Genomic DNA, 144,179 nt, shown 5'->3' on the forward strand with positions numbered 1-144,179 from the left:
GCACTTCTTGGTTATTGCTCCAGATTCCAGCATCTGCAGAATTTCTTGTGTCTCCGTTGAACTATAGGCCTTGGGCACAGGAGTTGGTGGGTTGTTTGGAGACACTCATATTCCTTAACCCACTCTGGCTCACCTACAACGTAAACATATCATATCTGGGGTTCCTAACCAAATGGGCCAATCATAAAGATGAAGACATGCACAACTCAATTTCAGCCCCGCTGCGTAAAGGCACATTCTGAGCATGGAGATTCTGCAGAACAGCAATGATCCCCCTCTCAGGCAAGTTTGTCACTCACATCATCATACCTACTACCAGATCTGTTGCTCACACTTTGATGGATCAAGTAAGGGGAATGGTTTTTCTCCCTCAGGTGACTCATGCAAGAGAAATGAGCTAGAGCAAACGATGACAAGGTAGACCTCTTTGGAGGACAGAGCACTCCAAACTCTGCCTAACTAGATGCAGACACTGCACTCAGGACCATTAACAAGAAAGGTGCTTCTGCAGCAGTCACAAAGAACATGTAAGGTGCTGGCTGGCATCCCATCCACAGCTTACATAGTGGACACAGCCAGCTATTCAATCAAGGGATGAACTTCACCCAAACACGTTCGACAACATTCATTGATACTCTTTCTCGCCGATGAAGGTGGCATGTAACTGTGCACAGCAGTGTCTAAGCAGTGGAAAACTAGGCATGACTACAGCCTCTGACCTCCATGAAGGAAATGGTGCATTCCATCACTGGACTAGCCATTACAGAGTGTTTGCACAGCGGCAAGACTGAAAGCAGCAAAGGTGTTAGTGTCCCTGTGTCTAATGCTGCTTCCCATATCCCACTTCGCCCTGCCCCATCTCTCATTCTACTGAGCTGCAGATGGTGTAAGCATGCACTTTTTCTTTTCCCTCTGTTCAGCACGACCCTTGTGTCTTCCTCCGTTCAGATACCAAAGAACTGCGACTGGGTCAGCCAGCAACAGAGCAAGAAGAGGATGAACATGAGGACCCTCCTTCAGTTGTTTTAACATTCCCAGCCAGCAGCTCTACTACTGAAACTGCAAATTCTGTATAGGTTACCGGAAGGCAGGACTTGTAAATGAGATGGCATTAGGCACAACTAGGCTGCAGCACGAGTAGGGGAGGGTTTACTTCAGGTACCAGCCCCTCGGTGGGCAAGGTTCCAGATAAATCTGGCTACAGAGAGCTTCAATGGAGGACCCTACAGGAGAAGGCCAATGTGTATGTACAATAACTTCCTGCTGGCAAGCCTGCGAGTAAGGTTTAGGAGTATGGAGAACCCCAACAACAACCCTACACAGGCTTTATGCAGAATCTGGAGCCTATCCTCAGCACCCAGAAGCGTTGGACAATACAGTGTGTCTGGTGACAGTGTCTCAGCTTCCATTGGAGCACAAGGAGAAGGCACACAATGAATGAGTCTCGCAGTGGAAGTTGAGAAGTTTACCTAACAAACAGAGTTTGCTGTCACGTGAACTCAGACAGCTGCCTTCAGTGTTGAACATTCCAATGTTCAAAGGGGCTTGCAAGGGTTAATAGAAGTTTACAAGTTGTTTACTGGGGTTTCTCATGTACTATTCCAGTTGGGCAGTGGGTGACAATGTCTCTGTGAGGCTGGAAACTGCTGACATCTCACTGGGATGCTTCCAGCTCAGATTACTGCCACCGACGGTGAGATGGCGTGACCTGAAGTCAGAGCTGTTTGGCTGCAGAGTTGTTTCCTGGCCGAATCCTGCAAGGTCATCTGCAGTCTCCTCTACCACTAGTCAGCAGCCTTCCACCAGCCATGGTTTAGGCACTGGGTTAGCACTGTTCAGGAGCACAGAAATGGCAGAGACGCAATGGTAATTAGTTGACATTTGTATGGTATTTGATAGGGTTTGATTCATAAAATTTGATTTGGAATGATGATATTTTGTTGACTTTTGATTTGACATTGTATTCAACCAAATGCCGTGACAGCCACAAACAATGAAAGTTGAGGTATGACCTATTCCGAAATGGAAAACAGAATTTGTATTTAATGTTGCTGAATTTGGACATGTTAGTCACAGACAGCCTGGCCAAAAGAGACTGCCTAGACTCTTTCTTTTCCTCCTTCTCTTTCTCCTTCTCCTGCTCCTCAGTTATAGGTGATGACAAAAGCTGAGCACAGCTGACTGCGAGGTTGTTCAGTAAAAAGCAGATCACCGTTAATCTTGGGACCCACTTTGCCAATCAGTTCAGGGCTCATCCAGAGGGGTCCAACCAACACAATTCTTGTTTCAGCCTTCAGTGACCTGCTTTTTCCAATTTGCCTGACAGCACGGCATTCATGCTGTCCACATGCATGTGTTGTGTACCAGAGAAAAAAGCCATGCATTTAACAGATAGCCCTCATCCATTGGGCACCCCCGGTTTATTGTGGTTGCTGAAATATAGATTACACAGTGGACTGCTCAGAATGAACACATCATTATTGCTGCCAGAGTTCTATACTCCCTGCATATTGCAATTGTTGTGGCGACACTCCACATGGAGAGGAATTCCTTTCACATTTCTGAGTTGATATGTAGTGACCACTTATCAATGTGAATGCTGTTGATGGCACACTGGCCTGTGAGTAACCTGCCAGTGTCACTGGGGCCCTGACGAATATCTCGACCTGAAATGCTGAACTGTCCCTTTTTTCAGATGCTGATAGACCTGCAGTGCATTTCCACTCTTTTCTATATGCAGATTTCTTCTTTTAGCTCAGTGTTGGCAACCAGCATTATCTGTCAGAAATGCCTTATTGATGATGCAAATGGGTAAACACACATATCTTGCATTTCATTCAAAGAATGTTATAAGGAATGTTGTTGGTGGTGTAAAAACATAACTGACTTCTGCTTCTAATATTCTTCCTTTAACAATGTAGTGCACCATTCATGTTGTACAACTCATGTTGAAAATGGCCATTGTCATTATTATGGTAAAGTATTTCCTAATGCAAATATGGATTAACAAATCCACAGTAATCTTATTTCTACGTTCTGTGGTTGAGTCTCATTCGTAATTGCTTATATGAGAAGTATGTTACACTGCATGTCAATTAACAAATCCCCATCTATTAACTATTATGATTGCCCAGTAGGAATATGATTTAAAACTCAATGCAGAGTTTTGGATGAAATCCTGTCATTAATGTTTTAATTATGCTGAGGTTAGTCTAAAACAGTTCTGCTGTAATATACACTACAACCTTCCATCATAAAATCCTTTTAGTGGTTTTGGATCTCCTGCCTGCTAGATGCCCACATCCCACTCACTAGTGCTTCATAATGTTAAAATTAAACTCAATTAATATAAGAAAACAAAAAGGACAGACAGGGAAACAGAACAATGTCAGGAATGATGACATCTTATGCATGATTGAATTGTTTGCTTCGGTTGGACCATGGTCTAATGGAAATTACTTTTCTTTAAGTTAACGTTTTAAGTAAATTATTTGGAGTACCCATTGATTAAATGTAAAGGCTAATGGAACTTGTAATGAGTATTGTCATTACAAAAGTGTGATTTACTTCTGCTTCCATTTGAAAGAGGCCTTCTGTAGAAACAATAATTAAAACAAATGGAAATTATGTCAAATAGATTCCAAAATAAAAGGATAACAACACTGATTTACAAATGTCCAGTATTGATTGAAGTAGTTGATTGTGTTGTAAGGATGAAGATTAAAGTAAATTCAATGTTTTTTTTCTACTCAGTTCAATAGCATACATTCTGAATTAGGATAACCTTAATGATGAAATATTTTCACAGCTTCTTGCAGTTTCTAACTATACACAGATGACTTTAGTCTCCGACTTCATAATATAAGCAATGCAAAAAATAACACAGGAAAGCATCTGAACAGGAAAATTTGGTGAAGGTTAGTTTTGTCTATTGTGCAACTTCAATATGGGTTCCCTGAGTCCTCCTGTGTTTTTGAGGCTGTCACTGGTTCCATTTTCATTTACCAGATGGAGGACTAGTTTTTTCTCTTCTCACATTGGAAGGTTAGCATTGAATACATGTCCCCAACAACCCCTGTGGTGACCCACTGTAGTCTGTGTCATGAGGGTGCTCCCACACTAGAGCAGCAGCCATGAAGTCTCTGGGTTTACTTTACCTACGCACATGGAGAAATATAAGGTGCATGCAGCTTCTATGATGTGCATAAGAGGGAAAAGACTCAGAAGAACAAATGTGAGTCTCTAACACAGAGATAGGAGAATCCATAATGGGGCTAAAGAAACGCAGAGAAGTTAAACAAATGCTTTTTTTGTGCATCTTTATCGAAGAAATCTTAAAAATAAATCCCAGAAATACTGGAGGAGAAAAAGTTCAATGCAAATGAGGAAACAGAGAAGTTGATATTAGTAAGAAAAAACTTGAGAGAAATTAATGAATTGGAAAACTGATAAATCCCAAGGACCTGATGATGATTGATAGCCCAGAGTTTTCAAAGAGGCAGTGGATGCTCTGGTTATGACATTTTATATATCCTGGAATGTTTACTGCAGGCTGAAGGAATAGTCTTGGAGGTTAGACTAATCTTAACCCCGCTATTAATTTAAGAGGGTGAAAGAAAACAAGGGACTACAGATCTATTACTCTGACATCAATCATTGGCAAAATGCTGGAAGCTGTAATGATTGATGTGATACCAGATACTAAAAAAAAATGATTGAGCAGGGTCAAAATTGATTTTTGAAAGGGAAACCATGTTTAACTAATCTATTAGAATCCTGTGAAGATGTATTTAGTGGAGTAGAAGAGAGGGAACCAGTAGCTGGGGTGTATTTGGATTTTCAGAAGGCTTTTGATAAGGACCTACAGGAGATTGGTGAATAAGGTTCAGGCACATGATGGAGATAACATACTAGCATCAATTGAGAGTTGATTAACAAATAGAAAACAAAGAATAAATGGGTCCTTCTCAGGTTGGCCAGCTGTGATTAGTGGGGAACTACAGCTAAACTGGGCCACAATTATTCACAATCTCCTTCAATGATTTAAGCTGGGAGACCAAATGAAGCACTTCCAAAGTGGGAATGTGGGTAGTGATGAGGATGCAAAGAGGCTTCTGGAGGATAGAGGCTGGGTGAGTGAGTGGGCAATAACAAGGCACACAGAGTACAGTATGGAAAAATACGAGGTTAACCACTTCAGTAGAAAAACCAAAATCCTGAGTGTTTTCTAAATAGTGAGGGACTGGGAAATGTTAATGTTCATAGGGACTTGGGTGCCCTTGTACACAAGCTGCTGAAAGTTAATACATTGTGCAGTAGGTGATTGTGAAAGTAATGTCACATGAAGAGCGAGATCACCGAGAACCCAAATGCAGAACACCAGAATAAGACTGGAGTCAGGATGCTTCCTTGGTATCAAGCACAGAATAATGAACCAAAGGAATTTTGCCTCAGGACTCTGAGACAGAGTCCCGACACAGAAACAGGGCTTTCTAGGAGAAACCACAAAACCAGAACTGCTTGAAAGTAAATAACTTTAAGCAGCCAGGAGACAAAGTATACCCAAAGATAGACCAAATAATCTGGCCACCGGTGTTTGTGCAACCAGGGTTCTTATACTAGTCTCCTGATGGAACTCAGGTGTGTGTCATTAGGCAATTAGTAGTGCATGGAAACCATGTGTTGCACAACACGACACCATTAATGGGGATAAGGGGTAGAATCGAGAACCAGCACTTGGAACCATGACAAGTAAATGGTATGTTAGCTTTTATTGCAAGAGGAATGTCATTAGAAGTGTAATGGTGCCTTAGTATAATTACATAGGGCCTTGGTGGGATCATATTTAGGGTACTGTGTACAACTTTCACCTCTTTACCTTAAAAGGTTATACTTGCTATAGAGGAATGCAATGAAGATTCACTAGATTAGTTCCTGGGATGGCAGGTCAGTCGTATGTGGAAGAATTAATTAAGCTGGGCATGGTAGCATAGCAGTTAGCGTAATGCTATTACAGTGCCAGCAACCGGGGTTAAATTCCGGCCACTGTCTGTAAGAAGTTTGTATGTTCTCCCTGTGACTGCGTGGGTTTCCTCCGGGTGCTCTGGTTTCCTCCCACATTCCAAAGACGTATGGGTTAGGAAGTTGTAGGCATGCTATGTTGGCACTGGAAGCATAGCGACACTTGTGGACTGCCCCCAGAACACTCTACGCAAAAGATGTGTTTCACTGTGTGTTTCAATGTACATGTGAATAATGAAGATATCTTACCTTATCTTCTATTCTCTTGAGTTTAACCATAAGGTTAGTGACGTCACTGAAATGTACAAAATTCTTAGAGGGTTCAACAAGGTAGATATGGAAAGAGATATTTCCCTTGGCGAAGGAATCATGAAGCAGAGATTAGAACTCAAAGGGTTCACCATTTAGGACTGAAATGAGAAGACATTTCTTCATAGGAGGTGGTAAATCTTTGGAATTCACTCCCCGGAGGGCTGTGGAAATTCAACGATCAATTATATTCAAATCACAGATTGACAGATTTCTGGATGTTAGCGGAGTCAAAGGGAGTGGCAATAGGACAGGGAAACGGCACTGAGTGGTAGATCAGCCATGACTTTGTGGGATGGCAGAGCAGGGTCGAGGGGCTGAATAACCTACTCCTACTCCTGTTAGTTATGCTCTTAAGCTATAGTTAAGGAAGAATCTCTGTGCCTGAAGTGATTGACGATTTTAATGCAGCTTCCACTACCTTTAGCAGATGTGCTTGCCTTTGCCCACTTCTCATGGGGTTGGCCACTCACCCACAGGGGTAGCATTACAGGAGTCGATATGATGTTGCACCATGAGGTGTCCCTGTCATGGAGGATGAGCACCTGATGTAGTTATGGAAAATGCAGACCACCAGATATTACCTCCACTGCAGCATGGGTCTGATGGTGGTGCAGCAGTTAAATTGTCAGACTGGTAATCCAGATCCCTGGACTAACATTCCAGAGACTTGAGTTCAAATCCCTCACACAGCTGTGGAATTTAAATTCAGTTAATCATCTGGTACTTTTTAAAACACTAGCAATGATACTGCTTAACCCATCTGGTTCATTGATGTCCCTTGGTAGGGTGGGTGGGGGAGAGGAGAGGAGAGGGGAGGGGAGGGGAGGCTGAGGAGGAATCTGCTATCATTAACAATGTGGCTAACTCTTAAACATTCCCTGAAATGGCTGGGCAAGAAACTTGGTTTAAGGACAACTGGGGAAGGGCAATGAAAGCTGGCCTGTTTGGTGATGCTGAAAAATGAATATAACAAAGTACAGATCTTGTTAGAATCTCAGGCACCCTGGATAAGAGGAGGGTGCCTTACTGAAGAGGGTCTGACTGAAGGAATACAGAATTACCTGTAAGAGGGAGATACCCTCCCTAACTGCTCCAAAGGCCAGCTCATTTTGAATGTCACCTCTTCTGTCTGCATTCTAACATCATGCTCCCCAGAGTTGTAGTCTACCTCACAGTGAAATGCTCCATTGGTGCACTGGGGAGGTAGTTGGCTCCACATGCTGGGCTGAAGGGTCATGAGACTGCATCTCTGCTGTAGGCCGGCTTGCTCAAGGATGGTTTGGTGCTGCTTTTTCCAATCTCTCACAACAGGGTGGAGCTCTAACTTGTGTTGCTGAGATGCTGCAATCTCTCAGGTAGGTTCATCATTATTTTATTAGACCCTGGATCTGTGAGCTCAGTAATCAGCAGCACAGCAGTTTAATGGCAGCTATCAGATCCCAAAGATATTGCAGCTCACCATTCTCCGTGGCCTGGGAGATTACATTACTTAGTACATTCCATACTATCCTCTCCTGCTTCTAGAGTTGTAGTCTATACCTTCCACTGAGGCAAAGGTAGTGATCGGAAGCTACATGCTTATAGCTGGGCAAGCAGTTCTGCAGTAGTTATGGTGGGAGACAAGCAATTCAGATGCTTCGCCCATTTATTTGGAGAAAATCTGGTCAAAACTGAAATCCTGAAGTTTTGAGGGAAACAAAGGGCTGCAGGTGCTGGAATCTAGATGAAAAACACAATGATGCTGGAGGAATTCAGCAGGCCAGGCAGCATCTGTGGAGAAAAGTGGGTGGTCAACATTTCAGGTCAGGACCCTTCTTCAGGACTGAAGATAGGAAAAGGGGAAGCCTGATATATAGGAGGGAAAAGCAGAGCAGTGACAGGTGGACAAAAGAGGGGAGGCGGGGTGGGCACAAGGTGGTGATAGGTAGATGCAGGTAAAAGATAGTACTAAGCATAGTGATCTGCTCTCCCCTCCTCCCCCACATCTGCCTAACACTATCTCAAAACATTGACCGCCTGCTTTTCTCCATGGATGCTGCCTGGCCTGCTGAGTTCCTCCAGCATCATCGTGTTTGTCATTCTGAAGTTTTGATTTTATTTTAGAAGCTGATAATTGTAAAAGTGACCATTGAGCTATTTGAAAACCCAAATGGTTCACACATGACGAAAGTCTGCACCAACTTGGTAAACATGTATTGTGAAGACAAGCAGTAATGTTGTTTGAATGAAGTGAAAGCATTTTTCCTCCCTCACCTGTTTGTCCCTGGTCTACTGCAGGCTGAGGTTTATTTTTAGAAGTTGCAGTAATGTTTCCAGGCATCTTGGCTCCTTAGTATAAAACCTCTTACACCAATGACCATGCTAATGAGCATGAAAATGAGCAGATCCAGGTCTCCACAAAAGTCAGACTATTCTTAAACGTGCAGTAGAGCCATACTATGAAATTGACACCCCTTAAACTTGGTTCAGATTAGTAGAACTGGGAATAATAACTTTAAGTCCAAAGCATGTGACCTTGCACAATGATCCTAAAAAAATGTTTGGTAGAACGTGGTAACTTGTTTGTTAGGATGATAATCTCAGTTGGAAGGGATCCAAACTGAACAAATTGTTTCATTTGAACTAGATCTGAACTTCATAAAAGGCAAACAAAGCTCCTACTTTGAATTTGCTGTTGACTTTTGATTTAGTTCTTAGGCTTAAGCATTAGACACATGTTTTTCTTTCATTGGACAGAATATTAAGGTGTATAAAACTGCAATTGTAAAAATCAGACCTTGGCAGAACTTGAACAGCTGGGAACTTTCGCACAACACACACATCCATTGCAGGTCCCAAGTGTTTTTTGGTGTCAGTGAATTAACCTATCAATGGTGAGAGTTGAAGATTTGCCAAACATTGGACAGGAGCAAGGTTTAAAACCCTAAAATGGGAAAGAAAATCAGTCAGGATGTAAAGCACGTTGCTGAATCATTATTGCCTGTCTTCCTCTGTTGCAGTTTATCAGTTTCACTCCCAGTGAAACGTATCTAAGTAAATATATTGGAAATGATTCACTTAATAATTAAATTAAAAATAATATTTAAACAATAGATTTTAAACATTGTGTTAAGGATATTCCAAATATTACCACATCCCACTGTTCTAACTTCTGATAGTGTAAGCTCATTTACTCATATTTTCTCATAACATAGAGGCCATTTCGCCCATCAACTCTATACTGGGTCCCATTAGTCCTGTTCTCCCACTTATCTCCTTGTAACCCATTCTCTCTCAACTTTCCATCATCTCCCCTAATTCTTCTATCATCCATATACACAAGGGGCAATTTACAGGTGCCAATTAACTTACTTACCAGAACATCATTCGGAAATGGGAGGAAACCAAAGCACCTAAGAGGAACTCATGCAGTCACGGGGAGAAAGTGCAAACTCCACGCAGAAAGCACCAGAAGTTAGGTTTACTTGCTGGCCCCAACTGATGTTCAGCTTCATTGGAGGAAAACAATGCTTTCATTGTAAAACAAAAATACTTCTATTAACACTGTTGAACTTTTTTTCTAATATATTGAAAGTTGGCAGTGCCTTTGACATTAATAAATTTACCTGTTGTTTGGTGGGGGTATTTTGCAGATTGGATGTAGTAAATCTCCATGCTTGATCTGTAAAGTGAGCATGGGATAATGGGAATCTAAGCTGAATCAGTAAATATTTATGTGGCTATTTCAATAAACATGGGGTCAGAAATTCCTTGGCTTTTGAAGCAGGAATCCAGGATAATGACTATGGTGCTTTAGGGCCAATAATTCTATCAAGAAACAAATTTGTGTTGATTGATTTCCAACATTTCCAATCAGCATTTCCAATATTAACCTTAGATCTCAAAGATTTTGAGATTTTAAAATCTTTGAGATTCAATTATCTCAAAGGTTTCCAGACTTCTCTTTATAAATGAAGGTAGGTACCAATCGGAAGGATTATCCTGCAGTCTGTAGGTATTTAAGATCAATTTTCTAGACGTGTTCCGAGCAGTACAGGAGAAAAGTCATTGGGTTTAAGATAAATGGTATTTTTTTTTTCATTTTTTTTGAACACTTGTTTGTTAGTAATGAAAATATTGGAGAAAAATGGCTGCGTTACCAGATGAGTTGGTTGGAAGTAACAGATCATGTGGTGAAATCTGTAGAATAATGACTAACCTGAATTGTAAACTTGAGGGACATGTGATAGGGTTTATAGGCAAGAATTAACTTTAGTATGCATTTTAAAATGAAGCTGAAGTCCAAAACAAACAATCTCATCAGAATATACCTAAATGAGTGACCTGTTTGTTCAGGGCAGGAGGTTGTCTGCTTATTAGCTTTCCTATCTGCAAAACGCAGTTCAAGGAAGTCTTGGTTTGGGTTTGAGATGTTTTACATTTCTATGTTTTTTGTTTCCCAATCAACATGAAGTCACCTGTTTTGGGGATCCTCACCATCACAGAAAATTCCCCTGAATGTCTTACAGGTGGAACCGCAATACAGGCCAATACATGTGTGAACAGCAAAAGAGCATGCATTAGACAGAGCAACGTGAAATCATAACCGATGGTCAGATCAAGGTCTTCTAGTCCTGTCACATCTGGTCATGAATGGTAGTAGTCAATTAGTCAGTTAATGAGAATAAGAGGCTCCTGGAATATTCTTATTCCCAGTGATAACAAAACCCAGCATATGAGTGTCAAAGACAGGTTAAAGTATTTGCAACCATTTTCAGACAGAAATGTTGAATTGATGACTGATCTTGACTTCCTCTGAGATCCCCGCTATACAGAAACTTGCCTTCAACTGACTCATTCACTCCACATGATAGAAAGGAATACCTGAATTCCACAAAGGTTATGGGACCAGCCAATGCCCCAACTGTAATGCCCCAATCTGCACTCCAGAACTAGCTGCACCTCTAGCCAAGCTATCCTAATATAGTTACAACATAGAAATCTACCCAACAGTGTCAGGAATCAGAAATCAAGTTTATTATCACTGTCTTATATGTCATGAAATTTGTTGTTTTGAAGCAGCAGTACAGGGCAAAGACATAAAAAAAACTATTAATTCCAAAAATAAATAAATAGTGCAAAAAAAAAGGAACAATGAAGTAGTGTTCATGAGTTCAGTGTGGGGAATTGCCCGGGTACCTTATGTTCACAAAAGACAAAATAGATCTAATCTGGCAAATTACAGCCCAATCATCTACTCCGAACCATATGCAAAGTCATGGAAGTTGTCATCCACAGTGCTGTTAAGCAACACTTACTCAGCAATGACCTGCTTTTTGACATCCAATTTGGGTTTTATTACAGTCATTTGGGTCCAGACCTCATCACAGCTTTGCTGAATTCCAGAAGTGTGGTGAGGGTGACTAACTTTGACATCAAGGCAGCATTTGACCAAATGTGGCATCATGGAATTCTGGTAAAACTGAAGTCAATATGCATCAAGGATAAAAGACTCCAGTGATTAGAGTTGTACACAATGGAAGATGGTTGTCATTGTTGGAGGTTGATCATCCCAGTTTCAAGGCAATACTACAGGAGATCCTCAGGGTAAAGTCCTTGGCTCTACCATCTTCATCCACTTCCTAAATAACCATACTGTTATCACTCAATAACCATGCTGCTATCGTTAGATCAGAAGTGGGGATGGTCACTGATAAGACCACAATGTTCAATTCCATTCACAATCCCTGAGCAAATGAAACAGATCATGTCCGCATGCGGTTGTGGGTTATGTGGCACCACACTCATACCACAGAAGAGCCTTACATCAGTAGTAGGGAAGTTATTGCTACAAATTCTAAGAGGTAGGATTTACATTCACTTGTAAAGGCAGAGGCTGATTAGGGGGGATCAGCATGGTTTGTGCAAGGGAAATCATGTCTCCCAAATCTGACTGAGTTTTTTGAGGTCACTTTCAAAATTGATGAAGGATGGGTGATAGACAATGTATATATGGACTTTAGTTGACAAGCTCCCATGTGGTAGGCTGGTCCAGAAGGTTAAGGTACAAGGGATCCAAGCCATTATGGTAAACTGGATCCAAAATTGGCTTGGTGATGGGAGACAGAGGGTAGTGGTGGAGGGTTGCTTTTTTGACTGGAAATCTGTAACCAGTGGGGTACCACAGGGATCAGTGCTGGGACCTTTGTTGTTTGTCAAATATATAAATGACTTGAATGAGAATATAAGTGATCTGATTAGTAAGTTTGCTGGGGATACAAAAATTGGTGGATTTGCAGATAGTGAAGAAGGTTTCTTAAGGCTACAGAGGGACATAGATCAGCTGGAAAGTTGGGCGGAGCAGTGGCAGATGGAATTTAATCCAGACAAGTGTGAGGTAATGCACTGGGGCATCAAATACTGGCAGAACATATAGAGTAAATGATAAGGACCTTAGGAGTGTAGGAGTGTTGATACAGGTATAGAGGCACATTGGGGTGCAAGTTCATAATTGCCTGAAAATGGCGACACATGGGGTAGTGAAGAAGTCACTTAGCCTGCTTACCCACATAGGCCGAGCTATTGAGTATAAGAGTTGGGAAGTCATGTTGCAGCTGCATAAAACATTGGTTTGACTGCACTTGGGGTATTGTGTACAGTTCTGGTTACCACACTACAGGAAGGTAGCAGAAAGAGTGCAGAGGAAATTCACCAGGATGTTGCCTGGAATGAGGGGCTTTAGTTACAAGGAGAGACTGGATAGGCTGGGTTTGTTCTCACTGGAGCAGAGGCGGCTGAGGGGTAACTTTATAGAGGTTTCTACGATTATGAGGACCATAGACTAGATAGTCAGAGTCTTTTTTCCAGGGTAGCAGAGTCTAAAACTAGAGAGCACAGGTTTAGGGTGAGAGTGGAGGAATTTAAAGGATATCAGTGGGGTATGTTTTTTCACACAGAGGGTGCCGGTTATATGGAATGAGCTGCCAGAGGAGATGGTACTGGGAGATACAATTATGAGGTTTAAAAGACATTAGGAAGAGAGTGGAGGGATTTGGGACTAATACAGACATATGGAATTAGCGTGGTTAGGCATCATGGTTGGCATGAATGAGTTGAGCCAAAGGGTCTGCTTCTGAGCTGTAGAGCTCTATGACTGTGATTTACAAGGTACAAGTCAGGATTGTGATTAACTACTTTGCTTGCTCAGATGAATGTAGCTCCAACAGCTCTCGAGAAGCTTGATATCATCTGGGACACAGTAGCCCAATCTAATTCCCTTCATCACCAACACACTGTGGCTGCAGTGTGTACTCTCTACAACATGGACTGCAGTTACTCACCCAGGTCCCTCCAAAAGCACTTCACAAACCTGTGACCCTTACTTCCAAGAAGGGCAGAGACTTCAGGAGCATGATAATACAACTATCCACGGTGAAATCTCTTACTGGTAAACTCATATCGCTGACATTGCCCATTTAATCCATTTGATTTAACCCATTTGCACTGATTACAGTAGCCACTTCCTTACTGGTGAGCCATTCTGACCTCTACCAGCCTACTTTCACCTCTGCCATCACCTGCATGTTGTCCTCCAAGTCACACACTATACTGACTTGGATATATATTACCAATCCTTCATGGTCACCAGGTTTAAATCATGCTACTCCCTCTGCATTTCCCCTGTGAGACTACCTTCACCAGAAGGACAGCAGCAGCTCTGGAAGATGGTTCCTCCTCATCTTAGCATGTGGAATTAGGGATGGGCAATAAATGCTGGCCAGGTACCAAAACTTTAACTAATTTATTTCAAATTTTACTTTAATTTATCATGATGTTCCTCATCTCACTTTCAAAATTTTAAATCACCAGTATCTTTGGTTTTGTTAAACAATTGTGCAATAATCATCTTAATTATTTCCTGCTACATTCCAATTTTTATGATTGGTAGCTTTCAAAACAAAATTCATTAAGTTGCTACATTTCCAATTGCTTATTCATTGCTCAGTGACAATTACTGATTGAATCAAGTTGTTTTTGATACATTCATGTTTAGTTAATAGTTGCAGAAAAACCAACACAACTAGTTACCTTACAGTGTTATGTTTTCACGTTTGATATTTTCAGATATAGTGTCCTTGTGTCTTTGGTAAATCTATTCTTTTCTCGAATCAGAAAGATCCTAAATTTCCTGTTCAGAATGGTTAAAAAATTATGGTTTTGGTACTTGGCCACATTTCATTTCTAAGGAGGTGCATTATCTGAAAAAGTGGTGGGTACCCACACTTGTCATAGTACAATATATGCACCAACCCTGTTAGTCCACTGAAGTTATTGAGCAGTCTCCTCTGAGAAGAAAGTATGGTTGAGCTATAAAGAACAACAAAGATGTTGATTTCACTGTGGCCTTACTATAATGTGCAGTATGGAAAAGTCTACTAGTATTGGTCTCTGAATTGTGAAAGAAGATAAGAAGTACTGCCATGGAACCAATGGATGGAAATTATATCATCCCAATTCCTGACAGTTTAGTGGACTTACAATTGTCAATATTTCAATATGAGTACTCAGGGACCACTAAGTTCAACATTAAAATGCTTTCTGTATTCTAAGATCTAATTAACAACAACTGGACCTTATTACATTTGGGGAGTAAGTGGAGATAATTGAAAAGTGAGTAATGAACTACAGCTCAGGCCACACTCATATGGAAAAAATTTAACAAATCTCTTGTGTCTACAGAGATACTGGAAAGTGCAAGATCACACTGTGAAATGAGAGTCTAAAAATGGTAAAATCTGATCCCTGGTTGAATCCATGGTTCACAAAAGCAACTCAGGTCTGTGGTATTTAAATATATCAAATTCTCAAATATGAAAGAAACCAGGAAAGATATTCTTCACAGTTACACTTCTAGCCCATAGTTATGAGTCTACAGAGTCTTCCCTGTGAATCCTTGCAAAGGTGACTCTTAAAATAAGTCAAATTTTTTAATGGTCAGAAAAATAATATTTTGTAAGATGCTAGCTTCAACAGCATTAAATGCAGAAAGAATATTAGGGAAAGCAAGCAATAATCAGGTGAACTAAACAAATTGTCAAAATATAGTACTGATTACATGTCTCCCCTTATTATTCTTACCTTGTGCTGTTCTTGGGAACTCCTTGTGGACGTTCTCACATTAGCAGCATCCAACCAAAAATTTAAAACATCTACCTCTTGTGAAGCTCTTTGATGTTACTTGGGAAATTAAAGGAGAAATGAACAGTATTATACCATGATACGTATATACTGTATTTTGTTTGTGAAATGATGTGGTGTGGGAGATAATTTTCTTCAATTCATTTTGAAAATCTAGAAGTGAAGGCCTCCAGAGGGAAACATTGCTACATACATTTACCTACAGTTCATGATCCTGAATAAATGCATTTTATCATTTTGTATCTTTTATTCCTTTATTAAATTACAAAACTGAATTTTCATTGTAAATTCTTTTGCTTGTAGCCAGATGAAGGATGTAACAGAAATGATCTGCAAAGACGGAGTGATCACTCATTCTTCTGTCTATTGGTAAGTTCTGTTGAGTAAACAAACTTTGATGGAAAATTCATTTTTAAATTATTGATTCTGTACTGTTCTATGTTCACTTGTTGGTTAACATATTTTAATAGATAGGTCCATACCTGCGAAGTTGTGACTTGTTATTATTTAATGAAATTTCTCCCATCAGGGAGGAGGTACAGGAGCCTGAAGACCCACACTCAATGGTTCAGGAACAGCTTCTTCCCCTCCGCCATCAGATTTCTGAAAAGTCCATGAACACTACTTCGTTATTCCTCTTTTGCACTATTTATTTATTTTTGTAACTTGTAGTAATTTTTATGTCTTTATGTCTTGCACTGTACTTCTGCCACAAAATAACAAATTTCATGACATATGTCAGTGATAATAAACCTGATTCTGAATAAAATTTAAGATGGTCAACTTCATTGAATCCTCCAGCTAATTAACGATAATTTTTGAAGGAAGTATGAGCAGAAAGCATACATTGCTGTGATTAGCTGGCCAATAGCCCCTTAGCTGATTGAACAGAAAAGAACAGAGCTGTCCAACCCAGGCTGGTGAAAGAAACAATGTGAGGGGGTAGCTCTTATCAACGTACTTGTGTTACTCAACTGTACAAGATGGTGTGGGCAGGATTTATAATGTACATTTCTTAAGAAGAAGTCTTGTTCTCATTGTGAAATCACTCTCCTATGTGTAGTATGAAACTGACTGGGATAGACTGACTGCTCCAGCAGCCCTTCATTGGGTTAACACTCTCACGTCTTGACACAATCCTTCCTCTTCTATTGTACAAGAAGATACGAAATAGGAGCAGCAGCAGTCTATGTGGCCTTTGTCATTCTAACAAATCATTGTTAATCTGATCTTCATTTCAGTCCCTCTTTACCCACTGTCCCCTGTAATTCTTGACTGTCCAACAGATGAACAATCTATTTGGCGCAGCCTTAATTATATTCAATGGCTTGATCTCCACAGACGTTTGGGTAGAGAATTCCAAAGGTTCACGAGCCTCTCAGAGAAGAATTTCCTCTTCATCTGCATCTTAAGATTGGGACCACCTATTCTGAAACAATGCCCGATTCTAGATTCCCCTCTCAGCACCTACTTTTCTAAGTCTACTCAATATCTAAAATGTTGCCATAAGATCACCTCTCATTCTTCTGAACTTCCATGAGAAAAAGCAAACTACTTAATTTTTCCTCATAAGTAAACCTAGAAATCAACCTAATGAATCTTCTCTGTGCTAAGAAACATGTGTCAGGAGCAAGACCACATATTTAGTGCAATGACCCACCAAACCAATGAAATTCCATCACAGGGCCACCACCTTCATGCTAAACATGAAGTGCAGTAAATTATGCATTGTTGGATCAGAAAAATCTCTGCAGCCTGAGTATTTTCAATCAAGAATGCTGATGTCAATCGTACCTGATAGAGGAGGATACTCCCCAATATTAAGCATGCTGGGTTCAGGGTGTGAGACAATTCTGAAGCAAACGTGTAATTAACATTAGCAAGCTAACCCAATTGGCAAGATTTTGAAGGGTCCCAAGGATTCCAGTATTCAGTCAATTCAATTTGTTCCATGTGGTGTTGACAGCTGTTGAAATCAGCAAAGGCAGAGATGCTGAAAACAACCCAGAGTAGTCCAGATGTGTAACTACCCTCTCTAGGCACTAACTGGATAATTGCCCAAGCTTGTTCTATCCAAAAAAATAAATTGGTCAAACCTAACACATTATTATATTTCATTCAATCTGCAGCAAAGAGGGGGATGGAATTAATAACAATGTCAAGTGACACTTAATTACAAACTGTTTGTTGATGTTCAGTTTGAGTTCTACCAGATTTTCTTGGATCTGGACTTCATCAGAAGCTGAATTCTGAATTGGAGCAAAGCAGTGAAAGTAGCTGCCCACATAATTTTGTTCAGAGTCCACCCAAAATAATAGTCATTGGGAAACTCACCCAGTGGCTGAAACCCTGTTATATGAAGGAAGACGATCTTGGCCATGGAAGACCATTCACATTAATCATAGTGCAACAGAATTTTAACAGGCCATTGTCATCAGCCCAAACCCTTTTAACTATGTCATCATTGATGTTTCCATCATAAAATAGTATTCATGGAGAACGTGGGGAGAATAAAATATGAGATTAATGTAAAATGAGTGTCAATAGTTGGTTGATGGTTCACATGGACTCGTCAGGCCAAAGAGCCAATTTCCTTGTTGTATCTCTCTTTCACTCTATGATAGTTTTACCCTGATCTTACTCATTCACACATCATTCAATAGTGAAGCAGCTTTTGCCAGTCTACAGGCTGAAAAGTGACAAGAAATATGCGTACCTCATAGTGCCAAGTAATAGCCACCGCCAGCAACAAAATGGCCTTCAGTGACATCCACCCCAGGTTATTGAGGAGATTGCTGGGGCCTCGACAGAGATCCTTGTGTTCTCCTCAGTCACAGGCAAGGTCCCAGAGGACTAGAGAATAGTCAGTGCAGCTCCTCTATTTAAGAAAGGCAATAGAGACAAACCAGGAAATTATACGCTGGTGAACCTTACATTAGTGGTGGAGAAATCATTGGAGAAAATTCTTAGGGAATGGAGTTAGGGCAGTGGATGTTGTATGCATAAACTTTAGTAAAGATTTCAATAAGGTTTTTCATGGTAGGCTGATCCAGAGGATTAAGTCTCATGATTTGGTAGATTGAATTCAACATTGGCTTGGTCATAGAAGACAAAAGGTTGTGATGGAGCGCTATTGTTCTGACTGGAGGTCTGTCATCAGTGGTGTTCTGCAGGGATTAGTGCTGGGACCACTGTTGTTTGTGATATATATGATTCGGACAACTTGAATTGTTTTCTCTGGAGCTTCAGGGGCTGAGGGGGGACCCTGATAGAAGCATATAAAATTATGAGAGGCATAGATAGAGTAGATAATCAGAGTCTGTGTTCCTAGGGTGGAAATGTCAAGTACCAGAGGGCACAGCTTCAAGATGAGAGGGGGGAAGTTTAAAGGAGATTTAGGAGGAAATATTTTTACACAGAGAATGGTAGGTGCCTGGGAAGTGCTGCCAGGGGAAGTGGTGGAAGCAGATAAAATGACATTTAAGAGGCATTTAGACAGGCACATGAACAGGCAGGAAATGGAGGGACGTATACCATGTGCAGGCAGATGGGATTAGTTTGGATTGGCATCATGGTCGGCACAGACGTCGCGGGCCGAATGGCCTGATCCTGTGCTGTACTGTGTATGTCCTATTGTTCTATGATGCGATCACATTTCTCAGTGGAGCCTGAGCAATGCCGCAGGAATTTTCAGTGGCCTTGGCAAACCTTCAGTATCCTGTCGCCTACTCGTAAAATTCAAGAAAAACAAATGTTTGCTTTATCCTTGTGACCAAGAAGTCTTTTTTTTCCCCCGGTGGAAGATTTATGTTTCACTTCTGATCTCAGGCGTAAAGGGGTGAAGGGAAAAAAATAGAAGCAGATTCCGGATTCACCGAATGAGTGGCATTTAAATCCAAACTATCCGGGGCAAAAACGGTACCGGGGGTAATTCTCAAAACACAACATCTCCTTCTCGACAGCTCCTCACGATAGTTTCGGAGTCATTGGTGAGAAATTGCAGTGAAGCAAACAGTGTTCCGGACTGAAATAAGAATGCAGCTCCCGCTGGGATCAGGTAACACAAATAAAAGTTCCCCGCGAGCTTTCCGTGCACCCTCGCCCGCTTCTGATAAACACTTCAGGTGACATAGGAATGGGAGGAGCCTGGGGGGAAAAGGTAAGAGCGGTTTCTGTTTTGTTCATGCGAACCAATGTGCTCCGGCCGGCTCTGCATGCGAGGAAAACGCGTTATCTCAAGTGCAAAATGTTGTGGTCGAGGCAACGAACCCTTCAGCAGCCCCTGTGAGCTTTCCATTTGTGATGCATGGGGATCATACACGGAATTGTCTTTACCTGTTCAAAGTACGAGCAAAGTCCTGCCTCCCTCTCCCAGCTGCAAGCCCCATTAAGTAGGTAACGTGAAGTTAGAGGGCGGGGAAGGGGCAGCATCGCCCAAGGTAACAGAGCGGCGGTGTGGAGCAGGACAAGTGCCTTTGACGTTAGTTACTGTTTAACATCTCCACCCACTTGGAGTTGATTCAAAGATCGATGCGGTGACAGCTTGGTGAGGGCCCGGCGCCTGGGAGCCAGCCGCGCTCAGCAGCAGATGGCAAGGGCGCACCTTCCTCCCTCAGCTTCCCCCCTCTGCTGAGCCCTCGCCCGCTGGCCGCCGCCGCCTCCGCCGCCCACTGCAATGACAACAAGCGGCGCGGACGCCTCGTAACCAGACGGAAGGTAAGAATCGGCGGCCTTTTGTTTCAGATTGTACTCCCCTTTCTTCCTCCCCCCCCCCCCCCCCCCCGCCGGTGCTGAGGTATATAAACAGTGGGCAGTACATGTGATGGGAGCGTCCCCTCGCCCTCCCGCGCTTCAGACCTTCGCTTCTCACTCCTCGCCCGCCTCTGATTCATTTCTGCTTGAGGCTTTGCGGAGGGGAGAGGGGGGGGGGGGGGGGCAGGAACTTTTATTCCAGGGAAAGAAAAGAGACTGCTTTTACTTTCTCCCTTGAAGGTCCCTGTCACCTTTCGGGAACCTGAGGATAAGTTTTTGTTTCTGCCCTTCAGCCCGCGGGGTTTAGCGGCGGGGGAGTCCATCCTGTTGGTGAATCCACTGCACGGGCCGTTAGCGAATATGAGCCGTCAACTGAATGAAATGCCACTAATCCCAGGCACTGTGCTGTGATTTCGTTTCCAGGGTACAGTCATCTGTGGCCTGACTTCAGAAATGTATTTGACAATTATTTTCCTCCTTTTGCATTGAATTATTCCGATCTAGTATAACTTTGCAAGCTGCAAAACTTAATTGCTGCAAATTAATATTGTGAAGCGTGGACGGAAAGTTGGGGCCATGGAAATAGGTTCAGATGTCTAAGCAACACGAATTAAAAATAAAACGAACGGGAGGATAACGCGAGGGGATAATCACATTGTGTGCTTAATCATGGGAACAATCCCGTCAGAAATCGAACTGTTCCCAGCCTTATTTAGTTAAAAGTACGGTGAAATTTACAAAAATTAAATCGAATCTATAGGTAATGCAGAAAATGTTGTTCTGGTAAATGTGCCGTTTTGTGATATATAACAGGCAAACCCATATTTGCTCGCCTAGTTCAAACATTTAAGTAAATAAGGAGGGAAATTACCGTTGTCTCGGTTTCTGGCTGTCACATGTGTCAGGAGACCTCGGCCATTGACTCCCACCTGGCTCTGAACTAACCCAAAGCATATATTTACTCAAAGAGGTGTCAATATTTTAATTCTGATGAACTACGACAACAATTTGAGACTCAGAATGCCTTGTGTTAATAGTGAGCAGTGGCTGAACTCATTTCAACTGGGGTTGGAAAATACGTGACAAGGTGTGTTAGACAAGATGTAATTGCGACATGCTCAAATGAAATGTGCTGTATCAGATGAAAAGTGGGACTGGGATTTTTGGATTTATAGCTGAAAGACATACTCTTTCTATTTGATTTTGTATTCAGAACTGGATTTTGTGTAATTCTTAAGAATAGTTTGGCAGATGAAATTGGAGAATTAATGATTCACCAGTGTCACATGCAGTTTTGTTGCTGGGGATCTGGGGTAGAGTGGTGGAGGAGGGAGAGAGGGAGGGGCGTGCTGGGAGATGCCAGATATGGAAGACCTATACAGGACATGCTTCAGACTTATTGGACATACACCAAAGTAGATTTCGACAACTGAGACAAAAGGCTGAACTGTATGAAACCATTTTCAAGAACATGCTGTAGATTACATTGATGATTCCTATTTGCATAGCCTTACTAAATTTATATTATTTGAAACAATTCTGGTGAATGTTAACTTGTTACAAAATGTAGTTCAATTTACAATATTCACTTCACATTTTTTACTGTCCAAAAGAATAAAGGTTTTGGAAATGCACCAATCAGTCATATGCAAAGCTTGATGTTACAACAGGTGGTTCATTCTCCTTATATTGCATATACTTTTCTGTACAAATCCATTTTCAGACCCGTTTCCCCTCTGCTGGCAAAGGGTTCTGTTTCTTGAGGCATTCCTCACACATCCACTTGTTTGGGTTGAAGCTGCATCCTTACATTGGGAGTATATTCGATTCATCAGAAATTTTACATACTCTGTTTTTGGCCCACTTTGAATTTTGTTCCTACAGACAGACTGCCTTGTATGTGGTGATAACACTGGATGATAAAACTCTGTAAAATACTCTGAGATTTCCTTCTTGGGCTAACCATACAACATCTGTACTCTTATGATAATGTGTGTCACCATATGCTCCCAGGGCAGCTAAACAGCAAACACATAAAGCAGGTAAAAACAAACAAGACCTTTAGTATAGAAAGGATTAAGGCACAAGTTCTGAATTCTACACTCAGCAGAAACTGTGCGGTTGTGGTTATATGATACAGCTTTGGCACTGATTCAGCTGTATTTCACCTATATAAAAAAAACACATTTCCATTTTAGGTCAGCATTTTAGCAGTAGCATCAGTTAAAAATTTTAAATATTGTGAGAAATAAAGTAATCTGTACAATCTTGCTTATTGACATTAACGCACTACATGAAATGCTTCTTGCATGAATAATATGTTGTGACTTTCCAAATTTGCTTCAAATTAATAGAATTCAACCATAAGGAATGATTTCACCATGAACTGCATGATAGATCCAACAATGATTGGAAAATGTAGGGTATAATCACCACATTATGTGCAAGACATCAACATCACTGGGCACAGTACTGGTGAAGCAAAGAGTCTTCTTGCATCCTTCAGTAATAAGACTATATTGGCAAACATTTGTCCACAACATCCCAAAAAATTATGTAAACCGAAGATGGATTATTTAATATTTCTATGGCAGCAGCTATAAGCCAATGAGAGTTTTTTGCTCCTTTCATTCTTGTATTGCTGGCAAGGACTGCATGTGGTAATTTGCTGGGTAAACAGAGAGCAGTTAAGGTACATCTACGGTCACTTAAAAGCTATTCTGGTAAAAGTCAGGGGAGTTCCTTCCCTGAAAGGCATTCTGAATCCAGATGGGGTTTAGACAATAATCCAGTAATTTCATGTTTGCCGCTACTGATATTTGCTCTTTATTTCCAGATGATTTAATTGACTACCTTCAAATGCCCCAACTAATATGGTTGGTTTTGAATTCGTCCAGATTATTAGCATCTGAGTTGTTAGTCCTGTTCTTTAACCACTATATCTACTATATAGTTAGCCATTTGAATCTAGCTAAAGCATGTGTTGGTGTGTGTGCAGTACTCCCAGACGATTGTCCCCCTGGGATAGTCTCCTCAGGGACTTATAATGGCCTCTCAAATCATAGTCAGAGACAGCATTTCCAAAGTAGCCCTGCTTTGCTTGGCACAGCTAGTAATTGGCAACTTTTACAAATGTGTTAGCCATCCATGGCATTTTCTTTGGTAAACAATCTCTCCAACACATCCTCCTAAATTTTTTGGGAGGAAGTATCAAGAAAATATGGAGAATCTGGCACCAATACTTGCGCAAAGGCAGGGAACCAGCACATTACTCCCCGAACAGAACTGGTAAAATCTTGACAGAATCAGTATGATCATTCTGTGCAAGAAATAATGCAGAGAGACAATACAGACTGAAGGGAAGAGTCCTAAACAATGTGCAGAGGAACAGAGGAACCTGGATGTATATACGTAAAGCTTTGAAAATGGCAAGGTGTATTGAGAGAATAGTTATAATGCGGACAGCATTCTGGGATTTTGGAGATATAGAGTACAAAGGCAGGGAAGTCAGGATGAACCTCTATAGCACACTAGTTAAGCTACAACTGGCATGTTGTGTCTAACTTTGGTCACTTTAGGAAGATATTAATGATATAGAAAAGATTTTATAGAAAAGTGCAAGGAATGTGGGATTTCAGCTGGATGCTTAGAATGGAGAAGCTGGAGTTGTTCTGCTTGGTACAAAGAAGGTCAAGGGGAAACTTGATGGAGGTATACAAGAGAATGACTGATTTCAATGGGTTAAGTAGAAGGATACAGCTTCCATTAACAGATGAGTCAAGGACAAGTTGATGAAGATTCATAATGTTGGGTAGATACAAAGAGAAATGTGAGGATAAACGTTTTTTATACTGAGGATAGTTAATGATTTGGAATACACTACGTGTAGGGGTAGTGGAAACAGAATCAATAAATGCCTTGAAAACAGAAAAAAAAATGAATAGTGCTTTAGAAAGAATAATTTGCAAGGACGTGGGGAAAGTGCAGGGGAAACGGGACTGACAGGATTGCTCCACTAGAAGCCAGCATGTGATGGACCAAATGTACCGTAACAATTTCATGATTCTATGATTCACAGATGATAAAGAAACAAGAGAGCTGGAGATGAATGAGAAGTAGACCTTCTGAAGAACATGTTATAAATTGTCAAATTTCAAGGACACATTGCTCTCAATCCTCTCTGGCAGCAGCCTCTAATTTAGAAGTTCTGGTTCAAACTGAGATTATGTTCAGTGAAAGTGGTGCCTGCAGGGGTCACTTACCAAGATCTTGCTTAAATAGACCTAAAAGTTACTTGGTGTATTGGGTCCGTTAAAATTTAGGAGAGTACATGTGTAGTTCACCTGATGCAGACAATTGTTGCACCCCAGCATGGAATGTCCTTTGTGTAGAAGAGGTAACCAAACCCAAGAATTGACGAAAGTATTCAATCAGGATTTCCTTGGACAAGAGATACATTACTCCAAACATTTGCTAAAACTGATTTGCTTCCTCCTGGAAATTGTTGCCTTCCTTGATTGAAGACCAAATGTAAAAATGCCTTTCCATTTCAGAAAGCTGTAGTCCAGCTGTTCAAGCTGGCAGTGATATCTCTGGATTACAATATTGCTCTGCAGACTGGCATGGCTTCATTTAACAGGTTTACAAAGTGTGCTGCTGTCAGAAAGATTATAGATACCCTTGAAAGAGAAAAGTATTTTTGGAGAAGAGACAAAGAAAATACTGAAATTCCCCAAGAAAATAAGTTTTGGATGATATTAGAGGGATGACAATGAAAAGCAAATAACTTTTAAGACCTTCACTGATCCAGTTGGCAAGTTGCATTAGATCCTTAGCTCAGCTCTAAATATTACAAAGTAGTGGCTGGAAATGATGTGCTGGTATGCCTCCTTGTGTAGCCGGTTTTATCATACTTGCAGATGTTGGAAATTCTTGTTTAGTTTTGGTCATATGATTTTTGGTATTCTGTGTCATCTTAACCCATCAATTTTGCAATGTTACTATGTTTTTGTTAATACCATTCAGTTGTAATCATCTTTAATAGGAATGGTGATGCTAAAAATAATTACCAGGAAGTATGTCAGAGGGCAATTCCATCCCTTACTTTGCATGATGATTTGACCGAGGTTTGACCTACAATGCTTGGCAAGTGTTAACTTGGTACAAAATTACACAGAATTAAACTGCACATTCTCTGTATTAACAAAGCTGCAACGTTTTCACAAGTTAGTTTAGAATGTTGTGATTCAAAAATACTTCCTGATTCTTTTATGCTCATTAATATGTTGTGTTAGTAGAGATGGTGGAATGTACAGAAAGAATCACACAGGATCATTTAGGTAATGACAAACATGGAAATAAGGAACATAGACAGTACAGCACAGGAATAGGCCCTTTGGCCCCTACTGTCTGTGCTGACTATGATGCCATTCCAAACTAACCCTATCTGCCTGCACATCCATCCATTCCCTGCCTTTCATGTGCCTGTCTAAATGCCTCTTAAACATTGCATTGGATCTGCTTTCACCACTTCTCCTGGCAGCACATTCAAGGCACTTCCCACCCTCTGTGTAAAATAAAAACTTGCCTCATAAATGTCCTGTAAACTTTCCCCTTCTCACCTTAAACCTATGTGCTTTTTTTATTTGAAACTGAGTTACTGAGTGCGTAAAAGTAACTTGGTGTTAAAGGCTCCACAGAATTACAAAATGCAATATTAGTGAGTGGGAACAAAATATTAATATGGAAGTAATGCTTGTTTTGATTTGCAACAGAGAATTGGAGCCAGGAAGTTTCTGAAATTTATGCAGTGACCTTGTCATTGGCACATGATATGTGATATTAATGAGATATCTAAAGTAATGTTGAAGATTTTCATTTAAAAACTGCTTTTACATTATAAGCACTGCATATTGGCTTTACCATAATAACAGCCATTCCTTAAAAGAAATAAAAGTCATCTCTCATATATAGGTCCTCCACAGCGTACAAATACCCAACTTATGTACAGCCTGTGTATACGAAAAAGCGTTTAGAAGACGTGGGATGGATTTGCCAGCTGTTACGGAGCTGCAGGCTTCTTCTGCCATATGGGAACTCACAGCCACATTTCCGACTTGTGAACTATTCAGCTTACGAACAATTCACAAGAACAGAAGCCTGTCGTTCTTGTGAATTGTTTGTAAGCTGAACAATTTCTGCAGAGCAAGGTCTCATCACCTGAAAATGAATCAAAAAATTTTGTTTCTTGTGGGGCTGCTGGAAGGAGGAATGTTCACCAAAACTTACTTCAATATTGATGGATTCAGAAGATTCACTCAAAGAAAACCTCAGTTTATTGTCTTATGGGGAAATGGTATTTCAGTGCTTCAATCAGTTTTGGCCCAGATATCTTCATAAGTCGGTAGTGTTGCTTAAGTCCAAAACCAGCAACTGTGCCAATCTAACAAGAGTTTTAAAATAATTCAGCTAGCTTTAACTTACAAATAGAGCTGATTATTCATTAGCTGTTTTCTTCAGTCAAAATGTTACCAGAAATTTTAGAAGCGTTTCACTTGGTGAATTTTAATTGAGCCTGCATCAGCACATGGTATAACTTTGTCTTGCACTTAGGTTAACAGTTAATGTACCATTACGTACAAGGTATCTTTGTCTGAACATTGAACTGATTAGCAGTTACATTGTGATTATCAAAACTTTTAGGTGATTTTTATGATCTACCTTAAAGAAGTTCTGAAGGGGCCAAGTTGGGGACAAGCTGAAATATTGTTTTAATGCAAGACACTACCTTGGTAAAGGTATATCAGGATTTCTTTATTAGTCACATGTACATCGAAACACACAGTGAAATACATCTTTTTGCATAGTGTTCTGGGGGTAACCCGCAAGTGTCGCCACGCTTCTGGTGCCAACATAGCATGCCCACAACTTCCTAACCTGTACGTCTTTGGAATGTGGGAGGAAACCAGAGCAGCTGGAGGAAACCCACGCAGACACGGGGAGAATGTACAAACTCCTTACAGACAGTGGCCAGATTTGAACCCGGGTCACTGGCGCTGTAAAACGTTACACTAACTGCTACACTACTGTGCCTGCCCTCAGAAGCTCCTCAGAACTCAGCAGCTCCTCAGAAGTTTAAGAAGGGACACAATCCCATTATGTTCCTGCAAATGCTTTTTGAGGAGACTCAACAGCATCTTGGTGGATGATGATTGAGCTTGTGCTCTTCTAACAGCAATCATTTGAACAGAAGTGAACACCGCATTCATGAAAACTTCAAGTATCACTTAAAGGTATATCACCTTTTATTGTTCACTTACTATTGAAAGTTCATGGAGAACTTTTGAAGCACACCAAGAAATTTTGTGGGACACTTTTATCAGGCTTTCCATAATAATCAATATTTATCCTGGACATATTTTCATGAACTTCACCTGAAAGAGTGCTACACTTTGCAACTTAACTTTATTGGACACCTAGTTTATAAAACAATGGTTAGGGCATAACTGGTGTATTGCTTCCAATTCTGGTTATCATGGGTTAAGAAAGGTAGGAAGGTCCTAGAGAAGGTACAGAGGAGATTCACTGGATTGGTTCCAGGAATGAAGGACTTCAGCTATAAGGTTAGCATGGTGGCACAGTTAATGGAGCTGTTGTCTCACATCTCCAGTGACCTGTTTTCAATCCTGCCCTCTCGTGCTGTCTGTGTGGAGTTTACATGTTCTCCCTGTGACTGTGTGGGTTTCCTTTGGATGTTTAGGTTTCCTCCCACATCCCAAAGAAATGTGGGTTAGTAGGTTAATTGGACACTGTACATTGCTCTAGTGTAGGTGAGTGAACATAGAACATAGAACAGTTCAGCCCACAATGTTGTGACAAAGTAATTAAACTAAAGACATCTAATTAAACTAATCCCTTTTGCCTGCACATGGTCCATATCCCTCCATTCTCTGAATATTCATGTACCTATCTAAGAGCCTCTTAAACACCTTTATTGTATCTGCCTTTACCACCACCCCAGCAATGCATTCCAGGCATTTACCACTCTCCGTGTGTTTCAAAAAAAAACTTGCCTGCACATCTCCTTTGAACTTTCTCCTTTGAACTTTCCCCTTCTCACCTTAAATGCGTTCCCCCTAGTATTAGACATTTCAACTCTAAGAAGAAAATACCCAGTGTCTAGGCTATCTATGCCTCTTTTAATCTTATAAGCTTCTGAGGTCTCTCCGCAGCCTCTGCCGTTCCAGGGAAAACAACCCTAGTTTGTTCAACCACTTATAGCACATGCCCTCTAATCCAGGCAGCATCCTGGTAAACCTCTTCTGCACACTCTCCAAAGCCTCCACATCCTTCCTATGATGGGGCAATGCAATACTCCAGATGCAGCCTAACCAGAGTTTTATAAAGCTGCAATGTAACTTCCTCACTCTTGAACCCAGTACCTCGACTAATAAAGGCAAGCATGCCACATGCCTTCTTTACCACCCTATCAACTTGTGCGGCCACTTTCCGGGAGCTATGGACTTGGAGTGGTAGAATCTGGAGGGAGTTGATGGGAAGATGAGAGAATAGGTTACAGGGTACATTAGTAGGGGGATAGGATTGCTCTGTGAGCTGGCATTGATTCAATGGGTTGAAATTGTATCTTTCTACTTCATAGAGAAATATGAAATATGAGGAGCTGGGATTGTTCTCTGTAGAGCAAAGAAGGTTGAAAGGAGATTTGATGGAGGTGTTCAAGGTTATGATTAGACAGAATAAATATAGCTAGGCTCTTCTCTGTAGATGATGGTACAAGGACTAAGGGACAGAGGTTCAAGGTCATGCAAAAGAAAACACCAGGAACGTGTAAGACCATAAGATACAATTCAAGTCCTTGAGCCTGCTCTGCTATTCAATAAAATCATGGCTGATCTGATATCTGCTTCCTTCCTCTGTCATGTCATTAATGCACAGTAAAAAGTTGTGGTCCCAGCACTCATCCCTGTGGTACCCACTGGTAATAGGTTGCCCACTGAAAATGATCCCCTTATCCCTACTCACTGCCTGTTATCCAATACTCTAGAAACTTTTTTTTTGTGAAGAGTTTTTTTTTGATCTGGAACTGGCTGCTTGCATAGATGGTGGAAAGAGAGTGAATTAGAGTCTTCAAAAGGGAATTGGATAGGCATTTGAGAAAAAGTAATTTGTAGGACTACATGGAAAGAGTGGGTGAATGGATTGCTTCATAAGAAGCCAACATGAATTTGATGGGTCAAATGGTCTCCTCTACTATAATAATTTCTGTATCAATGATTCTACCTTGTGGAAGTCACCAGAGAAGGGAACGCTTCGTTCTATTACAATTTTATGTTTGATTTAAAAAAAATTCATTTGTTTCAATCACTGCTTAACACAAATAGGTGTATATTTTTTTGCCAAAGCTCTAATATAACTTAGTACATTCACTGCAATGCATCTGCATATGCGAATATTGAATTCTCCTCTCTTTATTATATTTTATCGGAAGAGAAAGACCATCAGGATTCTCTGTGTTTAAGTAAAATACATTGATTATAGTGAATAAAGACAACTTCCCAGTGATTCTTAGTTACAGAAAACAATAAAGACATTCCATGTTCCTCTAAGTAGAGAAGCACCTTCTCCTGATAAAGTTTTGAAGCTCAGTTCATTTAGGCTTTTGAAACACAACCTCCTGGTTTGTAAAAGCACTGGGTCAGATTTTGCGGAGTGGAGCCCATGTCCACACCTGCTGCTGAGATAGGTAATGGCTCTGCACTTACCACAAAGAAGAACTGGATTGTGTGATATATCTGGATAGGTCAGAACAAACCCAACAGTCTGAAGCATTCAAAAACTATTAAAAGTAAAATAAACAGTAATTATAAATCAAGAATTGAAATCACCTAAACATCCGCATTTTTAAATCATTAAAACCATTTCTGTAAATGTAAATAATTAAAAATGTAATAGTTTAATATACCTCCTCACAGCTATAAAACCCATTCATTGAACGAAGATTTATGGATCTGGTGCCAGGTATAATCTTGTGTAGGACCTTGTTGTGGATCATAATTTCAGATTCATCTCCTGTAATCCATCAGCGTATTTGAGACTTTCATGTCTGGAAACACATGTACCAAAGTTATTTTCATGGGTAAAGGCCATTCACCACAAATCTATCAGCAGGTTCTGGAACATTGTAACTTGGAGAGAAAGGGAAGGGTGAGGGGGAAAGGGAGAAAGGTAAATCTGGTGGTGGGGTGGTGGGAGATTTAAAAGATGTGAAAGTTATTACTTCCTTCCTAAATCATTAAGATTGGTGTTGACTTCCTGAATTTTCATTCACTGTTGCAACCCTTTGATCTGTGAGCATATGTTTCCCACTCAGCCACGTGGTTAAGTTTCTCCAAATACAAATGGAATGGGGGTTTCAAGAAGGTTTCTCAAAATATCCCAATATATTTGAGATAATATTCTCACCTTTGACCAACTAATATTCAAAGTACCCATTTCAAACATGAATTGGCCTTTCAGAACAGGAGCTTATTGCTGAGAAAACAGTGGAGTGTCATATTACAGAAATATTATTTAACAAAAACATCCAGTTCTGGTGGCCCAGATAAAGTTAAACTGCCAGGTTAAACCATTCAATCTTCTTAGATTGAGGAAATCACTTCGGAAATGCCCGACTTTAACCAAAGATTTTGTGCTTTTGACACCAGTAATTAGTTTCTGGCAAGGACACAATTTAAGAACATGCTGAAATTATTTTAACTCATCTGGGACCATTCCACTACTGGGGTGTACTGGAGTGTTTACATATCGATGCAATGTCCATACAAATTCAACAAGCCATCCATCAATCCAACTCTCCTAAATTCATGAATTGCATGATTGTAAACAATTAATGTCAAATTTCACTGAGTGACAATTGAAATATATACAACTTAGGGTCATCATCACATAGCTGTACAGCACAGAAATGGGCCCTTTGGCTCAACTCGTCCATGCCGACCCTGATGCCTATCTATGTTAATCCCACTTGCCTGCCTTAGGCCTGAATCTCTCTACTCCTTTTCTCTACAAGCACCTGTCCAAATACTGTTTGAACGTTGTAATTGTATCCACCTCCACCACCTCCTCTGGCAGTTTACTCCATATGACCACCGCTCTCTATGTGTAGAAATTTGCCCCTCAAATCTCCTTTAAATTTCTCCCCTCTCACCTTTAAACCTGTGCTCTCTAGTTTTAGACTCCCCTACTCTAGGAAAAAGTCTGTGACTTTCTACCCTATCTATGCCCCTCACAATCTCTCCAAGGTCACTCCTTAGCCTGCTATGCTCCAGTGAGAACAAACCCAACTCTGCAATCCCTCCTTGTAACTAAAGCCCTCCATTCCAGGCAACATCCTGGTGAGTGTCTTCTGCACTCTTCCTAATATTACCACATCCTTCCTGTGGTGTGAAGTCCAGAGCTGTATACAAAACTCCAAGTGCAGCCTAATAAAGTTTTGTACAGCTGCAACATGACATCCCAAATCTAATACTCAATATCTCAGCTAATGGAGGCAAACATGCCGAATGCTTTCCTTACTGCCCTATCCACCTGTGTCATTGTTTTCAGGAAACTATGCACTCGCACTTTAAAGTCTCTCTGTACATCAGCACTCGTAAGGTCCCTGCCATCTAGTGTATGTGTCCCGCCAGTATTTGGTATCCCAAAATGCATTACCATACAGGGAATTCTGCTGCACTGTTAGAAATCAATCTTTTGGATGATGCATTAATACAGGCTCCATTTGCCCTCTCTGGATGTTAAAGATCCTATGATTCTATTTAAAGAGGAGTGGGAGAGTTCACCTAAAGTCATGGTTAATATTGATCAGTCACCGATATCATTTATAAAGAAAACAGATTATCTTGTGATGTGTCTCCTGGCATTTGTGGGGTTTTATTGTGCACAGAATGATTCTGTATTTCCTACATAGCCGTAAATACACTTCATAGAATGGTTACAAGTCCTAAAGCAGGCCATTTGGCCCTTTGTGTCTGTACAGGCTTTTTACCAGAGTAACACACCAGTTCTAACCCCTTTCTCCTTCACCTTGTAATTATTTCTTCACCATATATTTATCCAAGTAATTGGATCTATTGGCATCCTTTTTTTAATGTACAAATTGTGCATAAAAGTGTTAGATTGTGCCATTGATCATTTCCAGGAGAAATCATGGTCATTGGGAAACATTTTTTAAAGTAAATTTTAATAATTTATCTTAAATTTATTTTTAATTTATTTCATTTTAATAATTTAATCATGTCTCTGATTCATTTAGTAACAATTAAAATGGCTCACAGCTCTCAAGGCTTCAGCCCAGCTTTGCCATGCACTTCCAGGCACAATTCACATCTGCATGTCTGGCGCGTTTCTGGCTTCAGACGTGCACCTACTGATGTCATTGGTAATGCAATGCATGTGCCCTCCCGTGCTGGCATAAGCTGGACCTTTTGGGTGCAAGCTATAACCTTTGTTGCATAGTCACAGTACAACAATAAGGACATGGCATTACTTTGCTGCATTTGTGTCTATTTAAAGGGACACTGTTGACTGTGGGAGATTGACTAGCCAGCTTCAGGACTGACTGCAAGCTGCACAAGCACCTACCAATGTTCACAGTGTGGTTAAACTAACAAAATGATCTTGCAGCATTTAACTGCTGAGATCCTCATTCCATGGTGCCTCAGTGGTGACCCTGCTGGCAGCAGAGATGATGGTATGGCAATGATTGGGCACTCTGGGTGGGTCAGGGAACTTGGGGCAAGAGGCAATGATATGCCCATCAGCAAAGAACCCACTCCCAGAGAGTTTTCAAAGACACCACATCCTACTTGGACCTCTGTCCTGAAGCATCTTCCACAGGCTTGGGTATTTCTAGGCTGCTATAAAGGAGGTAGATGAAATGCAGAGCGAGGACCTTAGGCCAGGCTTTTGTGGTTGGACTGCTCTCTCTGGGGGTCAATTTTGTCCCTCAATTGAGTGTGTTGACTCACAATTTCCTTGCCTCAGGATCTTTCTAAGTGACTGTAGCAGATGTCTAGTACATTTTCCAATTTGTTGCTCGTCACCACATCAGAGAAGTCAGCCAGGCACTGTTTGTGCGGAGAGACTATTTCATCTTCTTTCTGTGAGGAATGGGAGAAATTTATCCTTGGTCATTGATGTTAAACAGGTATGAGAGTATTGACTGCTGGTAGCAATTCCTCTGAACAATTAATTAATAGCCAAGAAATTGGATCCATTGGTACCTATCTTGTAATGCACAAATTGTATGTAAAAAATGTGCTTGATTAATATTTAGAACAATTAATATGCCTAATAGCGTCTTAGGGCTAGGTATTTGCTGACACACCTGGCTCTCCTTGAGTGTGGGCAGCCATTGACTGCATTTTGTGTCCATAAAAGCTCTCATTAACAACCTAGACTTTCTCATCAATGGGAAAGCTGTCCACTCCCTCAACATTCAGGTGGTTGTGGATTATCGGACCCCAGCAAGTCTCCAACCCTCCCTCCTGCTATTTATCTCTACGGCAAAAAGGCTGAGTCTCTTTCAAAATATTTTGAGGCTATTTCCTCTATCCTGTAGCCTCTGCCTCTACCTTAATGTGCGTTGGTGGTGACTGGCTGCTTTGGGAGTGTGCCGTTAATGGCCGATGTCCTTCTCTGATTGATGTGAAACAAATTGTTGTAAGCTGCATTCATTTGAGCCTGGTCCGTTGGGAATCATGAAGATTACTTGTTAGCCCATCTTTCTTGCTATAAATGACCAAAACACTATTTCAAATCCTTTTGCAACAATGTAAATTTTTGCAAAGTTCACATATTTAATGCATCAGAAAAAAGAGAAAATCCAATTTCTCTGATTTTGGGAGGTGAATACAATGAGAGGCTCATGGTCTCTCATGTAGGGTGGCAAAGTGGGGCAGCTAGTGAAGTTGCTGCCTTACAACTCTGGCAACCTGGGTTTGATCCTGACCTTGGGTGCTCTCTGTGTGGAGTTTGCATGTTTTCCCTGTGACCTTGTGAGTTTCATCCTTGTGCTCTGGTTTCTTCCCGCATCCCACAGACTTGCTGGTTGATCGGTTAGCTGGCCACTGTAAGTTGCTCCTAAAATATGTTGGTGTGTGGTAGAAACTAGAAGACGTTGATGGAAATATTAGGGGAATGTAATGGAATTAATGTAAGATTAGTGTAAGTGGGTGTTTGATAGTCAGCACGGGCTTGGTGGACTGAAAGACATGTTTCTCTGCTGTGTGACTCTGACTTTGTTTAGTGCCAGCAGCCAAGAATGAATGTATCAACCAAAGGTTTTAAGTTCTGTTGCTGTATAGTTATTTATAGAAAGTTGAATAATGATCATATTAACGTAAATGCTTTGACTAGTACTTGAATCCTGAAATTAGATCACATTGTGAACATCATTGCAGTTGATTTATCCAGTGGAGTCTTTGGATTCACCCTGCTGATAGGTAAACATATTCATCTGGAATCAATGGTGCTCGTGAAATAATTCCTGAAAATTTTTCATAAGCGAAATGTCAGTTGAATGCTCAGAAGCCATTCAACCTACGTGTATAATAGAATTATGAGATTGATACAAACCATGAAAAATTTTGAATTGGTTAACATTTGCACTTTTTATGTGAAACTCTTCAAATTAAAGATGAATTTATAGACATAATCTCAAAAATTCTGGGATCAAGTAATAATATAGGCCCATAATTCACTGCAGTTTTGGAAGTGAATCCTCAAATGATTTGGATAAGCTACAGTGAACAAAGCAGGAACTGGAAGCTGCGGAAACAATAGCCAATGTATTGATCACATTGCTAATGCTGCAATCTATCATTGATAAGAACAGCAATTTTATTTTAGTTCCAAAACATGATGCAAAATGATAATAAAGTACATAAAGAAAAGCAATTGGTCCATCAAGGTGGTTTTAAAATGCATTTGTATATTCTGCAGTGGAGTGAAGCACTTTGGGTCACGGTATCGATGTTTTGTGTGCTTTGCTGAAAGCTGTCACTCATTTAGCAGCACATGGAGTCTTGAAGTAACAGAGTCACACAGCACAGAAACAGGCACCGGCTCAACACGTTCATGCTGACCATTGCACCCATTGATATGTATCCCTTTTATTCACATTATGGCCATAGCCTTCTCTGCCTTGATGATTCATGTGCTTGTTTTGATGGTTGTTAAATGTTGAAAAATGATGAGATGAGATATCTTTATTAGTCACATGTACATTGAAACACACAGTGAAATCCATCTTTTGTGTAGTGTTTCTGGGGCAGCCCTCAAGTGTCGCCAAGCTTCCGGCGCCAACGTAGCATACCCACAACTTCCTAACCTGTACATCTTTGGAATGTGGGAGGAAACTGGAGCACCCGGAGGTAACCCACACAGACACGGGGAGAATATACAAACTCCTTACAGACAGTGGCTGGAATTGAACCCAGGTCGCTAGCACTGAATAGTGTTGCTCTAACTGCTACACTACCGTGCCCCCTCTGCCTCCAGCACCTCTACAGGCAGCGCATTCCAGATACTCGGCTGCCTTGAGCTGCTGGAGTCCTCCACCTCTACCCTTTCCATGAGCTTATTACTTAATTGCCAGTGAAGTCCAGAGTTTGACTTGCAGATAGACAAGGTGACAATAGGAGATATAATGTGAAGATATCATTTGAAGAACCTTGTCTGAGATCATGAAGGTCCTTCCAGTCAGCACAGTATACTGTGTCTTGTGAGGATGAACAAATTAACACAAATTGTCAGTATTATAATATAATTTAAGGATGGGATGAAGTGATGGGAAGAAGTTGAACTGTAAAGAATGTATTTTCTCAACAATTACAAATGTGATAATAGACTAGTAGCAGATTAATATACCTTTTAAAGAAGACAAACTTTTAAAAAATGCTGCCCATCCTGAAATTGATTGAGTTACGGCTTTTTGCTTAATTGGTCTGAAATTTAACAGATCTTTTCAATAAAAACAAAGCCATAAATGCATTATTTGGTATTTTGTAGATAAAGGCACTTTAGTGATGAATGGCAGAGCTACGATCAACAGAAAATGTTAAAGGGAGGTATTTGTGTCTGCTTGCTAACAAGCCGTGTTAGAGAGATCTCTTAATTTAAAGATTTTAAGCACCACTCAGTTGAAAGGCTTGGAATTTGTTGCAGCCTTTATATTTTACTCAAGGATGATAGAATGAGAAATGGAAAATTTTGATGTTCAAAGGGACCTGGGTACATAACTCACTCAAAACTAACATGCACATGCAGAAGGCAATTTGGAAGGTGTATGGTATGTTGGCCTTTATTGCAAGAGGATTTGGGAGCAAGAGTAAAGACGTCTCATTACAATCATATAGGGCCTTACTGTTCACATCTGGACTATTGTGAACAATTTTGATATCCTTACATGAAAAAGGATGTACATTCTGTAGAGGGAGTGCAACATGTCTGTCATTTGAGGAGAGACTTAATATGTTAGCTCTCCGTTCACTGGAGTTCAGATAAATGAGAGGTAATGTCAGTACAACAAACAAAATTCTTAATGGGCTGGACTGGGTGGATACGGGGAGGATGTTTCTTCTGGATGAGGAGTTTAGAACAATGGCTCACAGTTTCAATGTAAGAAAAAGGCCATTATAGGACTGATATGGGGAGAAGTTTCTTCACGCCGTCTGTGGAATTCTTCATCACAGAGCAGTACGGAGACTCGGTTATTGATTACAGTCAAAACTAAGACTGGTGGATTTCTGGATCCTAAAGAAATTACAGGATATGGGGAAAAGGAAAGAAAAGAGTGCTCAGGTGGATCAGCTTGTTGAATAGTGAAGCAAGATCAAGGTGTTGATGGCCTACTCTTCCAACATTCTTTAATAATTAGACCTTTACTATCTATGTGTAGTTCCAGACACAGTGCTTTAATAAATAAAATCACTTTGCTGTTGATACGCATTATTGGCCTTGATATTAACTCCACGTTACAGGTGATACAAGAGTTGGTTAAAAACTACGAATCACAAAATTTGACTCAACCATTCATGTTTGTGCCTGCCACCTTTTTATGGTGGTATGCTGTTGATGCATCTGTTTTCTGCTTGTGAGTGATGGGACACTTCTTTATGATGTTTATATCGGCCACTTTCTATACATTTGGGAGCTGTATTTCAATTTATGTTGGTCAGCCAGGTTTCCTTGGTCTAGGGAAATTTAGTAGTTAAATGTCGTCATGAGCTGCTGGCCCCTGCAAATTTTTTCAAGTACTAATTGTGGACCTCCTATCCCTTCAAGCAAATGCCCAATTTACTGCATCATCTCCACGTTGCCATGTTTGGCTGACCACCCCCCACCCCCCACTGCCCCCCCACTACATCACCTCAATCTGTCCATCCCAACCACTGCCTATTGTCAGTCTTCCAGCAGGGCCAGCCTCTCAATCTGGCCAACTACCTAGCTGCCTCTCCTCCTGCCACACACCAGCCCTCCATTACTTTCCTTATTACATGCCCATTAATACTGAGGTTTTGGTCTCTATGTTCATTCACATTATGCAAGTTTGTGCATTGCTTTCCTGAAATCGGATCCATATCACCAAGATGAAAATTATCTGTTTTTAAGGAGTGGGATGATCACTAGAAATAATTTGTACATGTGTTTAATTTCAGGAATTGCTGCAACCACTTTGGTCTTTTGCAAGGCAGTTCTTCAAGTGGCTGGTGGTATGCAAGTAACTGTTGTGATCAGGCTCTATCTTGAAACTTTGGAGTCAGCAGATATGCATCTAACTCAAAAAGCTAAGAGAGTTAAGAGAAGTATTAGTGTTGCTTGGATCAATTCCCAATGGTAACAAAGCATTACATTTTGGCCTTATTTAAGTAATGGTTTATGTAGGTCACTACAAAGTTTCCCGAAGCTATATAGTTCATTCCCTATTACTATGGTGTAATTTTACAGCAAATTCTGGGCATAATTCAATAATGTGCTACTTAAATTATGAGGTGTTTCATTGCATGATTAACTTCTGAGAAAGAATGAATTGGTTTTGAGTGTATCTTGTTCAAATTGATGACTCTACCAGATTACGTAGCGGTCAAATTAGGCTAAATTTACTTCAGGCCCATCCTAAATTCAAAAGATAGTTGAATTGCATTTTCATTGTTTGGCAGCCTTTAATTACATTAGTGCTTTGAATGCTGAACAGTTATCTACTCTGAAAGAATACAATGTAAGTACAACAGATGCAAATTAGTGGACAAACTGGAAAACAGAATCTAATGCATCCAGTATGTGACTAGAATGACTTGATGCACAAACACAAACAGGGCAGCGTATTCTGGAGCTGAATTACACAGTGCAAGAGCAGATGAACATATCATGGAACCACTGTCATTCCAAGTGGAGCTGCAAGTTTGGCAAGTATGTTCTCATTGTTTCAAGGTTCATATTGATACCAAACAATACTATGGGATGATTCTTCAGAACAAAATTTCTTCATTAGGAAAATCCATAGTTATTCTCCTAATTTGGCTATTTTGCCAACTTTCACCTGTATATAGGCCAACAATTTTTTACCAACCTGCTTTGCCAAAAAATATAGATCCTGTCATCTACTGTGGTATTTTGGACTTGGTGTCAACTTGGCTGCCATATTCTTTCACAAAGTAACAACAACTTTACATCAGAGATATTTTATTTGTTTTTGCTTTGCACATCCTGAGGACATGAAAGGTGCTGTATAAATGAAAATTATTCTTCTGCTGATTTTCTGTGAAGATGACAGTGAGATACCCCTTTGGAAATGGCTTCCTGGTTCCAGTTTGTCTGTCCATGCATCAAGATACACGTATAAAATAGTTTATTTGGTTCCCATGTTATTTTGATATTTTTTGTTTTAAGTGAAGGAATGGAAATAAGACTAGAATAAATGTAAAGGGGAACTCTGCCTGAAGGGGCATGCATGAATGGAAAAGCAGCACATATGAATGGTGGTGGTTATGCTTTATGTACTCAAGGTATTGTTTACAGTGCTCCCCACACTAGCAGCAGTGTGGTTTCGTGGATAAGAGGCTTTGCACTGGAACGTCAGGATCTAGAAATGAGGTTCCGATCTGATCGTGCAATTTTGCCATGTATGTTCAGTTATTTAGTTTTTAATAACTTCAATAAAAGGCTTTGCTTTGCTGATGTGACTATTGCTGTCACATTCAAATAAATGCAGTGTTATTTCCAGGTTAAGGTTTTCTGGTGTGTCACATTTAAAACCGTCAACCTAAAGGGTGGTCTGGGAGGAGGGGTAGGGAAGAGGAGGGTTGGAATTTGGGACGGAATACTGAGAGTAGTTATGCACATCTCTGTAGATGAGCAGAGAAAAGACTTGTATTTATGAAGTGTCTTTGACAAGCACAGATATTCCAAAATGAGAGAATTGAACAATAAAAACTACTTTGTTTAATAATACTAATTGAGGAACACATGTTAGCCAACACACTGGAGAGAATCCACATAATTTTATTTGAAATAGTTTTGTTTTCGAATAGTTTTCTGCAGTTTTTTTTCAGTACAGCTGGAGAAGATAGCACAGCCTTGGCTTAAAGGTGGTTTGAATAATGGAAAAACTGGCTTCACTCCTGTAGGTCAGTGGTTGAATTTGATATCTAATGGCCCAGAATTTTTTGCTGTTGACTCTTGAGTAGTTCAAACTTATCCAGTGTAGATCCCCAAGGTAGAATGTGGGATCGAGAGCCATGAATCACTCAGAGAAAGATGTGTTGGCAAGGTCTTTAAAAGCACAAGCGGACATTTTGAAGAAAAGACAGAACCGATCCTACTTGGAGAAAAAGCTTGGCCTGCTATCATTAGATGTAAAATGCACTGACCATTTCTGACATCCCAAAGAATTTAGAAACATCCAGGAGCAATTAAAGCTAGTTTTATGGGGAAATGTTGGCATTATTTACATTTGGAAAAGGAAGGACTGATTTGGGATTGTCCATGTGGCTTTGTTCATGGGAGATCATATGTCACAAATTTGAGTTTTTTGAGGATGTGACCAGGAGGATTGAAGAGGGCAAGTTGGTAGATGTTGTCTACATGGACTTTAGCAAGGCCTTTGACAAGATCCTACATGGTAGGCTGGTTCATAAGGTTAGAATACATGGGATCCAGGCTGAGATAGTAGATTGGATACAAAATTGACTTGGTGGTAGTGGGGGGGGTTGCTCTTTAGATTTGAAGCCCTGTAACCAGTGGTGCGCCACAGAGATTGGTGCTGGGTCCTTTATTGTTTGTCATACATATTAATGATTTGAATGAGAATGTAGGTGATTAGTAAGTTTGCAGATGACACTAAAATTGGTGGTGCAGTGGACAGTGAAGAAGGTTTTCTAAGGTTACCAGAGGATTTAGATCAACTGGGAAAGTGGGCAAGGGAATGGTTAATAGAATGTAATTCAGACAAGTGTGAGGTGATGCATTTTGGGAAGTTAAACCAGGACGTACTCAGTGAATGGCAGGGCCCTGGAAAGTGTTTTGAACAGTGAGGCTCTAGGGTTCAAGTACATGGTTTCCTGAATGTTGTGACACAAATAGACAGAGTGGTGAAGGAGGCATATGGTATGCTTGCCTTCATCATCTGAGGCATTGAGTATAGGAGTTGGGACATCCTGTTACAGTTGTATAAATCATTGCTTGGGCTGCATATGAAGTATTGTGTGCAGTTCTGGTCACCATTTCTATAGGAAGGATTTGATTAAGCCAGAGAGGGTGCTGAAAAGTTTCAAAGGGATTTTGCTGAGACTGGAGGGCTTGGGTTATCAGGAGAGATTGGAAAAGCTGGGACTGTTTCCCCTGGAGCAAAGGAGACTGAAGGGTGACCTTAGAGATGTTTATAAAATTATGAGGGGCATAGACAGGGTAGATAGTCACAGTCCTTTTCCCAGGGTAGGGCAGTCTAAAGCTAGAGGGCTTAGGTTTAAGGTGAGATGGGCAAGATTTAGAGGGGTCTGAGGGGTAGGTTTTTCCACACAGAAGGTGGTAGGTATATGGAACGAGCTGCCAGAGGAGGTGGTAGAGGCAGATACAATTACAATGTTTAAAAAAAAACATTTGGACGGGTACATGGATAGGAAATGTTCAGAAGGATATGGGCCAAATGCAGGCGAATAGGATTAGCGTAGATAGCATCTTGGTTGACATGGACAAGTTCGGCTGAAGGGCCTATTTCTGTGATGTATGAATCTGTAGTTCTGGAAGCTTCCATGTTTGTTCCATATGCTCCACTACCTTTCAGTGTGATGTATCGTTTACAAGTGAACATCAGGTGTCCTTGTGGCTGTTGGGACTCTCCATCTGCTTACATCTGTTTATTCAGAGCTATCCCTCCTTCTGCAGGAGGATTTGTAGACTGTAAGGAGGATTTCAATGGCAATCCAATGTAACTTCAGCACTAACTCGGGAGAGTCAGGTAAGTAGATATTATATCCCTACAGAGGGCTAGTTGTAACGTATGGGTACTCTGTTGTAAGAGTGAAGCTTTTAATAGTAATGAGGCAGAAACTGCTGCCACAGTTCATGGCGAGATAAACAACACTTTAAAATTTTTGACTTCATCAGGTTTCACTAATTTCTGGAGCATTGAAACAATAATGATGTCATGCTGAAGTAGTTCCACATCTGGAGTCTCCTAAACACTGGCCGATAGTCTATATCGCTGACCTATAGGAGATAAGAAGAAGAATACAGATAGAAACAGGGCAAATAGTTTAGAAGAAAAACAGTGATTAAAGTCAAATTACAGATGGAAAGAGAACTAAGAGGGAAATGGGTAAGAGTGCGCGTGTGTGTGTGTGTGGGGTGGGGTGGGGGGTGGGGGGGGAGGGGAGGTGGATGGTGTGGAAGGACATCATAGCCATTTTTGGTTGGGAATTGCTGTCTTCGTCCTGGGATAACTTAATCTCCCCCTATGACTATACCACCTTCCACTTTTGCCACCCAAACTTCCACCATGGCAGTATGGCTCTTATTACTAAGTCACATCTTGTCTGGTCTCTCCACTCCTCTGACAGCTTTCTCAGCTCTTATTTAAGATGCTCATTCTCTGCTCCCCATCGAAGTACTATAACATTTTTCTCACTGAGATAACTTCATTGATTTCTTCTCTCAACCTCAACGGCAAGTGACGTATCCATCTGTGACTTCAATCTTCATCCTTATGCATCATGTTCGCTCATTGCAATATTCACTGCCACCCTATCCTCCCACAATATCTCCCTCTGTATCAATTCCCCTATCAATATCCATAGTTTTCCCTTTGCCCTCACTGTCTAACATGGCTTCTACTCCTGTCAAGTTAATCACAGGCAAGACTCTTAATAGGTTAAATGTGCTGTAGTAATGCAGGATTTTGTTGTTGCTGTTGGTAGATATGCAAACAGTGCTACCATTCTTGGGCAATAAATTTAGAAGCCCTGGAATAGCAGAGCACTGAGTGGATAGACCTTTGCATTGCAGATCTTCCCCAGGTTATGATCGGCCAACCTACGGACATCCTGTACATACAAATGAGTGTTTGGGAGATAAGTGGGATGGATGGGGCTGGATTTACCGGCTGCTGCAGGGCTGCAGATGTCTTCTGCCGGGTAGGAATGGGGCATTTCCACGTGTCTTCTCTCCCCATCCCCCGAGCCGTAACAACTGGGGGCTGGATCAAACTGAACAGGGCCGGGAGTGCTGAGCAGACCCACTCACTCACTCACTGAGGCCTCCTGATGGCCACTCTTCCCATACATGCTTGCTCTCCCATCACAGCTGCTTCTGTGACCCTCTCCCACACAGTGTTTTTCATTTCCAACTTACAAACAGAAATGAAAATGACACAGATTTCTTTCAGTAAATAGCATGCTAGGATATTTAAGGTCCTAGATTAGACTTAGGTTAAGGAAGACGTTCAAAAACATGGATGAACAGCAACAGAAAAAGGTCAAGTTGACAGGAAGCACCACCAACCTAATGGACGACAAAGTTGAGAGTTGAGTCTCAACTTTGGTATTTCAGAGATAATTTATTCAAGATCTGATAGTGCTGGTGAGGACAGTATTTATTGCTCTTCCCTAATTTGCTGCTGAGCTGAATGGCTTCCTGGGCCATTTAAGAGCTAACCATATTGATGGATCTGGTATCTGGACCCAGATTGGGTCAGGGCAGCAGATTTATTCCTATGAAGAACATTAGTGCATCACATGAGTTTTTCCAACAATCTAGTAATTTAGTACTGACCTAGTTTTTTTTCAAAAGATTTCCAGATTACAGATTCTGTACCATGAAGCACTAGATTGACAAGGTGCTGTCTTTTGGGTGAGAACTTATCCAAGGCTTTGCCTTTTTGGGTTGTTATCAAAAATTTAATTCCTGATATCCCAGTAAAGATTGACCAACAATCAACATTGAAAACAGACAGATTGAATTCAAATCCCACAGCTGCCACTGTGGGGTATGAACTTGGGTCTCTTATTTGTTAGTCCTGGTCTTGGATTACTGGTTCATTCATTTAATTGCTGCACCACTTATGTGCCCTTAAGATTCTTAAATATAGCGTTCACAGATATCGACAGCCTTTAGAGGAAGGCCTGCTCCCATATATTACTTGTGGTTATGAAAAACACCTCCATCCTCGTTCTTTGTTTGCTTCTGGTTTATTTTAAAGTGCCAAAGGTGGGTATATTGTGGATCTCTGAGTTGGCTAAACATAAATGCATAAGGCAAATGATGGCAGGCCAAGGATGTCTTGGGCACAAGTCCTTAACATTCATTTTATAATGTGGTATCTCTGTCAACATTGAGCATTCATATGCATCTCCTGCTTGGGCATGCTTTGCACCCTCCATGATTGTTCCCATTCCAAACTACATTTAGATCCCACTTCTTTAATATTGCAGAGTGCATTCTTTTTCAAGCAAAACGGACTGATAATTTTTCTGGTGAAAATACTGCAAGGCTGGAATGGGGCCTTATCTATGAGAAATGATATTTTTCAGAATCCAGTGCAGCTCAACAGAAACTCCATTACCATGGCTTTGCATATAAACCCTAATATATTTATTTAAAGGGGAGATCTCCAATATTCATATATTTTTATTATTATTATAGATGTCTTAGTTTACACCAAAACCGATCCCATGTGGTATGTTCAATAGCATGTGGTACAGGTTCACCATGATCCATCTGCTAATATATAGAAATCATCCATTTGCTCCCACAACTTGTTTATCCCAACAGCTTCTATCCCACTGTTATAAAACTATTGAACGGTCCCTTAGTACAATAAGATGGACTCTTGACCTCACAATCTGGAGGAACTCAGTGGGTCAGGCAGCATCTATGGTGGGAAATGAATAGTAGATGTTTCGGGTTGACACCCTTCATCAGGACTGGAAGGAAAGAGGGGAGATAACCAGTATTAAATTTTGGGTGTTTTCTATCTGTTAATCAATTCTCAATGTACGCTCATATATTACTCCCATTGCCATGTGCTTGTAACCAATGTCTTATGTGGAACCACATAGAAGACCTTCTGTTATAGATTCCAGCATTTTCTCAACTACCAATGTCAGGCTAACAAGTCAGTAGTTCCTATTTTCTCTTGTCCTCTTTCTTTGTTTGCCACTCTACAGTCTGCAGGAACCATTCCAGATGTAAATAATTTTGAAGATAATAACCAGAGCATCCACTATCTTCATAGCTACTTTCTTGAAAGCTCTGAGATGTGGATCATCAGGTTCTTGGGATTTATCAGTTTTTAGCTTCATTAACTTCTCTAGTAGTTTTTTTTATCAACTAGTTTTTTAACTTCCTCATTTGTACTGATTCTCCTTTGGTTCTCCAGTATTTCTGGTAGGTTTTTAATTCCTCTGCTATTTCCTTATTCTCCTGCTATAAATTCTTCCACTTCTGTGTATAAGGGGCCCACATGTGCTCTTGCTTGTCTTTCCCAGTTTGCATCCCCATAGAAGTGCTTAAAGTTTATTTTTTGTTTCTCACAAGTTTACTCTCATTTACTATTTCTTCATCAATTTCTGGTCATCTTTTGAATTCTAAAATGTTTCTAATTGTTGTGTTATGTGAAAGAAGTTCCATCCAAACAACTTCATATTGTACAATTGCAGTAAGAAAAAAAGAAAACTGCAAAGTACAGAAGTATAGGTTATTGGAATAGAGAGGCGTGGCACTAAATTTTGTTGATAATGCTGTGACTAGAAATTAATAAAGCCCAAAGAAGGAAAATTAAACTTGCATTGTGCAGTTGAAGATCTGTGTCTGGTTTGACTGGCAGCCATGTCCTTGTTTAATGCCTTGTGGCATTTTTGCTACTTTATTGATGCTATGACAATAAAGAGTTGTTTTTATAAGAGCTTCCCTGTGGTTCAGGCTGTGGAACTGGATGGTATAACGCCCAAGTATTGCAGCAGCACCAGCCACTGGGGGCAGAGTACAATTACAGCGTGACAGGTTCATGTAAACAGTTCTCATTATAAATTTGGATATAGGCATTTTTGGCAAAAGTTGACAGATTTGTGATAAAATCTGACAACAAACATTGAGGCCATTTAGACAAGTTGTGGGAGCAAATGGATGATTTCTATATATTAGCAGATGGATTATGGTGAACCTGTACCACATGCTATTGAACATACCACATGGGATCGGTTTTGGTGTAAGCTAAAACATCTTTAATAATAATAAAAATATATTAATATTGGAGATCTAGGTTTCAGTCTTCTCTGTGTAAAGTACTTCTGGTCAAGAACAAGAACTGCTTCCTTAATACATAAACACTCAGCATTTGAGCATCTAGTTATTTTCAGTCTAGAAATTTAGGCCCAATATCCTGGTAATTTGCCATATCTGCTCTTGTGTGTCTTGAGGGGATGGTTGTTAAAACCTATAATAGCTGATGATAAAGCTTATTGCTTCATTGGAGTTTTATTGCCTTGTTTACCACCATCTTTCAAATCTTTTCCAGCAAATGTCAGTTTTAAATAAACATGTGTCTTGATTTCTACTCTTTAGTCTCAGGTATTTTAATTAATTACCTCAATTGATATGTCAGCTTTGAAGATAAATGCAGTTTTGATTAGAATATGTGTTTATTATTTTATTTCAGTTGTCTTGTGAGCTATGTGGAACATGATCTTAAATGGGGTGTGTAATCACAAATGACTGATATAATTTGGCCACTGTACATTATATTAGAAATATGAAATGCTGGACTAATGCCGTTTGTACTCTGTTATCCTGATTTACACAGGTATAGATTACTCAGGAACATTGGATTTTATTTCCTGGATTACAAGCAAAGTGATGCAAAATCAAAACTAGAGATGGCGTACTACTGTACTTTAAGAAACAGCAGGGGACAGCAGAATCTTAATTGTTTAATCTACCATTTGGTAGGGCTGCCTATTCCCTTTGGCCTTGGTATGTCTGACATTCCATCTTGCAATTGCACTCAATGTTGGAAAAATGCACTTGTGTAGACAGGAGGTAAGAAGGACTTGGTTATGGCGTTCCCTCCCACACTCAGTGAAATAAACCCCTCATTGTGTGGTCTCAGACATGGAGAAAGAATACTTGACTAAGTTATCACAGGGCAGCCAATGAATGTATTGCAAACTAATCAAACAGTCTCTTCCTGGGGAAGAAGAATGCAATTGAATCACTGCTTCACATGGAAGAAGAGTTGAAGGCCTCAATAGGGAGGACAGGGGGAGGATGCCTTCTTGGGATGGTGCCATGGGTAATGCAGTAATTGTCACAGTATGATGTGGACATATCAATGTGGAACATACAAATTAGGAGGAGGCCCAACTCCAGGGATGATGTGGAGGGAACTGTCCCTTCAGGATGTCAAGGTGCTTGTTGTGGCATCATATTGAAGCTGGTAGAATGAAGTTGCAGGTGGAGTAGAAAGTAAGAACAGAGGGCTGCTGATCCTGGTTTTACCAGAACAGGGAAGGTGAGGGGGAAGCCAGAATAAGAACTTAGATAGTCACAGTCGAATGATCTGCCGATCACAGCAGAGTAGAATCCTCAGTTGAGAAAAAAAGCTGCATCTTTACAGAAGTTCTTGAATAGAAAATGTATTGGAACAGATATTATGAAGGTGGAGAATCCAGGACAATGGAATGGAGAGTGGAAGGAAGTGTAAATAAGGTTGCAAGTTTGACTCATTGGGGTTATAATAGATATCATGGGGCATGACATCCAGACCTAGAATTCTATCTCAGTGCAACACATTTATTCTCTGTGTGAATGAATGTCATCCAAAATGGTATCAACAAATACAATTGGGGACTATGTGCATGCAGTGTATATCTCTGGAAATTCAGTATGGACCTCTATGTGTATGATGTGTGTGAGCATGGAGGCATTTGGATATGTGCTGTGATTTTTGACTATGTACAAAATTCATGAGCTGCACAGGCTTTAATCACTTGAGCAGATCAGAACTGGAAGGTTGAGGCTTGCCTCACCAGGTTAAAGGGCCCATCCCCTTCTGGGCAGCCACTGCAATGTCTGAGGTATTAATCTTTCCTGAGTTATGTTCCTGTTTAAACCCTCCATCTGTTGTAATTATCCCACAAACCACATCTCCTGTTCCTCCCTGTTATTGGTCTCCACTCCCAGGCCTGTCCTGTTTTCCCTCCCCCACCAGCGTTATTCCACTCAATTTCTCCATGATACCCCATATCTCCTCTCTGATCTCCTCCCTGATACTCTCAGTGTTCCCCTCTTTGATCTCCAGTGCAGGCTTCATGACCTTCCTGGTAGCTCCCTCCCATATAAGCCAGTTCCCCAATCTCCTTTGTTCATTCCGACCTTGTTACTTCCTCAATATGATCCTTTCCCCACTCTCCTAACCTTCTCTTACTGTCACACCACTATGATTCTTACCCCACCTTTGTTTACTCTTCCCCACTGATTTTCTGTGCATTTGCCATCTCCAACTGCTGTCCATCGCTCCGTCCGTGATTGTGGATCTGCCAAAGTGGTGGGAGATGGTTAAGGAAAGGGCTGTCTGTGCGAGTCTTAATTACTGCACTTGAGGCATCGGACATTGTCTGCTGCAGAACATCAAGGCCTTGCAACCTCACCCCAAATTGATGAAGACCTATGTTATGACTGAACACTGCAAAACACTGCCCGAAGAGTCTCCGGTCCATCCAATGTTGGAGGTAGATAAATTGAAGAAGAGGCAGTAATTGTTACAGAAGGACCATATGAATGGAAGGAAGAGGTAGACATTTTGTGCATTGCTGCACCATATCTGGATAAGAGAAACATATTGCTCTTTTCATGTTTGTTAGGAAAGCTTTAGAAATTTAAATAGCTTAAATATAATCACAAATGATTTTGGTCGTATTGTAAATAATATCCAGGACTGGGAAACTAATTTGAGGTTCCCTTCCCAGACCAGAGGAACCAATGCCGGTTATTGCATGTCCAGACATCAAAGCCGAGACTAACTAAACCAGGAATCAAACCTGCCACCCTTGGACAAAAGCAGAATGCTGGAAGAACTCAGTGGGTCAATCAGCATATGTGGAGGTTGTAAATTGATATTTCAGGTCAAGACCCTGCATCAGGACTGTTTTCTCTCTCTGCTGTCCTTAGTTCTATGTTATCTCTTTTCACATAGTGTTCATCAACTGAGCCATCATTGAACTAATGACAGCACTTCATTGAATGCAATTGAACTGCTAAACATAGATTAGAAGTGAGTCTTGAAAATGTTCTAGGCTTAATCAGTTTTTATTCTGGTCACTATTTAAGTGCCATTGGAATGCAAGTTATTTCACCACAAGTAGGTGGGAATACTATTGAGTTCTCACCTTCTGCAAATCTGACTGGTGGCCCGACATGGACAGAGCCATGAAGGAGTGTCACAGTTAGACTGCTACATTTGATAAACATTGCAACTATGCAGATCCAGATGTGCTAGAATCTACAGGGAGGGCAGGCTAAGCGTAGTGGTTAGGTTACTGGAGTAACACCTAGAGTTTTGGAGTTTTGATCTGGAAACCTGAATTCGAATCCCACCTTGGCAGATGGGGAATTTAAATTTAAGTGACGGAATAATTTTGGATTTTTGAAACAAGCTGAACTCAGTAATGGTAACCATGGTAATCATGATTGTTGTAAAAACACACTTGGTTTCCCGATGTCTTTGGGAAGGAAATCTGCCACCCTTATCTGCATCGCCTGTATGTGTTTCTGGATCCACTGTAGGGTTGCCTGTTAACTGCCTCTTCATTTCTGTGGCAATTAGCTATGGACAATAAACACTAGTGCAAGTAACAATTGCATCTCTTAAATAATCTCCAGTGCATTCCTGACTTCCTCGCTGGAGTTGAAGATACATTGATTAGTAAAGAATGGTTGGGCAGTGGTTTCCTACAGAAATGTCCATATTGAAGCAGGATCCAGGCCATTAATTTGTATTTTTCACAGCACCTCAGATGAGTTTTGTCTGTCTACTTTTACTGATCGTACGAAGTTTTACCCAGTTTTACATTTGCTATACTTTTTTGTGGAAATGACTGACGTAAACAATGCACAAAGTATTCTCCAACCATTTCTATACTGTAAACAGCAAACAGGATTTTAGGTGCTCCATGTTAATATCGAAATGTGGCTAATGCCAAAGTCATCTTAGATCTCCAGCAAAGTGTCCTTTTCAAAGCAGCAATCATTGGGACAAATTGGGCAGTAAGGACATTAATCCTAAGGCCATTGTCACTCATTGATACCAGTCATTACATTAAAATCAGCTCCCTTCTTGTTTCAGCAGTCAACTTTTGACAACTACTTCGTCATTTCCTTATATCATAGAACAGAATTTTCCAGCAGTCCACTTGTAAGGCATCTCAGTAAATACCTTCTGAGCATTCACATAACAAAAACTGAATTCAATCTCTCTATCCAACTCTTCACCTCAAAGTTCCATTGTTCATCATAGCTTGTTTCTCGCAAATACCTGCAGATGTCATAATTTGAAAGGAAATTAAGTATTTGTAAATAATGAATATGGAAGGATATTCTATGATCCAAGACAGGAGTAAAGGACATGGAGAAAGATTTGAGTTCTGAGATTGCTCTGGTTGAAAGTTTTCTCAGGCAGAATTTCAAAGGGCAAAGTGGTCTTCCTGTGTTTTTTTATTCATTTCACGGGATGTGGGCTTCACAAGCTGAGCCAACATTTAATTGCCTATGAGAAGGTGGTGGTGAGCCACCTCCTTGAACTGCTGCAGTCCTTGAGGTGTGGGTATATCCACAATGCTGTTAGGGAGAGATTTGCAGGATTTTGACTCAGAGACAATGAAGGAATGGCAATATTTCTAAGTCAGGATCGTGTGTGGTTGGAGCGCAACTTCTAGGTGATGGTGTTACCATGCCTTTGCTGCCCTTGTCAATATAGCTGGTAGAGGTCGTACGTTTAGAAAGTAGTGTCTAAGGAGACTTGGTAAGTTGCTCCAGTGCATCCTGTAAATGGTGCAAACTGCTGTTACTGTGCGTCAATGGTGGAGTGAGTGAATGGTTGTGAATGGGGTGCCTATCAAGTGGACTGCTCTGTCCTGTATGGTGTTGAGCTTCCTGAGTGTTGTTGAAGTGGCACTCATCCAGACGAGTGGAGAGTATTATATTATAATTTCTGTGATTTTAGGCACTCTATTTGTTCTTTCTCCAATAGATTACTCTCAGCACTGTGATGTATTTTTTTCCTTCTATTTACCCATTTTGAAGAGAAACTTAGAAAGGTGTAAGCTGTACTTAATAAGAAGCAAGAGTGTGTTGATAAATATCATCCTCACTCAGTCTTCCATTCACCTGCCTTGGATTAGAAGGCAGGGAACCAATATCTGTAAGCTTTTACTAATAACTGGTTAGGTTGCTAGATTGTGAGCAGATACAACTTGTCTGATAATTTCTCTCCTCCTTCTCTCAGGCAGTGACTGGAACTTTTTCAATGTTTTCCAAGAGCAGTGTAACTACATTTGGAGATTTGGAATAATTTTTTTTTAAAAATTGCTGGAAATGCTGAACAGGTCAGGCAGGGTCTGTGAAACAGAGTTAATGCTTCAGAATCTGCAGGGTTTTGATTTTCATTTGGAGATGTGACCAAATCAGAACTGTGACCCATCACGGCTGTGGCATCAGTGGGAAATATTTCACTGTTCTCGTTACAAGCTTCCCCTCACAGTTCCAGGGATCTGAGTTCAATCCCGACCTGGGATACTGCCAGTGTAGAGTTTGCACATTCTCTCTGTGGCCACATGGATTTTTAATTCCAGATGCTCCAGTTAACTCCTATATCCCTAAGATTTGCTGGTAAGTTAATAGGCTACTATAAATTACCTCAAAGTTGGATACCGGCGCATTTATCAATTCACTGTGGTGGTTATTGAAGAGCTGCAAAAAGCAGCCACGTCCCAGAGCAGGGTATAGCAAATGGCATCTGCGCCAAATATGTAGAATAAGAAAATAAATTTGGATTTTCACAACCTCAGATTATAATCCACTGACACTCTATTGGGACTTTGCATACATGAGTGTTAGATAAGGACACAATTTGGGTGGAGTGGTGAGCTGGCCATTACTGTATAGCCTGTAACCATTCTGCTGTATATCAGGAATAGTCGTTTTGGTGAGATATCCCAGCTGCATTAGAGCTGCACCCAACAAATATTCAGCGTAATCAGGAGGGTGGGGAAAAGAATTGGAAATTTACCAATACAAATATGTTATAATTGAAGATTTGCAAATTTGCAAAGGATTGTAAATTTAAATAACAATATGTAGAGAATCTTATTTTGAATCATGCAGAATATTTCAGAATTCAATCTATTTGGTATAAAGTCCTAAGATTATTATGAATATGATCAGCACAATTATCCCCCTGGGCTAATGCCACTCATTGCAATGATGTAAGTCTCTATGGAAAAATGAATTTTGTTATATAAAACCAATGAAGTGAATTTTATCTAGATTTTTGCTGCATTTTTAACCTCTTGAGAACTGAAAAGAATAGAAGTTGAGTTCTTTCATATGATACTTTTAAAACCTACAAATGAACAATTTCACTAATGATTCAGAGACCACAATTATATTATGCAGTTGGATATTCATTCATTTAACATAAAATGCAATGTTTCAGTTCTTTTTGCATTACAACCAAACTTACTGCTTGTGTGAAGTGAGTGACAGAATTTTACAGCATTGCGTGAACAAAACAGCAAAACATGAGGTGGAACCTTCCCAGCGCCAAACAGATAAGTTATCAGTGTTTGCTAAAAAGCCTATTGCTTTCAGGGCAATAACAATAACATATATCCCAGAATCAGCATACATGCAGAGCTATTCAAGGTTACAGCCTCTTAACTGCAAAGCTAGCTGCTATAGTTTGGTTACTCTCCCTCCAGTTCTCACTGTTCATAGATGGAAAATATTTTCTGGATGCAGACCAAGTTTCCAAAAACTGCATTGTTCTGGGTGTTTATGAGAGGGAAGCCATGGACTAATACTATTTCAATGTGATATTGCACCAGAGATTACACAGGATGCTCACCCCTGTCTTCTCCAGAAGTTGCTTTATACCTCATTGCAAATCTGCTCTATTTAAGCTAAAACCATTGAGGGATGCTTTAATATAATTGCACTCCTAGTCTGATGGCAGTTGGAAGAGTGATTTCAGGAGCCTCCTCACAGAGTCTGATTTGCCTATGAAGAAAATATACAGAAAGTATAAGACATTGCAAGTCATCAGCAATGACATCAACAAGAAAATAAGAGGATGAATCTGCGAGGAGTTGATGTAGCACTTCTGTGATATATTTCTTGGAGTTTATTAAAGGATCTGATATTTCAGTGAAAGTAATAGACATTCATGGTTTCAGGGTGCACGTCATAGTTGAAGACGCATTTGTGAGAAGCACTTTGGGAGACTCTCAAGAATAAACACTAACTATTCTGAATGGAGAGGGTGCAGAGGAGGTTCACCCAGATGTTGCCAAGATTAGAGAGTATTAGCTATAAGGAGAGGTTGGACAAACTTGGATTGTTTTCTCTGGAACGTCGAAGGTTGAGGGGTGACCTGATTGAAGTATATAAAGTTATGGGAGGCATTGACAGGGTTGACAGTCAGAGTCGTTTTCCCAGGATGGAAATATCAAATATTAGAGGGCATAATAGAGGGCAGAAGACATTTAAGAGATTCTTAGATGGACACATGAATGATAGAGAAATGGGGAACTATGAGGGAGGGAAGGGTTAGATAGATCTTAGAGCAGGATAAAATGTTGGCACAACATTGTGGGCCGAAGGGCCTGTACTGTGCTGTAGTGTTCTATGTTCTATAACTTTAAAGTGAGAGGGGAAAAGTTTAAAGGAGATTTGCATGGCAAATTTTTTACATAGTGTACAATTTAAACTGGTCATCTGCCTGCACGTGGTCTATATCCTTGCGGAAGGGATATAGACCACATGCAGGCAGATGTACAGTTTAAACTGATGTAATGGTCAGTGCACACATGGTGCGTTGAAAGGCCTGTTCCTATGCTGTGTTCTGTGTCCTTTTTGGTAGCCACCAAATGTTTCCTGAGAGAATTGGAAAACACTGTAACTAAATCTACTGCAAAGATATAGATTGATTAAATTTTACAAGAGCAAGTATGTTTGATGGAGCAAAATCGAACCAAAAAGAATAATATGGCTTTAATCTCAGCTCTGACATAATTTGGTCTCATCTCTCATTAAATCTCAAGAGAGAAGAGCTAAACATCTATGCCTAGATTTGCTTACTAAAATATGTGCAGTCATTTCAGTTCCTTGCAATCAGCTTATGAAATTGGCTGGTGGAGGCTAGTAAACTTTTACACCATACCACACCTTTTTAAGCTTGTGTTTGAACAGAGTGCTCACTCCTTGTTAGCAATGACATTGGAATTTCAAAATGCAAAGGCTTATTGGCAGAGATGCTGAATGCTCCAGGTATCACCAGGTACGAAGGTCTTGGCAATTAAGAAGCATACTAAATAAACAAGACTGAATATGAGAATTTTTATTGCCATAGACTTATTGCAATTTCAACATTGCATTTGTTCCTGTGAAAATAGAACTTCATTGGGATTAGTTTTCAAAAGGTTACGCACATTAAGTTTAGTTAGGAACTTACTAAGCATTATATAACTTAAAAATGTTAGTATTACCAATATATCTTCAAGTAATAGACCAGAAGGTATTGCTGACAAACTGAGATTCTGATGCTGCTAAAAGTCCCTCAGTTAAAATGGCAGAGGGTGTGACTGGGTTGGGAGCACAATGGGAAGAACCTGGCAGCCATTTTAACCTGCTCCCAATAACGTGTTTCAGGACAGGTAAAACATTCTGGTGGAAGCTTTGCCATCTCCTCTCAATAGCTAAGGATACGTACTATCAAAGGTTGGTGTCCATTTCATTGTGAATTAAATTGTGCAAATTACAAGAAAGAAGCACAGAAATGGTACATCTAGCCCATTAGTTAATGCTGAGTGTTTTGTTATTTTCATTTCTAGTTGCTTTCTACAGTTAGTTATTTCAGATCCTTCTCTGGTGCACCCAGCCTCATCTTATAAAGACTGACGCAAAATATTTATCTGACATTTTCAGTGAGCCTTCAACCTCCTCAATTACATTTTGCAAGTTATCACTCAGTACATCAAGGGACTGAGGCCCCAGTAGTGGAGAATTAGAAGTAGTGAACAAAAACACAGTTGAAGAGATTGATCTAAAAGAGCTAAGACCAGGGCTTAGGGAGAGAGTGTAGGGACAAGAGCAGAGGGTGTACTAGAGGTGGAGACGTAGAGTGCAGCCTGGGATATAGTGCTAAAAGAGTTGGATTGGTAGAAAAGATCAGGCATTATGGAGATCTGCAAAGATTAGGATGATGAAGTGGATATGAAATGGGAGAGGATGCTGACAGCAGAATTCGCGAGAGAATCTGTTTAACTCAATACAGTGGAATGTGAGATCAATGATTACATTGGAATATAGAATTGAGGAAAGCATAGTTTAATGTTTCAGTGGTAATGTCGAGGTGGAGAATGCAATGTTTTAGAGCTAGGAATAGCTCACTTTGGATCCACTGGATATGAGGTTTGATGTTCAGCTCAGGAGAGCAGGCCATTGTGTGGAAAAATTTAAAGGAAAGGCACAATTGGAGGAAATTAACTTGTGGAATAAATTCTAATCTAATAATATTTTCAAATGATTCCTCCGTGAATGGCATCTCATTGCATAGTTTTATTAGATCATTGGTCCAGCTGTGTAATAGCATTGTCAATCATTTGACCAACTGAGCTGGTCATTGACTTCAGGAAGTGGGGCAGTACACACGGTCCTGTTTACATTAATGATGCTGAGGTCGAGATGGTCAAGAGCTTTAGATTTCTAGGAGTAAATATACCCAATATCCTGTCCTGGTCCAACCACGTAGGTGCCATGGCCAAGAAAGAGCACCAGCACCTCTACTTCTCGGGAGGCTAAAGAAATTTTGCATGTCTTTGTCCTTGTGACCCTCCCCAATTTTTATAGATGCACCATAGAAAGCATCCTATACAGATGTATCATGGCTTGGTATGGCAACTGCTCTGCCCAAGACCACAAGGAGCTGCAGAGAGTTGAGGACACAGCTCAGCATATCACAAAAACCAGTCTCCCCTCCATAGACTCTCGTCTACACTTTTTGCTGCCTTGGTAAAGCAGCCAGCATAATCAAAGACCCCTCCCAACCCCCAGACATTCTCCCTTCTCCACCCTCCCATCAGACAGAAGATACAAAAGTCTGCAAGCACGTACCACCAGGCTCAAGGTCAGCTTCTATCCCGCTGTTATAAGACTATTGAATGGACCTCTTGTATGTCAAGATGGACTCTTGACATCACAATGTACCTCATCACTGGCCTTGCACCTTATTGTCTGCCTGCACTGCACTATCTCTGTAACGGTAACACTATATTCTGCATTCTGTTGTTGCTTTTCCCTTGTACTACCTCGATGCACTGATGTGATGAAATGATCTGTATGGATGGCATGCAAAACAAAGTTTTTCACTGTATCTCAGTACATGTGACAATAATAAACCAATTTACCAGTCTTTACATAGTCACCTAAAGAGAATTTTGAAAATGTTTGATTGCCTCTCAAGTGGTTTATTCTAATACCTTGAACCTGACTGCAGGGAGATCACTCACTCCTGATAGTCTTGTACCCTAACTTTGGTAAGTCATCATTACCAACAAAAAGTGAATCAGTACTTAGATTCTGCCAAATGATCTTCATCAACATATAACAAAAATAACATTTTCATACTGAGAAATTAAACAATTGATCTATGGGATCTATTTTCATATTCCTGTGTGAAATCTTAAGTGTTTCTTTCTCTGACGTGAAGCAACAGGCTTCAGATAGTTTGACTTTATTTTCTCCACACAATACAGTACTTTTTCTCTGGCACATATTTATCTAGTTCCACTTAAGGGTACCATTTCAATCTATATCCATTCCCCTGCCAGGCAGATTTCCAAATTCTAACCATATCTGCATCTCATAATTGTTTCTCTCTAGTATTTCAGCATATTTTATTGCTATTCCTAAAGATTGAATACACTAAGATTTGTCAGATCCATTCTGACTAAGACGCTGTCCTTTCAAATATGTGGAAGAGCCTTGCCCTTTAGCTACGGATAATGTGTCTGTAAGACTAAAATGTAGTGGATTTTCACTGCAGAATGAAAATTGAAATTAGAATAAAATTTTGGAACTTAAAAGCTAACAATTGATAGTATTGACTGGGACACCCAAGGCTAAATATTTTTAATTAAGATTCATATTTTAAAACGACTGAATGTTGTCAGAATTATTGAAAAGAATCTGAAGCAGTAGATGTTCATGATACTGTAAAGTCATCATTAATTCAATTAAATTATATAAAGCTTTTCAAGATTGGGTTTTAATAAATAAAACAAAAATATTTGAAAATACCAAAGCAGCTAAATTTAATTTCATTCTTTCTCTCCCCGGCATCTCCAGGTTGGTGATATGGGCAGGCACAGTAGAGTAGTGGTTAGCGTAATGCTTTACAGCACCAGCGACCCGGGTTCGATTCTGGCTGCTCTGTAAGGAGTTAGTATGTTCTCCCCGTGTCAGCGTGGGTTTCCTCTGGGTGCTCCGGTTTCCCCCCACATTCCAAAGTACAGGTTAGGAAGTTGTGGGCATGCTATGTTGGCGCCAGAAGCGTGGTGACACTTGTGAGTTGCCCCCAGAACACTCTATACAAAAAATGCATTTCACTGTGTGTTTCGATGTACATGTGACTAAAAGATATCTTCTTACAGCCTCTTATTACAAATTCTGTGCCAGTATTGGTTACTGGTCACTAAATTTATTCACAGTCATAGTCATAGAATCACAGAGTCATACAGCACAGAAGTGGGCCTTTTGCCCACCTACTCCAATCCCATTTGCCCACATTAGGTTTGTGTCCTTCTATGCCTTGCCTATTTAATTGCCTGTTTAAATAAAGAAGTGATTGTATCTAACTCCACCACTTCCTCTGGCAACACCTTCTAGATATCGACCACTCGGTGTGTTTTTAAAAAAAACTTTCCCCTCAAATCCCCTTTAAAGCTCCTTCCTCTCAACTTAAACCTATGCCCCCTTGTTCTTGACACCCTTACTATGGTAAAAAGATTCTGATTCCCTATCTATGCCTCTTTTTTAATTTTATATACCTCCAGCAGGAAATCCCTCAGCCTCCAGGGAAACCAAACCCAGCCTCTCCAATCTCTTCCAATAACCAAAGTCCCCCAGTCCATGTGACATCCTGGTGCATCTTCTCTGCACTCTCTGCAGCACAACCACACCTTTCCTATAGTGGAGCGACCAGAACCACACACAATACTCCAAGTCAAGTCTAACCAGTGTTTTGTAAAGTTGCAATATAATGTCCCAGCTTTTATATTTTATGCCCTGACTTATGAAGGCAAGCATGTCATTTGCTGACTTCACCACCCTCTCTACCTGTGAACTCCAAGGTCTCTCTGTTCATCGGCACTCCTTAGCACCCTACCATTTACTGTATATACCCTACCCCTATTTGATTTCCCAAAGTTCATCACCTTGTGCTTGTCAGGATTGAATTCTATCTGGTGACACTGCCTAACTTTCCATCATAGACAACTTTCCTCGCTATCCACAGCAACATCAACTGCAAACTTACTAATTATACCTCGTACATTCACATCCAGGTTGTTAATATATATCACAAACAGCAGGGGTCCCAGCACCAATCCCTGTGCTACACTACTAGTCAAAGATTACTAATCAGAAAAATATCCTTCCCCCACTACCCTCTGCCTCCTATCACCAAGCTAATCTTGGATCCAATTAGCCAGCTCGCCTTGGATCCCTAGCATGTAGGGCCTTACCAAGTCCTTTATTAAAGTCCATATAGACAGCACCTACCATCTTGCCTTTATCAATCTTTAGTTAACTGCTCAAAAAATTCAATCAAATTAGTGAGGCAGGATTTCTGCTGCACAAAGCCATGCTGACTTTCCCTGATCAGCCCTTGCTTTTCTAAATATGAATAAATACTGTCCTTTAAGATCTTCTCCAATAATTTTGCTATCCTTGACATAAGGCACACTGGCCTGCAGTTATCTAGTTTATCCCTGCTGCCCTTCTTGAATAAATGAACAACATTAGTTGTCCTCCAGCCTTCTGACACCTCACCAGTGGCTAACAAAGATGCAGAAATCTCCACCAGGGCCCCAGCTATCATCTCCCTTGTGTACCACCCTGGGATAGATCTCATCCAGCCCTGCAGATTTATTAATGCCCATAACATCTAACACCTCCTCCTTCTTAATATTGAACTGCTCCAGACTATCCATATACCACTCTCTGAACACACTATCTGATGAATACAGATGAGAAGTATTCATTTGGGACCTTGCCCACATTGCCTGGCTCCGCATATAGATTACTCCTTTGGTCCCTAATTGTACTTTCCCTGGCTCCCCTCTTGCTCCTCTTATACTTATAGAATGATTTGGGATTCTCCTTAATCTCCTAATCCAAGGATATTTCATGGCCCCTTTTTGCCCTCCTAGTTTCTTTCTGAAGTTCTTTCCGACACACTCTATATTCTTCAAGAGACTCTCTCAATTGTAATTGACTATACTTACCCTATGTTTCTTTTTTTTTCTTGATCAAAAATCTTTGTCATACAAGGTTCTATAATCTTGCCATCTTTGTGTTTCACCCTTACTAGAATATGATAGTCTTGAACTCTTACTAACTTGCATTTAAAAGACTGCTACTTGTCAACTGTTGTTTTATTTGCAAGTATCTACTTCCAATCTACTTTCACCAGGTCCTCTCTTACACTATTGATATCGGCCTTCCCCCATTTCAAGGTCTTAACTTGAGGACCAACCTTATCCCTTTCCATAGCTACCTTGAAATTTAGAGAATTATGGTCACTGTTCCCAAAGTGTTTCTTCACCAACATTTTCACCATCTGCCCACTTTCATTTCCTAGGATAAGATCGAGTAGGGCCCTCTACATATTGTCTCAGAAATTGTCTTACGTGCACTTAAAAAATTTCACCCTATCTAAGCTCCTTGCACTGAAGCAATCAGAGTCAATATTGTTAATTTAAAATCCCCCACTACTATAACCCTATTGCTCGTATACCTCTGTGTGCTTTGCTTACATTTCTGTTCCGCTAATTCCTGCTAACTATTGGGAGGCGAGTAGTATAACCCCAGCAAAATGATTGCCCTTTCTTATTTCTACATTCTACCCACATGTCGCATTGTAAGACCCCTTCTGGGTAGAGTGACCAAACGTTCCTGTGAGGATATAGGACTCCCTCCTCCTTGTACAGGTCCCACCTACCCTAGAAGCAATCCCAATGATCCAAACACCTAAAGCCTCACCTTCTGCATCAGCTCTTTAGCCACGCATTCATCTGTCCATCCTCCTATTTCTGCCCACACTCACACCAGTGAGTTTTGGCAGTTAGGCAGAAGGTTAAAAAGCCCAACCTCGAGGGTCATAAATCTCAGGATTGCTCCGTGACCCTCGAGGTCTGGCTTTTTAACCTTCTGTCTAACTGCCGAAACTCATTTTTTCAAGATCTCATCCCTCTTTCTAACTATGTCATTAGTAACAATGTATGCCAGGATTTCTTTCAGAAGACCCGATTCAAGACACTCATAATCTTGACACCAGGGAGGCAACATAACGTTCTGGATTCTCGTTCTCAGCCATAGAAACACTTCTCTGTCCCCCACGCTAATGAATCCCCCACCACGACTGGGTGCTTAGACTTTCCCCCCTGCTGTTTCTTCAGGTTTTTTGACAAAGGTGAGGAAAAGGTCTGGCGATATCTTAGGCTCATGTGATGGTTTACATTCTGTTTGCTTTTGTTTTTCCATTCAGCAGAATTTTCCACATGAGTGGAATTCCCATGCTGGCAGTAAAAACATATAACATTTTACCTTCTGTTAAAGTAATTGATAATTGATTTTAAGTGTTGGAGTTTAGTTAGGGGAAAGGTGAAGGATCAGAGCCTTATAGGTATGTTAATTTTAGCAGTGTGTCTGTCCTAAAACTGTGGCAATCTTTTTCTTAATTGAATAAGTGAAAAGCTGTGAGGTAAGGTGTGCATCACCTATTGTTTCACCGTGTTTTAAAGAGGTTTTGAGTTTTTATTTCAATATGTTTGTTTTGTTTGAACTGAATTAACTTTATAATGTAATAACCACTTGCATGTGTTTGAAAAATCCAGGTTAAAATGTATCCTGGTGAGTATTTTACCTGTATTTTCAGTAACAACAAGATAATTGTTAATAATGATCCTAAAATTTATGGACATCTTTATGTAAAACCTGTCATATGACTGTGGTATAACACATGACACATTACTTTTGGATTTTACTGGAAAAAATCAGCTAATGTATAATTAGGATGGGAGGTTATCAATATTAACCAATCAGTTGGGTTGACTGCTGGACCAGAAGGCTGTTACAAAAAATGAAGCAGGTTTCGAAGTATCCTACTCTTATGTATACACATTGTAAAGACAAAAATGTTGTCAGATGATTTGAGCATTGAAATTATAGGGATAAAATTTAATTTTGAAGCACAATAGAAACCACTGCAGCAAGTTAATTTCCTCCCTGTCGAAGAAAGGATGAAGTTACCATTTTGACTTGACTCAGCATATTCAGGGAAAGGCCATGAAATGGCTGTTAGTTGGAGAAAATGAAGTGGCCCTTGGACGTTCGTCAGCTTCCAGGTAAGTACAGTAAAGCTTCAATAATCCCCTCTGCAACTATTCGAAAATCCCAGTTGTTCAGCAGCTGGCTCACCAGGTGATGTTTGCTGGATTCCCTTTCCAATCACCAGGGGCTCAGTTCCTATGCCCCATTTCAACTCTCCAGGATCCAGTTATCACCTCACTTTTAACTCACCAGATCTCTGGTTCCAGTGCTCCCTTTCAGCTCACCACGTTCACTGGAAAATTTATTACAATACTGTGTAACATCAAAAGAAATAGAATTAAAAATGTGTTGGGGTGCTAAATGGAACAACGTCCATTGTCCAAGCAATCTGCCATTGGAGCATGAGCAAAGTGCCAAGTGTGCTGGATCATCATATCAGAGTTTTACTGTAACAGGTAGCTGATTTTGATAGGGTCGCCCTAGAGAGTGTAGAGGGAGGGGTATCTGGAGCAATGAGCTATGAAGGTTTACTTGGGGCTCTGAGATATTCTCCTGCTCCTCTGCTCCCCAGAAACAAAATCTTCTGACACACCTGGAGGTTCTCCATCAGAGCCACACCTCACCTGCTGAGGTCTCCATTTTTGTAGTATTCCACTGAAGTAACAGGAATGTATTTCCATATAAACATGTCTCTCGACCTGCTTTAGATTGGCATGTTTCTTCCTTCGTAACCCACATAACAATTTCAGAGAAGGAAGAGGTTGGAATTTAACTGGATAAATAACCTACTCATTTTTATCTGTTCATCCAACAGTTTTTGTTTGGCTGGTATTATGAAAGTCAACTTCGTATGTGTTCATTAGCATTTGTCCCCAAAAGAAGTTTATAGATAACAAATTCCCTTTTTCCACAAAGAAACATTATGGATCATACCATCTTATTGGCTTCAGTATGACACAGCACAGAATGAGCCCATTTGGTTCATTACACTTCTGGCAACTTTCTTATAAAATAACCAAGCTAGTCTCACTCCCCTGTTCCTTGTCGCATTTTATTTTTTTCCTTCTGTTATTTATCCAGTTCTCTTTTGAATGTTACTGTCGCATTTGTTTCCATCATGCTCTCAGGGACGTTGATGGTTAGACTAGGAGAGCGAAAGCACAAGACTTTTACCAGACTTGAATGAAACCTGTGTTGTGCCAACCAGGAGAGAGCTTTGTGCAGTGTTTCGCACAACACAGAAGTTAAAGGCCAGTGGCAGACATTACAGTTTATGCAGAATATGGTAAACACTAACCCTACTGTAACCCAGGAGGAAATCCTTAGGGGAAGTTTTAATCCTACCTGTTTGATAAAGCTCAGAGAACAGGCAAGACAGGAAGTGTTAAAATATTTAGGCAGAATTGGCTAGGGCTTTGAGTAATGGCATTTGAGAGGAACTTGTTTTAGGGATTGGCCAGGAGGATTGCAGAGTCTTTTCCATCCTGTATTGTATTTCACATATAGTGCTGAATGGAGTAAACCATCTCCAATCCATGGCACATATTGTATCACCTTTGAGTGTTGCAGCCAAGAGATTGTGAATTATTTCAGTGCTGCTGCTGCTCCACTTCAGAACCTTGCTAAAGGCATGATGGAAACTCTATGAATGTGCTTTCTGCCACATTTCCCATTATCCCAAAGACCAAGGAATTGATTGTGGACTTCAGGAAGGGGAAGTTGGGAGAACACGCACCAGTCCTCATTGAGGGGTTAGCGGTGGAAAGTGAGCAGCTTCAAGTTCTTGGACGTCAACATCTCAGAGGATCTATCTTGGGCCCATCACATTGATACAATCATGAAGAAGACACGCCTGCGGCTATACTTTGTTAGGAGTTTGAGGAGATTTAGTATGTCATCAAAGACTTGCAAATTTCTACAGATGTACGGTGGAGAGCATTCTGACTGGTTGCATCACCGGCTGGTATGGAGGCATCAATGCGCAGGATCACAGAGGCTCCAGAGGGTTGTAGTCTCAGCCAGCTCCATCACGGGCACAACCCTCCCCACCATCGAGGACATCTTCAAAAGGCAGTGCCTCAAGAAGGCGGCATCTATCATTAAGGACCCTCACCATCCGGGACATGCCCTCTTTGTATTACTACCATCAGGGAGGAGGTACAGGAGCCTGAAGACCCACATGTTTTAGGAACAGCTTCTTCCCCTCCACCATCAGATTTCTGAATGATCCATGAACACGACCTTGTTTTTCCTCTTTTGCACTATTTATTTTTGTAACTTACAGTAATTTTTATGTTTTGCACTGCACTGCTGTCACAAAACAACAAATTTCAGGACATATGTCGGTGATACTAAACCTGATTCTGATCTTAGTAGCAGAACAGAAGCAGCATTGAGGAAATTCACAGCCTGTGGCATTAGAGAAAGGAATTATTTTAATCTAATCTTAAAAATGAAATAGGATTCAATTAGTATACCAGTCCAGGATATGCATTTTCCTGGATAATGGCCACTATGGAAATGGGAACTCGCACAGGAAAGCTGATTTGGTGTCGGTTTTAACTGGTGTTACCCATGCTGGACCTTCTGCTGGAGATTGCCAAATGATGACAGAATCAGGCTTTATTGTAAAGTTACCTCTCCTCGCCAACCCTGACACAGTTGAAAGACTGACCAATATAGTGTAGATTGAAACACCAAACTGTTGCCAACAAGTAACTGAACACCAGCTTGATAGATATACTCAGGAGCAAGTAAATTAAAAAAAAAAGTGCAAAAATGAAAGGTGAAATAAGGAAAGGAAAGTGATGAAAGATTCTAGAGAATGAATTATATTTATTGAGAAATATTTCTTAGTGCTAAATTTGCAACAGCAAACCATTGATTGTGGATCTCCTGGATCTGCTTTTCCACTTCTGCAGCATGTTGTTATAAGAAATCATGTAAATGACTTTTCCCAATGTCATTAATTTTCAAGCCATGGGAAAAAAATGGTTTGCAATAATAAAATGCCTCCTACTTAAAATTCCCAACTTCATCATCAACCTTATTTTCATTCTGTTTTAAATTTATTCAGAAAAAGGTCTCAAAACTTTATTTTGCAATCTGTCTTCAGTCAATGCACATAAGAGGTTAATTTTCCAAATGTGTGCTCTTGGCGGGAAGCCTCACCTGCTGCAGTTTCCGATATGTGCTCTTGGTGGGTGAGGCTCCTTGCTGGAAGGTTGAAGTCAGCAAATAACCCTGCCAAAGAACTCTCATGGCTGATAATGCTGCATTCATTTGCAGAGTTTTTACTCCTGTGGCTTAGATGCAGAATTTTCTTGTTTCCTTGCCAGCATCTCCGGGACAACAGAGACAAAACCAAATGGACATTCATTGTTAAATTACTGCTTGAGAGAATAGTGTTTTATTGGGCGTGGAGCAGGTTGCTTGGTGGTGTCCTGAATGCTCTGCTTCTCCCTGTCCACATAGATGAGGAGAAGGGATATGTTTATTAAATTATTTCTCCTCGGGGCATGTTCATCACTGCAAGGGTGGTATTAATTAGCCATCCCTATGGCTCCTATGTCATCATTGAATTAAGGCAACTGACTGATTTCATTCGTCATGTGGAAGCACCCAAGTATCAACCACCTTGGTGTGGCACTGTTATCGCTTCAGCCCTGCGCTGGGTGAGGACATTCAATTTCTTTCCTTCAGGCACTGGGTTTTAACAACCAGTACCAGCTTTTGATGTCCAGATCTAAAGGAAAACTGAATTCCAATTCTCAAAGGACCCTAGTGGGACTTAAACTCACATTCTAGGATTACTATTCAAGGAACATAACCATGAGGCTCCTCTGCAACACTTGTGATTTCTAGGTGGCAACATTACCTCAGGCTTACGTATTCATGAAGTCAAGTCCCTCTGCAGAAACATGAGCAGAAAAAGTCCAAGGTGCACTGCCAGTGCTCACACTGTCGAAATTTATGAATGAGATATTAGACTGAGGCCCTGTCCACTACCTCAGATGAATGTGAATGATTGTATGGCACTCTCTTGAAGCTCTCTCAATCCACTGCAAGGCCCCTGTAACACCTTCTCCAGCCCAGACTGTGGCTGTCCAAGCCAATATTTATCTACCAATCAACATCATTAAAATAAATCAGATTATTTGGTCATTATCATCTAACTGTTTGAGGGCACTTGATGTGTACAAATTAGCTCTGACATTTAAGCTGTACAGTCCTTTGGAACCTTACGTGGTTATGAAAGACATGCGTCTCTCGCTATTTACCTTACAGAATCTTCTTCACCTGAAGCCATGGTTTGCAAATGCTGGATATATTCCTTTTAGTTATTTATGTCCTCTCTCCTTGCTGACATCATTGCTTCCTCTCCTGTAATTCCTGCCTACCTTCAAGATGTACATACCTTACCCCAGCAATGTAAAATATTTAAACTGTGTGGTCTGGAAATTCAATGCTACAGTCTCACTTTCTGCCAACAAAGCATGCAGTCAGGAGGGTGGCTAAGCAGAATGAACCTAGTTGTCTTTTGTCTGAAAAGAGGTGCATTGTGGTGCTTATTTCAGTACCACATGACTGAATATGAACCTACTGTGGAGTGAAATGCAATAATGACCATTTTGGGATCAATGTGTCACTCTGGAGATTTCACTGGGCTTCACCTTCCATTTGAAAATCAGAAAAAAAACCTGCACAGTGTGAAGTTAAAATGCTGGAAACACTGTGGAAAGAGAAACTGAGTTAATGGTTCAGGTTGATGACCCTTCACCAACCCCAACACCAATCTCCCCATGATCTGCACCAAGGCCTATGTCTTGCTCTCTGCCCCCAACCCTTTAATCCACTGATCTTCCCAAGACCCATGCCCTGAGCAATCAATCCCTCCATCACCACCCCCTGGGCCTTGACACCCTGATTATTCCAACCTCCTAACTTTTCGATCTCCCAATACCCCTAATTCTGAGACCCATTAAACTCTTCCCAATGGTTCGATCATCCCAGAGTCAGAAGGAGACCTCAATGTCCACCACCCACCTCACCCAGGCCACTGACTCCAGTCCTGGGCAATTTTCAGATGTGAAGATGAGCAACATTCCTTTGGTAGCCTGATGCTTTGTCCAAAACCAAAACAGTAGCTAGCACACTATGACCACCTAGCATCCCTTACCAACTGCCACATTGATTACAGAGTTAAATTGAGGCCATTTCAGCCATTCTTCTCCAGTTCTGTAGTTCTGGATAAAGAGCTGCAATGTTGTAGTTTACAATATCAGGTCCATTTAGAATCCTAAACACAGCAGTCACATTACTGTTCAACCTTATCTCTACAGTAAGATGAAGACTGCAGAGGCTGGAATATGGAACAACAAAGGAGAAGCTGGAAGAGCTCAGTGGGTCAGCCAGCATCTGTGGAGGGAGATGGGCAGTTGACACTTTGGGTCGAGACCCTTCATCAGATCTTCATCTGTCCAGATGAAGGGTCTCGATCCGAAACTGCAACTGTCCATTTCCCTTCACTGATACTGCCTGCCCTACTGAGTTCCTCCAGTATCTTTTTTGTTCCTCTACAGTAAGAGTCTGCCCGACTGACATGATCGCTGGGCATTATCCAGTCCTCCAACAGCTCAATCACTCTGGTCATTCTCGTGTTTTTTAGTTACTCCGATATCCTCTGGGTACTCCAGCCATCAGAACCATACAGTCGCAGGCAATCCTTGCTCTTTGGCTTAATTTTGACCTTCTAATACATCAGAAAATCTGATTAATTTGTTGCCATTGAATATTTCTGTAATAGCTTTAATCCATTGCCAATCTAGATAATCAAATCTTTTATATTTTCTGAGCAGCTTAATAACTTTCCAGTTAATATTCTTGGATTTTTATTCCAATGTGGATCACTCTCCATTTATCTATATCAGATTTCACCTGCCAGGTTCCCCAGATATTCAAGTCCTCCAATATTTTATTCAGCTGAGAAATTATTTTGTTGTATTCTTTTAACTGTGTGTGCTGAAAACCATTTTGCCACTCGGATTTCATCTCAATCCCAAGCAATCCATAAATCCCACAGGGCAGAAGTTTGCATGTATATACAGTTCTTTTTTCCTCATTGCAACAAAGGAGAATAATAGAATTGTGGAACGGTAGAATTCCCAACAGTACGAGTCCCCACATCCATGGTTTCAATGTAAATTTATAGCAGCTCTCTAATATTAATCCAAGTATTTGTTTCTATTTAGTCACAAGATGGTTAGAGATGAAATAGACTATTTTGTCCATTTGGTTTTATCCTTCCAGAATATACAGCCATCTCTTCATACTATTCACATATATAGGGGATTTGTACCTGCTGGGAAATTGCAGTGCTACCAAGTTTGGGATACCTGTGCAAGAATTCTCAAACTTATTGGCTGCCCTTCACAGGGGATTTGCTGACTGTACTCCCACATTAGACTCATCATAGAATCCAGCAAATGCTATAGCTCCCCAGAAACTACACATGAGAATCTGCCCACTGAGCCTAGGCCAGGTTAGACCTGATGTGGGAACATCAAGTACACTCATTTTAATGTAGGAATGGCTGCAAGCAACAAATGTTAAGTATTAGGTACATTCTTTTGCATAAATTTAGTTCAAATGTTTTCAATTATTTAACACTGTTTAAAGTGTTTCAAAGAGTTTTAATTGTTATTTAAAAATTTTTTAAAATAATTGTATCGTTGACCTTTAATAGCCTTTTGAATGTAGGTATCTGAATGTCAGGGACCTACAGGTGCACGCAAATTCCATCAGAGGCTTGCTAGCTAGCTAAACCAGGCACATGACTTAACTGGCAGTCAAAACATTTTTCAGCTACTTCACATGTGGAGCTTGTGGTCTTTCAACACAACAATATTTTGTTGCATGTCGCCCTGTGACTGTGTAGAACCTCACTATTTAGGCTTGGCATGGTACCTCCTAACAAATTGACACTAGTGGCTTCTCAACAGGGAAGTACACATAAGGTTGTTAGATAATCAGACAGCTTCCATGCCAGGTCTAAAATAGTGATGCCCATGCCATAGCTGCAGATTGGCACAGGACTGAAAGCCTAGCAAAGCAAATGCCAATTCCAATACTAGAAATGTTTTTAAACCAAGCACATAATGATTAAGCAGCACTGTCAGTGGAAATATAAGCTGGAAGAACCTTTACCATACTTAGTTTATTTATGGACACTTGGCTTTTAATGTGAAAATAAAGTGATCAGGTCCTTATGACTAATTGCTTATGAAACCTTAATTCTTTTTATCTTTTCAGTTTAATCATATTACTTATTGCTAATACAGTAAACCGAGTGCCAAGTTTTTCTTTACTGAAGTTAATTAACTTAGCTAAAACTTTACCAGGGTTATCACACAGAGCAAGAATGATTAAATTGCTACATAGTCCAGTATTTACTTTGCAGTGTTGTTAAGGTTTTGTCTTTGGTTCTTTACCGACATTTGTAAGCCAGAGTGATCAAGAAAGACTGAGGGCATCAAACAAACATTCACTATTAAAAGGAAACTATTATTTAATAGCATTAGTCAATTAAAATTCTCTTCTATATTCTATTTAAAATTATCAATTGAGTCATGGTTAACTCTAAGAAAACAATGAACAAAACATCTTAATATACCAAATTAGTTCATGACACTGATTGTCTAAGCATTAGCAAAATGCTTGCAAATTACAATTTACTTCTATTATAATGCTGATGACTTTAAACCCTCTGATAAAGTTTACCCATTCATTTAAATATTTTAAATGCTGTACATCTGGAAGGTGTCTAGCTACAGGGAGGACCATAATCAAAACTGGCAAGTTAAATGGTAGTGTATGAGAAAGAGCAAGATAAGGTGTGATCTTTGGCCCTAAATTTCCAATGAGGTTTCCCAAAGTCTCACTGAAATTCTGGCAAGACATCAGCAGAATCAATTTTTGGGATTTATGCTTTTTCACCTGCCAGTAAATTCTGTGGAAAGTTCATTCATAAGTTGCTGAAGAATATTCCATGTTGGTAGTTGTAAAACTAAGACTACAAAGCCATTGCAGCCAAATGGATTGTATTTGCATACTTCATATATACATGCAAAATGCACAATGGTCCTTTATGGATTTCTTTCCCGTCAATTAATAGTTTTTATTAGACTTAGACATGTCATAGAACTTGAGAAGCCTCAAAAGGTTTTTTGAGGTTTCTCAAGTTCTGGTCTTACCTGTCACTCTCAGTAAACAAAAGTGTTTTTTTGTTATATATTGTTTGGGATTGGTGTTAGAAAAATAATTTTTTTATTTCTCTCTGTTCAATTAATCCTCAAAAATTAGCTGTTAGTGTCATGAAGGAACACAAAGTAAGGTCACATACTGGGCAAAAAAAAAATGATTATTTGGCCATTTTGAATCTAGACGAAGTTAATATTTCACTCATGTATAAGTAAGGGCATGTTGTTATGTACCTTCTTTGTCAAATAATAATTTAAAAAAAGGCATTTTGCCAATGTACTCTCTTTCTCTGCTGAAAATATTTGCTATTAGATGATTTGGTTTTGTAATTGCCAATATTTTTCCATTTTTCTCTAAAGTTATCTTTCTTCATTTACTTGCCATTTAACAATTTTCAGAGCAAGGCAGAACTGACCATTTCCTCACCCATTTTCTTCAAAAAAAAATGCTAGCACAATATAGAAACTAAAACTGCCATCTTCAGAACTTAGCATTACCTTCATTAACATCAATTTATTTTAGCAGAGATCATTAAAGCAGTAACTAGTTGTGGTATTTTCCTATGTAAAACCCCAAGCATTTAATCCCTACAATTACTCCTGCTAATATTGTTCTCTAAGTTTTCTTGACACAATGTGTAGCTGGTTTTACATGACAAATCTGACTGTCTACTTCCTGGAGCAATTTATATATATAACAATAAATTCTCTGCCATTTCTGTTTTTAAATACGAGATAAAACATCCCATCCAATTGCATCACTTGTTAAAATACCAAAACTTATCTGCAACAGATTTGTGGCTAGTTACATATTTACTTGTATAAGTAGGATCCTTTGCATGACCTTCAAAAGAAGGGCGGAAAAGCACATTACAAATACGTTAAGATTCAATAATTAGCAATGTTGTACACCTCTGTCCACTTGACACCAACAGTTCAGAAATGAATGCTATGTGAAGATAAAGTAATATAATCTGGGAAGTGCACAGAATGTTCTTGTTTTACAGCTTGAATGTTGCTGCTATTAATCATTACCTGAAAGGCAACCAACCTACATCTGTTCTCTGTTCAAAAATGCTTTTTCAAAAAAAAAAGTTACATTTTTTTCCCTGCATTCTTTGATGGTAATCATAGATGTACTGTGGTTGGAAACTGCAGACGTACACTGTCCTTCATTTGTGTTTTCTACTTTTTAATATCGAAGAATCTCTTGCTTGTTGCTGACATTATCGCCTTAGCACAGTTTTTCATCTTCCAATCATGCTGCGGAAAATGGGATGGAAGAAGACCAAGTATAAGGTGCTTGTTCCACATGTTTCAAAATCGAGCTTTTTCTTTTGAAAAATGTTTTCTTCCTTTTTTTAGTTAACTGTGAAACAAATAATAATTTCCACTATTTTGAAAATTATGCACATGTATCACCTTTAAAAGTTGGAAGGTTTGCACCCATCATTGATATTTAATAGTAAAAAAAAGAATTTCTTTAAGCTACAAGTTTTCATTCTGTGTGCTAATATTACCTTTTTAATGAAGATGCATATTTATTTTTGCATTATGTTAAAGCAAATAAATAGTTTTCTGAAGTCACATCAATTACTGATGCTTCATAGACATTTGTGCACACAATTATCAGTACAAAAACACTGCCAATTTCAAATTGTGACCAGTGGTGCCCTGACACCAATATTATGGCTGTTAAATTATCACGAAAGAAGATATTGATAATCTAGGTAATGATTGAAATTGCATCTGTTGGTGGCACCATGAGGATATGAGAGACTACTTGAAGGTTAAGTTGGTTAACGTTAAATTGAATTAAATTAAGGTTATATTAAAGTCCTCCAGCCAGGCAACATCCTGGTGAAACTCCTCTGTACCCTCTCCAATGCAATCACATCTTTGCAATCATACAGCAGGGAAACAGGCCTTTCAGCCCATTGTGTCCATGCTGGCCATCAAGTACCTATCTATACTATCCCATTTTCCAGCATTTGGCTTCAGCCTTCTATGCTTTGGAGTTTAAAGTGTTCATCTAAATACTTCTTAAATGTTGTGCTGGTGCCAGCCTCCTCCCCTTTAGCCAGTGACTTCCAGGTTTCAACAACCTCTAGGTAGAAAAAACTTCTTCTTTTAAATCCCCTTGAAATCTCATGCCCCTTACCTTAAACCCATGTCCTCTGGTCATAGACACCTTTCCTTCGGGGAAATTAATCAACCCTTGTTCGTTGCATAACAGAAGGTATAAGTCAGCCTGTTCCCTTGTTTATTCCTCCAGATACTGATCTAGAAAACCATCCTGTATGCACTCCCTGAATTTGTCCTCCACACTATTACTGCTCATTTGGTTTGCTCACTCAGTTTGTAGATTAAAGTTCCCCATCATTATTGCATCACCCTTATTACTTCCACCTCCAATTTCCGAAAGTCCAACCAATGCTTTCTAATCCTTGCCTTTTTTTAGATCCACTCAAATGGGTTCTATTTTGATTTTATTTTCAGAGGTCAGTTTCTACCATACCACTGCCTTTATCCCATTCTTCAATACTTGTTCTATCACTTGTGAAAGTTAAGTATCCTGCAATATTCCCAACCTGAGTCACTTTGCCACCATGCCTATGCAGAAAGCTAATTAATTCACCTTCCTTGTTATGAATGCTTTGTGCATTTAGATAACCTTTCATTTGACTTTTAACCATTTTCCCCACCTCTGTCTCTAACCTGAAGTATATCCTTATGTCTTTTTGCACTGAGTCTTCCTGGCAAATACTGATTATCTTTGTAAAATAAATATAGAAAATACTGGAAACACTCAGCAGGTCAGTCAGAATCTGTGGAAAGAGAAACAGAACTAATGTTCAGGTCAAAGACCCTTCATCAGAGTGAGTTATCATTACCTATTTTGCTACCTACACTATTGCTTTGTCCTTCTAAATCTTCTAAATTCCCCGTCACCAGAACTCTTCCTCTTCACTATTTGGCTTAAAGCCTCTTTTCACAGCCTTCGTGATTTGATTCATTGGGGCACTGACCCCAGCCCAATTCAAGGCTTGTCCCCAAAAGCACTGCCCAGTTTTCTTGGAATTAGTGCCAATGCCTCATAAATTAAAACCCATTTCTCCTACACTAATCTACACCAATTGCTAAGCACGCATTCAGTTTTCTGATTTTATTTACCCCATGCCAATTTGCATGTCTCAGGGAGTCATACCTTTTGTGAATCTGCTTTTTAATTTCATATCCTGGGTACTCGCATTCATTCAGTAGAACCTTTTTTTTAATCCTGTCAATGTCACTGGTTCCCATGTGGATCGTGACACCTAGATCTTTCTCCTCCAATACAAATTCCTCTCCATTCTCTAGGAGATGCTCTTAAGTCTGGCACAAAGCAGGCAATACCACCTTGGGGATTTACACTCCAGCTGAAAAGTGAAGTATCTATCTCTTGCTATATTGCCCCCCTCCCCATTACCACTATATTCCTTTTAGCTGCCCCCAATTTGAATGGCACTGTGTTTAATTGCTCATTGTACCCGCAGTCTCTTTTCTCATCCACACTAGCTGTAAGAACTTCATACTTATTGGACAAGTGCAAGGCTGCGATTCCTGTCATACCACTGTCTGAATCCCCATACTTTCCTCATTCATCGTGTCTTCTTCCTGTCCCTTTCGACTAACCAATTCTACAGCACTTAGTCTGAGGGTGTGACTGTCTTCTTGAATAAAGCATCTCAAATTCCAGCTCATTAGTTCCTCAAATTGCAGACACTTACTGCAGGTGCCGTTGCCATGGATCCCAATGGATTCCATCAGATACTCCAGTAACAACAAGTATGAGGTTCTTACAGCTGGTGTGGATGAGAAAAGAGACTGTGGGTACAATGAGCAATTAAACACATCATCTGCCCTGCCATGGCTGACAAAATATTTATTTAAGTTAATCAATTTGTTAAATTTTGGCATCATTGCCCTTACCCCTCTGAAGTCCCTCAATCACCAAAGTCAACAGATATTGTTTCCCAGATATTAATGCTTTGTGATATCTGATTTAATTAACTAGTTCTAGGTGATTACCCATTACATGGGACACATAAGATTACTTGTTTATCACTTTTTATCATTGCAATTTAAAACTGCAAGTTAGAATTTTAATAAACAGATTTAAAATCAAAATAAAATAACCCTCTTACTCACCAAAGTCCACTCTCTGTGGATGCTAAACTCAGCAGATGCTGTATTAAAACCATGGTGATAGATATTGAGGTGCTCCACCGAGAGTACGTTTTGTACCATTGCGACTCTCAGTGCTTGTTTCAACTGTTAATTAACAAGAAAAACACACTGATTGATCAGCAGAGCAATGATCAGCAGGCTAGGTTCCTGCCTATATTTGTCCTAATGCCATGAATCATTGGTCCAGAGGCAGTGTGGAGAACTCCAAAGGCTAATGCCTCCCAATTGAATACTACTGTATGGAATTTCCTTTGTACTGCTCAGAGCTATAAACCTAGATGGAATGCCAGACTGGGATTTGAACCCAGAGCCTTCTGACTTGGAAGTAGGAATGCTGCTGTTGAACCAAGTCTGGCTGTGAGAATATTACTGGCAATTATTAAAAGCACAAAATTCTTTTGATCGAGAAGAACATCCTGAGTGCCATTTATTTTTTATATTCAAAGAGCTGATGCCGTATTTTAGAACTTATGAAGATATACTTTGAGTTTAAGATAAAGTTGAACTTAGTCCCTGCCAACTACTAATAAAGCTTTTGAAATCAAAGCCTGGTCCAGTGTGTCCACTGACTGTCAAACATATGCCATTTGCTCCTGTTGGATATCTAAATGCAGATTTTCACTCAGCAGTTTTAGTTATTGTTGCTCTGTAATCTGTTCATTGGCCAGACCTTTGCAATGTCGTGAGTTAATGTATATTGTCATGATAACATTTTTGACAGTCACGGGCTCTAGTTTTTACTGTGTCATCATACATTAGTGATAAGGAGGCAATTTTACCTACTGAATGCTGATGAGGGCAACATACTTAGATGATAGTAAGTAGGCTGTAAGTGAGAGAAATTGATTTGAGCCAGAGAGGAGTATTGATAAAAATCTATCGCGGCGTTGCATTCTTTGTAGTGACTGATTATTGTGTGAGTGTTAATAGAAGGTATTGGAAGGGGTTGGTAAGTTAAACTAACAAGGTGCTTTATTAAACAAAAGAGTTTAAGAGAGAGAAAATCTCAGCTCCATTAAGGAAGTATCAGTGGATATTCCCAGTTCTTGTTCATGAGAAACAAACTTGTAATAGATGACTGTTTCTGTTCTGAGCAATGGCAATGTCCTATTAATGTATTGGATGCATTCTCCAGGGTTTCATCTGAGGGTTTTACGGTATGGAAGAATTCTTTACTTTATGGCCATTGAGGCATTATAGCATCTTTACTCTCAGCTGTTAGAGAGTCATAGGGTCATAGTGCCATACAGCATGGATACAGGCCCTTCGGCGCAATGAGTCCATGCCGACCATGGTGTCCACCCAGCTAGTCGCAATTTCCTGTGTTCGGCCAACTCTGTTCTGGTTCATCTTGCACGGCCAGCTCAATACATAGTGTATGTTTTTTCTCTTCAATGTCTCCATTCTTTACACAGGTTACTTGACTGGAAATCCAGTGGCCTGGGTGTTTTTCTTTGACACGTAGTTTAGTATCTCACTTGAAACAGACACATGTGTGTTAACTCAATTAGGAAAATTCAATCACAAATTGCACTTCTAAATCTTAACAGAGAAGGCCTTGGTGAACTGAAATGACAATTACATAAGAATAAGTGAAGAAATAGCCAGATTTTGGCCTTGCAAAGAAGACCAGGATATGTAGAGACATTAGGGCTTTATAACTGTATAGGGTATTATATTAATTCCAACCTCATGATTAACTGCTGGTAGAAGAATTGGTCAGTGCAGGCAGGCTTAAGATATCGGCTTTATGCAAGCTTTCTGCGTGAATGGTTGGTGAGGAGCATTGGCCATCATTGGTGAAGGTGGAGACAGTGCTGAGCCCTTGCATCCTCTGAGTGATTGGATAGTCACGACTGAGTAATTGGACAGCCAGGAGTCCCAAGTGAATCCAATGAGTAAACCTTTGCATGAAATCCACAAAAGGCAAAGACTCTCCTTGCCTAGAGATCCCATGGTGCTTATTTCACAAAAGTGACACTGCACAGATTACACAAAACGAGATGATGGCTCTCGTGGAGGATATCCATGCCATAACTCTTCCTGAGCAGATCAGGTGGTCTTTCATCAGAATTTTTAATTGGAGCTATATCAAAATGAGTTACAACAACCAAGAATTTTTGCTACCTTAACAAATTTTGAGATCAACAATATTTAATAGAGTGTGTTTTTGTTCATTGATTTCAAGTTATATTGATACAACTATTGAACTATTTTATGCAAGGACTTTTGTCTTCATTGTCAGTGTCATTCTACTGACTCATAAGGGAAGGAATCACACAGCATTATTGTTAAGAACCCTGTGCCTAGAAATTGGACCCATTTTTCAGGCACAAATTAAACATAAAAGGTATTTATGAGAATGAAAAACACGATGATGCTGGAGGAACTTAGCAGGCCAGGCAGCATCCATGGAGAAAAGCAGGTGGTCAACATTTCGGGTCAGGACCCTTCTTCAGGACTGAAGATAGGGAAAGGGGAAGCCCAATATATAGGAGAGAAAAGCAGAGCAATGATAGGTGGACAAAAGAGGGGAGGCAGGGTGGGCACAAGGTGGTGGTAGGTAGATGCAGGTAAGAGATAGTGATAGGCAGATGCAAGGGAGGAGGGGAGAGCAGATCCACCAGGGGATGGGTTAAAGGTAAGGAGAGAAAATAAAAGGGGACCAGAAAAAAGAGAGAGACACTAGGAAAGGGAATAAAAGAAGAGGCATGGTTGCGGGGGTGTTGGGGTGGGGGGTGAGGAAGGGGTTAGATTCCAGAATCTGCAGTCCTTTGTTTCTCTAGCTATTTATGAGAGGTTATTTCACACTAGTAATCATTTCCATGAGAAATCATCCCCATTGGGAACTTGGCCAAATCATTTCTCTGCAGAGTTCATTTTTTTGTGCATGAGATGTTTTCATTTGCAGACCTCAAGTGTCACAAGTCACCCCAATATGTTTCTTTCCTCACCAGCATAAATTGGAGCTCTTGGGTAGGACTTATAACCTTTGATGAATACTCCCATTTGTTCTTTTCACACTGTTTGTTTATTTATTTATTTTGTAATTATTGTAATTTTATGTCTTTGCACTGTACTACTGCTGCAAAACAACAAATTTCACGACATATAAGTAAGTCAGTGATAATAAACCTGATTCTGATTCCATTCTCTCTTCCTCACAGCATCTCCCAGACTTGATTTTCACTGCTCAAGATATCTGAAACCTCATCACTGGTTGTTCCATCGCTGATTGCATATTTTTATACAACTCACATCAACGGTACATGCTGCAATCTTTCTGGGTGGTCACCTTGCAGCCTGCAGTGCGGTGGGGCTGTTCAGAGCAGAGGTGTTGATCAGGACAGGTATGTGCGGGAGGGTTACGCCAAGGATTTTGCCACGTTCCCTCTTCCTCTGCATTTTCCCCCGCCTCCTAGGCAGCCTTTCACACAGCTCTCCTATGATTGTCACAGGGAGAGTTCCTTCAAGGTCTGATGACTTTCCCAGTTTCAGCAAAACAAAGATGCAGCGGTTGGGACTCTCAAGCAGCTCCCATGGAGAAATGTGCAAATCCCCTTTCAGCAGATAATCCTCGCTGTAAACTGCCAAATGTATTTGGCATATTTTTGGCCATTTTCACAGCTTTTGTTTTGCAATTGGGTGCTCTTCAGAACATGTGTTTCCCCCTCTGGAAAAAGGTGAAATCCAATGTAGACATCAATGTCCATCTGTGTAGTATGCTGTTCATGTCTGCCTGGCACTTGGGGTCTGTGGCTGGGCTTTGCGACGGAGTTCAGGATGACTGCACATTTGATGGATGAATGGTTAGATGCACTGGGGTACAAATATTTGCAAACTGGCTGTTATCATGCTACTTATCGAAATCTTCAGCGGAAATGATAGCAAAGTAGTTTGGTGACAGGAGGCGCAGGGTCGTAGTGGATGGATGTATTTCTGACTGAAAGTCTGTAACCAGTGGTATTCCGCAGCAATCGGTGCTGGGACCTTTGTCGTTTGTTTTTTATATATATATATATGACTTGGATGAGAATGTAGGTGGTCAGATAAGTAAGTTTGCTGAGGACACAAAAATTGGCGGAGCTGTAGAGATTGAAGAAGGTTAACTAAGGATATAGAGGGACATAGCAACTGGAAATTTTGGTCGAGCAATGGCAGGGGGATTTAATCCAGATAAGTATGAGGTAATGTATTCTTGGATGTCAAATACTGGCAGGACATATCCAGTAAATGGTGTGGACCTTAGGACTGCTGATGTACAGAGGGACCTCGGGGTACAAGTTCATAGCTTCTTGAAAATGAATGCACAGGTGGATAGGGTAGTGGAGAAGGCATTTGATGTGCTTACCTTCATAGGCCGAGGCATTGAGTATGAGAGTTGGTTCATCATCTTGCTGCTGCATAAACATTGGCTATTCCACACTTGGAGTATTGTGTACAGTTCTGGTTGCCACACTACAGGAAGGATGTGGTAACATTAGAAAGAGTGCAGAAGAGATTCACCAGCATGTTGCCTGGAATGAAGGGCTTTAGTTACAAGAAGAGATTGGATAGGCTATGTTTGTTCTCACTTGAGCATAGGAAGCTAAGGGGTGACCTTGTAGAAGGTTTAAGATTGTGAGGGGCATAGATAGAGTAGATAGATTCTTTTTCACCGGTTAGTGAGTCTAAAACTGGAGGTCATAGATTTAAGGTGAGGGGGGAAGATTTGGAGGAATTCTGAGGGGTAAAGTTTTCACACGGAGGGTGATGGATATATGGATCAAGCTCCCAGAGGAAGTGGTAGAGGCAGATAGAATAACAAGGTTTAAAAGGCATTTGAACAGGTACTTGGATAGGAAATGAATAGGGGAATACGAGCCTAATGCTGGTAAATGGTATTAGCGTAGTCATTATGATCTGCAATGGATGAGTTGGGCTGAAGGGCCCGTTTCTGTGTTGTTCAGCGCTGTGACTTTATGACTGTAATACCAGACTGATAGATTAAAAGCATCCTCTTGAGACTAAAGTGGATTGGAATAAAACATTTAGGGGAGGCTCCTCTGGCCATTACAACTGATGCAGGATCAGTTCCATCTGCAAGTTAGACCTGAAGCAACTTGCTACAGTGACTTACCCAGGACAAAAATCAAAAGCATTCAAGTGTAACTCATTATAGCTCACCACCTTCAAAAGATCATAAAACTCGCCAATGAATATCGTGAATACAAAATAAAACCTCATCCCTGCCTGATGCTTCAATCTAGTTCTATTGTATCTAAGATTCTCTTTTGTAAAGTAGCAGATTAACAGAAATGCACTCAACTTAATCAAGAGTGTTATTTACATAAAAACATCACTGACACTACAGAATCAGAATCAGATTTATTATCACTGACATGTGACATGAAATTTGTTGTTCTGTGGCAGTAGTACAGTGCAAGACATAAAAACCTATAAATTACAAAATAAATAAATAGTGCAAAAAGAAAGGAATAATGAGGCATTGGTCAGACCACATTTGGAGTATTGTAAGTAGTTTTGGGCCCCATCTGGAAGGAAGGATGTGCTGGCATTGGAGAGGGTCCAGAAGAGGTTATCAAGAATGATCCCAGGAATGAAAGGGTTAATGTACGAGGAGCTTTTGATGGCTCTGGGCCTGTACTCAGTTTAGAATGATGAGGGGGGATCTCATTGAAACCTACTGAATATTGAAAGGCCTGGATAGAGTGGACGTGGAGAGAATGTTTCCAGTAGTGGGAGAGTTTAGGACCAGAGGGCACAGCCTCAGAATAGAAGGACGTCCCTTTAGAACAGAGATGAGGAGGAATTTCTTTAGCCAAAAGGTGGTGAATCTGTGGAACTCATTGCCACAGGCGGCTGTGGAGGCCAAGTAATTGGGTATATTTAAAGCGGAGGTTGAGAGGTTCTTGATTAGTAAGGGCATCAAAGGTTACGGGGAGAAGGCAGGAGAATGGGGTTGAGAAGGAAAAATAAATCAGCCATGATTGAATGGCGGACCAGACTCAAAAGGGCCAATTGGCCTAATTCTGCTCCTATATCTTATGGTCTAGGTAGTGTTCATGGGTTCATGGACCATTCAGAAATCTGATGGCAGAGGGGAAGAAGCTGTTCCTGAATCATTGAGTTTGGATCTTCAGGCTCCTGTACAAAAATATACAACTAGGGCAAAGGTCCACAAATAAATGAGACTTTCAGTTCAGTTCCAGTGCAGTTTGGGTATCAAAGCAATTATTTTTTCCCCACTCCTTTTTCCTCCCCATCTGTTGGTCACTGGTTTCTTCTGACATTGTGTTCAAATGGTATTTTTCATGTGTGAGCCTAGGCTGCAAGTCTCCTAAGGATATTCCCAGAAAGAGAAATAGATGGCATTGCTTCCACAATGCTTTTCTTTGCCCGACATTTAGACGTGCATATTTTCAACTGGGTAGTGATCAAGGTTAACCAGTTATTCCTCCTTGAACTTAGTTAAGTCCTTATCAACTCTACTGTATATGCTCAATTATGGGAACAGTTAGTCGCATGTATACATGATGTCTCTATAGAATGTTACAGCTCACGGGTACTGCATTCCTCTAACTTTCTTTATGGCATTTTCCAATTTTGGGATGGTGGTTAATACCTTGCTAACCACAGTTATGTGGGAGCTTGCTGTGCACAAATTAGCTCCTTCTTTTCCTGCAGTACAATTACTGCACTTCAAAGGTTCTTTGTTGCCTGGAAAACATTTCAGGTGTTCTGAAAAGATTATGAAAGGCACTGTATATATATTTCTTCCTCGCATCACCCAGCTTCTCCCATTCAAAGTATAACTATTCCCTTTTTTAAACCAAAAACCATTCTGAAAAATTGACCTCAATTCTCACCCTTTCTCCCCATGTGCAACTAGCTCCAAATGTCCACTTTTCCCTCTCCTATCTACATCATAATCTTTCACAATTTTCTGCCCAGTACATTCTGAACTGCTACCGTAATTCTTTTATTGCACTGTCTGTGATCCACAGGTCCTGTACAGGCAAACCCCTCATTGTGGGGAGATTGCGTTCTCAGAAAATGGTCCCTATCATGATTTTCTGTAATGTGAAGCCATATCATTTGCACCTCAGGAAATGCGAGTTGAAAAAAAAACATGTTTGTTTATTTACTTTTCTCACATAAATTCTTCTAAGAGAAAATTTTATTCCATATTTCAAATTTTTGGCTAGTGATTTGTGAATTCTGCAAGGGCAATTATCCTTTACCCAAAATGCTGTAATGCAGTGGTCACTTGTATTCATTTGTCACTCCTCTATTGCCTCCTGACAGTTCAAAACCATCTTTGAACTTCCGTAACTTGCAAAAGAACCTTAACAATAGTCCCTGTAATTAATTCAAATTGATGTTGAGAGCTTTTTATGTTTTAATGATATCAGGCACTTCTCTGTGATTTAAGTATATTATGTTACTGAGAAGCAATTCACAGAGGTGCATATTTCTTTGGTTGATAGTAACACCTGAGGGTGTAAAAATGAAATGAGCCTGGACATCTGTGGATCTTGTACAAGCTTTTCTTCAAAATGGGGAGAGAGGAACTCTAGCCGGGAGATTATGGTGTCCAGAGGATTGGAAATCGAATTTTGAATCATTGGAAAGGACTGGAGGCAGACATTACTGGCGATTGCTAACATGTGGCTGATTGTTCGAAAGCAGGATACGATATGCTTACTGTGCGAGATGAGCTGAAATGAAGGACACCATTAAAACCATTTCCTCCAACCATGTTTCTACCAGACAGCCTCCTTTTTGACTTATCATTGCCCCACTGCATAAATGTTATGATCTTGTTTTCTTTTCTGAGCTATTTATCTAAAAACATTTTGAGTGGCATAATCATTGATGGTGAATGTTTGAAATAATTTCTGATAGAGAAATATTGTCAATGTGTTTCATTTTATATTTACACTTCCAACATACTTGCAGTGAGATTTTGCACCAAAGCTTACATGAGTTGGAAATACATTCTAACTTGGTATCCTGTTTGGGAATCCGGGATGTCAGGGTGCACAGCAACCAACTTGTATCTCCTTAATTAGCCAAATTGAAGAACTGTAGATGAATGTACAGAGTCATCAGAATTAGAACATTTAATTCAATGTCAAATCATGTGCTGAAAGTGATGTAGAGAGGCAAAGAAAGATGGAGTTAGAAAGGAGAGATTAATGAGATAGAAAGGAAAAGTGAAAAATAAATTCTAACAATAAAAACCTTGAAGGAATGAGACTCCAGGGTTTTGAAATTAAATTTATAATGTCAGAGAGGTTGTTTGATAGTAATTAAGATTAAGTGGTTAGCGCGATGCTATTACAGTGCCAGTGATCGGGGTTCGATTCCCGTCACTGTCTGTAAGGAGTTTGTACGTTCTCCCGTGTCTGTGTGGGTTTCCTCCGGGTGCTCTGGTTTCCTCCCATGTTCCAAAAAAGATGTACGGGTAGGTTAATATGGGTTTAAAATGGGCGGCGTGGACTCGTTGGGCCGGAAGGGCCTGTTACCACGCTGTAAATAAAAAAGTTTAAAAAAACTATTAAAATGGATGAAATAGATAACTTTTACTGGCATATTGTGGGTAAGTACTGCAACTTCACACTCTTCATATACCTGAATGCTGAGTCTCTCAGCAAAGCTTTTGCAGGACAACTCAGATAACAACTTCCTGATTTCCGTGTTCAACCGCACATACGTAGTAGCCAGGGCGTACTGTCTGATTTACTTCTTAGTCGTGGTGGAGTCGAGGAATGGATGACTGTTGTTCTGCAAAATCTACCGCGTAGTGTATCCCTTGTAGTATGGTCACAAATGGACTTGCCATTATAAAGCACAAACATGAAGGTAAATTAATGCATATATAATGTACACCAATGCACCATAGGTAAAGTGTTTAATGTGTGTGTGTGTGTGTGTGTGTGTGTGTGTGTGTGTGTGTGTGTCTATGCACGTATGCGTGCGTGAGTTTGAGAGATTGATCAAAGAGATGGGGTAGATGCCTGACAATTTGTTTTGTGTGGAAAGATGAAGTGTTAATTGCTGAAACGCAAACCAAAGCAGAACATAAAACAGAGCAATACAGCATAGGATCAGGCCTTTCTGCCCACTATGTCTGTGCCGACCATGATGCCAATCCAAACTAGTCCCATCTGTCTGCACATGGTCCATATCCCTCCATTCTCTGCCTCTTCATGTGCCTATCTAACTGCTTCTTAATCTGACTCCAGAAATGACTCTGAAATTGGTTACTTTAACCTTTGAGGGGCTGCTGGTGGCACAGAGCGCCGCAAGCCTTTTTCTGGAGGTCTTCATGGATTGGGTATCACAATTCAGCCAGTTTCCTTTCCAGGACCATGATTCAGCACAGCTGCTTACTTGTGGCTTGGTGACTCACTTTACTGCCTATAGTGTTTATTCTGTGAGTTGTATGTCTTATGTGGCCTTTAACCTCTTGGGCTGTCTTCTCCTCTTGTAACTGTTACGCGCCAGTGGCCTTTGCACTCGTTGCTGGTACTCCTTTAACCTGGTTAAATATAGGTGTGACCAACAGTTCAATACTCATTTTGCCTTTATAATGATATTCACCATCTTCTTTAAACTCTGTTTTTCCTGGCTAACCTTTAACAATCAATTTTTATATGTTCCTGTATTTTCCCCAAATTTGTTTCAAAAAGGAACAATTCTCACAGCAAAGACAAATAGACCATATTGCCTACATTTATCCACATTGGTATTGCAGCGAGGAAAGTATAATCTTGTAATGCCACTACAGATTTTTATTCGAGTATTACTTATGTTTGATTCAAGAAGATATGAAGATTATATCTGAGCATGATAAAGTGGGGTACTCTCTTGGAATTTATTTTTTTATGAATGTAACCTTGTAGATAAGGCAAGATTTTTATCGGAATAACAGTTGCTTTTAAAATTATTGGATGAGGCAGAACATAGAATGTTGAACAAGTGTAGGTTTAATAGTTGAAGAGATAAGATATATGAAACTTTCTTGGTTCCATTTCATGGTGTAATGCAAAATCTGATAAGACATGTTAGATTGTGGCTGTTATCAATGTTTTCTGAAGAAAGCATTTTTCACTATCTTCAATATAAGCTGTACAAAGTACTTTATAGTTCTTCAGTTGGAATTATGTTTACCTTCCAAGTTCAGCAGCCTAAGCAACATTGTGATACCCGGCATACAATAAAAGAGCAGCTTTGTAGTTTCTGGCATTATTGTCATTTTACTTGTTAATTGTATTTTAAGAATGCTCCATTAATGTACAAACTAGTAGCATGTAGCTTATGAAGGGACCCCAACCAGCATAGAATTAATGGTCATAATTGTTTTGTTCCTGATTGTGGTCTGTGTATGTAAATATGTTTTGTACAGGTAAGGTGCAAAGGAAACAATGTACACTTTTAAATTTATGAAGTTGGAGTTGAAATGGTGCCATTACCACAAAAGTAAACATCATGTGCTTTATAACAGTAATTTAGCGATCAAAGTATTCCTGCTTTAGAACACACTTGAGTTTACGTTATATTGTAGAAAAATATTTCAGTTTTTTTTACCTTTCTTTCTATTTTTAGCTTTTTATGTCATGGTAGGCTGCAAGTAAAACCTTACGTTTAATTGAAGTTTACTAAACAGTCAGAAAGATACAATAAGAGATGATGACATACACTACTTTCATTATATGGAGACAATATTTGTCTGTCTCATTTTGTTTCCTAACTTAAGCATAAATATTTGTGCAATGCCCTTACAAAGTTTAGTAGTCAAGTTTTGTTGGATTAAGTTTAGCCTCATTCTATTTTGTGTTCAATTATTAGTTGAGTATTATTAGCTGTGGTCACTGAGTTGAATGAACAGTCACAACATTTATTGGTAGAAATTGGGGAAAAACAATCCTGTGTACTTGACCCTTATAGATATTTTCCCTTGGTGCCATACTTGTGTGCCACATTTGTGTTCCAATGTAAGTGCATTTTTTATGGATCAAAATTCTGTCTCAGAGTATCTGATGTAGTTAGAAAGCCAATAGCTATTGCTGACTTTCAGTATCAAATGATAGAGTACCCACTAAAAATTCCATAAACATCATAACCTCATTTGGATATTCTTGGTCAAGAAGCCACTGTTAGCATTATTGTGCAGAATGGGTGCGTATATTCAAGGACTCCTCCCATTCCATTGCATAAAGTTATACAAGCTGATCACGTAGTTTATTGCAGGCAGCATTTCAAAACTCTGAATATGCATAAGACAATCTAGTGGATGGTGCTGTTGGACAGTGGGACTGTTAAGACAGAGCTCGATGTACAATCATAATGAGGCTGTCTGAATCGTTTTTGGATATGGACATGGCAAATTATAGTGAAGCTTTAGATTCATCTTATGCTGCTTTGGAGTTTGAAAATATGCATTTGCTGTACAGTGCCCAGGGTAAGTTTCAGGAGTTGATTGATATTACATTACTTGGTTTTGAAGATCAGCAGACTGATGTTTGAAAAAAAAGAAAGCAAATTATATAAGGAATTGAAAAATTAAAAAAGTTTTATGACTAGCAAGAAACGATAACTATATTTCATTCTTAATGAATGACCACATATTTAGCAATGTTGTGACTATAGGTACATTTTTAAATAATGCACCACCCATTTTCAGGCTGTCAATCAGTGTGTCAGAAGCTTAAAGCCCGCTCCATTTATCTCAGTCCTATTCTTTCTAGTCTTTCAACGGCAGCAGAAAAAAAGTAGTTATTGCATATCTCTGAGTAAAAGCTTGATTTATTTTCTTAATTCATTAACTATTATTAGAACAGGCCCATTTGACATTCTTTGTAAAATGAAACAGTATTTTTTCCACAACTTAAACCTTGTGTATAACTTACTCTTGGACTTAATGAAAAGTGAAATGTAATAGACCCCGGTGACCATATTAACTAATAAGCTAATGGTTATTTCCTCTCTTCATTGATTATTTAACCAGTATAAAACAGTAACTATTTGTTATCCTTTTACCGATTAGCTTCTGGATTATCTGTGTATATGTATGTACATTAACATTGATTTGTGATATATAGGTTTGTGTAATGTGAGTGACAAATTTACCATTGGTGATAGTAGCAAATGCTAACTTAATGCTTTTGCTTTAAATTCCTCAGTGTGTTATTTATTGAAGATATCATACATCCCTACACAATGATAATTTGGACATTAGTTTTGATATTTGAATGGAAGGCACTGAATTGAAGTCAAGAATGATTAAATTCTGCAGGCTTTTCCCAATTTCATATTCCTCATAAGTTTTAGGTTGTGGTTCAGATGATATTGTAGTCCTGCAACATTAGATTTTGTTTTGCCCTTGATATTATATTCCTTAAGAGGCATTATTTGTTGGCAAATGTACAGAACTTGTCATTTAAGAAATCATTTATGGTTACTTGTTAGAAGACAGCCGATAATTTTGTAACTGTGCCAATGTCAGTCTTAATCATTTCCACTTGAAAGCATGCTTAGAGTTCTACTGCTGCCTCTTTTGAGGATTAAAACTGAAAGGGAAAGCACATGCCTCCTATTTGGCTTTGTATTAAATTACAAATTATATTTTAATATCTTTTTGATTTCTCCATCCCTAAATCCCTATGCAACTGGTCTAAAATTGAATTAGTACATTACTACAAAATGATACAATTTTATCTAAATACATCGATTTTTGAAAGAGGATTGCTCTTACACATTTTGACGTGTTTTTATTACATATAGTTGCCTATGTGATCAAAGAATAGCAGAGCAAAATTAATGTCCAAGGGAATCCTTAGATCCTTTTGGTTCTGGCAGTACAAAGAGGCTCATCAGAATAATAAAGGCATTTGATAACTCACTTTGTAGTGTAAAATAACACTAATTGAAATGGCAAAAGAGGATGACAGGTGTCTGTTAGTAAGCTTTTTCACAGCTTTGTAACTATGCTGCCTGCTAAGTATAGCTGGACTGATTGTTTGTTCCTTCTCCGCTCAGATACTTCTCCAACAGAGACAAACACTATGAATACATCAGACAGTGGAATCAGCACTTTCTGTGCAATCTGTGGGGACCGAGCCACAGGCAAACACTATGGTGCCTCCAGTTGTGATGGATGCAAGGGTTTCTTCAGGCGAAGCATAAGGAAGAGTCACGTATACTCATGCAGGTATAATGCTTCAATCTCTTGCTCATGCTGCATCGACACTGCTAATTGACCCAGAGTAATATACAGACAACTCTTCTGGTTGCATTTTAGTTCTTAAGTAAACTTGAAGAGCACTAGGAATGCAGGAATTATTGAAGTAAACTATTTCTAAGACAGGAAACAATCACCAAAATGATTATCACTTTATTGACGGTATTTTGTTCAGATTAGTTTTCACAATGTGAAGATATTGGGGTGGAAATATGTCTCTGGACAGTGGTACAACATAGCTTCTAGTGGATTAGCTGCCTGCTGGACTCCTCTTCTGACATTTGGCCTCACTGAAGTCAAAATTTCCAAAGATTCTCCTTGGAATTTAAGCATCTAATCTAGGGTATCCTCCTCAGATAATGAAGCAACCTATGTCCATATGCAACAAAGCCAGGACAACATCTAGGCAGGGGCTGATAATTGGCAAGTAAAATTCGCACCAAACAAGCCCCAGGCAATGATCATTTGTAATAAAGGAAAGAATCTAACTACCCTGCCTTAAAGTTCAGCAGTTTTGCTTTCATTGAATATCCCACCAACACAATCCTTGCAGTCAACATTGTTAAATATTCTACAGTGCACAGCCAGACACAAATTGTGTCTGCAGGGGAAGGTCAAAGTTGGATATCTTGCACCAAGATGCTCACTTACTAACTCCCAAAATTTCTTCCACCATCTATATGGCAGATGGTGATGGCAAATTATTGGGAGAGGAAAGGGAGTATTATCCATTTGCCTGGATGAGTGCAGTTACGAGAACACTCAAAAAGCTTGATATCATCCAGGACGAAGCAGCTCCTTGAAAGACAACCAACCCAACCCTTAAACATTCTTTCCTTCTGCTACCAGTGCACGGTGGCTGCAGTGTGGACTTCCTATGAGATGGACAGCATAGCTCACCAATTCTTCTTCCTCATTACCTCCCAAGCTAGAGATCCCTAGAAAAGCAGGAGCAGTGGGTGCATGGGAACACACCACCTCCAGGTCATGCGCTGTCCTGACCTGGGTGTATTTCATCATTCCTTCCTTGCTTCTGGTGATGCAACCAGCAAATTCCAGCTGGAAAATGCAGTGGGAGAACCTACAGTTCAAGAAGGGGATCATCGTCAACTTCTCAAGGGCAGTTATCTATAGGCAATAAATGCTGGTCTTGCCAGTGATGCCAACATGCTGTGAATATTCTATATTTATTTCATGGAATGAGGTCTTCACCAGAAAAGTCACAATTACTGTTCTTTCTAATTTCCCCAAAACTAAGAAGGCATTTGGTCACATTGTTCAGTCTGGAGTCACAGCTAAGGCAGACTGAGTAAAGATGGTAATTTCCTCTGCTGAAGGATGAGAGTGAACCAGATGAGTTTTTAATGAAAATCCAGCAGTTTCCTAGTGACTGATACTGAGGCCATTGTTACACCAATAGCCTGTGCTGAACAAGCAATATTTTCCTCCAATTAAACATTGGAATGACGAAAGCCATTGTCTTTGGCCCCTACAATAAACTCTGTTGTCCCGCTGCTGACTCTCCCTGTCCTTGCAACTGTCTGAAACCGAACCAGACTGACTTCATTCTTCTTGTAGCATCCAGAAATGAGCTTTGAGTCATGCATCCATCCAATACTGTGACAACCTATTTCCACTTCTATAACATTGCAAAACTCCCTCCCTGCTTCAGTACATCTCCTGATGAAACCTTTGTCTATGACTTTATTACGTCTACACTTGACCATTCCAATGATCTCCTTCCTGCCCTCTATTGTTCTACTCTCCATACAGTTGAGATTACCTACAACTCTTGTCCAGATCCTAACTTAACCAAGTTCCAGTCTTTCTTAACGTTATGCTTGTTGATCTACATTAACTTCATTTAAGAAATATCTTGATTTTAAAATTCTCATTTTTGTTTTCAAGTCATCCTTCTAAATTCTGTGATCCCTTCCAACCCTAAAGCCCTTCAGGGTAATCAGCACTTCTCAGGTACTTGCCTCTTGATTATCCCTGAGTTTAATCATGCTGGCACCGGTAATGTGCCTTCAACTGCCAAAGCCCTAATTTCCAGAATTCCCTTCACAAACCTTTCAGTCACTTTACCTCTCTTTCCTCCTTTAAGATGCTCATTAAAACCTATATCTTTGACCAAGCTTATGGTCATCCTGCGTAATATCTCTTTATATGGGTTGGTCTCATTTGCTGTTTGGTAATGTTTCCATGTGTTGCCTGGAACATTTTGCTATGTTAGAAGACCTTTATAAATGGAAATCCATATCATTGTTTATGCAACATCATCTTCTGAATTTTTACTTATCCCCATGAAATTTCAGCTTCTGCGTGAATGCTGCAATGTTGGACACCCCGTGGTGTCCAGTGACGGAGGGTGAAACCAGCTGCAATTCCCCAACATTTACGCTGGGGAGTCTGCCGGTTGAACCTATGCCAGATTATATCTGCCACCGGTTCATACATTTCAATGGAAAGGAATGACTATAAGGGAGAAGAGTATTTTATTTGAAGTACTCTTTTTAATGTTAAAAGTTTTTGTTATTTTTCAGCTTTTTAAGTGTTTAATTTTTGCCTTAATTTTTAATGATTTAAGATTTTTATTCTTTCACTAATTCTTTCAAATTGTTTTGAATGTCAGGGATATTCTGACACCTTCAATCACCTTGTTTGAAACCCAATGAAACCAATGGGTTGTTTTAGCCAACTATCAATGTATTTCCATAAATGAAAATCAAAAACACTGTGGAAATTGGAAATCTAAAATGAAAACAGAAAATGCTGGAAAAACTCAACAGATCAGGCAGCATCTATGAAAAGAGAAACAGTCAATGTTTCGGGTCTGTGACCCTTTGTCAGAACTGGTAGAGAGGCACAAATTAGTTTTCAGTAGGGGAGAAAGTGAGGAAGAGATGAGTGGAGCAAAGGGAATGTCTGTGATAGGATGAGTCGAAATGACTTAATTAAAGCAGTTCCCAGCACATTAAGCTTCTTGGTCTGTGTAATGTAATGTTAATGGTAAGGTTGTGAGATCTGTCCAGCAGGCCAGACTTCTACAAATAGATTAGAACAATGGAGTCAACGTGATATCAAAGCAGAAAATTGAAAATGCTTGGAAAAACTCAGCAGGTCAGACACAATCTGTGGAACGAGACACAGTTAATGTTTCAAATGAGGAACTTTTCATCAGGCCTGACAGAGAGAAACAAGTTAGTCTTGCTATCAGAGAAGATGGGGGAGGGTGATGGGTGGAATAAGGTAAATTTCTCTGATGGAGCGATCCCACCTGTGACATGTAGGATCAGATTAAGCCACTATGTAATTAGTAATTTGTTGCTAATGTGGTTCTGGCCTCCTAGAGCATTTCCAGCTGTTTTGAGGCAGGGTCTTGTTCTGGCCCAGCCAGTCTTGTGACAATATTACTGTGGGCAAAGTCCTTTCACTACACAGGGCCTTGCCGCTTCGGATTGGGAAGTTCTTGGCAGTGAGTTCCAGTCTAGGTTTTCTTAAAGTAAATAACTCCACAGTTTCAATAGCAGTAGATCAATGATATGTGTTTTTCTTGAACAAAGAAAAATGTAGGTCTAAATGTTAGGTTTAGACTTGCAGGGAGGAACTCCAAATAAGCTCGTTGTGCCGTTACATCTTTGTGTGCCAGAGGCTTCTCGTCACACAGGTAAATGTGTCCCAGCATGAGTTATGGAGAAGAAAGTAAGTGGAGGAACAATAAGTGAAGCACCAGCTGATTCATCTTTCTTAGATAAGCTGTTAAGAATTAGGGAGCAGGAAGTTATCATTAATCTCAGGAAAAAAATGGAAATCTCACAAAATGAGTATACATTACACAACTGTGGATCCAAAAATTTGTGACTCATCCTCCTTACTTAAGCCATGCCTAGGGGGCTGATGGTCACAGGCCTGGAGTCTGGGGGTCAGCACCAGCATTTTTTGAGGGGGAGAGGATCAGATCGAACACTGCTTGAAGATAGGGGTCAGGAAAGCCAGTGTCTGAAGGTTGGGATGTGGGAGTGGGCTCAGACCGGCATTATTTGAAGGATGGGGTTTAGCAACCTTCAGTAAAATGCAAATCTTACTAAGTGAGTGGATTTTGCATTATCTTAGGGCTGAAAAAAATACAACTGGTCTTCCTGTTGGAAGCTGTGTCCACAGGCCTGATAAGCCTGCAGTTTGGCTGGAGTATATGAAGTGGACCACCAGAAATATCTGATAAGTGGGAGAACACAAGCCCATAAGACCATAGGATATAGGAGTAGAATTAGGCTATTAGGCCCATTAAGTTTGCTCCACCATTCAATCATGGCAGATTTTTGATTTCAACGCCATTCTCCTGCCTTTTCTCTGTAGCCCTTAATCCCCTTATCAGTCAAGAACCTATCAGTCTCTGGCTTATACACCCAATGGCTTGGCCTCCATAGTCCTCTGTGGCAACAAATTCCACAGATTCACCACTCTCTGGCTGTAGAAATTCCTTCTCATCTCAGTTTATAGGAGGTTCAATCCAACACTGTTTGAAGGATGTTCGGTTGTAGCCGCTATTGTCAGGGTGAAATATTGGACCCAGCATTTTTTAAATTATTTTCATTATTTGAAAGTTGGGATATCAGCATTAATTGAAGAATGAAGGATTGGAAGCTACATTGTTTGACAGATGGGGAAATGGGAACTGTGCTGTTTGAGGGTTATCCTTTGGAATCAACATTGTTTAAGTGGTGGTATGTTGGTACTGCCAGTATTTAAGGTATGGGTGGTCGGAATTGATAGGTGAAGGGGTGGAACCAGTATTGCTTGAAGGTGCGGAACCAGTATTGCTTGAAGGTGCGTAATCAGAACCAGTGTCTTTTGAATAATTGGGGATCAGGATTGACATTAACCAAAGGGTGGCAGTTTGGCACCCATTGGAAAAGTGAAAACCTCGCTAAGTAAGTGGATTTCTACACAATTTCAGAACTGTAAATTGCCTGCTGGTTTTCTTTTGTGAGCAGTGATGACACACTCTGGCTGGAGTGTGGGTGTCAGCACTGACAATTTCTGAAAGACCTGGGGTTTGAATCAATATTGTGCGCAAGGTGACCACTGAAAGCAGGCATTGTTTGAAGAGTGGGATTCAGAAGCAGTATTGTTTGAAGGGTGAGTGATTGGAAGAGTTTGGGGGTCAGTACTTGCATATTGTGAAGGGTGGGGACTCAGAGTCAAAATTATTTGAAAGGGTGGGGGAAGTCAGAACTGGTATTGTTTCAAGGGTGGGGATCAGAACAGTCACTGTCTAAAGGGAGGGAGATCGGAACAGGGAACATTTGAGGTTTGTGTTTTGGAGTTGGCTTTGTTGAATGGTCATCTGAAGACCACCATTGTTTGAATCAAACCCAGTATGCTTTGAACAGTGGGGCATCTGAACTAGTATTTATTGAAGGGTCATGTATTGGAACCGGCATTGTTTAAAGGGAAAGGGATCAGAAACAGTATTGTCTGAATGGCCGGAAATAGGAATCACCACTATTTGAATGGTGGGTGCTTGTTAATGATATGAAGGGTGTGGTTCAGAACTGGTATTATTTAAATGAAATGCATTTGGTATTCTCATTGTTTGTATAATGATACCTCTGAGCCAACACTGTTTAAGGAGTGGGCAGTTGGGACCATTATTGTTTCAAGAATATGAGGATCAAAATTGGATTTTCTTGAAGGGTGGGTATTAGAACTGTTGTTTGAATACAGAACTGGCCTTGTGACCCTGCACCGTGGTAGGGGTTTGGAATTTGGCACTGGTATTTTTTGAGTGGGAGGATTTGGAATTGGTGTTCTTGGAAGTGTGGGTGCGTTGGAATCAAAATGTTTTCAATGGTGAGAAATGGGAAACGGTATTGTTTGATTGGTGGAAGGTAGGGACTGGTACTGTATGAAGGGTTGGGGTTCAAAACTAATTTTTAAAAGGGTAGGATGTGTGACCAGTCTTGTTTGATGACTGGGGCATTAGAACTAGCATTTCTTGAAGAATGGAGGATTCAAACCAGTATTTTTGAAGAGTGGGGAATGGAAACAGTCTCTGCTTGAGCAACGGATGATGATAAATAGTCATGGCTTGATTTGTCACTGTTTGAAGGATGTGGGATCACAAGAGTCATGGTGGGAAGATTGGGAACAGGATTCGGATCAGTATACTTTAAGAGGGTTGACTCACAACCAGTATTGTTTGAAGTGTGGGAGACTGGTACCCATTGGAAAATAGATCTCATTCAGTGAGCAGGTGTTGCACATTATACAGCTGGTTCTTTCTCTGGCTGTACCCAAGTGGCAGGTGGCCTGCAGACTGGCTGGAGGATGGGGTTTGGCACCAGCATTATCTGATCATAAGGGAACCTTAACCAGTATTTTGTCACACCATGCCATTTGCAAAGACAAATCAGTTCTAAAGATTGGGGAATAGGATCCAACATTGTTTGAAGGTGTGGGATTGGGAATGATGTTGGTTGAAGGTTTGGGTATCAGAATAGGTTTTCCAGCAAGGGTGGCATATCAGACTATTATTGTTTGAAGATTGGTGGATTAGAGCGGGTGTTGATTAAAGGGCAGGCGATTGGAATCGGTATTTTTTTTCAAGGGAGGAAATCCGAACTGACATTGTTTGAGGTTTGGGGTGTCATGACCAGCATTGTTTGAAGAGTGATGCCTTGGAACCAGTAATTTTTAAGGGAAAGGAATTGTACCTGGCATGGTTTGAAAGGTCAGGGGTTTGCAACATGTTGCATCAAGGCTGGGGTTCGAGGAAGTGATGTTGTTGGATGGGTGGGGTGTGTAGGAAGTGGTGTTGTTTGAGGGGTGGAAGGTCAGAATGTCCTATGTTTGAAGGGTGGGGTAATCAGAACCAATATTTTTGGAAGTAATGTCAAATTGATATTATTTGAAGACTGGTGGATTGGATCTGGCAATGTTTGAAAACCAAGGCATGAGAACTGATATTGTTCATACAGTGGGCAGCTGGATGGTTGGATGGATGGAGAGTTGGCATCAGTATTGTTTGAACAGTCAATGATGGAAACAGGAATGATTTGAATGGTGGGCAGTCAGAATCAATATTATTTGAAGGGTTATGAGTTCGGACCTGTTTTGTCTAAATATTTTAGGATTGAAATCGGAATTACTTGAAATGTGACGGGCAGGAATTGGCACTGTTTGGGGTAGGTTGGTGCAGGCAGTTTTGATGAGTGGGGTATCGGAACAGTGCCATATCTTATGGGACTGTTTGGTGGACGGAACTGGTATAGGAGTAAGGAATTTGAACCAGCTTCAAGAGCAGGTGATTTGTTTGAAGGATGGGGAATAGGAATAGTCACAATGACAATAATTTGAAGGGTACGGTTTAGACCTGGCATTGTCTGAGTGGTCAGCATTCAGTATCTTCATTGTATGAACAGTTGGGAGTCAAAATCAGCATTGTTTGAAGAGTGGAGAATCTGAACTGACATCATTTGAACAGTGAGTGAATGAGTCTGGTATTGTTTCAGGGATTGGGGTGGGGATAGGGGATTTGAACAGGTGTTGATTGAAGGGTGTGGATTACACCAGCATTGTTTGAATGATGGGATTTTGGAACCAGCATTGTTTGAAGGTTGAAAATCAAAAAATGTGTGGATGCTGAAAATAAAAAGTAAAAACAGAAAATACTGTAAACACTCAACATTGTTAGGCAGCATCTGTGGAGAGAGAAACAGGTGATGTTTGAAAACAGAGCTGCTACATCATATATCGGTAAAAGATTTTAAAAAAAGGTCATTTTCAATTGCAGAGAAGGTGGCAGAAGGAATTGATAAGGCAAAGGGAATATCTGTGTTAGGGTGAGACCAAGTCAAATTGGTTAATGAGGCAGCTAGAGGCTGGTTATCCTTTTCGTCTGTGTTATGTTGTTGCTAATAGCAAGGTTAGGAGACATGCCCAGCAGGTCAGGGTCTCTTAATGGACAGAAAAAAATGCAAGGCAAATCATACATGTATGGCTGGCCAGTTCTGATATAGACAGGAGGAGAAAGTTACTAAAGTTGGGGAGAATTCGCAGTTTCAAGGTGGCTGGACTGAGCCTGGTAATACTTAAAGGGTAAGGTTTGAGAACAGGCATTGTTTGAAGGGTGAGGGATAGGAGCAGATGGGCCAGGGAGACTGGTTTTGGGAATCGGAAGCAGTATGTGACCAGTCAGGTAGGGGGCAGATTGAGACTCGTGATCTTAATGGGAGTGAGGGCAATTCAGAGTTGTGCGCAGGCTGAAAGTCAGTAGGGGTGGAGACTCTACGGTTCAGGATGGGCTGAGAATAAATGCTGACAATTTACTTAACTGACAGGCATTCCAGTCTGGCATTGCTCCAGTCAGACCTTGTTGTCTTATGAATGCCCAGTGACAAATGCCAGCATAACAAAGTGGTTCAATTTTCCCCGGAGTGTTGCACGATGACTGCCGCCCTCCTGTACATCCCTGATGCAGACTCACACATGTTGTGCAAGAGTGATTCAGCCCAGGAAGTGGCCGGTGCAACACAGAAATGGTTGCTCTCGTATTTCACTTTGGGGGAGAAAATGATTTTCAGTTGCGTAATGCTGATATCAACAACATTATGTAATTGAATTTCTTGGCATCTGTCTTTTTCAGTTTCAGAACTTATCGTTTTAAAATCCCAGTGACAACGCTGACTATATTCTGGCTGATAGTTATATGCTATATGAACCCTCAGGTTTAATCGACAGTGTGTTGTTGACAAAGACAAGAGGAACCAGTGCAGATATTGCAGATTGAAGAAATGTTTTCGAGCTGGGATGAAGAAAGAAGGTAAGACTGCCGAAAGATGGTCAGGTGAATCACTGACTCAAAATTCTCTTGAGATAACTTCCACCACTGTTGCACCTGGAAGAAAATAAATGCTCTGTCTATATGTGGCCTCAAGAGGGTGATGCTTATTAGTTTCCTGATCTCTCGAACTTAGATTCCCATTGGTTCAGGTGCTGGTATAAAATGGTTGCCAGCAACTGAACTACATGGAAACCTCTGGGCAGCTTTTTAAAACATGGTTCAATCTGCACTTTTCAGGAGCAGTACAGAGGTTAATAACAGAGAAGAATATGCTTGGATCTCACACTTCGTTTGCTATAAGTTTACTGGATGACTTATTGATCCTTCTGGAGACTGCAGATGCAGGAATCAGGAGCAAAAAACAAACTGCTGGAGGAACTCATTGTCCAGATGAAGGGTCTCGACCCGAATGTCAACTGTCCAGTTCCCTCCACAGATGCTGCCTGCCTGCTGAGTTCCTCCAGCAGTTCTTTGCTTATTGATCCTTTTGTTGCATGTGTACCACTTGTTCTGAAGTATACCAAGGCACAGCACCAAGTTAAAGAATAAAGAATGCGGAACTTCACTCATTCATATATAAAAGTCTTCCTGTAGGACAATGGAGGTCAGGTGGCAGGAGGGCAATGAGATGAGAACCGACTGTCCATTCTGTTGGGTCCCAGGACTACAGAGTAGCCCACATCCTCAGTAGCGGGGGGGGGGGGGGGGGGGGGGGTGCGGGGAGGGGGGTGCAGGCTAACGCACTGCACACTCATCTCCTTTTTTCTTGGTGTCCCTAAGCTTGATAATGCCTGTGAATCCCCAAAGCAGCAGTTGCATAGCCAGTCCTTTGTAGTGCTGACTGGTTGACAAGGGCTCCAACTCATCATCTTGCTCTGTTAGCGAGCTCCCCTCACAGCAAGCGATTATGTGGCATAACTCAGATCCACTTCCCCTTTAATACCATAGCAATGCTACATTTTACTTGAGCTCTCCTCATGTCACTGGCCATGAGGAGAGCTCAAGTAAAATACTCCTCAACCACCATGTTCATCTCCCCTTCTACAGGAGAGCTGACACATGGTTTCCAAAGATAGACCATCAGAGCAGCATTTCCCCCAGGTTACTGACTGCTGTGGCTGCCCTGTCATCCTGCGTAGCACCACTATCACAAGCTTCTTTCCTTCCTGAATTGCAGGAAGTGATGCTCCGTCATTCTTGGTTCTTCCCTCCATCATTGCAGATTCATCACGGCAACGGATGGCCCAGGAAGGGAATGCCTGGGATGACAACGATAAACAGGAGGGCAAAGAATCCAGATTCAGAATTTCAAGATACTGGCATCCCCTGAACATCAGCACGCACCAACTCTCCAATGTCACCCTCAGCTGCTGAGGAGAACCCACGGGCATATGAGCCCTGTGTTGAGTCAGATGCACTGAGAAAATAGCCTGAGACGAGTTAACCATAGGGAACACCATGCTTTTTCCTAGGAATCCCTCACAGCAAGGGAGGAGTGAAGAGGACATCTATAAATCTGCTGGTGGTCTAACCCTGTGAGGAGCCATCCATCTTCTCACTTCAGGGACTCCTCAGTTCCATCTCAAATGGATGATTCTGAGAGGTGCTGCATCTCACAGCAGCAATCGCAATGTCAGAAACTCAGTGGTGCTTCCCCACTGATCCCATAATTTGATACATGTTCGTGAGGTTGGTGGTGTCCTAGTGTGTGGGTAGATTCTCTGAGCTTAGATTTAGTGAACCATAGCATCCTTGGGCCTAGAATTTCTATTGTGTAGCTCACAATGTCAACAGGCAGTTGATTACTTAGCACATTTCTTAAATGTTGGTTCCTGGTCCTCTATACACATGACCTACATTGTACAGTGGAATCAGTGTGTACAGTGATATCAGTGTGTATTTTGACATTAGTTGCAGAAGATTGTAGTGTGGAGCTGAGGCCCTCTGTTGGTTTGGGCCTCATACACCACAGACAGGACTTAGCTGGAGATTTGAAGTGTGCTTCAGTGTAGGTAAGAGGTGATCCAGTCTTCCTTGGTAGTGAATGGTTTGCTTAGTCCTGCTCTGGCTGCATTTTCCCCCTCCTCCCCTGCTGTCAAAGTTACCCATTACTCTGATTGCCTATCCAAATGATCCTGCCCCTCCTGCCCGTGCCACCACCCTCAATCAAATATCTCACCCCAGTCCTTTCCCCAACCCAGCCCAATTGCGTCACCAACAAGCAACCCACCCCAATCCCATCACTTCAGCAGTCCAGCCCTGATTCCAACCTGATTTGCTCCCACACCAACTCTCTCAACACACTCACCCTGGCCCAATCCTCCCTAGCATTTCTGGGGTCATAATCTTCAGCCCCTCAGATTTTGGCTGAGAGTTACAGGAGGCCAGTAAGACAGGTGTGCTCTGTCTGATCTGGGTCCTTGACACCCCAGCCTTCTGAGGCTTTGGAATCCTGGGGCTATTCATTTCGTACAAACTTTCAACCATCTCCAAAGTTTTACTGCTTTCAAAATTATAATTTGGCTCCATAGATTCCGTAAGTGGCTGCACAACGCAAAGAGAGAGACAGCAAAAAATAAACCGCTAGAGGAATTCAACGGGTCGAGCAGCATCTGTGGAGGCAAGGGGATGGTCGACGTCTTGGATCGACACCCTGAATCAGGACTGAGAGTGCAGAATGGAGATAGACAGTATATAGTAGTGAGAGGGAGGGGTGAGACAGAAACTGCTGGGTGATAGGTGGGGGGTGGGGGGGATGATGAGCAGATGGAACCAGGGGGAAGGTTATGATAAGATAAGATAAGATCTTTATTAATCACATGTACATTGAAACACACAGTGAAATGCATCTTTTGCGTAGAGTGTTCTGTGGGCAGCCCACAAGTGTCGTTACGCTTCTGGCGCCAACATAGTACTCCCACAACTTCCTAACCCGTACGTCTTTGGAATGTGGGAGGAAACTGGAGCATCCAGAGGAAACCCACGCAGACACGGGGAGGATGTACAAACTCCTTACAGACAGTGGCTGGAATTGAACCCGGGTCGCTGGTGCTGTAATAGAGTTACGCTAACCGCTACACTACCATGCATCTACATTGGATGACGGGGCCTCTGTCTCAACATCCTCCCCCCTCCCCCATATGGTTCCATCTGCCCATCGCCCCCTCCACCTCCACACCAGCCCCCATCTGGTTCCACCAGTGACCTACCAGCCTCTGTCTCATCTCTCCCTCTCACTTCTCTACATTCTCAGTCCTGATGCAGGGTCACAACCCAAAACACCAGCCATCCCTTTGCCTCTACAGATGCTGTTTGACCGGCTGAGTTCCTCCAGCGATTTGTTTTTGCTCCAGATTCCAGCATCTGCAGTTTCTTGTGTCTCTGCAAAGAGAGTAGGATCTGAACCCTCGGGTGGCACTGAGATAATTACATGGCTAATTAATCATAGTGGGTGCTCAGGGAGGGGTGGGGGCATGGTGGTGGTGTGCCACTGGGTATTGGAGAGTTGGGAGATGGGATGGAGGGACCATCAAAGAGTCAGTAATGGGAAGTTGGGGGGCAGAGATGTGCCATTGACCATCAGAGAAGTTGGGTTGAGATCCAGATGTTTGAAAAGTTGGGGCCCCAGGTAATCAGGTCACTGGGGCCACTGGGGGAATCATAGTATTCAGAATGCCAGAGGCTCAGGCAATTGGATGTCAGCACCTGGGCTGAATGGGTTGGACCAATGGTTGGAAGGAAGTTGGAATTGTGGGTGTGGAGGACTTTGCAGATAAGTTTGGCATTTACCTTGGTGAGACCTCAGTAAGGCATTATCCAACGTAAAGACGGTTGTCCTGGGAATGACCTATAATGGAAACAATGTGGGTCAACTTTTGAGGCAGCTATTGCAGAGTAAATGATGTCACAAGCTTGGCACATGACGGTCAGTGTCCAGTTGAATGACCTGCAAATGGTTGTTCCCATGTTTCACTCCATCCAAAGTGCATTTTTAATCTGGTAGCAGTGAAATTGTCAGTGTGAATTTTTAGGCTAATATCAATCCATTGTAATTGCTGTACACCAAATGCCCTCTTATTATGTTACTCTGCACTTGCATTTCAGACAAAATAATTTTTTCTGAACTTGTTTAACTTGGTTTAAAGCTGTTCTGCTGAGTAATAAAATTGTATTTCAAGTCCCAATGTTAATTGAAGCTCTGTTGTAATGCACTGGTTAAATATGAATGGTTTAAGTGGACAACTGAACTGATGAAAGCAACACACAAAGCGTTACTTATTGAACTATGTATTTAAATTTAAGTACTACACATCAATTTATCAATTAACTGATAGGTATTTGGAAAATAAATTGGAGTTCCATAAATTGATTAAATTAAGCTTAAAGTTTAAAATAAATGAAGTCTAATAAAACAAAGGCTAATTTGGCCTTTTAGACAAATTGAAAGTAGGCAAAACAATGAAGAGCAGAAGTACTTTTGACTTTATCATTTGCTTGGCCAAGTACCAGTTAATTTTGTCAAAGATTTGCCCTATATTAACTGACACAAATTCTGCATTGTTTTTGTCATGTTTGACAATCTGCTTAATTTTACTAAACAGATTTTTTAAAGCATTATTTTACTTTAAAATTCCATAAAAGCACATGGGTCTGGATGTTTTATCATCTAGCGCAGCGCTTAAGCACAAGATGAAAATGTTTTCACTAAAGAAAATCAGGTACTTACTACAAAGTCCCCAATTTCCCTTCTGTGTCCTCCTATATTAGTGCCATAGATGCATGGAGGCACCTGGCCATATACACCTGGGTTCAGTGGTGTGCAGTGGATGCTTGGCTACTGTATCCATGATTTTCCTATGTCGCCTGAACTGTTTTTGCAGAAACATGCCTCATTCATGGCCCAGGAGAACCTCGTTGGTGCTAGTTTTAGTGGGCCTGGCTGAGCAGGTTACAAACTTTGAATCTGGAGTTTTGAACCATCCTTGGATAAGTCCTCTTTCGGTTACATTCTTACAATGGCTCTTCCTCAGACCCCAAATCTCTCCAAGCCCTCCAACCTTGGTTGTGACTTCTGATTACCCTCCTACCCCATCTGATTGCAATTCTGACTCCTGCCACAAACAGCTTTTGAGTTTGGCCCTTGCCACGTCTTGGGCACAATGTCCAAGGTCTTTTCTGTAGTGTATGATACCTTGGGTCTTGTGGGCTATAGAGTTCGACATTTATGCAGAAATTAAAAGCATTTATTGGCCCACTGCACACTGTTGAATTAATATAAATGCTACATCTTGACCAAGAGTTAGCCTCATTTGTTTAGAGACTGTAAGATAGCTAAGGGGAGGGAGATATGTGGGAAAACAACTCACCTTTATCCTGTTTTAAACAAGGCCTATTCTAACAAGCAGGCTGGGCATATGATTATTTAATGAATGAGGCTTGTGGTATCTAAAATTCATCTTGTACTGTGCCCACAGGTTAAGAATGTCCAGTTCTCAAAGGGATAATTCATCTCTTGTGTTACTGCTGCTGATAATACTGTAGTAATGTTGTTGAGTAGAACAACATAACAATGCTGTTTCTGTGGTTATTCCCTCAGACTGTTAGAAGCAACAGAATACAGTTACAGAGCTCCACCCGAATTAAACCTAAATCATGTTTTAAATTCTCGTGCAAGACTGCTGAACTGCCTAGACAATGGATTTAAATAACATAAAGTGCATTACAGCCAGGAAAACGGGGTAGTATTAATAGTCTGAAACAATGGAAAACTCAGACATCATGCTGGTGGATAGGTTATCCCTGTGGGAAGAGAGTTTCATCAATGATTGTCAAACCACTTGGAAGATAAAATTTCATCAGAATCACCTATGAAGCAGGTTTTTGATATACAAATAAACATGAAAGATATGCTTGATTTCAGAGGGATTCTTTGATGCATAACAAAATTGTTTCTTCCTTAGCTGTACAAAACGAACGGGATCGTATAAGCAACAGAAGGAACAGCTACGAGAGTGGCAGCTCACCCTCTATCAACGTGCTGGCTCAGGCTGAAGTCCTTTCTCATCAGGTAGATTAGATACAGAACCAAGGATTTAGCTTTCTTCCTCCTCTTGCTTCTGTTGATGCTCCCTGCTGTCACCCTTCATCCTTCTGGATGTCAGTTCTCAGTCCAAGTGCCAGAAACTGCACTGATGGCTTTTCCTGTTAGCACCATATCTGTGCCAGAAAGTTGGTTGAGACCCAGTATCCATGAGTAAATAGAGTTCTAGTCAGTCTGGCTGATCAGGAGAAACACTGAGAAATTCCTGCAGCTGATTAAACAATATTGCCAGTAAAAAACCTTCAGAGATCCATTGATTCCATTCGAAATATATAGAAATATAGAAAAACTACAGCATAATTCAGGCCCTTCAGCCCACAAAGCTGTGCCGAACATGTCCCTACCCTAGAAATTACTAGGCTTACCCATAGCCCTCTATTTTCCTCAGCTCCATGTACCTATCCAACAGTCTCTTAAAAGACCCTATCGTATCTGCCTCCACCACCGTTGCCGGCAGCCTGTTCCACTCATTCACCACTCTTTGAGTAAAAAACTTACCCCTGACATCTCCTCTATACCTACTCCCCAGCACCTTAAACCTATGTCCTCTTGTGGCCACCATTTCAGCCCTGGGAAAAAGCCTCTGACTATCTACCTGATCAGTACCTCTCATCATCTTATATACCTCTATCAGGTCCCCCCTCATCCTCCGTCGCTCCAAGGAGAAAAGGCCGAGTTCCCTCAACCTGCTTTCATAAGGCATGCTCCACATTCCAGGCAGCATCCTTGTAAATCTCCTCTGCACCCTTTCTATGGCTTCCACATCCTTCCTGTAGTGAAGTGACCAGAACTGAGCACAGTACTCCAAGTGGGGTCTGACCAGGGTCCTATATAGCTGCAACAATACCTCTCGGCTCCTAAATTCAATTCCCCAATTGATGAAGGACAATACACCATATGCCTTCTTAACCACAGAGTCAACCTGCGCAGCCGCTTTGAGCATCGTCCTATGGAATAATCTTAACGTATGAGCTTAAAGTCAGCCAGCATCCTGTGAATCTCAAATGTTTCAACAAAATTGAATTTCTTCTTAATTCCCTGCAGACCTGTAAGTTATTCTCTCCCACATGCCCATCAGCTCCCTTTCCATTTACCTACATCAGGCATGGTATGGTGGTGCAGCAGTTAGCATTGCTGCTTCACAGTTGCAGGGACCCCAGGGTGATCCTGACTCGAGGACTGACTACGGCTTTCTGCCGAGTGCTCCAGTTTCCTCCCTCATCCCAAAGATGTGCTGGTAGGTTAATTGGCTACTGTAAAATACCCCATAGTGTCAGTGTGGCAGAAGAATCAAAGGGGAGTCATTAGGCATGTGAGAGTGAATAAACTGCCGGCTTAAAGGAAAATAAGGAGAGGATACAGGTCTTCCCCAGGTTATGAGCACCTGACTTAAAGCCACTCTGTACATTCGAATGAGACTGCTGGGATGGATAGGGAAGGATTTGCCAGCATTTCTGCGTGTTTTCTCTCCCCACCCTCCTTATCCCACCTTCACCACCTCTCCCCCCCCCCCCCCCCCCCCCACCGAGCCACAACAATCAGGGCCTGTTTTGAGCTGAGCAGTGCTGGGAGCACTGAGCAAGCTCATTCGCTCACTCGTTGAGGCGGTGAGGCTGGCTGGCAGCTTTTCTTCCCGTGCCTGCTCAATCTCTCGTCACAGCTCTCCCACACACTCTTTTTGCTCATTTCTGACTTACAAACAATTCAGGTTATGAACGGTTCTCAGGAATGGAGCCCTGGGGACTGATTGCAGTGGGTTTGATTGCATTGCTCGGTTGAGATCCAGTATGGACCTATTGGGCCAAATGGCCTCCTTATGTGTCATGAGAAACAAGTAAATAAATATTTTAATGTACTAAAACCAAGCAAATCAATGGGGCATTTATTTAGTGTCTCACTGTTGCTTTCTTAATGTACTTGGTAGTTGGAATTGGTCATGTTTCACAGGAGCACAAATAGTTTACACAGACACAAGCAACTCCTTTAATTTGTGGTTGTGGAACCTGGTGTCTGGTCACCGTGCCTTCCTTAATGGTACCTCTTTCAATGATACGTAAAGGCTGGAGACCATAGTGGTGCTTTGATGGTGTCTCCCAGTATAAGCCCTTCCACCTCTGACAAGCACACAACTCTGACAGCATAGAAAACAACACCATCCCATTTCTCTCTGGTGCTCTCAGAGGGGTTCTACTCAATGGCAGGTCAACAGACAGAATGTGCTGGAAGAAAAACTGTGTGAAGCTCTTTTGTTACTGGAATAAAGGCACAGTTACATGCACCTTTCTTAATGTGCACACATACAGTTCACAGAGCATATAATATCTCAGATTTCAATTTGACCTATATGCTGTATTACACTTTGAGGGCAGGATGCCAGTGCATGGTGATTTGCTAGCTTAAAGTAGCAATGTAAGAGCACCAATAATATGAAGAAATGCCTTGGACAGTACAGTTGAAAGAAAAAAAGTCTTGCATTTATATACTATCTTTCAGAACCTCAAGAGTATCCCAAAGTGTGTTATTGATAATAAATTACTTGCTACTTACTGTGTAAAATTGATCATTGTTAATTTAGCAAACAAAGCTTAGCCATGATATATTAGCTGCCCCAAAATCCTATACCATTTTACATTAGTTTTTTATGATGAGCAAGTAATTTTCTCACAAATCGAATTAAATTGGATGTCCTGTATCTATTAGAAAACTGAGTGCATTCAACTAATATTTTGCATGACAGTTGTTCTACACATGTCCATGTGGATATAAAACAAGTAGGGCAAGAATCCTGTCAATGGAGAGCTAGCGCTCAGTGTTAAATACTTAAGTTCCAACATTAATTGACTTTCAAGGACTTCACGTGATATGGTTTCATGGCATTCATTACAAACTAAATGCTTATTATTGGATGATTAATTTTTTTTCTGGCTCCCAGGTTTTATTTTTGAATAGTATCATACTACCAAAACATGAATCTTTTTGAAAGTCAAAAGCCAGTTTACAGGCCCTTTCAAACTCTCATTGATGTTAGAGAAACAACAGGCGGCGCATTTCCATTCACATTAGTCACTAGTGGAGCAAAAATAATCTCATTTGGTTTTTTAATTATCTGCATGAATGCTTCTTTGGATTGTGTTCTGGGAACAGCAACTGCTTGTGAAAACAATTAACATTTCCTGAGCTGTAATTTAATTTGGTGCCATTTTTTTGTTTCCCAGCAGATCACCCTCTCAGTTTCAGCAGCGAACACAGACATCACCACGAAGAAAGTGGCTACTATTAGTGATGTCTGTGAGTCAATGAAGGAACAGTTGTTGGTTTTGGTGGAATGGGCAAAGTATATTCCAGCTTTCAGTGAACTGCCCCTAGATGATCAGGTAGTGTGAACGCTTCTAAAGTAGTTATTTAGCTGTGTACTGGAAAGTTTTATTGCAGCTTGCTGCTGTATTAGTATATTGTTTATAGTGTACTCATACTGTACATCCATATAACCTTACATCGATACATACAGGATAGCACAAGTGGTTAATTTCTTGACTAGCATCAAGCAACCTCGATTATTGATCTGTTGACTTGAGTTTTTTGACAGCTGGAGCATTTAAGTTCAAGTAATTAAATAAACCTAGAATAACGTGCTGGAATTGATACACTAATGAGCTACAGGGAAGTAGGTCTGCTTTTCATACCAGTCTAGTCCATCTGTGATCCCAGGCCCACTGATGGTTGACCCCTCGCTGTGCTTTGAGATAGTGGGGCAAACTAAGAGCAATAGTGATCAGTAATAAATGCTGACCTATGGAATGACTCCCACATCCTACTACAAATGAAGAAAATGTGGAATTGGTGTCATCTGATCAACATTGAACACCAAAGGACATGGATAATTAACAATTTAGTCCAGTTTGATTGATCAAAAGTACAGGTAACCTTGTAATCCAGATATTCAACTGGTTTAAGGTATGTAATGAAGAGAGGCAATTCTACTGGCTTTTTAACCAGTCAAGTGTAATTTTAATTACAGATTCCATTCCACCTTGACATAAAATTTCTAGAGAAAAATGAGGAAAAACAATTGAAAGATTGGTCCTGTTTTAAGTTAAATCAACTTAAAGTGACCACTCCAATAAGTTCCATCTAGAACATCAGGATCATGAATTCAAGGTTTATCATAGGTGAACCTGCTGGATAGTCATATTGCATTGCTGTGTGATTTGAATCCTTAATCTTTGGAGGCAGTGCTCTGCTACTAGAAAGATATTTTTAATAGAAACAGGCTTTACATGAATATCAATGGGTAATAAGCACATTTCACTGCTGAACATTTTTCGTATGTAACAGGATTGTAGCAAATCATTAGTTTTCCCATTGATTTATTCTTGCCGATTCATTTTCACTGGTTATTCAGTTTACAAATTATGGGATCTTCCTATGTCTTAAATAGTTAACTGTTATTATTGTGATGTGAGCTTATATCCCACCAAAGCATGAGATTGGATTCATTAAATCTGGTAATTTATAGGTCTCTATCAGGGGGAATGGTCAAGGCTGCTGGGATGTTTTGAATATCATCCCCATATTGCTAAGTGACAGATACCATTGTTTAAAAAGGGTAGCAAGGATACGCCAGGGAACTACAGGCTGGTCAGCCTGAGGTCAGTAGTGGGCAAGTTACTGGAGGGAATTCTGAGGGACAGGATCTACCAGCATTTGGATAGACAGATTCTGATTAGGAGGAGTCAGCATGGCTTTGTGTGTGGAAAGTCATGCTTGATGAATCTTTTAGAGTTTTTAGAAGAGGTAACCAAAATGGTAGATGAGGGTAGGGCAGTAGGTGTTGTCTATCTGGATTTTAGCAAGGCTTTCAACAAGGTCCTGCATGGTAGGCTGGTCTGGAAGGTTAGGTCCCATGGAATCCAGGGAGGGCTAGTTAGGAGGATTCAAGATTAGCTCGGAGGTAGGAAGCAGAGGATGGTGGTTGAAGGTTGTTTCTCAGAATGGAGGCCGGTGACTAATGGTGTGCCGCAGGGGTCAGTGTTGGGACCCTTGTTGTTCGTTACTTATATAAATGATTTGGATGCAAATGCACAAGGCTTGATCAGTAAATTTGTGGATGACACAAAATTAGGAGGTGTTGATAGTGAAGAAGGTTATCATAGATTACAGAGGGATCTTGATCAGTTAGGGAAGTGGGTTGAGGAGTGGCAAATAGATTTCAATACAGATAAGTGTGAGGTGGTGCACTTTGGAAAGTCAAACTAGCGTAGGACTTATACTATGAATGGTAGGGCACTAGGGAGGGTAATGGAACAGAGGGACCTAGGAGTACAAGTGCATAGTTCGTTGAAAGCAGTGCCATGGGTAGACAGGGTAGTGAAGAAGGCGTTTAGCATGCTGGCCTTCATCAGTCGGGGCACTGAGTATAAAAGTCACGACATTATGTTGCAGTTGTATAAGTCATTGGTGAGGCCACATTTGGAGTAATCTATACAGTTTTGGTCACCCTGTTTTAGGAAGGATGTGGTTAAACTGGAAAGAGTGCAGAAAATATTTATGAGGATGTTGCCAAGACTAGAGGGCCTGAGTTATGGGGAGAGGTTGGCCAAGCTAGGTCTTTATTCCATGGAACATAGGAAAATGAGAAGCAATCTCATAGAAATGTATAAAATTATGAGAGGCATAGATAAGGTGGACGGTAACATCTTTTTCCCAGGGTAGTAGAGTCCAAAACAAGGGGGCATGGATTTAGGGTGAGAGGGGAAAGATTTAAAAGGGACTTGAGGGGCAACTTATTCACGCAGAGGCTGGTGACTATATGCAATGAGGTGCCAGAAGAAGTGGTTGAGGCAGGTACAATAGTATCATTTAAGAAGCACTTGGATAGGTACATGGAGGGGCAGGGCTTAGAGTGATATGGGCCAAATGCAGGAAATTGGGACTAGCTGGGTAGGCACCATGGTCAGCATGGACGAGTTGGGCTGAAGGGCCTGTATCCATGCTGTATTGCTCTATTACTCTATACATCGAGTTTCAAATTCTATCCTTTGTCAATAAACTTCTCCTTGGCCACACTCTGCCCCACCAGGGCTAAATACTCAGGATCATTTCAAGCTGGTTTTTCTGTGGATTCCTCTCATTGCTCCATCATTGAGGTCAGTTTTCAATAGTCCCGGATTTAATATTTGGAACCTCTAAACCTTTATTTCTTCCAAACTTTTCCACACCACCAAAATCTTCTGAAGACCTATATTTTGGCTCAACTTTCATCCACTCTTCCCGGATTTTCCTTTTTTGGCTATGTAGCTAGCTCTCACATCTATTTATGAAGTTTGGAGAATGTTCCAATCTGTTAAAGGCACCTTATAAATGAAATGTTGAAGCAGTTTGAATTGTTGCTAACAAGTTCAGCTAGATACTCTACATCCATATTTTTCATTGTACAATAAACACAGGCTTTCTTCAGAAAGATTTTAGATGAACTTTTAGCTAACTGAATGTGCTGATGTGCTCTGTGGTGTAAAACTGATCTTTAAGAGGCCAGCAGCACAACGCTGTGTTATCTGATCTTGCTGGGGAGTGATCTCATTTGGAGTGTGACAATGAGCCAACATAGGGCAAAGATCACCTATTGTTCCTGCTGCCAAGTGCTAAAAAGAGCTGCTTGCAGTAAGTTCATGTGCAGCCATTTCAAACTGGAAATGCCTACTGTGAATACTTTGCCTTTACACAGATAGCACAGCACTTATGAACTGCTGTCATTGAACTACTTCAGGAACTGTCCTGTAACTGAAGTGGTTAATGGGATATAGTGCCTTTAACTTAACCTCGGTTATGCAGAAACATTACTTTAATCACCAGTGTGTTTAAAATGATAGTTGGTACCAGAATTGAACAATCATGATTTTTAAGGATTCCATTTCCACTGGAGTATTTATAATGACTATATAACAGACCAGGACAAGATCTCAAACCGTTCTTCCTTTTTTTCCATCATAAACCTGCTTACTCAGTTACCCCATCTCCAGGACTTCACTGCAGGAGTTCCTCAGTGTGGTGTCCCAGAGCCAAACATCCCCAGCTGCTTCCTTCCTTCATGATGTCAGAACAGGGGATGTTTACTGATGATTGCACCAGGTTCAATTCCATTTACAACAATTCAGTAAAGGAAGCAACCTGTGCCTGTGAGCAGCAAGACCTGGACAATATTCATCTATGGGCTGATCAGAGACCAGTAAAATCCAAACCACAACATTGCCAGGCAATGTCTATTCCCAGGAAGGGATAGTCTGACCATTCACCAGAAACACAACTGGACTAGCCACCTAAATACTGTTGGTACAAGAGCAGGTCAGAGGCTGAGTATCCTGCAGCAAGCATCTCACTTCCTGACACCCCAAAAAAGCCTTTCCAACGTCTTCAAGGCACAAGTCAGAAACACGATCGAATATTCTCCACTGGGCTGGACAAGTGCAGCTCCAGTAACCCTCAAGGTGCTCGACACTAGCCATGACAAAGCAGCCTGCTTGAGTGGCATCCCTTCGACCACCCTAAACTTCCACTACACTTACCACCACCACACAGTGTCTACAGGGTGTACTATCTACAAGATGCATGCAATTACTCACCCAGACTACGCTGAGAGCACTTCCCAAACCTGTGACCTCAGCTACCAAGAAGGATGAGAGCAGCGGGCATATGGGAACACTGCATACCATCCTGATTTGGAAATATATCTCCAGTCTTTCATTGGGTCTAAAATTTAGAACCAGTGAAGGACTGAGTCTATATATTTTGGGTCTAAGTCCTGGAATGTCCTGTTTAACAGCACTGTGAAGGTACCTTTACCAGAAGGATTGTGGTTCATCACAGCCTTCACAAGGGCAATTAGGGATGGGCAATAAATGCTGGACTTGCCAGTGATGCACAGGGTCTGGAAAGTGAATAAAAAATGGAAACATGATTGCTTTATTTCTTCAATCTTGCCATTGCAATGTGCTCCAACCTATAAACAATGTTCTTAAAAGGGAAGCACACACAGTGTCTTTATTGAAGGTACAATAACAATATGACAGAACATTTGTGATTTTCCAATGCAGAAATTCATCCTTTGCCTTGTCAGCGATAATAATTCTGATTCTGATTCTGATGTGCAAACAATTGCCTTAAAAGTAAATTTCACGTCTGAGGGAATTGGCAAGTAGTGGCCAGCCCTTTCTCCCTCATGGACTCCCCTTTGGGTTACATTCTTGCAATTTGCCAGGTCAAGATTGGCAGAGATTGTGTTATCATGACAGATCATCTACCTTAAGGTGGTGGGTGGAGTGTAGGGGTCTGGGGATGGAGGGAAGCGGTGTCACCGCAGTGGAATTGAATTTGAACAGTATGTGACTTACACCTTGACCACATCATTCTGCATTGAAAGAGGGTATAAATCAACGAATGCTCTGTATAGAGTGTTATCCAATGTCGTGTGACTGCAGTATCATTATGTCTTGTTTCCAGACCATGCCAAATTAGGTGACCAAGCTTGAAATAATTCAAGTGAAACAAAATTGAAATGTTTTCAGATGAGTTGGAAATTGCTCCATTGGTATCACTCCCAGTTTAGTATTTGTTTTGGGCATCATCTTAACTGGAAGCCAGCATCTGTTGCATTGCCACTGATTTCATGGCTTAAAATATCCTGTTGCTTATTGTATGTTGTCTGACTCTATCTTAAAATAAGAGCTATTTGTAGATGCCAAATCTTGCCAAGTCAGCATACCAACAAGGGCTAGTTCTAGAAACTTAAGAGAGATTAAATAAAGAATCACCACTTTAACCTGAAGTTAAAGTGAAAACAAAAATGCTGGAGAAACACAACAGGTCTGACAGGATCTGTGGAAAGGGAAAAATTTCATATCTGTGACCCTTGAGTTTTTCTAGCATTTTCTATTCAGGTTTCTAGCATCTGTGGGTTTTTTTTGATTATTCATAAACCTGTTGTTTTTAACTAATTCTATTGTGTGGTACACCACCTAACATCATAAATATTAATTTGTATTATGTCAAAAGCAACTCTGTAATTCTCCATCCTAGAGAGCTGTGGAGGCTAATTCATTAGACGTATTTAAAGTGGAGGTAGATAAATGTTTGAAAGATTGAGGGCTGTGGGGATCTGGCACAGATGAAGGGTTGAGGCCTGGTGTAGATCAGCCATGATCATATTGAATGGCAGGGCAGGCTTGAGGGGCCTAGTGGCCTACTCTTGTGTGTACTCATGTACTCACTATTTGGCTTGTTTGTCTGAGAAAAGGTATTGGGGGAGGGATTGAAGTAGAATAGGGTGTTAGCAGAATATAACAGTTCATAGTTTGGAACCTGGAACTACAGTGTCAATGTATGGCCTTAGATGTTCCTCATTTTAACCCCTGTTTTTTTGTTGTTAAATTAGGTGGCTTTGTTGAGAGCACATGCTGGGGAACACCTGCTACTCGGAGTGGCGAAACGGTCTATGTCATATAAGGACGTCCTACTGCTAGGTAAAACTGCCTTTAAATTCACCTTTATTTCAGATTGCATTTAACAATAGATATATTTCTTACAATTGCTGCATGATAATTATTGTGAGCAATTCTTAATTTTAAAAAATACTATGCAAACCACTTATGCCATTTTGAACAGGGAATGATTATGCCATACATCGCAACAGTCCGGAAATGGAAATTAGTCGTGTGGCAAATAGGATTTTAGATGAGTTGGTGCGGCCTTTTCAAGAAATTCAGATAGATGACAATGAATACGCCTGCTTGAAAGCTATTGTTTTCTTCGATCCAGGTCTGTACACATTTTCATGTCAAATAGAAGGTTTGGTATTGCATCATTGTGACAAGGCATTGTGCCTGTCATGAGAAGAAGCAAGTATTTTGGAACCTATCTGTTGAATTAGAGCTATAGCTTTTAAGAGCCAGAAACTGGGGTCTGAATTGCTTCACTACCTTTTGATAATGAAACACTTTCTTTCAGCAATTAGAAAGAAACACTGTTTCTTTCAGAATCACAGAGCTTCAGGCAATGGATTACCCCTGAAATCTGATTCAATTTACAATGTCTATAGCAAACTTCTGAACTGTAAATCAGCCTCATAATGTCCCTTCTTGGACTTGATAGGTGCAGATAGATCTGAGCTGGGCCTTCAGATAGTAAGTTGCTCCTCCTCCTCTGCTGCTGGTTAGGAATATAGGCGAACACCATCCCACCTCTGAAGCCTCTTCCGTGACTCTATCTGATCATGCCTGATTTGTACCTGAAAAGCTTTATTTAGAAATCTTAGTATTGATTCAATAGCTTGATAGTGTGAAGAGTTGTATATTTTTGGCAGATGACAAGCTTGCAGCCCCTGATTTTTGTCTGTTAATTGTAGTTGCTGGAAAATCACCTCTTCTGTCTACAAATGTCAGTATTACAACAAAACATTATTTTTGCTTGCTACATTTCACTAAACAAATCTTCAACCTGTAAACTCAGCTGCATAGAGCAATATGCAGGTCCTCTCTGGACCTGCTGTGCTGTTGCTCATCTCCTAGTTACAAATATGCATGCACATTTTATTTCATCTTCAATTATTTTCCTTTAGATGCAAAAGCACTAAATGATCCATCAAAAATCAAGAACATGCGTTATCAAGTGCAAGTTAGTTTGGAGGATTATATTAATGATCGACAGTATGATTCCCGAGGACGATTTGGAGAACTACTTCTGCTGTTGCCGACTCTTCAGAGTATAACCTGGCAAATGATTGAACAAATTCAATTTGTCAAACTTTTTGGACTAGCAAAGATTGACAACTTGCTCCAAGAAATGTTGCTGGGAGGTATGTGCAACTTCTTATCAGTTGAGGATAATTGTACAAGCCTGTTTATTAATCCTATGTGGACCTCGGTTCAGTGTTTTCCTGCTCTTGATTCTTAAGCTCAGTAAATTTGCTGGGTATGTTCTCCTGGATCTTCCTGATCGACTGCATCTGATAGACAGCCAGACACACATGCTAAGGGGGTTTCTGCCAAAGTTGTAGTAGTCAATGAGAAAATCTTCAAAGCTCATCAAAGTTTCCTTTTTCTTTCATTTAATTACCATATTTTCTTGTAATCTGAAACAGGATGGGTTGCTTTTTTCCTGGAAAGAGAAGGTATTGGTATTGGTTTATTATTGTCACTTGTACCGAGGTACAGTGAAAAACTTGTCTTGCATACCGATCGTACAGATCAATTCATTACATAGTGCAGTTACATTGGGTTAGTACAGAGTGCATTGAGGTAGTACAGAGTGCATTGATGTAGTACAGGTAAAAACAATAACAGTATAGAATAAAGTGTCACAACTACAGAGAAAGTGCAGTGCAATATAGGTGCAAGGTCACAACAAGGTAGATCGTGAGGTCAGAGTCCATCTCATCGTATAAGGGAACCGAGGAAAGAACAAGTAAAGGTCTTTAAAATTATGAATGGCTTTGATACAGTAGAGACAAAGAGAGAGTTTTCACTTATGTTGCTGAGCAAAATCCAACAATTACTATGAGATAGCTACCAAGAAATCAAAAAATGAATTCAGGACATCAAAGAGTAAGCTAGATGCGCTTATGAGGGGGGAGGGCAAAGGGTTCCATGTTAGTGTTGGATGAGGAAGAATTGGAGGGGCTCAAGCGAGCAGTGTAGATCATTTGGGCTGAATAGTCTGTTTCTGTGATTTAAGTTTTATGTAATTCCACATAAATCAACGGTACTAACTGCACAGATTGGGGTTGCCATGTTTCCCCAGAAAAATGAGTGTTCATAGCTCAAAGGTAATTTGTTGCTTTGAACCACTCTTGTTCGTTCACCTATTTTTAAAATTGGTTTTCTGTTTTTTCCCAGGGTTGGGTGGTTTAGAGAATGATGAACCATTCCCATGCTTTTACCCATGCTTCTTTCTATTCCCTCTCCAATTCTAGCTGACTGTCTTCCTGACATTTTCCTTTCTTGTAATGAAGCATCTTCATTTATTATCTCAATTTGAAACTCATGAAATTAGAACTCTGTATAAGAAATTCCTTATGTTCCATCACTCTCTGATGTATCGTGTTGATAGGTCACATTCTGTAACACTAACAAAACAAGTGCAGATTCTGATATTTCAACAGATCAATGGTCTGTATGACCCATTAAACTTACTGACTCTAGTGAAAACCCTGAATTTTCTCTTCAGTGCAGCCCCTTTTATACTAGATCCATGACTTCTGTGTGCTTTCAATATTGGGCTAGTCAAAAACATAATTTCTGACTGTGGACTCATTAGGACATGTATTACTTTCTGACTTTTATACTCTAAATGCCTCCAGGTCCTAAACTGAGTATTCATTGCTAATGGACATAACTGCTTGCTCAATCACTTGTAAAGACATTTATCTGCACACCAAGGTCCCTCCATTCCTTTTAGACTTTTATTATGGAAGGTTTATTTCCTGTCTCTAATTATCGTTTAAAACATACACTGCTTCATTTTTCCTACATTGCTCCTGGCCTGCCTTCTATCTGCAAACTTCTTAACTACTATGTCCTCCTGAGGTCTGTCACAACATTCATCACAATCTACATGCCTTCCAATTTTATGCCATCAGTAACATTTAATAGTTAACTCCACAGTCCAGATCATTGATATTTGTAAAGTGGATAATACTGACTCTTATGAAGCATAACACATTTCAAATCTGAGAAATTTCCTTCTACACTCATCCTTACTTCTCCTCCCTGCAGCTATGATTTGTTTGAAATGGCCACATTAATTCCATGTTTTATTATCATTGCACTGTCTCCTAAATGATACCACATTTTAGGCTTTTCAAAGATCCCAACAAACCACATCCATAGCATTTCATTTATCCACCTCACAGATTTTAGTAAATTTGGTCAAAGATTTTGGACTTTTGCAAAACTGAATTAAGATTAACCAGTCTGGAATATGCTGGTTTGTTCTTGTTTCCTTGTGAAAACTTCCAGTCCTCTGGCATAATTTTATTTTCCACAGAGATTTTGAAAATGATATTTTTGAACCGCTATTGTACTTACCTAGCTGAATTTGGATGTCAGCTTTCAGGATGTGTTTTGTCTTGAGGTCCCTCTATTTGGTTGGTACCTTGGTCTGAAAATTGAATTCAGCATATGGATGATTAAATAATTGCACAATTTAGTTCAACATTTTAGTGGCGGCATTAACCTTTTAATAATAAGTAGCAATATCTCAGTGCTATTTTTAGACTCAAATGATGTCAGGTACAGTGTTTGAGTGTTTACAGTTTCCAGAAATGTTGTATTTACAATCCCACCTTAGTCACTTAAGCATCCGTTGTTGACAGTCCAGACATCTCATTAACATCTTTCATGAAAAATCACCGTCCCTACTTATGAGTCCTCTATATGATTCCATCCTTTACTGTGCATTTTGTTTAAATCTCAAGATTTGTAATACCTTGGACAATTTCAGCAGTGATGTCCTCAGAACTGATGTCAGGGTTGGGAGAATTATCCCACAGAGTAGTCATGAAACTGCTAAGCAAAGCCATACCCATGGAATCATTATTTAAAAATATGTATAAATAATTTTTCTATTCTGTAATTTTATTTTTTGAAAAACTTTCCTCTCACAATTTAAGGAAACACAACTGATCACTAGCTCCGAGTAGTGATTGCATCAACTCACCACTGTAATATTCTTAAGTGTTCAAGTTGAAGTTTCAAGTTAATAAGAATAGTTCAGAAATTATGTATTGTCTAGCAATTATACTGACAAACTACTACAGCATCAACTCACATTTTGCATGTTTGGATGTTAATGTGTTGGAAGTAGTTCAGAGAGAAGGTTCACTGGACTAACACCTCTAATGGGTGGGTTAACTTGTTTGGAAGGGTTAGTCAGGCCAGGTTTGTATAACCAAAAGAGTGACTGGGGATTTCATTGGAACATATTGGAGAGAATGTTTGCTCTTGTGAAAGAATCTGGAACTCAAGGTCACAGTTGAAAAAAAAAGGATCATCCATTTAACAGAGACAAGGTGATGTTTTATTTTCTCTCTGAGAGTCTCTTTTGGAACCATCTCCTTCAAAGGGTGGTTGAAGCTCAGTCTTTGAATATTTTGTAAAGCAGGGGTAAATAGATTCTTGTTAGCAAGGAGGTTAAAAGTTACCGTGGTCATAATGGAATGTGCATTTGTGGTTACAGTCAGATCAGCCATCATGTTATTAAATGGTGGAGCAGTTTGAAGGGCCCAGTGACCTACTCCTGACTCCTACTTTGTACATACATTTGTGCAAGTGAATGTACTTCGAACAATGTTTAATAGCCTTTTGCAGTTTTAATGAATGTTATGTTTACAAATCTATGCTGGTAATTACACTGTGGATAATGCTTGAACCTTGTGTGGAATCATCATGATTCATTTGGCAATTTAAAAGAAATCCAGTGTATTTTTCCAGAATGGATTAATTTGTGTGTCCAGCAATAATTTGGACTTATGAATGTTAATTCCAGACCATACATTAATTTCAAGAAGTATTACAGTGCCTACTACATAATTTAGGATGTTCTTTTATGTAATCTCCTTTACAGGCACAACCAATGATCCAAGTCATCTCCATCATCCACTAAACCCTCATGTAACCCAGGATCCAGTAACAGGCCAAACCATTTTGATCAGTTCAATGCCTACAGCAACTCGCACTGAACAGATGTGTATGTATTTTCCTCTCATTTTGGCATAAACAATTTACTGTGTATTTTTGAATAGTTTGAGACGTTTTACGGAAGTATTAGCATCCTCAATAATAGCAATGCAGTAATACTAATGAAAAACTAAACACTTAAAAGATTATATTAGTATAATATTTTCACAGCAAATAGGATTGTTATTGCTTTGCAATGTGAAAATGCAATAGCAATGTATTTGAAGGAAGGTTCTGCAAAGAGAAAAATGGCCTGTGAAGTGCAAAAGAGTGCAAATGTTGGAAATCTGAAATAAAAACTGACAATTCTGGAGATGCTCAGCAAGTCAGACAGAAGGAGAAATGGGGTTAGTATTTCAGGTTGATATCCCTTCATCAGAATTGGAATAGCAAGAAAGCAGGTATGTCTTAAATTACAGTAAGGGGGAAGGTTGGAGAGACCAAAGGGGATATCTATGACAAGGTGGAAACCCAGGTTGCTGCAGTGGGAAGATAGGGATTCAGGTTAACATCTTATTTGAAAGACAGCCATTCCTAAAGTGCAGTTTCCTCAGCACGGACTGAGGTATTAGCCTAGGTTTTGTGGATAATACCCTGTATAGAACTCACAGAAGCAAGGACACTCTGATTGTCTCATGATTAGAAGTACATGACAATGAAACTCTCCTTACAGCACATTTATAGTGAGAAATTGTAAAGCCCCATTTCGTTTCATTCTTAGCTTTAGCTCAGTTTAATCTTGCAGATGATGCATCTGGAAGAACAGGGGACGTCCTCCGATATGCTGGGCAGACTTTATTTTTCAGTCACTATCTATCTGGTCATTGATTTCATTGCTGTTGGTGGTACTTGCTGTGCACAAAATGGCTGCCATCGTTCCCACTCCCACAGTGACTATACTTAAGCAATTTTTGGATGTCCTGTGGTCATAAAAGTTACAATATAAATGCAAGCCATTCATTTTTTGCTATTCTGTATGGGACAGATAAAACAGAATGGAAACCTGGTCACAGAGTCATCCTTAATATACCAAAGGAATTTCATCAAAAGATATTGCAAGATTTTTTTTCTGATGTGAACAACGACAATAGCATTAGTTTGTTTTTCTTGCCATTCCTTGCAGTGAGTTTTGTGCATAGTTGATGTAGAAAAGCAAAGGTGACAAATAATACAGGTGATGATGCCAAAATGCAAGTGCATCCAGATCCTGTAGTCAGGTATATTTAGCTTCATTTTATTAGCAGTTTAGGAAGTACCCATAATGAAACACATCATTTTGGGTTTGGATTTGAACTCATTTCTTGCCTGGGACTAGAATAGTATATAGATGTCCGTTGGAAAGGCTGCACTAATTCCATTTTGCATCTGACTGGCAAGTGGAAGATCAGCCCCATGGTTATTTCTTCTTCGTTGGAAGCTCACATTCCAAAGTATCGTCTACATTGAGAAGTAGGGAAATGGCCTGCTAGGCTTTCACCATTAGAAGATAATTGGTTTTGTACATTGATTGAGCAACCTGAAGAGTGCAATTCACAGTGAGCTGAGGACACTGGGGTCACTCAGCACATCTGGACTTTTGGTGTGTCCTGGTTGTAAGGGGAACCTCTCACTGTCTAAGATTAATAACTTGCTTTAGTTCAATTGTAAAAAATATATTAGGAATAGTTTTATGCATTCTTGGGTCATTAGGATAAATATTTATCATTAAAAACTTAATTATTGCAACTTCAGCTTTACATTTTGTGTGCACTTCTCTGCAGCGACACCAGAAACACCACTACCATCTCCTCCACAAGGTTCAGGGCAAGAACAATACAAGCTTGCTTCAAACCAGCTTTCCGTTATTTCTCAGCAAGGGCCATTGCCAAAACCGAAGGGCTTGTGATGCCAAACTTAAAGAATGACAGATTGTACTTCCTATCCTTTTGAATACGAGACAGCTGAATGAAGTTACCAAATCTGATTCAAGCCATGGGTAGAAAGCAGCACTGCCTTTCTGTATGTATACCACTAATTTCTTGTCTTTGCCAACATGTTTTTTGTGGAATATGCCACTGCAAGAGCAAGAAGTCTTAAACACATGTTGCCATCTCAGGTGAATATTTTAAAGAGATTTGTTTAAAGCTATTTGCATAAAAACAAAATAAACTTATCAGAAGTCTTTTTTGTAATTTTTGTAGATTGTAGATTAAATTCCCCAATTTGAATATGGTTGGTTGTTTCACTATTTTCCACATTAGTGTAGCCGATAATTAAGATGTTTGACAGTGAATAAAAGAATTGTGTCATATTTGATAATGTTATAAACCGTAAATTCTACCTTTTGAGACTGACTTCACTGAAGCTTTGAGGTAGATAAAGATGATTAAAAATTCATATATGGAAAATGACTGAATGAGTTAGAAGGTGGTAACCCAACCAAAGTGTGGTAATTGTAAAATTCAAATTTACATTATTACAGCCAGTATCATAATGCCAAGTCATTTCTTTTTAAAATTGTACATATGTGTTTTTAAAAGGTGCTCTTGCTTTGAGTTGTGCCATCTAACTTCATAGCTTACTGTACTGTCTGTGATATATTTTACACCAGCAACAAAGGGCATGCCAGGTCTTACAATGGGGTCTTGTATTGCATGACCAGGAAAGGGAGCTTCACTGAACAGTAATACAATTTGCTTTTACAAGAAGCCATCCTTACTATTTCTGTACCTTTTTATGAAATCAATGGCAGCTCAAATCAGATTAGCTTCCAAACTAATATCAAAGTTTATTATTGAATGCATTAGAGTTGATTTTTTAATATGGCTGGTGAATAGAATTTGCTCCGATAGTTTTCGACTATTAACTGCCTTAAATTGCTGAATGCATCCTTTATTGTATCTTGTGTAAATGGAGTAAGCCTATTTTATGACTTTTTCTTGGTTTGTATATAGTGAGGAATTAGATAATCAATGTAATTTATTGTGATGGAATGATCTATTTTATAAGTGAAATTATTTTTGTATGAATTATTGTGAATGATTCAAAAATGATCCAATCCTGAAAGTAAATCAATACTGGAATGTAAAGTGTACACAGTTTTAAATATTGTTTTGCATTATATAATGAGTTGAATGTTCAGTACATTGTATGTACTTTCAGAAAATTTGAGTTCTCCACATGGTAAAATACGAATAAATGTTAATATCTTGCCAATTGTGAACAATAATTGAGATTATGTAGCTCTGGGAACTTCCTATTACACTTGCATGTTTTAGGGATGTTAATTGGAATTGCACCATTTTGACCAAGTGACATTAAGTAACGGAGCCTGATACAAAATTGTGTTGCTTGGAAAGCAACTTTAAGATGATATTTTCTTGTGCCTTTCAACCCATCCACCTATAGCTACAGGAACACTCAAATCATCCCATTTCATTCCCTTCTCCAATAATTGTATTCCTTCAGATTCTCCCATCAATATTTTATAGGTTCACTAGCAGTAAATTCTAGTGAGGAATTCCATGTTCTAATAATTTTGTCAGAAAAATATTTCTTCCAACTTCCCCATTCATACAGGCAGGTTTTTTCCAATTACTGCAAATAACCTTTCACTGTTTATTTTATCAAAACTTTAGTTCATAATTTTGAAACCAACAGTTAAATTACTCCTTAACATTTTCTATTCCAATGGAAAAGCCCTTGCTTTTCAAATCTTTCTTCATAAATATAAATTTCCATGCCTGGTATAATTCTGTGAAACTTGCTTATGTCTAAACATGGCTGTAGTACCCATTATACAAAATAATGGGGTGCCTAAAACATTTTTCAAAGATATTGTATATAAAAGCAAGGAATGATTGAATTTGTAAAATAGCACCATTTTTTAAAAAGTTGGAATCTCATTTTCCTTTTTTGATCCTTGTCTATCTGAATTTGTATGTTTTAAGGACCCATGTTGGCATTCTTCTGAATTTCATTGTCAGAAGAAACACCATTTAAAACTTTTCAACTGAATGGCTAGGAATAGCCTGTGACTACTCTTAATATTTGTTTACAGTCTAAAATTCCTGTATTTTCCTAACCATTCAGGAGCTTTGCATCATAATTCCAGAATTAGCTCCAGGCTTTTGATCAGCAGAAGCCCGCAACTCAGAACTGGGGCAACAACTCAGAGCCAGGAGCAACAGCTCAGCTGCAAGGATCGGGCAGATGCAGGTGCCTTGCTGGATATATCCTTGCCGCCTGCCTGCCTGTGGTTGGGTGGGGTAAGGGGAGATATTGTAGTTACCCAATGCTGTACTTGCAACTACTTCAGGTGAATTTGTGTTTAAATTAATTGATAGACAATCTAAAAATGATGAGTTATTAAAACAGAAACCTGACTCCCTTTAGCCAAAAGGTTTACAAAGCCAAGCTAGATGGAATGAGTTCTGAATACTTTCTCCTTCTTGTTTAAGATTTCCTAGTCAGTATCCAATGTCAGACTACCAGGGCTGCAGGAATCCAGCGGATAAAGGCTCCTTCACCATTTAGCGAATCTGACTCGGTCTGCATCCCATCATTATGAGCTTTTTCTGTCAATTTAAAAATGTTCCTTTGGGCCTTCCACAAGCAGGGCAGGTGGGCGTTTCAATGATATATGAGTAAAAAGTCCTACATGGAAGGCTAGGGGAGCTCCCCTGTAGCTTTCAGGTTGGCAGATGGCCTACTGCATTTGCTTCCTTATTGCCAGCTCTGAGTTGTTCATGGGGTGATTGAGGGGGTATTAGGTTGTGGTAGTGAGAATGTTGCACTGGGAGATTCAGAGAGCAGGAGCCAAGTGGTAGAGTGGGTGACAGCTGAAGGTATGCCACCTGCCCAGTGGAGGCTGAGGAGATGGCATGCCATGGCATTGGAGTTTTGGGAGCCAAATCTCATGGCTGCTCGCACAGCGCGCATGTGTGCAGGCTTGGAGCTTTAGTCTTCCTTGCAGACCAATGCGGCAGCTTCAGTTGGATCTGCCGTGTATCCCCAGCTGGGCAGCAGCCTGGAACCAGCTGATGCTCCATTCCCAGCAGCCTGTAGCCCTGGTGGTAGGAAGGGACTGATAGAGGGAAGCAACTTCCCGGCTAGTAACCATTGTCTCAATCATGGCATCTGATTACTGCCATACTTCTCAGGACAGGACTGCCAGGCTTTTGACCTTCCCCTCAAGAACTTGGGAGGACAGACCAGAACGATTCTCCAGAGATACAGACAGCAGCATCTCCAACTTGACACCAGACCCTTCTATAGGGCATGAAGAGCCAACCAGCAGGCTGCCAGATGGCAAGTTAAGAGACAGATATTCATTTGTAGGCACGGTGTTAGGAAAGAGCAGGGTCATTACTTCTAAAGTTTGCATCTGAGATTGAAGTGCATGATATGGCACTTGATTATTCTTGGGATTAGAGTAAGAATAGATTTATTTGATGCTGATTTTGTCACTTATTTTGCAGCCACCTTTTGGTGAAAGGAGGGGTGGGCTGACATAAATCTGATCGGTGTTGCAGGAAAGTTGGCAGTACGTGAGAGTTGGGTTGGCATTAGGGGTAGATTTGTAGGGGTTTACCCAGAGCAGCGAGTAGATATCAAATTACCTTGGGAAGGGGGCAAGGGGTCTGATCAAAATGTGACATGAAAACACCATGAAAGGAATGGAGCCGTGAACCATGTGGACTCAATGCCCACAATCAAGTTCTACATCTTAGTCTTCTTGGTGCCAACCCAGCATGGACTAACCAGGATGCTGACAGCACAGAACAGCTAGTAAACCTGCTTTGCTGCTTCTCATTGATTTGTTGGTTCTGCCTCACGAGAAGATGCTCTGTTGCCCAGGGATGCTTCTCTATAAAACATTAACTCATTGATTCCAGCTGTTATATGAACTGATTGACAGGCTTACACTTCCATCAGTTTGTTAATTTAATTATGTTTTCTCTACTTCATTAGTTTATTAATTTGAGGCTCCACATTGCCTTACTCATTTATTAATTCACCTGTGCTTGCTTCGTCATTAATTAATTCATTCATTGAAAAGCTGCCTGTCCTTTGAATTTATTCAATCAATGGCAGCAAGTGCTTTATCACAGGCATTGTTCTGGAAAGTGTCTGCAGGGAATTTAAGGACCTCCCATGTTCCAAGTTTAATCTGCAGACTGTTTGCTCAGTGCAGCCGGACTAGCGGTGCCATCACATCCATCAGTAATGTTTCATTGTTCTGAGTGAGTGATTACTCCTACATTTTAGAACATATGAACCTAGGACCTGTTAATCCCAATAAATACAAGGATCTTGGCATTCTCCTCATCCGGAAAAGGTGTGTTAAACGTGCGGTGTGAAGAAGACCGACAAGTTTCTTCTGTCAGGGCCCATTGCTACAAAGTCTTACTGCTTTCAAAGTCCAGAGTATTGTGTATAGCAGAGCAAGCCTTAGAGTCATAGAGCAATACAGCACGGATATAGACCCTTTGGCCCAGCGAGTCCCTGCGGCTATGGTGTCCAGCCAACTAGTCCCAATTTCCTGAAATTGGCCCACATCCCTCTAAGCCCTGCACCTGCATGTACCTATTCAAGTGCTTCTTAAATGATCCTATTGTACCTGCCTCAACCACTTCCTTTGGCAGCTCATTCCATATGCTCACCACCCTCTACATGAAAACATTGCCCCTCAGGTCCTTTTTAAATCTTTCCACTTTCAGCCGAAATCTATGCCCCATAGTTTTGGAATCCCTATCCCGGGGAAAAGACAGTTACCATCACCTTATCTATGCCTCTCATAATTTTAAACACTTCCATAAAGCCGCACCACATTCTCCCATGTTCCATGGAATAAAGACCAAGCCTGGCCAACCTCTCCCTATAACTCAGGCCCTCTCGTCCTAGCAACACCTTCATAAATCTTCACTGCACTCTTTCCAGTTTAATCATATCTTTTCTATAATAGGGAAAGACGTGGCTAAATGTACGCAGTACTCGAAATGTGGCCTCACCAACGATTTATACAACTGCAACATAATGTCTCAACTCCTATACTCAGTGCACTGACTGATGAAGGCCAGCGTGCTAAACACCTTTCTCACTACCCTGTCTATCTGTGATGTTGCTTTTAACAAACTAGGTCCCTCTGTTCCATTACACTCCCTAGTGCCCTACCATTCATAGTCTAAGTCCTATGCTTGTTTGACTTTCCAAAATGCATCACCTCATGCTTATCTGCATTAAAATCCATTTGTCACTCCTCAGCCCACTTCCCTAACTGATCAAGATCCCTCTGTAATCTATGATAACCTTCTTCACTATCAACAACACCTCCTAATTTCGTGTCATCCACAAACTTACTGATCAAGCCTTGTGCATTCGCATCCAAATCATTTATATAAATAATGATTAACAAGGGTCCCAACACCAACCCCTGCGGCACACCACTAGTCATCGGCCTCCATTCCGAGAAACAACCTTAGCCACCATCCTCTGCTTCCTAACTCTGAGCCAATTTTGAATCTACCTAACTAGCTCTAACTGGACTCCATGGGATCTAACCTTCCAGACCAGCCTACCATGCAGGACCTTGTTGAAAGCCTTGCTAAAGTCCAAATAGACAACATCAACTGTGCTACCTTCTTCTACCCTTTTGGTTACCTCTTCAAAAAGCTTTAAAAGATTCATCAAGCATGACTTTCCACGCACAAAGCCCTGCTGAATCCTCCTAATCAGATTCTAACTATCCAAATGCTGGTAGATCCTGTCCCTCAGAATTCCCTCCAGTAACTTCCCCACCACTGATGTCAGACTGATCAGCCTGTAGTTCCCTGACTTGTCCTTGCCACTGTTCTTAACAATGAAATGACATTAGGTACCTTTCAGTCTTCGGGAACTTCACCAGTGAAGCAAATATCTCCACAAGGACCCCTGCAATTTCTTCTCTAGCCTCCCACAAAGCCAGAGGATGCATTCAGTTAGGCCCTGGGGATTTATCCACCTTAATGCACTGAGAAGACTGCAAATACCTCCTTCCTGGTAATACGAATGTTCTCCAAACTACCTCCACTTGTTTCCCTTGTCTCTTGAGCAACCACGATTTTCTCCTACGTAACACCAAGGAGAAATATTCGTTAAAAGTCCCACCCACCTCCTGTGGCTCAAGACATAGGCGGCCCTGCTGATCTCTAAGATGACCTACTCTCTCCCTAGTTGCCCTTTGACTCTTAATATAGCTACAGAACCTCTTGGGATTTTCCTTAATCTTGCTTGCCAGATCCACCTCATATCCTTTCTTTGCCGTCCTGATTTTCTTCTTAAGTCTATTCTTAACCTTTTTGTAGTCATTAAAAGATTCACTAGTCCCCAACATTTTTCTGATCAGAGCCTCAATATCTCTTGTCATCCAGGGTTCCCTAAACTTGCCAGGTTTACTCTTCTCCCTACCAGGAACATGCTGCCCCTGGATTCTTGATACCACACTCTTAAATGCCTCCCACTTGCCATTTGTTCCTTTCCCTTCAAACAGGCTCACCTAATTGACCTCTGCTAGATCCTGCTGAATTCCCCCAAAATTAGCCCTGCTCCAATTTGAGACCCTGACCTGTGGACCTGTCCTATCCTTTTCCATCGCTATCTGAAACTAATAGAATTATGGTCACTAGAGCCAAAGTGCTCCCTGACTGCCACTTCAGTTACTTTCCTTGCCTCGTTCCCTAAGAGGAGGTCCAGTATAGCACCCTCTGGAGTAGGGCCCTCTATATATTGACTCAAGAAGCTTTCCTGGACAAAGGCCTTGTAGCATTTAATACACTCAAAGGCCTTCTCCTCCCCTGCTCCCATCATTGCACAGCGGCTTTATGTTGGAGAAACTCACTAAACCTCAAAAAGAGGGTTGGGATGTGATACACAATAATTAGCCTGCTTGGGGAATGGGGAGTGGGTGATAGGCAGGCGTCATCTTTGGCAGGTGTTGCTGTCACATTTGGGCATCACAATCAGGATTTTTTTTATATTTCAAAAATATGATTTATATATAATAAATACAGTCAGTACAGATATTTCTCTACATTCATTATACAATTAATTCAATTAATTCACCATTCAGGTTTCCTCCTTAAAAATTGCACCCGTGAAGCTTTTGAGAGCCTGTTACACATGGCCCAGACGCTCAGTGTACATTGGTAGTGGGACCCTAACTGTGGTTCTACCCCTCAAAATCTTTACATGGCTTCCATGCGTCCCTCAGCATGAACTACTGCACCTTGAGATGTGCTACTTGGCAGCATTCACTTGCAAACATCACAATTGGTTGGTCCATGTTTTTTTTAAAGGGAAACATCTACAGCCAGTTCTCAGCACCAGACTCCAGCTTGGGCAGGTCTCCTTTAAGTTACACCAAACAGACCCAAGTGTCTTCTGAAGATCTGCTTCTCAACAGATGATTAGAGCATTACACATATCAACCAATACAAAAGTGTCACTGGAGAAAATATTTGATGCCCTCTGTGTAATAGTGTATCATAAACCAGGGAAACTTGGGAGGATAATCACAGAAATTGTCAAGCAGATTTTCAGAATGAATTTTATCGCCTAATACACAGAAATGTCATGCTACACTGTACAATTTCTAGGGCAAGGTCCAGTTAATTCACCTGTCTGTTAATTTGGTGGTTGCACATTATGACAATGGTAGATTTGCTGCCTAATGATGATAATCTCTATCAGTTGATTTGCAACAAACCCAAACAAGAGGTGTGTAACTTCTTGTATTTCTTTCTGCAATTCCATGTAGTGGAACAAAACCAGTATTCGGACAAATTGTGCTGGATCTGGCCTACACCACGCATCCACCACCCCTACCATGCACTAGCACCATAATCGCACTACCCTTTAAGTAGTGGAGCTCCTGACATTCTCCTGATATCACCACTGTGATCTTTCCATGTGTTGGAGCAGGCTGCAAGCAGTGACTGGGCTGCAGCTGGTGGGAGCTAAGACCTTGCTCAGGAACCGCCCTTATGGCGTTTTGTAGCCCTCGTGCTACAAAAGTCACCATCACAATTTCTAATATCTTTGAAAATCAGGGAAACTTAGAAAATCAAAGGTAAGTAAATGAACAACAAAGTTAATAATAAAAGGAAAAAATCACATTAAGCTGTAATGTTAAGCAAAAATATATGAATTAATTACAGTAAAATTTTAAAAAACACAGACTACTTCCCATCCCTTATGCTGGCAATGACAGCTGTAAAGCTAAGAGGCCAGGTTTGAAATGTATCTGTCCCCTCAGCTCAGGACATTACAGAAGCCCCAGGACTTAACGATGAGACCTGGGGTGGAGTAAAAGGTCAGATGGGCCCGTATTTGACTCGGAGCAAGTTCCCCTCTTCCATGCTGCAGTGATCGGGTGGACAAGTCTAGAATGAGCTGACGCATTTACTACAGCTACCTGGCAGCTCTCTATGGAACCACTATCTTGTCATCCATGCAATCTGGCCCAATACTTTGCTGCAATTTAATTTATGCAGTTTATTAAATTTATTGTTAATGTTCATGTGACTCTAGAGGCACCTTTATAGTATCACAAAGACTTGTTATGATGTCCCCACATTCAACACAACCTGACATAACTTTTATAATAAAAGTCATGGTTTTCGATCCTCATCAAAATTTTTGTTGACAAGCAACGAACTCCATTCCCCCAAGGCCACCAACTGACCTGTTCACAACTTTTGCATCCTATTTCACTCTGAGTTAAGCTCCAACCTTACCTCTTCTCAATCACCAAGACCACCCACTTCAAACTTTGCAACATTGTCTGTTGCTGCTTCTGTCTCAGCTCGTCTGCTGCTGAAATCCTCATCTATATTTTTGTTACCTGTGGATTCAACCATCCCACTGGTCCACTGACAGGCCTTCCAGCTTGAACCCATCAACATTAGGCAGCAAATCCACCATTGTCGTAATGTGCAACCACCAAGTGAACAGACAGGTGAACAAACTGGATCTTGCCCTAGAAATTTTACAGTGTAGCATGACATTTCTGTGTATTAGGTGATAGAATTCATTCTGAAAATCTGCTTGACAATTTCTGTGATTATCCTCCCAAGTTTCCCTGGGATTACATACAACTATCAATGAAGTGATAACTCCATGATACGATGATCCCAAATGTGGCCATTGAGCTTGCCCAGAACTCTGCTGCCAGCATCCTAACTCTTAGACATCACACCTGTTCACTCTGATCTATATTGGCTATATTTAAATATCCTCATCCTTATTTTCATATCCATCTTATCCTTTCCCTGTAGCCCCCTCTCCAGCCCAAGACTCTCGAAGATCTCTGCTGTCTTTCAATACTGGCATCTTGTCCATATCCTTTCTTCACTCCATTGGCAGCAAAGTTTTCAGCTACCTGGACCCCAATCTCCATCTGGACCCCAATCTCCACCTGGGCCTCAATCTACGAAGTTCTATCCATGAACTTGGTCTCTAAATCCTTTTTTCTCCACCCCCCCCCCCCCCCCCACTTAGGACTCTTTAAGGCAAAACCTCTCCAGCAAGCACTTTGTCAACCTATCCTAGGTATAGATTAGATCAACCAATCCTTCCTTTATAACATTACACATGCTGCATTAATGTGAATAGAGGAATATTGTTTTGTTATTTGTAGTGAAATTATAAACTTTTTCTTTGTATCGAGTTTTGAACTGGATAATGCATTTAGCTTTGTTAGGAGTTGATCTCTACACCTTGGCAGCTAATTCAGCCAAATTCAGCACGATACATTCGTTAAAATAATAACCTGTTCAATGAAGGTGATTAATTCTAGCAATGGGATATTAGATCCAGTAAGGGAAATGGTTTCTGCATCCATTTTTCAATAGTCCAAGTGCAACATTGGAAATGTCACACTCGGACATCTCAAACATCTCTGACGTCTTTCCATGGAATCTGCTATCAGCTAATTGGTTTAAAAAGCCGTACTCCATCCCATCCTCCATAATAATGAGAACCAATCTGCAGACTTAACTGATCAGGCTGTAGGGAATGAGTTTATGTTGTTTCCTTCAGTTTCACCCATTTCACAGCAGGAAACCTGTATCTTCTGAAAATATTTATGTATGAACTCTGGGTCTGTTAGAAAGATTGCAATATTAGAAATGGAACTATTTTTCCACTCTTTGAAGTTGTATCAATCAATGGAGAAAAGATTATTCTTTCTTCATAATGAAGTTTTCCCTACCTAACATCAACGGCAGCTTGTATGTATTAATTTAGTAACAATCGCGTGGTGCTTCATGGAAGCATTACTGAACAAATGATTGCCCAAACCCACATCAGACATCGTTGTGGGTGGGTTTTAAGGACAAAACACACGTAGAACAATGGGGAGACTTGGTCTGTGAGGGAATAAGGGGTATTGGTTCCAGAGCTTAGGACCAAGCCACCTGAAGCCACATTTGCCAACCGCGCAACAATGAAATTCAGAGAAGCAGAGAGGCCAGAATTGGAGGAGCACAGAGATCTCAGAGCGAAAATCACAAGAGCAGTTGAAGAATTAGGCTTCTTATCACTTTCCAGGGCAACTAGGATGAGTGATAAATGCAACCTTGTCAGTATCGTTTAAATCCTGAGAACATATTTTAGAAGTGACCCACGTCTTCGACACAGTGTACCTCTAACCATGGATTCACCTATCCTTGCACCGCCACCATGAACCATTGAGGTTTTATGCTTGGAACATTTTTCCCCACTGACTTGGTGTCCCGTGTTGTTATTTGTAGGCACAAGGCCCGTATTTATAAACATATGTTAATGAGCCTTTGCACTCCCTTTCTTTGTTCCATGGCAACCTTTGTGTTTTCAGACAGCATCAAACCAAAAGTGAGGTGAAATTTCCCCATTGAAAAGTAGCCACAGTGTTCTGATCTTACTAGAAATTCTGTACCCTTGCTGCTGAACCAACCCTCCTTTCTAGCCATTTGCTTACCTGAACATGGCTAAGCACAGCTTTATCTCAAACAGTATTTCTGTAACCAAGGCCACTTACATTTATTTTCATAGAATTGACTAATTGTACTTTCATATCAATCCGGGGGCAAAAAAGAACCTGCAAATGCTGCAAACCTGAAATAAAAGCAGAAAATGTGGGCATGATTCAGATCAGGCAGCATATCATCCCTTTTTCAATTTGTAAAGCTTTATTAAAATATTTACATCAGAGTCCCCGTAAGAGCCGAATGGAGATGCCAATGGGCAGACATGCTCCTTGTGTGTTTTATCAATTAGTTCTGAACTTAAGTTACCTATAGTCAAATCGAGTTTATTGTCACGTGCACAAATACAGTGAGGTACGGGTGCAATGAAAAGCTTGCTTGCAACAGCATCACAAGCACATAGGTAAAGGCAGCACATAGAACATAAATTACACATAAATTATACAAGACAGTGAAGAGAATAAAGAAAGACTGTGCAGGAGAAGATATTAGGGCAAAAAAACACACGATCAGAGACAAGTCCATAGTAGTGCAAGGGGGGGTCCATAGTGTTCTGTTGCTGAGATATGATTAGGGTTGTGCAAGTTGATTCAAAAACCTAATGGTTGGAAGAAAGCAGCTGTTCCTGAACCTGGTGATGTGAGATTTCAGGCTTCTGTACCTCCTGCCCGATGGCAGCAGCGAGAAAAGGGCAGTGGATTCTTGATGATAGATGCCACCTTCTTGAGGCAGCACCTCCTGTTGATGTTGTCAATGGTGGGAGGGCTGTGCCTGTGATGAACCGGGCTGTGTCCACTACTCTCTGCAGCCTCTCTAAAGGGATTCTCCAAAGGGAATGCTAGGACTTGTAGGCAGCTATAACAAGTATTTGTGGGTTTAGGAGGAGAATTCAAAAGGTCCACAGAAAATCTCTGGCCCACTGGCAGTTCTCAAGTGCACTCCCTTGGATTGCCTTCTCTTTTGGGGAATGTCACTGACTTGGTTCTGGTGAGGATCAGTCGGATTTCCTAGTTCTCTCCACCAATCGTTGTTGACTCCATGGGCACCTTTGGGCTGCCTATCTAATTCAAATGACACTTGATTACGTACATGCCCTGGGCCTAGCACTGAGGCTATTGGCTCCATCCACTGCCAGCCCCTTGCATATGATAAAGGAAGGTTGCCCTCTAAAGTTGCCACATCCATTCTGCTTGTTTTCACTTTGACTGACCTGGTGCATATTTATGACAATTTCTGATTTCACTTCTAAGACGAGATGATAGGTAAATTTGCTGTTCTTGGATACATTCAGAAGAAAGATACTCAGGGGTCTAAGTCTACAGGAGTGCTTCATCAAACCTCAGACCCACACTTCCTATCAAATGAACTCTTTAACCCACTCCTGCTGATTACAGAGCAAAGACAAAAAAATCAATAAAACTTAAATCTAAAAGGCTAACATTCTGAGGTTAGTAAGGCAGCTGGTGAGGTGAGAAAATTTGCACATATTGGTTCTTTTGATAAGTTGAATGATGGAATGTGTAGACAGGTTCTTTCTGGAATAAAAGAACACAAACAAGAAAAATTAGGGAGATGTTTGTTTTCAATAAATTATGGCGACTTTCACCCTAGAGTGAATGGTGTCAGCACTGTCAGATGCTATTGATCACTGCAATGAGCTAAAGTTCTTCCATGAAAGAGGGACAGGAATGGTAGCTTTACAATTCAGGTTCCTGGGTTTAAAGACAAGACACAGAGGTGAACAGAAAAGGAGGTGGCGACATTGGTTGAAACAAACCATCACAGCTGGGAGAAGGGATGGTACGTTAGAAGGATTATCAAATGAGGTTACATGGGCTAAACTAAAGAACAAGAAAGGAACATACACATTGTTGGGAGTGTAGAGCCCTAAACAGTTTGAGGGAAATGGGAAACAGATTTACAGGCAGATTTGTGCTCAGGGGGCACAATCAGAGGGCTTCATCAATGGCTTATCACCATGGCAACTCTCGCTGGCCACACACCCCTCTTGCATTCTGCACCACCCCCACCTCAGCTCACAGTCCAGAATAATATGTGAGCTAGGTGATGGACCATCAGGATTTCCAAACAATTGGATGCTGGATTATCTGAGTTTTAAGGTAATGAGTTTTAAGGACTGTCTGTCTCAATCATTAATTTTAAAAACTAAAAGCAAAGGAATGAGTATGAAGCCTGTAGAATTGCATTGATAACAGCCACCCATTCATAAAGGCATCTGTCAACCATCACTTTTTTGCTTCACAGTAGAGCAATTCCCACAATATTAACTGGGGTACAGTCTGTGTAAAAGGTACAGAGGACATAGAATTCCTCAGAAGAACTATTTTATCCCATGTATAGCAAGCTCAACAAGAAGGGATGAGGAAGGTTCAACAATTCCATATTTAACTTTAGGGAATGTAGCCGGACAGATGGAAGAAGTGGCAGAGGCACTTTTGCAGTAGCAGTAGTAATTCAGTTAGGTTTACTAAAGTTATGGAAAGACAAACTTCAACTAAGAATAAATTGGGAGGAGGATCAACTTTACCAGATTGAGGAGTGATATTGCAAAAATGGACTGGAAGTAGCTTCTAGAAGGTAAATCAGTCTCAGGGCAATGGGAGGCATTTAAGGAAGAGATTCAAGGTTCAGGATATACACATTTCCATAGAAAGAAAAAGTGAAATTGCCAAATCTAGAGCCCCCTGATGGCATGTTGTATAATGGTAAGATGAGGCCAAAAAATGGAAGCCTATGCCCAGACACCAAATGCAGAGAAACCCCGGAAGAGTATGGAATTTGCAGAGGTGAAGTTAAAAGGAATGTTAAGAAAACAAAGAGAAGGTATGAAAAATACAGGCAAGTAAAATTAAAGGAAATCCAAAGAAGTTTTATAAATACATAGAGAGCAAAAAGATAACAAAGGAAACAGTAGGGAATTCTATGGACCATAAAAGTAATGTGTACGTGTGTGGAAGGAAAGGATATGAGGAAGGTTCTTAGTAAATATTTTGTGACTGTTGTCAGAAAACAGGTTAACAATATGAAAACTGTAATTAAGACAGAAAAGGGTGAAATGTTAAAATGTAGAGTGAAAGAGGAAGTATTAAGGGGTTTAGCACCACTGAAATTAGATGCATCTCCAGGCCTGAATGAAATATAAATCCTAGGTTGCTGAGGGAAACAAAAGAGGAAATTGCAGATGCTCTGACCATATTTTACTCTCCCCTCTGGCTGCAGGAATGTGCCAGAGAATTGGGACACTGTTAATGTTTTAAATAAATTTTAAATGTTTCTAATTATTTCTAATTTACATCTGTTTCTAAAGGGTTCTGAATATCAGGGCCATTTAGAAACTATGAGAACTTTTAACGTCAGGCGACACCTCAGTGAAGTTTACGGCCAAAGCCTCATCTTCAGCTACTTGTGGCCTGTTTGCAGCTTGCAGCTGACTGCATCTCATGGAAGAGCTGGGCAGATGGCATCAGCTGTGCACTGGGAGCTATGAGTGCATGAAAATTACAGGGCATTCTCCATGAGGTGTGCGTCAGGATCAGTGGGAACCAGCCGTTTGAATGTTGTGTTACAATACTTGTTATAATACTTTGAGAGGCAAAGTGGGCAGTAATGCTTTTGCTCAAAGAGCCATACAGCATGGAAACAGGCCCTTTGACATATCAAGTCAGCACTGACCATCAACCACCCACTTACTCTCATCTTATACTAAACATTTTATTCTCGCCTCATTTCCCTCAACTCCTCCCAGATTTTACCACTCACCAACTCTCTGGGGGCAATTTATAGTCTTCAATTAACCTGGATCTGGGAGGAATTGGAAGCATCTTGAGGAATCCTACACAGTCACACAGAGAGTGTGCAAACTCCGCACAGACTCACAAATGAAATCATCATCATCATAATTCTTGAGGTAGAATTTAACAGACGGAAGAATTTGTTGATTCCACAAATTGTGCCATACTTTATCTGGAGCCAGAAGCATCAACTCAGCTGAGGCTCTAGTCAAAGATGCACAACAAGATGACTCAACTTAACGTACTGCAACAAAAGTGCTGTGGATGCTCTCAGGTTCATATGCCAGAAACTGAGCATGCAGTGTTGGTTACAAGCCATCGATAATTTTAGATGCAGGCAATGTTTCCTGTTATTGGGGATGACATAACACAACATTTAATCAATTGCATTCAGTGTTGGAACTACCAAACATACAGTGTGAAATATTATTTTGCTCTGGACTTGCAAAATTTTGATTCAGCTAAAATTAATATTAAATGATGCTAAATATTTACAAATTAATACTGGTAACATAAACTTTACTTTAGACCTTATCCACTGGAGCACTGTTAATGTTAACAACTGCAGCAAATCACAAATAAAACTAACAGTAACACTGAGGTTATGTTCCAGAGGTCAGGGTAACTTTCCAAAAAATGAGTTCCATCATGGTAGTGTGAGGACTTGAATTTAAAATGCTCAATAAGTTCCTCTTTTGTGACAATAGCCCATAAAGAATATATAGCATTGTGAACCAAGTTCAATACACAAACACAAACAGTTCAAAAAGGAAAACCACGAGTAAGTTTTTGGTCAATTGGGAAAGTATTTGGTGAAGGCATCCATATCCAGAGGATGAAAAAGACACACATATATATGTATTGCATTAAATAATTTTCATTAATCATGAAGCACATGGCATCTTAAAATGTTATTGGTATTGTCAATGTGTAGTTAACTGGTTACCATTATGTCAATATGATTAGGTATTTTCCTCAGAGACAGTTCCATCCCTTTGCCACACTTCTGTGGGATATGTCCACCAATTACTCCTGTCTCACCACTCTCACTCTCCTCTTTATGCTAGTCATTTCCCCTCTCCATTCTCGGTCCTGATGCAGGGTTTCGACCTGAAACGTTGACAACTCCTTCCCCCCCATAGATGCTGCTCGACCAGCTGTGTTCCTCCAGCAGATTGTTTGTTGCTCCAGACCCCAGCATCTACAGTCTCTTGCGTCTCTAGAAGAAAAACTAAGTCAGTCCAGTGGGAAGAACAAATACGGGCATGTGAAGGCACATGGGAAGACTGGATGTCTAAACTGCATCTATTTTAATGCAAGGAGCATGACAGGGAAGGCAGATGAACTTAGAACATTGTTCAACACAAGGGGATGTGATATTATTGCAATCACTAAGACATTGTTTGAAAGAAGGGCAGGACGGCAATTTAACATTCCAGGATATTGAATCTTCAGGTGTGATAGGAGGGGAAAGAAAAATAGGAGGGGACAATGAAAATATTGATTAAGAAGAACATCATTGCAGCAATGAGGGAGGATGTTCCAAAAGGCTCTTCAAATGAATCATTATGGTAGAGCTTAGAGAAAAAAATAGTGATCACTTTGCTGAGATCTTACGACAAGCCTCCCACTGGTCAATGGGAGATAGTGGAGCAGATATGTAAGCAAATTACAGAGAAATATCAGGAGAAATAGCATTATAGTAGTAGGGGACTTCAATTTCCCCTATATTAACTTGATATGGCCTGAGTGTGAAAGCCTAGAGGGGGCCAGAATTTTTAAAGTGCATCCAAGAGAGCTTTTTTGAGCCTTTATGTAGATAGTCCTTCCAGAGAAAAGGCAGTACTGGATCTAATCTTATAGAATGAAGTCTGGTAAGTAGTTGAAATGTCTGTCAGTAAGCATCTTGGGGATAGTGACTGTCCATCATTCCCTTTCCAAATTAGTTTAAACCCATCCCAATAGCATGAACAAACCCCTCTTCAAGGCTGTTGGACCCATTCTAGTTTGGGTGTAACCCGTCTTGACTCTGTAGCCACCTTCCTCAGACATAGTCCCGGTGATCCAACCATTTAAAGCTCTCCTTCCTGCACCATTCTTCTAACCACTCATTTAACTGACCCCTTTCTCTAATCCTGTACACACAATCATATGGAACAGATAGTAATCTATGAATTACAGTTTTAGAGGTCCTGCTCTTTAATTTTTGACCCAGCTCTCTAAATTCATGTTGCAAAACCTCATCCCTCTTTTTATCTATATCATTAGTACAAATATGGACCACGACTTCTCGCTGTTTGCCTTCCTCTTTTAGAATGTCCCGTGGTCACTCTGAGACATCCCTGACCAGAGAGGCAACATACCATTCAAGAGAAGCTGGTCCTTAAGAACCTGATGATGATTCACACATTACCCACAGTCATACAGTTTTAATTTTGCTTCAATATTATTATTGTATTTGATCTTATTTTAGTACTTGTTGCTATTCCTCGAATTAATCCACTATTTCTGCTAAGTTTGTGTTGGGTTTCTGTTGCTTTCATTTCACAGTCGGGCTGTAGATTATGGTTCACAATTGTCATTCTATCTTTTTTTGAGTTTCACTAACTGGAATTCAATTCATATATTTTCTAAATAGCAATAAATCCCATATATTGCAGTTTTATCCCAGCTTTAATTCAACTAGATACCCTTATTCTTCTGTCAAATGCTTTATTTCACAAGTTTACCGAATCTTATTTATTCTGACATAGAAAGCATAAATTTATATCTCAATATTGTTGGAAGAACAGCATTAAACATTTCACATGATGATTTGTCAATAGTTTCTGTGTAATTTCTGTAAGTAATTGTTTGTTAACGTCTCTTTTATTTGGATGCAGCACATCTCTGTGTATAACTCTATCTCCTCTCTACGTCTTAGAAGAGGTGGCAACCTTGGCATTTGCTGGAATTGTTTAGCCTTCTGCAGAGGGAACTGTACCTTGTTTAGTTTAGACAGATACTGATTTCTGGACACTGATTGTGTAATAAGTTGTTTCATTAACTTTTGCAGTCTTGATGGAATTCAGTGCAGCTGCTCTCTCTGGTCCTTTCACATGTTTATATAGGTTTTATTCTTCCTCTCCTCAGCATCATTTAATGATCTGTAAAGGGTTCCCTTACTAACTTCAATTCCTGATCTTTTCTCATTCTTCAATTAGATTCCGTCCCTATTGGCTTATCACTACACTTCAAGTGGCCTGTGCCCATTCACTACAGCCAAGAACTACTTTTAGATCAAGGTTTTTAAATTGGTTCCACTTCTCAATCTGTTTTCCTGGAGTAGTTGGAACTCTTCACTTATAAGTGGATCTTTCAATCTGTTGACATCAGATGGCAGTCAAGAGCACTTGAAGTAGTTTCTATGCTGTATATTGGCTTAAGCTTTTACCAGATAGTGGTCACTTCTAATGTCTGATCCTTTATATGATCAGACATCTTATAAAGATTTCCACCACTTAGCCCAGATACTCAATCTGATTTCTGGTTATACTTTCTAGAAAACCTAAATGTGATAATCTGTATATTTTTGTGTGCTAAACAGGTTCACCAATTATTAACTTCTGGCAGAACATTCCTCTTACTATCTTCACTTACCTTAGCAGTGTTGTATGCACCAGTTCCTTCTTCAAATGTCATGCTTTCTGTCCCAGTTTTTCAATTCGCATCTTCAGTGACCAGAAGTTTATCATGATTTGACATGTTGCTATATATAAACCATCAGTCAGCTTGTCATAAAAATCTTGTTTCTCTTGCTCAAACCTATTACCTGGTGGAGCATAACATTCAGCTAATGCAAGTTTTCCAATGGCTGGTGATGAATTTTACTGTGGTAATTTGATCATTCACTGAATTCCACTCCTTTAATGCTTTTGTGGTTAATTGATTGAGAAGGATAGTTATGCACTGTACACCTCTATTATCTATTCTCTCACGGAGTAATGCAATCTTTTGGTAACTGGTTCTTTGATTTTTTTTGCTTATACCTTGGATGTTTGATCAGTAAATATCCATATCCCCAAAGAGTTGGAGAGAAGTAAGGATAAAAGCTGTATAGAAATTCAAAGTATTTAAATGGTAGCATCTAAACTTCTGAATACTTTTCATCAAGAACAGACTTTACAGTTTTGTTCTTTTTTATCTCAAACAGTTTATATTTTACAAGATGTGAATTGATTTTTCAGATGCTGGTAATTATTATTAAAGAGTCACCTGTGTAAAACCATGTCAAAAAGGTGAGGATCATGTTCTGGTTGGAATCAACATTAGAATGTGTTTACATTCTCGTAATTCTTTAAAGCTTTTTGATCCATTGTAGAAGGTATATAATATTATACATTTTAAAAATATGGAAATGTAAAGAGAGTGTTGTTAAAGAAAAAATAAAGAAATTATTTTAAAATGTTACTCTGATGGGAATAACTAATTATAGATCAGTCTGCCTGTATTCACAAGGGGAATGTTAGCAACCTCCCTGTTATACACAGTGCATCACATTAAATATCATGTGAACTATGCACATATACACTCTGGAGAAAATACTCATCATGTGATTAAATCAGTCAATGGATGGAGGAACAAAACTGTCTACAAAATAAGGAGCGGTAATTAGTCATGGAGTCATAGTTATGAAGTATTGAAACAGGCCTTACAGCCCAACTCTTCCATGCTGACCAAGATGCCTTCCTGAGCTATTCCGATTTTCCTGCATTTGTTCCATATCCTTCTATGCCTTTCCTATCTATGAACCTGTCCAAAGGTCTTTTAAACATTGTAATTGTACCTGCCTCTACCACTTCCTCTGGCAGCTTGTTCCATATACCATGTGAATAACTTGCCTTTCAGGTCCCCTTTAAATCTTTCACACACTAAACATATGCCCTCTAGTTTTAGACTCCCCTACCTCCTGGGGAAAAGACTGTGACCATCCACCTTATCTATGCCCCTCATGATTTTATAAACCTCTACATGGTCATCCCTCAACCTCCTTCGCTGCAGGGAAAACTGTCCCAGCCTGTCCAGTCTATCCTTAGAACTCAAGTCCTCTAGTCTTGACAACATCCTTGTGAATCTTTTCAGGACTCTGTCTAGCTTAATCACATTCTTCCTATAGTATAGTGACCAGAACTGCAGACAATATTCCAGATGAGAACTCCATTGTACCTGATCAACCTATAATCATGACCTGAATATGTGCCAGATTCTCTGCTGTGATCAAGCACTAGTGTTGGCATAGTTAGGGGTCAGATGTACTTAAATATTTTGTGGACATCATTATAGCATCATACGGACTCAGCTTTCCATCCCCTTTAAACAGAGAGTGCAAGCCAAGCTGAAACATTCTAAGCTTCTACCTTTTTATTCTACAACTTCAGCAAAGTCACACCACCTACCTGAGGCATAAGAGCTCCAAGGGGAAGTGGACCTGGAATTTCACATCCTTGTAGTTATCCACGAAGAGGACAAAAGATGATGGCACTTGGTCTGTGTTATTTTCAGTGAAGAGCAAATCTTTGCCTCCTACCAATCAACAGCCATGCAAGCTGGAGCACCTGCCCTTGACAGCAAAATAAAACATGGTCCCAAGAGACAGACTGTTAGCCGAGCCAGGTGAGCTAATGGCCTGGCTGTCACAGTTCTGAGGTCTCTAGGATATATGGTCTCTTTTCCACAGAGACAGAGTAGAAAGTTCTCAATTTAAAAGAGGTAAGATACACTGCAGATTTCCTCTTGGGATTTTCAGCTTCTCACAAGCTGGATGTAGAAACCATTACTCTGATAATCAGTAGCATCACAGCAAATGAACCATCAAATGGTGGCTACACTGGCATGTACAACAGCTCCTTAGATTGGAGGGAGACTGGAACCAGTCAGGGCCTCTCCAAGGGAAGCTCAGTTGATAGCTGTCAGCCCAGGAGAACAGATTGAACAGCACTTTGCATCAAGCCTTTCACCATTTGATGGATACTGTGGGTCACCATTTGCAGCATGTCATGGCCACCATCACACAGCCAGTGTCTGGAACCACAGATCCAGGACCAAGTGTAAGTATGGCTTGGAAAGAGCAAGAGCCTGATCCTGCCTGCAACCAGCTGAGCAGTATTTACTTGGGGATTCAGCCTTCACTCCCAGACCGTCGCACAAGCATATTAGAGCAAGGCAAAAGAGAAGCTCAGACTCTCCCTCCAGAGACTCTCCCTCCTGTAGTTAAACCATGGGAGGAAGCTGCCATGTGATTCCATAGTTCCAAAACCTTCAGTTAATCATCTCCCAACTTGCAGCCGTAGAATATTTGCCAGAAAGGCAGCAGGAGCTTTGCAGTGTAGAAGTGTATGAATTAGGAGCAGGGACTGGCCACCGGCCCCTCAATCCTGCTCCATCATTTAAAATTATCAACACTACAGTCTACTTGTGATAAGCTTTCACCCTCCACTTCTTGCTTATCAAGAGTCTGTCTACCTTTGTCATAAAACTATGCAAAGGACTCTCCATTCACCGTCCTTCCACGTGCTTTAGCAATGTTTCACCACCAGCTAACTCATGCTGTGGCTTGTCATTAATGGAAGTCAATTTGTGCTCCACATATTAATTTATTTTCCACTTTTATTCTCCAGTTTGCTGATCACTGAAATCACAGCCTACAGAGCAGTAAATTGTGTTCGGCATTTATTATGATTACGTGTTGTAATACATCATCCACTGTTTCCATTAATTTTTAACTGGTTTGACCAATTCTTAGAGCAGGAATTTCCTCATCAGTCAGAAATGTGCTTTCGGCTGCCAGTGTCAAACTGCTGAGAACCAGCTCTGTTTTCCTCAGTGTTTTTTTATGACTGGCTTCAGGTGCTCTTCGCATCTGGTGCTAGCAGTTTGTTTCTGTGGGACAGGGAAAGCCAGTGCTCTTCTAGCAACCGAGAGAGTCAATGGTTGTGCCTATAGCAGCGTAGTTTCTGCCTCAAGCTGGTGCTTCTGTGGGATGCCAGATTACAACTATAGAGAATGTTCAGCGGAGGTGTTATAGTGTGCAATCCAGAAAAGGGACTCAGCTTTGTGGCCCTAACTGAAGGAGGCCCTTATGTGAGCTCAAGAAATAGGAGTAGGGTTCAGCTATTTAGTCCTTGCTTCACTAGATCATGGCTGATCTTTGATCTCTACTTTACTTCGCCGCCTCATCTCCTTGCCCCATGATTCCCATGATCTATCCATCTCAGCCTTTTTATATACTGAAGAACTGGGCAAGCATGGTCATCTGGGGCAGAGAATTCTGAGGATTAACTGAGTGAGGAAATTCATCCTTAGCTCAATCTTATCTTGAATCTAATTCGAGATTCTACAGTTTCTCAAGACCTATCCTATCAATTCCTCTCAGAATCTTATATGTTTCATTGAAATTACTTCTTATTTTTCTAAAATCCAGAGACTGCAAGCCCAGATGACTCAATCTGTCGTCGTAGGACAGTTTGCTCATTCCACAAAGTCATCTACTGAGGCTTAATCGTACTACCTTAAAGTCAAATTTATCGGGAGAGAAATTTCTCCTTGTGTGCATGAAACACACAATAATGCATGCATGCTGAAGTTTATTTCTGAAATTCAGATCCATTGACACCAATAGAACCAAATGTTAGAAGCAGCAATCAACATGATTACATGACTACATCGCAATATACATGGATGAACTTTCTTAGGTATGAAGAACAACACCGTACATGTTATTCTAGGTTTGGTCTCAAACTCTGTTCAATTCAGCAAGACTTTCTAACTTCAGTCATTTGCAATAGAGGCCAACATGCCATTGGCCTTCCAGTGAGCATACTGAGAACTTTTTGTATTTTGTTTGCAAGGGCATACAAACCCTTCCGAATACCAACCTGAGAGTTCTTCACCATTTTAATAAAAAATTCATTTCCCATTCCTCTTACAAAAAGAATAGCCTTGTGTTTTCCCACTTTATCTGCTACTTTCTTCTCCACTGCGTTTAATCTGTCAACATCCCTTGTAGACTCCTTGCTACCTCCTCTCAACTCACTTTCTCCACTTTGCTTTTGGCAATGATATGGATTACATTCATTACTCTCAATTCATTCATCTGATTCACTTATACATTATGTAGGCCCAGAAGCTTTGACACTTTACACGTGGAATACTGTTAGTAACAGCCAATCCAACAGTAAAAGATACATTTTTTTGAATTTGTTTACTGATACTTTATTGATGTAAATAGTATCCCCTATGTGTGAGTTCTTATTCTGTATAATCTTATCAAATTCCTTTTGAATATTCAGATATAATAAATCCACCAATTTCCCCTTATCTACTTTGCAAGTTACATTTCAAAACAGACTCTATTAGATTTGTCAAAACATGATTCCCATTTCATAAAACAATGTTGATTTTAAATGATAAATGTGAATTCTTTTAGAAAAGAGCACTCTGTTGCCACTTACTAAATAGTGTTTTCCAAGATTTTCCCAGTGACTGATGTCAGGCTTCTTTCTCTCCCTATCCTTTCCTGAATAGCAAAGTTACATTCACTGCCTTCATACCCATCAGAATCTTGCCAAGAAAAAAATCTTAAGAAGCGTTTGTTGTTCCTTTAGTGCTACCTGGATCTGTTAGCCACTCACTGCTGCTTGAAGCTGGCCAAGTGATTCCTCCAGTCTCAGTGGCTGTGCTGACTGAGGCCTGAGGCCTGTGGCCAAGCAGCAATTCTTCCCAGCCCTCTTTTGGAAGGGCTGCAACTGCCTGGCTGGTACTGCCTGCTGCTGGCAGTGTACAGTAAGTGTATTGTAGGATGCATCGTGCTGCTGGTCAATGGGGCTTCCTCTACCACATAAACAGCTACGTTAATGGCTCAACCCTGGAAGCTACAGACCAGGTTGAGGAGGTTTTCTACTCCAATCTAAAGAAAATCCTGGACTGCATCCAGAAAAGAGACAGACTGATACTCCTGGACAAGTTCAGTGCCAGGATAGGATAAATATAAACCTCTGACAAAGTTTCTGGAACATGACTCTGATGTACTACTTTCTTGTCATCGACCGTGCCATCATTGACTTATTCATTAAAAATGTACAGAAAAATGGACCTGTCACAATGAAACAAAGCTCGACTGCCAACCCTCTTCTGCTGCACACCACTGCCCTCTGACAATAAAGGTTCATGACGTCAAACATGGATCAATTTCCATATCTTGGCAACCGCCTCTTGCAAAGGCAGATATCAATGACAAGGTTCATCACTGCCTCCAGTTTGTGAGGATCAAGACCTCAAACTCATCTGCCACATAGTCTATCGAGCAGTCACCTTCTCTTGACCAGGCAATTTAAAGCACTGCAGAGATACCACCAGCACTGCATCCACAAAATGTTGCAAGTTCATTCACAAAATAAGTGAACCAACCTCCCAGGGAAATACCCCCAGTAATGAGGATCTAACTACACAGCCAGTTCTGTTGGCTGGGCCTTATTGTTGTAATACCTGACATCAGAAACAGAAACTCTACTCCTAAGCTCGGTCACAGCAGGAGATTTCCAAAAAGACAGTGTAGATGCTTCAAGGATGTTTGCACAGAGCCACTGAATGGTTAGAGCATGGATTGAAGCCATTTGATCTGTCAAGTCTATACCACCTCTATGAAAGAGCAACCTAGCTAATCCCACTTCCCACCATCTCCACATAGCCTTGAACATTTCATCCTTTCAGATACTTATCCAGCTTCCTCAGGAATGCTACAGTTGAATCTATCATCTCTACGATTACTCCAGTGCATTCCACATGCCAAACACTCACTGAGTACACAAAGTCTCTCCTCATGTCACTTCTTTTGTCAGTCACCTTCATTCTATGTCCCCAGGTTCTTGACCCTTCCACCACTTTTCCTTTATCTATGCCCATGATTTTAAATACCGCTATCACTTCCTCTTACATCTTCCTCTGTCCCAAGGAAAGCAATCCTTGCTTCTAAACTCAGTCACATAAATAAAGTTCCTCATTCCTAGAATCATTTTAGTAAATCACTTCTGTACCCTCTACAAGGCCTTCTCAGTTTTCCTAAAGTGTGGTGCTCAGAACCAGACTCCAGTTGTGGCTGAGCCAGTCTTGTATAAAGGTTCATGATTTTTTTCATTTGTGCTCTAGGCCTCTAATAGGGGTACCTAAAAACATGAAGAATATAGATAAAGTAGTGACAGGGAGGCTTAAGAACCAGGGAACAGAGAATGAAGGTGACTGACAAAGAACCAAAAGAGATATGACCTAAAACTTTAT

At 40.5% G+C, this 144,179-nt stretch overlaps 1 protein-coding gene and 1 long non-coding RNA gene across 7 annotated transcripts; one reads left to right on the forward strand and one right to left on the reverse strand.

The window, feature by feature from the left end:
- Nucleotides 1-15,759: 15,759 nt before the first annotated feature.
- LOC127574149 (uncharacterized) lies at nucleotides 15,760-19,945 on the reverse strand. The gene is made up of 4 exons (XR_007956871.1): nucleotides 19,846-19,945; nucleotides 18,227-18,388; nucleotides 15,993-16,113; nucleotides 15,760-15,886 (listed from the first exon to the last, which is right to left on the reverse strand). It is a non-coding gene; the product is annotated as an uncharacterized LOC127574149 (long non-coding RNA).
- Nucleotides 19,946-19,964: 19 nt separating this feature from the next.
- Nucleotides 19,965-120,268, forward strand: LOC127574148 (hepatocyte nuclear factor 4-gamma-like). Of its 6 annotated transcripts, none has more exons than XM_052022902.1 (11): nucleotides 19,965-20,226; nucleotides 77,318-77,500; nucleotides 87,198-87,369; nucleotides 96,132-96,226; nucleotides 102,208-102,314; nucleotides 105,566-105,721; nucleotides 111,775-111,862; nucleotides 112,005-112,157; nucleotides 112,957-113,193; nucleotides 116,961-117,083; nucleotides 118,834-120,268. In XM_052022902.1, exons 3-11 carry the CDS (start codon nucleotides 87,224-87,226, stop codon nucleotides 118,956-118,958), a joined length of 1,230 nt encoding a protein of 409 aa, XP_051878862.1. In that variant the 5' UTR covers nucleotides 19,965-20,226; nucleotides 77,318-77,500; nucleotides 87,198-87,223; the 3' UTR covers nucleotides 118,959-120,268. The 6 variants fall into 6 exon arrangements, with proteins under 6 accessions (XP_051878862.1, XP_051878860.1, XP_051878861.1 ...); XM_052022900.1 differs by having other exon boundaries at nucleotides 19,968-20,226; nucleotides 77,318-77,415; nucleotides 105,563-105,721; XM_052022898.1 differs by having other exon boundaries at nucleotides 19,970-20,226; nucleotides 105,563-105,721.
- Nucleotides 120,269-144,179: the final 23,911 nt, after the last annotated feature.

This window comes from Pristis pectinata, chromosome 9 (assembly GCF_009764475.1).
Source record: "Pristis pectinata isolate sPriPec2 chromosome 9, sPriPec2.1.pri, whole genome shotgun sequence".
NCBI classification, from domain to species: domain Eukaryota; kingdom Metazoa; phylum Chordata; class Chondrichthyes; order Rhinopristiformes; family Pristidae; genus Pristis; species Pristis pectinata.

Coding starts and splice junctions, on each gene's coding strand:
- LOC127574148 (XM_052022900.1), top strand. CDS start 87,224: ATGAATACATCAGACAGTGGAATCAGCACTTTCTGTGCAATCTGTGGG. Junction 96,227..102,207: donor AGCTGGGATGAAGAAAGAAG/GTAAGACTGCCG, acceptor TTTCTTCCTTAG/CTGTACAAAACGAACGGGAT. Junction 102,315..105,562: donor CTGAAGTCCTTTCTCATCAG/GTAGATTAGATA, acceptor TTTGTTTCCCAG/CAGATCACCCTCTCAGTTTC.